We start from the raw sequence: 134,581 nt of genomic DNA on the forward strand, positions 1-134,581 counted from the left end.
AGTTATTACTCCAGACAGACAAGGCAATTAGAAAGCCAGAAACTGAGTTTATTTTACATGAAATTTTTGAATGAGCAGAATATAGTTTTCAATGAATTTTAACCGATTTCATAGAGCTCTGTATAACCTAGAAAATAACAAATACCCTGCACTGCCCCTCTTTGTGAGGTAGGGTGCATTATGCCCAGTGCATTCCCCAACAATAGCCAGGGTGCCTGTTAACTGTGAGGCAGCTCTATATCAAATTCTCACAGGGATCGTGGGCTTGCTTGGAAGCCTGATTTTTGCTTTTGCAGTGAGTAGTAAAAGGAATTGGATGGGTATCTGGATTGTAACACAGGCATCACTCACTTCATCTGGACAGTGTTCCCACTGAACCACAGCCACCAGTTTAGAATGTGTCCCCAAGCTGGATGAATTGGGAAAAGGAGCTAGGGGCAAAGATGTAAGTAATAAAATAATAAACTAATAAAATTCACAAAACAAAATAAATTAAGTAGAAAATAGCTGTGGCACAGGAACAATTCTGCAACATCATGGAATCATAGAAGTCTACTACACAGAGGAAGGCTATTTGGCCCATTATGCCTCTGCTGTCTTTTAAAAATGGCTATTTAAATAGTCCTACTTCCTTGCTTTTTCCCATAGCCCTGTATTTTTTGTTCCTTTTCAAGCAGATATATTTATATATATCTAACACTAACATTTGGCTGGAAATAAGAAACAAGGATTTGAAATATATTATTTGCGTTTTTAAAAAATTTTGTTCATGCTGAGATTAATCAAAAATTAATGGTTTTGCATTTTTTTGCCAGTTTATTACAGAGTCCAAAACTGCTTGAGTGTATCATATAATTCTGCTTTACAGATAACTGTTTTCTAGAAGTAACTTTGATCATTTTTTTTACAAATATGACGAGTAAATATTCTCAGCGCTCATAAAAGAAAGACTTCTCACTACCATCAGATGTAAACAAAATGATTTACAGCCAATGAAGTATGTTTTGAAGTATGGTCACTGTTGTAAAGCGTGAATTATGGCAGCCAAGCTGCACACAAGCAAACTCCTGCAAATAGCAATGTGATGATGACAAGAGAATCTGATTCTGTGAGGTCGATTGAGGGATAAACATTGGCCATGACTCTGAGTAACACCCCTGCTCTTCTTCAAAATAGTGCCATGAAATCTTTTACATCCACTGGAATGGGCAAATACCGCCTCAGTTTAACATCTCATCCAAAAGATCGCATCACCAACAGTGCAGCACTTCCCCAGCCCTGTATTGGAGCATCAGTTAGATTATTACACTTAAGGAGTAGCATTTGAACTTGAAGCCTTTGGATACCGTGACAAGAGTGCTACCAACTGAGCCAAGGTTCAGAACTCAGAATCCTTGCATATTATTTTATTGAGAAATCTGCATCTAGATTCTGGATCCATGGTACAGTTTGAAAAGAGTGAAGGAGATAATGATGTTAATTAGTAGTTTAAGGTTAGGCGGCAGGAGGCCATTCAACTACAGGAGGCATTATAGCTGAGTTCAGTCCCAATCTGCTCCCAACATCATCCTATGTGCACTATGCAATGGGGAGGGAGGTTGGGAGAAGGTTGTAAGAGCACTGGAAGAGCACCTCTTCCCCTCACTCCTTCACCCTATGGAGTTGAAGACAACTGCAGCAGTGCTGAAACACTTCCCAGGCTGACACTTTGGTGTGATACTGAGGGAGTGTTGCAGTGTCAGAGGTGCTGTCTTTTGGATGAGATATTAAATTGAAACCCTGTCAGCCTTCTCAGATGGACATAACCATTATTGAATAAAAAGCAGGAGAGTTCCCCAAAATCCGGGCAATATCCCTCAATGAACATCAATTAAAAAGGACATGCTCATTGTTTCATTGCTGTTTGTGGGATCTCAATGTGTCCAAATTAGCTGCATGATAGTGACTACATATCAAAAGTACTTCATTGTTCGCAAATGCTTTTGAAATGTACTGAGATCATGAGAGGTGCAATATGAATGTAAGGCTTTCTTGTTTTCCCCTACTAATTATCTCTTTCTTACTATTTTCTCCTTGGCAACTAGCACAAGGGGTCATAGCCCTTCACTTCAAAACAAAAATACCCCTAACGTGAAGCCAACCATCATGATCTCAGAGAAAGATTTTGCAATCGCAAGGGAGGGTTATTGATCATCATGGTTCCTGGGGGAATCTAATGATAGATGCAAAGACCTGAAATCATACCGAGTGGATTTAGGAGATTAGGTCAGAAGTTAAGGAACAGGATTTATTGGGTATTAAGCTCAGGATTACTTCCCCAGTCACATGCTAGAAGGACAGGAACATAAATCAATGCATGGGCAAATTTATGGGCATAGGAAGAGGGATTCCACTTTTTTGGACATTGGCACCAGCTCTGATAGGCTTCAACATGAATGGGCAACATCTAAATAGGGATGGTGCTAATGTAGTGACAAAACAGCCACGATGGTTAATGATTAATCACAATGATTAATCAAATAGGAAGGGGCCGGGTAAATTAAACTAACCAGGTTCAACTAGGTGTCATACAAATGTGGTAGTCACTAATACAGCCACTGAAGGAATTTATTGTACCAAGAGAGTGATTAGAATGTGGAACTTGCTACCACAAGTAGTTGAGATGAATAACATAGAAGCATTGAAGGGGAAGTTAGATAAACACATGAAGGAGAAAGGACTATATGTTAAGTGAAGGAAAACTCAGTTCAAAATTTGCAAATCCCAGTAAAAATCAGTAATACTGGCACCTGTAGTACTGGAGTTCCATTTTAAGGTAAGACCAGTTCGGACAGGTTTTACCTGCACCCTTCATTTCAAATTTTTACCGGATTTTCCCTTATGGAGGGGTAGTTGGAGGTTCATATGATGCATCAAGGCCAGTGTAGTTGGGCTGGATGGCCTGCTTCTGTGCTGTACATTGTGTGTAATTCTGTGTGAAAAGTTCCATTGTTTGCACCTAGGTCGCCATGAAGATGAAAAGCTGGAGGACTTTGGGTCACTAAATCATTGAATATGTTTTGGTAAAGAGACAGAGGTGTATTGAAACCTTAAACGAAATCTGGAATGGACATCTGAAGGGGAAATAGGGGATTGTTAGGGATTATTCAGCATCTGTGGAGAAAGCAGATGAGTTGACATCTAAGTTGTTTTGTTAGAACTGCCGCATGGCATTTTTCCCCATGATCTCCCATTACTGATCGTCCTTCCGTGAATGTGAAAGGCCAGCATTGAAGTAAATGACTGATGGCATTCTTTCACACAAATGGAGGAATTCCTGAAATTCTCTGAATCCCAATGACTTGTTTTCTTTGAGATTTCAGATGGCACTATCCCAGGAAAGTTACATGCCCTTTAAATCAGACCTAGATGCCAGCAATCCAGCTAGAAACAGTAAAATTGATGTATATAGAGGAAGAAAAGGAGTTGCAGATAGAGAAATTGCCCTGCACTGTTGTTAACAAGCCCTTAACAAGCAGGGATTTCTTTTAAACAACTCTCCTTATTGGAGAGTCAACAAAATGCAGCCTAGCAGGGAAGAGAGAAAAAATCCGTCCACACACACACGTTGCCCGATTTAGTTCCAGAAATTGTTTCATTTCAGTAAGACTCGGGTCAAAGAAATACAGTCCTGAAAATAAACAAATGATGTGGCTGTGATTTATTATTTTCTCAAATTGAAGCTAGAATTCCCACACGTGTATTATAATGTTTCCATGTATTGATTGTGCTCTTGTAATTTTGACCTACAATTGAATAAATAGACATGCTCCCAGCCTAACACCAACGCTGTACTTGTGCTCTGTTAATTTCTGATTTAGTTGTGCATTAGCGATACGTTCATGCAGTGTTAGTCTTCCTGAAAGTCCTATTAATTCCGTGTTAGTACTGCCTTAGTCCGGTGTTAGACCTTTGAGGGGGTGCTGCTAGCCCTCTGTTTGTCATGTTTTAGACCAGTGGTAGTGCTGTGTTAGTCATGATTTAGTGCTGCCTTAGTCCTGCACTAGCACTGCATCAGTGAGATGTTCATCCAGTGATGACCCTGCATTAGTTCTGTATTAATGCTCCATTATGGCCATGTTAGTTCTTTGTTAGCACTGCCGTATTATGGTCTTAGTCCTGTGTTAGGGTGGTGTAATTATGACATTAGTGCTGTGTTATTCCTGTGTTGCTGCTGTGCCAGTCCTGTGCTGGCATTATGTTAGCCCTGTGGTAGTGCTGTGTTAACCTTGTGTTCATGTGGTGTGAGCACTGTGTTAATGCCATGTTAATCCTGTGTTAGTGCTGTACTAATCCTGTGTTAGTGTGCTGTTAGCACTCTATTTGTTGTGTGTTAGTGCTGCATTAGTGCTGGGCTGTGTTGGAGTTCCATGCAATGTTGAGTTTTGTACTTACTATGTAGAGAACTCCAAAAGTCCGGTCAGCCTGGTTGCATCAAATGACACATTACACTTCTTCAATAATTCTCATTTTGCACACGGAGGGAAAGGGTGTCTCACCGTTTCTCCTGAAAGTGTTTGTAGGTGGCAGGGTTATAGTTAACATCCCACCAAATTGTACAATGGAAGAGCCTCAGCATTGGACCCCTTGTACAGCCCCATTCAAATAACACCGTCCAGGTAAAGTGCTGGTTGTGAATCCCGCACCCCCCCCACCCCGGTTCCTGGTGATGTAATTAGAAATCTGAATAATTACACTGGGTGGTGTCACTAAATGTAAATGTAAAATATTGAACATTCTGAGAGGGGCCACTTGAATGACAATCAAAAATCAGCCAAATGCGCAACAATTTCTGCAGAGTTCGCTTTACCAATCAGTGTGGAAGGGCAGTACCCCATGAGGATGGGCATGGCAGTTGAGCAGAGGTAGAATTTTGAGGGGTGGAGTGACTGGAGGTGGGAGGATCATGTGACAATTTCCTCCGGGAATGCATTAGACAAGAGTTGGCAAACCGGACACACCGCTTTCTGACCCAGGGAGTGATAGAGGCCCACACGTGCCTCCTGACATAGGCGTTCAATGGGCCCTCAACTGTCATTAACAAGCCCTTAAACAAGCAGGGATTTCTTCTCAGCAACTCTCCTTATTGGAGAGTCAACAAAATGCAGCCTAGCAGGGAGGAGAGAAAAAATCCACACACACACGCACACGTTGCCCAGTTTTGTTCCAGATATTCTTTCATTTCAGTAAGACTCAGGGCACAGTCCTGAAAATAAACAAATGATGTGGCTGTGATTTATTATTTTATCAAATTGAAGCTATCAGGAATCTCAAGCATTTTTCTCTTTCCATAAGTTCTGTTATCATGCCAGTGATAAATTGAATGTCCTTTGAGCAGGCACCTTTGGGCCTAGTTGGCAGGGGAACCAAAGTGGTCTGCCAATTAGGCCCAGACTGCCGCCACCCACTCTAATGAGATTTCAGGAGCCTGAGGTGCTTTAAGTGTGTGCCACTGCTTCAAGGTTACATTGCTCTCTGTCTTTCTCTCTCACTGAATTCAGCAACGCGATTGCCCTGCTGATAGGATGATAAAATTAGTTAAGTCTGTAGAAATAAAAATGCTGTTCTGTAAAAAGAAATCTCTCCCATCTCTGCCCCTGTCAGAGCCCATTGTTTGCTGAAACTCTCACCAATTCTTATGTTACCTCCAGATGTATCTATTCCAATGCTCCTATATCTTTCCCTCTATCTTTGACTCTGTCTGTTGCTCTCTCTTGTGTCTCTTTCTCCCTGTCTCTCTCTCTCTGTTTCTGTAATCTCTTTTCTTGTTTCTGCTTCTCCTTGCCTCTCTGGCTGTCTCACCCTGTCACTCTCTCTGCAGTATCTTTCACTTGGTCTAGCTCTCTCTCTCTCAGTCCGTGTCTCTCTCAGTCTACATGTGTCTGTCTCTCTCAATGGAACAGAGGGTCTATCCTGTCCTCACCCAGCAGGGGTCACTGGAGCACCTTTGAGAGCAGGAACCCTGACTAACTTTTTTTCATTGTAACACTCAGTTGAATGCCCTTATGGCTGTCATTTTATGAGCAGCAATATCCCCTTTGAGGCCTTCCAGGGCACACACCATCCTGGCTCCTGGCTTGCGCATACATGTTTGTTCCTTCAGCAGTTCAGGCTCAGTATCCTGGAACTCCCTATGTAGCACCACTCCGGAGAGCATCAAAACCATAAGGACTGCAGATTATCAAGGATAGGCCCACATTGGGGCAACTGGGAATAGACAATAAAAGCAAACTTGCCAACGATTCCGACATTCTGAGAAAGAAGCAAAAGTAAATTCACAGAACATGGGAGAAGCATTTTCCGAAGTATGACATTGATGAAAATCCAATTATCTTAACAAATTCTGGTCATATTTTCCCATATGACACCATTTACAGTTTGCTGTGCTTAGGTCTTTGCTGATTGTGCAGATTGTCCTTTAAAAACTACGCAGGCATATAGTATGGGATCTTCTGAATCCTTTCTGTTAACTGTTGTTTCCACACTGCTGGCTTTATACATGTCCACATTCTCATACACAGCGCTGTCAGTGAATTCAGCAACTTGATTGTCCTGTTGAAAGGATGATAAAATTATTTAGATCTGTAGAAATGAATATTCCGTTCTGTCAAATGAAACCTGTCCCCTTTGTGCCTCTGTCAGAGCCCACTGGCTGCTGAAACCCACAACAATTCTTAAGTTACCTCCAGATGTGTGTATTCCAATGTTCTCCTGGCAGCATGGCCTTCCATCTTCCATCCTCTGTAAACTTAAGCTCATCCAAAACTTAAACTGCTTTCATTCTAACTTGCACCAAGTCCCACTCACTCTTCCACTGTACTCGTTGATCTACATGACTGCCGCAGTTCAAGAAGGCAGCTCACCACCACCTTCTCAAGGGCAATTAAGGATGGGCAATAAATGTTGGCCTAGCCAGTGATGTCCACATCCCATGAATGAAAAAAAATAGCTCCTGGTCCAGCTTGATTTCACAATGATCACCCTTGTGTTCAAATCTTCACAGCCTTATCCCTCCTTCTCTTCATAACTGCTTTCAGCATGTCAAGGAACTATCATATTTTTCCTAATATTATTGTGGGATACTTTAAAGCAGCCTTATGTGTACGGTTCTGTGTGTGTGGCTAACTTGATTAAACTAGGGACAGCTAGACTATAAGGTTTAAATTATCATAGGCGTGAGGTGTAAAACAGGCATTTGAAATGGAGATGAGTAAGCTAGGGTGAGGTCTTAGTGGAGACCGTGTGAATGGAATTTGCATTTTCAGATAAATGGAGACGTGTTTGATTTTCAAAAGGACATGGAAAATATTTACAACTAGCAAGATAAATAAGACTGGGGTATTATGTTGATTTTTCCCAAAGTGCTGGCTACAATAAGAACATAGGCCAGAATTTTCACATCGGCGTGTGGGGCCAGGAAAATGACACATGATGACATCAGGCATACATCCTGTCATTCAGATTTTTGTTTGGCGTGTGTGCCGCCAGAGGTGGCTGCGCGCCCGCCAAACTGTCAAAGGCCTGTTAAGGCCAATAAAAAAACAATTAACATAATTATCAATGCTGCCCGTCCAACCTTACGATTGGTGGGCAGGTGAAGAGCCCAAGCAGCCTTCACGTTTTTCAGGAAACCTCATCCACAGGATGAGGTTTTCTGAATGTTTTATTAAATAAATAAATTATTTATTCACATTTCATAAACACGTCCCAGCTCATGTGGCACTGTCACATGAGGGACATGTCTAAATAATTTTTACCTTTCTTTATTTAAATATTTCAATACGAACTTAATCTCTCTGAGGCAGCTCCGTGCCTCAGGGAGATTTCTGTGGTCTTTCATGCGCATGCACTAAAGAGCGCAAGATCTGATTCTCCCTCTTCCATCCCGCCCACACAGGGGGCATTGAGCACTACCGGCCGTGTGTCACGCTGGGCAGGCTTTAATTGGTGGTGCAGAGCCAAGTGTGGGTGGCAATCCTCACCGCACCTGCCCGCACCTGCTCCCAACCATGCCCACTGACAGGGAGAAAATTCTCCCTATGAAACTTTTTTATATTCTGGGAAAAGTAACTTCTAAAGGCAAATTTACAAATCAAAAGGGATAAAATAAACATAAAGACAGATGGAAGGCTATGTGAGTTGTGGCCATGTGAGATCTTGAAAAGTGACTGTGTGAAACAGACTTGGGGGAGAAAGCCTCTAGCCACCCTGAAGAAGTTTGCTGTTCCAACATTGTGTTAAAAGCCTTTGGAATTCCATTGTCCAATTGGTGCTTGTGGTAATATTACTGGATGATTTTATAGATTTGGGATCTATTTGAACTGTTGCCTTAAAGGGAATGTATAGTTGGGAGTCTGGTTAAGTAAAAATTTTGGGAACAGCTATAACTGTGTAACTGTAATCTTGTGTGTGTTTAAGTTTTTTTCCTTTTGTTAATAAATGTTTTAATTTAATCTGTAAAATCTCTAAAGGTGGTGGTTGAATCGTTACTGCTGACTTCAGTGCACAAGCCTAAGGAGGTAACAAGGTAATAAATACAAATTGCAAAATTGTTGTGATAGTGTGGCCAAGTTTCCCTTGTGGATTTGGTCAGCCTGACAAATACCACCTGCCACATCATAACAAGCACAACAACTCTCCGAGAACACTCTGCTCAACGCTGATCTTTTGTGTATCACCTGCTTACTTCGCCCTACCATTTGTGGATGTTCCTCAGCTGCCCATGGGTCCCAAGATTTGAAATTCTTTCCATCTCTCTACTCTTTCTTTCTTTAAGACATTCCTAGCTAGCTTTCTGTATTGGTACGAAGAGAGGGATATATCAACAAATGGGCAGTCATCCCTCCCTTGGGAATGTCCCGGTCCTGGAGCATGTCTCAGTGTTACTGCCATTAACTCTACTCTTGTCGGTAGCACCTTCAATAAACAAAAGGTACAAAACATATAGCCCTCTGTTCACTTGCATCGCCAGCTATCTGATATGTATTAGCTTCAAAATGTAGAATAAAGCTCTCAGCAACATTGCTCAAAGCAAATTAATTTTATCTTTACAAAGAAAAGGGAAATATTTAAAACAATGATCAACTGGTTTCAGAAGAAATACATTCCACTAAAAATCAAGAACAAACTAGCCAATAATGGAAATCCCTGGATGAGTAAGGAGATAAGGATAAGGATCGAACTACATGAAAAGGCACATGTTAAACACAGAGGCAATAAAGGAGAGGATGACAAAAGGGAACACTGTCGCTCACCAGACGCATAAATGATTTGTTGTGGTGGGGGGGGGGTCGTGAATGAGAATGCTATATCAAAATTGGTTGATGACACCAAATTGGGATTTAGTTAATACTGAAGAGGACTGTAACATCCAAGAAAAGGCTTGTAGAAACTTGCAAAATGGTCATATAAATGGCAAATGACTTTCAGTGTAGATAAGTGCAAAATTGTGCATTCTGGTTGCAGGAATAAGGAGACCATATACTTGGAAAATAAGAATCAAAACAAGGGTAGAGGTACAAAGCGATGAGGGTTCAGATTCAAAAATAATAGCAACTCAGGTTTGTTAGGTCATAAAGCTGCTTACAAAGCAATGGGGTTAATTTCCAAAGGGACAGAATTCAAAACCAGAGAAGTTATGTTAAATTTGTAAGGAACCTTGATTAGCCCACACTTGGGGTAATGTGCATCATTCTAGATTCCATTTTGCAGATAGGATATTGAACACTGGTGAAGGTGCAAAAAAGATTTACAGGAGTAATACTAGTATTGAGAAGTCATAAATGTTGGTAAAGAATGAGCAGGCAGGAACTCTCTTCTCTAGAAAAGAGAATACCAAGACATGACCTAGTAGAGGTCTTTAAATAATGAAAGGGTTCAATGGGTAATTTGGAGAGAAGATGTTCCCACTTGCTGGGAAGTCCAAATCTAGGGGCCATAAATGTAAGATAATCACAAATAAATCCACAAAGAAACCCAGAAGAAATTTCACTGCTAAGATAATGCTGAGAATATGGAATTTGTTACCATATGGAATGCTTAAAGCGATTAGCGTCAATGCATTTAAAGGGAAGTTAGAAAAGCTACATGAAGAAGAAAGGACAAGAAGGATATGCTAATAGGGTGAGATGAAATAGGGTGGGAGGAGGTCTGCATGGAGCAGAAACATTGGGTTAGACCTGTCAGGCTGAATGGCCTGTTTCTGTGCTGTAAAATTCTATGTAAATGAATTTACCTGGATGCCACTACATATCGCTTGTTCTGAGTTGGAATTTTCTAGATCCAAGCCCTTAGGTTTTTTGTCAAACTTTATGGAAGCATATACCAAAGCACCTGCAGAATTCCTCTTCGGAGCACCCCGTTTCTCAGCCGGACTTCCGCTCATGCAGAAGTTCTCATATACTTTGTTGGTGGTGGAAATGTTCGTCTGGTTGCCCTGCCAATGAGACCTTGGTAACAACTTTTTTTAAAAGAAAAGGTTTTTTTTTAAGCAGCCATATAATTGGAAAGACACTGTTTCCAATAGCCTTACCATAATTTTTATCAATTGATTTCAGTCACTTTAAGGGTGAAAAGCAGCTGAACAATATCAGAAAATTGGGTGAGAGTCTCTGGCCATAAAATTGGAGAGGGCCTAAAAACAGGGGTGTTACGATATGTAATTACCCCTTATCCTTAGCTTCCAATTTGCATGAGAGTATCATGCTGCCAGTTCTAAATGTGCTGCTGAGTAGCTGCATGCCTCAGCAGGGGGGCCAAGTCCATATGATGCTACTGCCACTTAAAGCACCACTTAAAGCCACTCTGCAGCACTTAAAAGGGAGGTGCATTCTGACTGGAGCAGGTGCTAGTAATGGTTGCAAAAGAGTGTTAGCAAGAAGAACACTGAATTATAGTGCCACAGGACAGGAACTGTGCTCCAAGGTTCTCTGACACAACACTGAAGGCCTGGCTGGAGGAGGCCAGGAGGCCATTGAGACAAGCTATCTGAAGGTCATGTGGGCAAATAGCTGTGGAGCAAATGGCATTAGTCTAGCCCCAAGCATTTCTGTGACTTCACACTGTTGACATAATTTAACTCATTTTCAAATGTCATATTCTACCAACTACACCATTATCTTCACACAGATGCTCAATTAGTTCTCACTTCCATAGCTTCACCCCACCCTCACACATTTTTTACTGCTGCAAGTCACACACCTATATCTCAGAGCTTGTACATATTGATGGCTATTCAATCATGACAGCCACATCACCCAAACAAACACATTGCATCACACTCACTGCTCTGCTGTCTTGCAGGACAAGGCGGCTTATAACTGGAGACAACAGAAGCGAAGTGGTGGCTGATAGGCATGGCTGCATGTTCTTACCCCCATGGAAGAGACAAGTTCTGACCATTACTGGAGTAGTCATGGCTGTGGTCATGGCCAGAGGAGGGTCTGAAACCATTGAAGTTGATGGTATGCTCAGACCTAATCCCTACCTTCACATCCTACCTTCCTCATCCCACAGTCTCTCCTGGCTTACGAACTACAGAGGATTTAAAGATAAACCTCTTGATTCCCCCTCTGCCTCACCACACTCCTCTCAGATGCCAGAAAGCTGTAACCTGAGCAGGCTGTAGAAGAGAGAGAGGTGAACAGAAAGAAAGCAGTGATGAAACATTGCTAACACATTCATAGCCACCATCTGAAATGGTGATACTCGTATTAAGTTAGGGGATAGTTTAGCTCTGTGGGGAGACTAGAACCAGGGGACAAGGTTTCAGAATAAAATATCTCCCTTTTAAGTTGGAGGTGAGGAATTTTTTTTCTTTCCAAAGGTCATTGGTATATGGAATTCTCTTCGCCAGAGAGCACTGGAGGCTGGGCCACCGAATTTATTCAAGGCGGAGTTAGGCAGATTTTTGATTGTTAAGGGTAATGGGGGGCAGACAAGAAAGTGGAGTTGAGGCCACTATCAGATCAATCAACCATGATCTTATTGAATGGTGGAGCAGGATGAAGGGCCGAATGGCCTACTTCTGCTCCAAAGTCCTATGTTCCTATTCATGTGGTGAGTCACCGGGCATGAGTGGCCTACAGCTACGGTGGGTGACAAGGTTAACATAGGTGCCTGCCTGCTGGAGGGAGAAGTTACACATGAGTTCTGTTGCAGAGAACTCAGATGAGGACCGGGTTGGAGTGGTCTAGAGAAGAAGGCTGATGCCTGATGCTTTGGCAGGTCTTTCAGAAAGCCTGTACACAATATCAAGGGGTAGGGAAGAATCTGGCACCAGCTTGGTACAGGGCTTTGCACTGAATTTCGAGCCCACCTTTTCAAGCGTGGAAGTGGTAGCTAACTTGGTGAGAACACTTGTGAGCTCATTAGTGATGCAGGCTCTTAACGGTCACCATCTCAGCTTCCACAATGGCACAAACAGAAGCTGCCCACCATCTGAGTGCTGCTGTGGAAGCTCATGCTGAAATAATCATACAAGCTGAGCTTGCGCCATGCAGACTCCGACTGTTGCCAGCATAGTTGCAGATGCCAGTGTTCAAAGAAGCTTGCAGGGTCTCACAGCAGTCCAATAATCTGCCCTCCAAAAAATTGCTAGGATTGCTGCGATGCCACTTTCAGTGCCAGTGGCTTCATGGAGCACAAAGCTGCTGCCCACTTTCAGGATGACAGTATTCGTCCTCCATCATCGCCACTCCTCCAGTGCCCTTGCTGTGTTGCCTGTCAGCCAGCCCAGACTGCTGCTGTCCATTACAAGGTGGTATAGTCCGAAGCCAGGCCATCTAGGGCCAAATCTGCACAATGTTGTCCTGCAAGGCCATCTGCAGTCTCCCCAAGCAAAAGTCAACAGCCTTCCAACAGCCACTGGGGTAGCACTGTGTGGGAGCACTAGGACAGGCAAAGGGAAGACAGGCACTAAGGGAATGTACAAGAGTGACTAGTTAATGTTTTAATGCAATATGGCATGTTTTGATTTATAAATTTGATTTGGAATATTTATTTTGTGATGGCTTTTATTTTTGCAATATGTGGACACTATAGTCAATAACAGAAGAAAAGTACGATGTGAGACTGTTAGTGAATGGGGAATAGGGATTGCATTCACTGGTATCACAATTGGATGAGCCTGTCTTTCTGGCCTCCTGCCTTCCTCCTCTTCTTCCTCAGCTGGTCACCATATAACCGGGGTCAAGAGCTGTGCCCTTGTGATGGTGAGGTTCTGCAGCATGCAACAGACCATCACAAATCTTAGCACGTGCTCTACTGATTACAGTAGTTTCTTCCAGAGCGGTCCAGGCAGCAAAAATATTGGCTAAGATCTTATGCTCGCCTCCACCCCACCCCCTGGCACGTTCTGAGGTGGTCGGGGGTTTGAAATTGCATGGAAGGGATATTCTGGATTCCCACCCACCCTGAGCTGGTAGCGATTTTATGGTGGGACAGGCAGGGCCTTGAATGGGAAGCTCATCCTTGCCCCAGTTAAGGCCCTTAAGTGGCCACTAAATGGCCACTTAAGGGTCTTTGCCCACCTAGCCTCAATTTTTAGGCTAGCGGGCAAATGATGGCTCAGTAGGGGGAAAGGTTGGAATTAAACTGAATTCAATCTTGGGCAGGGAGGGTGGGGGTTTGCCTCCATCGGAAGGCCCCTTCTGACTGGGGGCACCCTCCCCTTAGGACCCGGTGACCTCTGGCCCTCCCTCCTCCCACCCCGGCCTATCTCCCGAAACCTGATTGCCTCCCTGGCAACCCCCAGCCCTTGTCTACCCTCCCCGCCCTGGGACCCCTGCCACTTACCTGTCCTCTGGTTCCTGGGACTTAGTGCCAGGCAGCTCCCTGCAGTGCCACTTTCAGCCACCATAGCGCTGTGCCCGGAGTGACCGGAGAGTTGCTGGCCAATCTGATTGGCCGGTAGCGCTCCAAGACAGGACTTCCTCCTGAGTGAGGCAGAAGTCCCGCCTTATGTCAATCAACGCTTGTTAGAGCATAAAATGGCCTCAGGGCCATTGGAGTCAGTGGGAATGTGTTCCTCGCTGACTCTTCGGATGGCAAGGTCCAAGCCCCTGCAATCCTAAAAAATCAGGCCATTGTTTCAGCATGCCAGTGGTCTGCTCTATCACATTCCATGTGGCAGCATGGCTTTTTCTACATGCATGCTGCCCACCTGCGTCTGTTTGTGGGCTGCCATACAAGCCAGGTGATTAGTGAATGGCCATTGTTGCCAAGAAGCCATTCTCTAGTTTGTCTCTTCTGACTCAAATGCAGATGGTACAGTGGAATGTCACAGAATGAAGACATCATGGCTGCTGCCAGGGTGCCAGGCATTGGATTGCAAGATACGCTGAGTATGGTCACACCTCTGATGTCTTAGCCAATATTTATCCCTCAACCAGCATCACCAGGAGCACATTATCTGGTCATTTAGTTCACTGCTGTTACTGGAAGCTTGCTGTGTGCAAAATCTTTGTTTCCCCACTTTTCACGGTGTTACAGCAATAAATTTCTATTCATGATCATCAGGTTGGTCATTAGACAGCAATAGGAGGAGAGGAAACAGCAAGAAAGTGCTAGCTCTGGTAGCTTCATGTGCGTGAGTGGATGTAGCAGTCAGAATACTGGGGACCATAGGTGAAACAGGAGTGAGCTATGACCATTCCATACCATTATACAACTCCTCTCTAAATATTTCTCTCTGAGATGTAAGCTAAGATACAAGTATGTATAACGAGATCTTCACAAACCTGTTTTGAGTCCTGTGTCTCATTGTGGAGCACTGGTTGCGACTCATTTTCTAGGTTTTTTCCTGTAACAGAAAATAGGATGAATCTGTCTTTTGTAGTTCTCTGGTCTCTGTCAGAAATTCATGGGATCAAGCCCCACTCCAAGGACTGAGCACATAAGTCATGTTGACACTCCAGTGCAGTACTGAGGGAATGCTGCATTTGTCAGAGCTGCTATCCTTCCGATGAAACATTAAACTAAGGCCCTGTCTGCCCACTCAGGTGGATTTAAATGATGCCATGAAAGCTCCCCCCCAACCAACATCAGGTTACTTGTTTATTATCACATTGCTCTTTGTGAGACCTCAATGTGTGCAAATTGATGCTGGGTTTCCTGTGTTATAACAGTGACTACAACTTATTGACTATAAAGCATTTTTGGGCAACCTGTATACAGGAAAGACGCTATAAATGCCACTTCTTTCTTCCTTAACGTTTTGAACCTCAGAAAGAAAGTTCAATGACCATTGACATCGAATCGTAGAACTCTGGAGTTAATGATTAACACAAAGTGAAAAATAGCAGATATTCCCTGGTGGGCCAAGAAACTATTACATTGACATATTGAAAACCAGCCACAAGGTTTATAATGTTCTTACTGAGAGACAACATGGTACTGGATAGGCTTGATGGGGCACTGCTCAATGTGCTTGTGACAATTTTCTTCTGTTGAGATGAGCCAAAATCTCTTTGCTTATATCATCCTTTCGGATGTGGACATAAATGCTACCTTTAGTTGCCCTGCAGAAGGCAGTGGAACTTCTGCAGTCTGTGTGGTGAAGGTACATCCGCACTGCTGTTGGGTCAGGAGTCCCTGTTGATGGTACACACCATGGTATGCCAGTGGTAAAGAAAGTGGATGCTGAGGGCGATGGATAGGTTGGCGATCAATCAGACTGCTTTGACATGCACAATACATCCCAGTCAAGATAATGTGTGATTTGAAAGGACAATTGGAAGTGATAGGATCCCCATATACCTAATGTCCTTTTCCTTCTGAGTGGTAGAGGTTATGGGGTTAGGAGAGGCTATTGAAGCAGTTGCAACAAGGGACTGACTCCAGTCTACACTGACAAAGCCAATGAGTAGCAGCAAGCCCATCAATTGCCAACGGATGCACTGGTGACTGGTAGATCTGAGAAATATTCAGTCACATGATCCAAAAGAAATTGCTACAAAGGAAGATAAATAGTTAAGGAAAAAAGGATGAATGAATTGGCAAAGAATATCAGCTGAGCGAGAAATAAATGGGTTTGAAACCAAAGCACTGAAGTGATAGAAGAACTGGTGGGTTACTGGTCAGTTGTAACAACAGAATGATCTTGCAGAAGTCCACCCAGATAGTGCCAGGGGCAACAGTTTCAACAGCAATAGTCAAGATTAGGTTTAAGTGAGACTAATTGGATCACTCTTCCAAGGAACTGGCATAGTTACAATGGATGGAATGGTGTTTTCCTATGCTGTACAATTCCATGACTGAGCAGTGATCATAGCTGGGCTCCTTTGTGCCATGTGAAGAAGCCGTTAGCAGCAGGGACCTTACCTCTGAGTAAGACTTTCCATCGTATCCAAAGTACAATGGCCAGGAGAAGTACTGCCCCAACAATAGATATAATCACTTGTATCAGAAAGGTTGCTGGAACAACAAATAAGGCATCTTTCATTAGTTGCAGCTGTAAGGATTAAATTAACTAATTCATTCTATTTCTCTTTCAATTTCCCCCTCTCTCATTTGGAAGGTGAGTTTTGGCTACATAGAGTTTCATAGACATTATCACATAGGAACAGGCTGTTAGGGTCAACCAGTACATGTTATCCCTTACACAAGCAATAATCCTGATTCCATGTGTCCAAGGCACCCCTATTTCCAAGTCGATTTATTCTTCTTTTTTCCAATCACCTATCTAATCCATTCTTATATGTTGACATGGTCTCTGTTTCAACTGCTAACTCTGGCAGTGTATTCAACAGCCTTGCAACTCTGTGAGAAAATTTTCCCTCTCTCTGCCCTATATCTCTTACATTTAATCTTACATCCATATCTAACATAAAGGCAACCGGTGATCTAATTGTTTAAGATGATTAAAGGAGATGGTAGCTTCCTCCTATTTACTGTAGAGAACAAAAAGGTCATAATTTTAAAATTACAGTTTGGCTGTTCGGAGGTGATGTTGGGAAGCACTTCATCACATCAAGAACAGTGGAAATCTGGAACTCTTTCCCCCGAAAAATTAGTTAAGGCTGGGGTGGGGGGAGGGGGGGGGGTGTTAAATGAAAATTTAAAAACTGATAGATTTTTGTTAGGCAAGGGTAAGCTAGGTGGATAAGAAGAGTTAAGATATCAATCAGCTGTAATATAACTGAAGAGCAGAACAAGCTTGAGAAACTGAATGACATACTCCTGTTCATCTGCTCTGGTATTCTCTTGTTCTACATCTCTCTGGCACTGGAAACCATCTGTTTCATACACCCTGTCTCATCCCTTCATAGTTTTAAACACTTCACAATTTTTGGTCTTAAATTTGTGTTGACGTTCACCATTATAAATTGCTAAGTCAGCACCTCCTATTCAATTTGATGGTCTCAGCTGTCACAATATAATTGCAGACTCTGGCCGCTGGGGCAGCAGGACAGGGGTGATGTAAAATATGTTGTTCTCTTCCAACTCTGTCACTCTCTAATTTATAAAAATAAACTAACATGTTAATCGACTGACTGGGAAACACTGCAGTCAATTCACTAGCTATGATGTGTTATGACAAAAATTATTCCAGATCATTTGTCCAGTTGTAATTAGGATTTTGTTTATTAAGTTTCTCCTTTCTTTCATCATACATGCTAATAAATAATTCTAATGTTGTATGCTTACATAGTGTTGACTTGACACACTGTTGCTCCGAATGCAGAAGTCCATGTTTATTCTGAGCTTGACATGAAACACAAATGCTTGATGTTGTTTGTAGAGTCAGTGTGCTGTTGGTCCAATTGCCACTGATCACTGGTTTGACATTGCCTGTGTAGTTCCATGTAATCTGTGCCGGAGGATTGGCTATGGCCATACAATTAAAACTCATCCCAGCTTGGCTGATGTTTACTTCATAAGGTTTGTCTGTGGAAAGAAGTTGAACTGCAGTGAATCACAGATTATCAGTTTTGTCTCCTTGATTCCCTCTCGTTCATGGAAATGAAACTCATTGGGCCCCACTTTCATGGAAATTGACAGTCCTTCTAATACTTTATCCAATTTTCAACACTGAGTGTCAGTAGATTATTTAATTATGACTGTTTATTGGCTGGGATTGCAATCCTTGCCTGTTTGTTGGCTGGAGTTGCTATCCCTGCCTGTTTATTGGCTGGAATTGCTATCATGCCTACCATGGATTGTTCAATACTATTGGATGCAATTTTTTGGTTTGGGTATGTTGTATAAGGGGGGGTGGGTGCAGGATTTGTACTGAGTAAATCTCCTGAATGCAGTATTTATTTTGCTCCTAACACTTGTGTAATTTTAGGATTATATTTTTGAAAATTGGTGCAGACACAACAAGCCCATCCCATTTTTAAACTGTGTTGATTATACTCACTTAATTATCACCATTAATTTGGCCATTGCCTTTCCCTATCTCTGTAACCTCCCCCAGTGCTACTAGGTCGAATGCCACCCCACCCACTGCCATCCTGAGCTCTTTGTTCCTCTGCCTCCAGACTCTTAAACTGTTAAAATCCCATTGCTCCAGCAGTGGCTGCAGTCTGGATTGCACAGTGGTGAAATTATCTTCTTAACAAATCCTCTACCTTTCCACATCTCTCTGCTCCTCCTTTAAAAATGCAGCAGTGTTTTTCTCATGAAAATGCTGTGAAGTGTTGATTTTAGGGATGCCCAGGCAAAACATTTGGTTTCTCATTGTGGAGCTGGCATTTGTAACGGTGCCTATAGAGCTGAAATCTAACATCCAACTTGAGGGGAAAAGCTGTGAAAGAACCTAGGGTACAATCAATGAGCTGTTGGCACTGTCAGTGGTCTCTCTTAGCACCACAAATGGTGCAGAAAAGGCAGTTGGTTGAATCTCTCCCCTGGCACCACTCGGAGTCCAATGATCAAGGTTTACCTCTTTCTTACTGTTCTGGAAGATAGCAGTACTAACTCTCCACAATGCGAGTTTATTTCATGCACCAAACTAAATTATTAAGCTTGAATGAAAAATTTTTAACAAGTAAAAGAAGCTACAAAACAGGATAATACTGACAGGCCGCTTCCAATCTCTTAGCCATACAGTTCTCACCTCCATTTGCAATGTGAAACAACACTTTAACACAAAGATTTTTTTAGACACTTCGCTCACTCCTGACCACTTTGAGTGTTATTTCCTCCAAAAGGACAAAGATGTTCATCAATCCCACAGAGCTTCAATGTTCCTCTTCTCCCTTAGTGCACCCAACACCCATCCATGCTCAAGGACTGGTTATTGGCTAGGAAATCGGAAAAATATGGAAGCAGTGTCCATGATTTGGCCTCTACTTTTGGAACCAAGTCCACATAGTACCATATACCAGGAAAGGAAAAATCTAAATTGGACAACACACCCTTCAGTGGCACATCAATTTGTACAAGCACCATTGAATCAGTTATTGAAGAGCAAAATTGAACAATACCTGACGAGAATAATCTGATAAATACAAGTTTTAGATTATACAGTGTTGCAAAGTCCGTTTTATATAACTTTCAAAATGTCAGGCTCGATTGTGTGCAGTTTTGATCATCAAGGCAGTAGAGGATCATTCAAGTTCTGTGGGATTTTTTTTGGGACCCATTAACCTTAACTAGACACCCTGTGGCAGCTCTGTGGGATTGATGAACATCTTTGTCCTTTTGCAGGAAGTGACACTCAAAGTAGTCAGGAGTGAACAATTCGTCCAGACAAAATCTCTCCATTAAAGTGTTGTTTCACATTGTAAATGGAGGTGAGAACTGTATCAACGTTCTTGGCAGAGAGGAATTATTTGAAACAGCAGGGCAATAGTCTTATCACGTCAGCACCCATCCTTCTGCCTCCATAAACCGCAGCTCAGCTAAAGCTCGGCTGCCTATATATTGGTTCCAGTTCGCCCAGTGCAAAACCTTCCAGCTCGAGAATGCACCAAGATCTCTGCATTGCACCAACTCTTGTTTTGTGTGCATTCCTCCCCTTCCCTCACCTCGCAATTGTTAGCTGTAGATTCAGCTGCTTATAGGCCCTAAGATCTGGGATACACTCCAGAAACTTCTCCACCTCATTCTCCTTCTTTAAGACTCTCCTTAAATCCCATTCCTTTGACCCAACTTTTTGTTAACTATCTTAATATCTCCTTTATCAGGTTGGTGGTGATTTTTGTATGATTATGCCTCTGTGCCTTGGCATAGATTTTTTTACATTCACGATTCTATGTGAATGCAATTTGGTGTTATTGATAAATACATATGAAGGAGGACATGTGTCCCATCCTGATCATCCTTCAATAGAAACCTACAGGCCCCATATCACAGCATTAGGCTATCTCTTGAATGGCTCCAAAGTTTTGACCTCCACACTCTAGCTAGCAAACCCCCTCCTGAGAATGTCATAGAAGAAAGTCAAAATTATCTCTGACTAAAAGTCACTTGACACCAGTTCATGGTAAATCTTTCTAATTAATCACAGAGCCTCTGGATGAGAGAGGTGAAAAAATCAGCCAGAAAGCCCACTCCTGGCCATTATGCAATGTTTAGGTGTGGCTGCTGTGTGAAAACAGGATTAGGGATTACGAAAGTCTGAGGTAAGCTAATATTCACTATTCTTCAGTGACAGCACCATTGAGCTTATCATAGATGAGCGCAATAAAAAAATGCTAAATATGCATGATTGCTTACATTGGACACGGATTTCCAAACCTTCCGAGACTTCACTTCCAAGGTAATCTGTTGCTGCACAGCTGTAGTACCCAGAATCTCTTCTCAAAATATTATGGAAGGACAGAGTTCTTCTCATAATGTTAAGAGATTTTGTTTGGCCTTTGTCATCCTCCCTCTTGTACCAGGTTTATTAGCTTCAAGGTTACTGTTACTGGTGCACATCAAAGAGACCTTATCACCCTATTTGATCTCCAATTGTGAACCATTATCTACTTAAATGATTATGTTTTTGGGTGCATCTGCTAGTGAAAGACATTGATGTCTAAAGTTCTACAGGCAACTTTGATAAAGTCTATAAAATAATGAAAGGTTTAGATAGTGCATCTATTGATAAATTATTCCACTTCACAGATTGGGGAGGACCAGTGGACATGAGTTTAAGCAATGATGGAGGAGGAGTAGAATGGATTTTCGGTTGTTCTTCTTTTCCCAGAAAATAGGGAGGTTCTGGAATAGGCCACTGGCTGCTGCACAGTGCGCTGACTCTCAGCATGTGTTTATGAAGGAATTGGATGGCATCATGGCTGAACAGAGGCCACATAATATAAATAGCTTTACAGATACCATTTGATCCATGCAATCTCTTGAACAGGTTTCAGTCATTTGAAAGGGTTGGGAAAAATAATTCCAGAATATTTTTCCTGCATTTATCCTGTACCTATCTCTGGAGTTTTTCCTGTTTGCCGCTGATGGTATTTAGAGATCCTGTTTAGCATGTGTCTTCCTCTGTCTTGTCCCTACTTTAAATAGCTTCAGCACAACTGTTATTGATCACATTAGTAATACATTACAGTCCCCTTCCAACTCTAATTCTTTATCTACATTAATGGTTATTGTAATGAACCTGAGGTACCAGGAAGGTTTCTTACTTGAAACAAATAACTTTATTACAGAGATTGTTTAGAAGCTACATGCTTGAAACAGGTCCACAACTCAAAAGCTCCGCCCCTAAGATTTCCCGCACTTGGGGCTCATTCGTCAATACAATCACGTGACCCCTAATGGCAGTAGGAAAGGTTATAACTACAGTTATATTTTTAGGAGCATCTGAAAATAGGAAATGAATTGTTGCTTTATGAAGTGTAATACAGAATGATTCATGTTTCATCAAGTCTTACCATCCCAAATATCTCTCTCTCTCTCACACACACATTTGCTGCTTCATAATGACCAAAACAATCAGAGTATGTGGGAAAAGGCAGGAAGAGGCGATCTGGGGTAGGTTGGGTAGACAAAATTTGAGGAAAGGAACAGTTAACATTATTCAGTATTAGCGCCATTGAGCTTGTCACAGAATGAACGGAATCAAAAAACGCAAAAAATATACGATTGCTTACATTGGACACGGATTTCCAAAGCCTCTGAGCTCCCATTTCCAATGTAATTAGTTGCTACACAGCTGTAGAACCCAGAAGCTCTTCTTGAAATACTGTGCAAGGACAGAGTCCCTTCCATGGTTTGAAAAGGTTCTGCTTGGCCTTTGTCTTCCTCCCTCTTGTACCAGGTATATGTGGCTTCAGGGTTACTGTTACTGGTGCATATCAAAGAGACGTTATCACCCTCTTTGATCTCCAATTGTAATTCATGATGTACTTGAATGGTTGTGTTTTTGGGTGCATCTGAAAGAAAGAGATAGTGGGATAGTTACACATAATATGGAGGACAGCTCAGTCAGTGGTGTAGCACTGGGGTTATTAAGTTACTCGGTCTTCCATCATAATTCTCAATCCCTGCAGGAATAGGTCAAGCTATACTTTCTTATCTTGTTATTAAGGAAGGTTATTAGGTCTTAACTCGTTTATAGATTCATAGAATGAAAAGGACGTCATTCGGCCCTTCAAACCTGTGCTGATTCTTTAGTAGATGGTAAAGAGGCCAGAATTAGAAGGCTACAATTCTCTTAGAGGGTTGTGGGCTGGAGGAGATTACAGAGGTAGGGATGGGCAAGGTCATGGAGGGATTAGAAAATAAGGATACAAATTTTAAAATCAAGTCATTACATAACAGTGAGCCAGTGTAAATAAGTTAGCCTGGGGGCAATGGGTGAGTGGGATTTGGTGTGAGTTAGGACACAGGTAATTTTGTATGGCCTCAAGTTTACAGAAGGTAGAATAAAGGCTAACCTGTCAGCTGTCTTCATCTTGTTGTACCTGCATGTTAACTTTCTGTGATTTGCATTTAGGGACACCCAGATCCCCCTCAATAACAACATTTCCCGATTTCTCTCTATTTGAAAATTACTTTGCTTTTCTATTTTTTCCTCCAAAGTAGAGAAGTTAATACTTCCCCATTTTATGTTCCATTTGTTATATTTTTGCCCACTCACTGAATCTTCTATACTGCTTTGCAGCTTCTTTGTGTTCTCAGAGTTTACTTACTGCTTGAACATACCCTGCTATGGTATACAATTGGCCCATTTTCCATCAAGGATGAAAGACAAGAGATAAAAGGAGATCTAATGTGAAGGAGGATGTTGCTAAATTGTAATGGTTTCAAAACAAAACACGTTGTTCATCACATTTCACAAATAACCCCTTCCCATTATGACCACAGTTACATATTCGACTTCCCTGAGACAATATTGTGCCAATAAGAGCATGTTTCAGAAGATCACCCTTCTTCGCTGCTTTAATAGTATTCCTCTTATTGGCTCAACCCACAAAATCATCATGTTGCCTCTTTTAAGGGAAAAACAATTAGCTGAATCTTGGATTACTTGCTCAGGCTATAGATAACACCTGCATACAGCAAGACCTGCACAACATTCAGGTTTGGATTGTTAAGTGGCCAGTCATATTCATGTAACTCAAGTGCCAGGCAATAACCAACTCCAACAAGAGAGAATCTAACAATTTCCTTTGATTGCCACCACTGAAATTTCCATCATCAACAGAAGCTTAGCTGGACCAGCCATTAAATACTGTGATTACAAAAGCAGGTCTGAGGCTTGATATTCTGCAATGTGTAAGTCACCTCCTGACTCACCAAAACTTGTCTGCATCTACAAGACGCAAGTCAAGAGAGTGATGATATACTCTCCACTTACATGGATGAGTGCAGCTCCAACAACACTTGAGAGGCTTGATACCATCCTGGACAAAGCAACCTACCTGATTGGCACCTTTTCCCCAAACATTCACTCCCTCCACCACCAATGCACAGTAGCAGCAGTATGTACTATCTACAAGATGCACTGCAGGAACTCACCAAGGCTCCTTAGGCAGCACCTTCCAAACCTGCGACCACCACCATCTAGAAGGACAAGGCGCTAGATGGGAAAACCACCACCTGGAAGTTCCCCTCCAAGCCACTCACTATCCTGACTTGGAAATATATTGCCGTTCCTTCACTGTCACTGGGTCAAAACCCTGGAATTCCCTCCCTAACAGCACTGTGGGTGTACCTAAACCACAGGGACTACAGCGGTTCAAGAGAGCAGCTCACCACCACCTTCTCAAGGGCAATTAAGGATGGGCAATAAATGCTGGCCTAGCCAGTGATGCCTACATCCCATCAATGAATAAAAAAAACTCATCCGCCACATTAAACAGTCACTTTCTCCACCATTGATACATAGTGACAGCAGTATGTACCACATACAAAATGCAGCCAGCAACTTCCACAGGACCTTCAGACCTGCATCCTCTATCACCCAGCAGGACAAGAGCAGCAGAGCTATGGCAACACCGTTAGCTGCACATTCCCCTCCAAGTCACAAGGCCATCCTGACTTGGAAGTACATGGCCATTCATTCACCATTAGTCAGACAAAATCCTGGAACTTCCTCTCAACCAGCGCTGTGGGCACACCTATACCATCTAAACTGCAGTGGTTCAAGAAGGCAGCTTACCACCACCTTCTCAAGGGCAATTAGAGATGGGCAATAAATGCTGGCCCAGCCAAAGATGGTCACATCCTGAGAATAGCTATTTTTAAGATGTGGTGTAGCAACAGGAAAATTCACACGCTCGGATAAACTACTTAGTGATATATACAATGGCATGGCATGAGGCTCAGTGATGTGGGTAGGTAGCAGCTTTAGGCCCTGACACCCTTAGGCTAATTACTTAATTGCCATTCTTCATGTGTGAGTTAATGAGTACCACCAGATTACCAGTCTTTGAAACCATCATGAATAATCCTCAACCTGTCTGTACCCAACACTGATGGAAGATTCAATTCATAGTCTGTCCGTATTCACACCTGCACTGAGCAAAAAGGGTGTTACATTTTTAAAAATTCCTCAATGGGATGTTGGTGTCACTGGCTGGGCCAGCATTTATTGCCCATCCCTAATTGCCCTTGAGAAGGTGGAGGTGAGCTGCCTTCTTGAACTGCTGCAGTCTATGTAGTGTAGGTACACCCACAGTGCTGTTAGTGAGGAAGTTCCAGGATTTTGACTCAGCGACACTGAAGGAATGGCGATATATTTCCAAGTCAGGATGGTGTGTGGCTTGGAGGGGAACTTCCAGGTTGGGGTGTTCGCACCTAGCTGCTGCCCTTGTCTTTCCAGATAGTAGCGGTCATGGCTTTGGGAGGTATTGTCTAAGGAGCCTTGGTGAGTTCTTGCAGTGCATCTTTTAGATGGTACACACTGCTGTCACCGTGCGTTGGTGGTGGAGGGAGTGAATATTTGTGGATGGGGTGTCAATCAAGCGAGCTGCTTTGTCCTGGACGGTATCAAGCTTCTTGAGTGTTGTTGGAGCTGCAATCACCAGGCAAGTGAGGAGTATTCCATCACAATCCTGACTTGTACTATGTAGATGGTAGACAGGATTTGCAGAGTCAGGAGGTGAGTTACTCACTGCAGGATTCCTAGCCTCTAACCTGCTCCTATAGCCACAGTATTTATAAGGTTAGTCCAGTTCAGTTTCTGCTCAATGGTAATCCCCAGGATGTTGATAGTGGAGGATTCAGTGATGGTAATGCCATTGAATGTCAAGGGGCGATGGTTAGATTCTCCCCTGTTAGAGATGGTCATTGCCTGGCACTTGTGCGGCGCAAATGTTACTTGCCGTTTGTCAGCCCAAGCCTGCAGGTCTTGCTGCATTTGGACATGGGCTGCTTCAGCATCTGAGGATTCAAGCGAGTTCTGGTTAGAGCTCTTACAGGTGGCAAAAGTTAATGATGGTCAATCTGACTAGATTTAAACCCCAATTCTAAATTGTTAATCTGCTATGCAACTCATCTTCAAGGGGAGGAATTGCAGTGTGCCCAGAGCATTGGCTGTACCTATGCCTTTATATACAACTGTCAGTTTGGCAGTAATCCAATTGTACTGATGTTTAAGATACGTTGATAGTTAGCAAGCTTATTAATCACCTGTGCCAGATTCAATGTTCCTATCTTCATATATAGACTATGGAACCCTAAAATTTCTGCATGTTAAGATGATTGACATTGGTGACATGGTCACTTCATTGTAGAAATCAATTAATGGGCTGAATCTTCCAGGAGTGGTGATCGTTGGGTTGCCATTCAGCTCCTATTTACTTAGCTTGCAACAGAGCACTGCATTTCCTTACCAGACATCCGAGCCTGAGCTCCTCAGAGATGCAGAGCGCATCTGTTCTGGGAGCCCTTCCTCATAGTGCAGGGTCACTGGGGGAAGCCAAGCCATGCTCCGTTCTTACACCACTAGCTACGGTATTCCTTAAGCAGAGAGTTTAAATGTCCCCAAGTCAGTTTGGAGTGAGACGCTGGCTGCAGAGCCCAGGGGTGAGACGCTGGCTGCACGGCCCAGGGGTGAGACGCTGGCTGCAGGGCCCAGGAGTGAAACGCTGGCTACAGGGCCCAGGGGTGTGACGCTGGCTACAGGGCCTAGGAGTGAAACGCTGGCTACAGGGCCCAGGGGTGAGATGCTGGCTGCAGGGTCCAGGGGTGAGATGCTGGCTGAAGGGCCCAGGGGTGAGACGCTGGCTGCAGGGCCCAGGGGTGAGACACTGGCTGCAGGGCCCAGGGGTGAGACACTGGCTGCAGGGCCCAGGGGTGAGATGCTGGCTACAGGGCTCAGGGGTGAGATGCTGGCTGCAGGGCCCAGGGGTGAGACGCTGGCTGCAGGGCCCAGGGGTGAGACGCTGGCTGCAGGGCCCAGGGGTGAGACACTGTGGGACCTGGGTCAAAAGAGATATTGCAAAATCCAGTGGGGGGTTATATGCTACCAAGGGTGGAGGTGGTGGAGAGGGGAAAGAGGCTGTCTGGTGTGCATGAGAGAAAAAAAATTGTGTGTGTGTGTGAGAGAGAGAGAGTCTGAGAGAAAGAGTATGAGAGAGAGAGTGAGAGAGTGAAAGAGAGGGAGTGGGTATTTTTGTGTGTGTGAGAGAGAGTGTGTGTTTGTGTGAGAAAGAGAGGGATAGTGTGTGTGTTTGTGTGTGAGAGAGAGGGAGACTGAGGGAGAAAGTGTGTCTGTTTCTGTGAGAGAGAGAGAGAGACTGTGAGAGAGAGAGTATGTGTTTGTGTGAGAGAGAGACTATGAGAAAGAACAATTATGTGCGTTTGTGTGAGAGACAGTGTGGGAGAGAGTTTGTGTTTGTGTGAGAGAGGGACTGTGAGAAAGAGAGAGTGTGTGTTTGTGTGAAAGAGAGAGAGAGACTGAGGGAGAGAGAGTGTGTTTGTGTGAGAGATTGAGTGCCTTTGTGTGAGAGAGAGAGTGTGTATGTGAGAGAGTGTGTGATTGTGTGAGAGAGTGAGACTGAGAGAGTGTGTGTGTTTGTGTGTGACAGAGAGAGAGACTGTGAGAGAGAGAGAGTGTGTGTGTTTGTGTGTGAGAGAGTGTGTGTTTGAGTGAGAGAGAGTGTTTTTGTGTGTGTGAGAGAGAGTGTGTTTATGTGAGAGAGCGACTGAGAGAGAGTGTGTGTGCTTGTGAGAGACTATGAGAAAGTGTGTGTGCTTGTGTGAGAGAGAGTGACTGTGAGAGAGAGAGTGTGTGTTTGTGTGTGTGAGAGAGACTGTGAGGGAGAGAGAGTGTGTGTGTTTGTGTGAGAGAGTGAGTGCTTTTGTGTGAGAGAGTGAGTGTGTTTGTGTGAGAGGGTGAGTGCTTTTGTGTGAGAGAGTGAGTGTGGTTGTGTGAGGGAGTGAGACTGAGAGAGAGTGTGTATGTTTGTGTGTGAGAGAGAGACTGTGAGAGAGTATGTGTTTGTGTGAGAGAGAGTGTGTTTGTGTGAGAGAGAGAGAGTGTGTTTTTGCATGAGAGAGTGTGTGTTTGTATGAGAGAGACTGAGAGAAAGGGAATGTGTGTTTGTGTGTGAGAGAAAGAGAGACAGACTGTGAGAGAGAGATTGTGTGTGTTTGTATGTCTGAGAGAGTGTGTGTTTGTTTGAGAGAGTGTGTGTGTTTGTGTGAGAGAGAGTGTGTGTTTGTGTGAGAGAGAGAGAGAGCATTTTGGTGTGAGAGAGAGAGTGTGTTTTTGTGAGAGAGTGTGTGTTTGTGTGAGAGAGGGAGAGTGTTTGTGTCATAGAGAGTGTGAGCAAGAGAGAGTGTGAGTATAAGAGAGGGAATGTGTATTTATGTGTGACAGAGAGAATGTGAGAGTGTGTGTGTGTTTGTGCGAGAGAAAGAGAGAGTGTGTATACTTGTTTGAGAGAGAGTGTGTTTGTGTGAGAGAGAGAGTGTGTGTGTGTGAGATAGATACTGTGTGAGAGAGAGGGAGAAAGTGTGTGTGTTTGTGTGTGAGAGAGAATGTTTTTGTATGAGAGAGTGAGAGAGACAGAGAGTGTGTTTGTGTGTGAGAGAGAGAGACAGAGAGAGTGTGTGTTTGTGTGTGAGAGAGAGAGAGACTGTGAGAGAGAATGTGTGTGTTTGTGAGAGAGCGTGTGTGTGAGAGAGAGAAAGTGTGTGTTTGTGTGATAGGGAGAGACTGTGAGAAAGAGAGAGTCTGTGCGTTTGCGTGAGAGAGAGTGACTGTGAGAGGGGGAGAGTGTGTTTGTGTGTGTGAGAGAGAGAGACTGTGAGGGAGAGAGAGAATGTGTGTGTTTGTGGGAGAGAGAGAGTGTTTTTGTGTGGGTGAGAGAGTGTGTGTTTGTGAGAGTGAGAGTGGGTGTTTGTGTGAGAGAGTGTATGTTTCTGTATGGGAGAGTGTGTGTTTGTGTGAACGAGAGAGATACTGTGAGAGAGAGAGTGTGTGTTTGTGTGAAAGAGAGAGAGAGACTGTGAGAGAGAGAGTGTGAGAGAGAAAGTGTGTTTGTGTGTGAGAGAGTGTGTTTTTGTGTGAGAGACTGTGAGAGAGAGAGAGAGTATGTGTTTGTGTGTGTGGGAGAGAGACTGAGAGAGAGTGTGTGTGTTTGTGTGTGTGTGAGAGAGAGAGACTGTGTGAGAGAGAGAGAATGTGTGTGTTTGTGAGAGAGATTGTGTTTGGATGAGAGAGAGAGGGTGTGTCTGTTTGTGTGACAGAGAGAGACTGTGAGAGAGGGAGAAAGAGTGTGCTTGTGTGTGAGAGACTGTGAGAGAGAAAAAGTGTGTTTGTGTGAGAGGGAGAGACTGTGAGAAAGGGAGAGTGTATGCGTTTGTGAGAGAGAGAGTGTTTGGGAGAGAGTGTGTGTTTGTGTGAGAGAGACAGTGTGAGGGAGAGAGAGAGTGTGTGTTTTTGTGTGAGAGATAGTGTTTTTGTGTGAGAGAGACTGTGAGTGAGAGAATTTGTGTGGTTATGAGAGTGTTTTTGTGTGAGAGATAGTGTGTGTTTGTGTGAGAGAGGGAGTCTGTTTGTGTGAGTGAGAGAGAGAGACTGTGTGAGAGAGAGAGTGTGTGTGTTTGTGTGAGAAAGAGTGTTTTTGTTGGAGAGAGAGAGAGTGTTTGTGAGAGAGAGAGACTGTGAGAGAGAGTGTGTGTTTATGTGTGAGAGAGACAGAGAGAGAGAGCGCATGTGTTTATGAGAGTGTTTTTGTATGAGAGTGTGTTTGTGTGAGCGAGGGAGTCTGTTTATGTGAGAGAGAGAGAGACTGTGTGAGAGAGAGATAGTGTGTGTTTGTATGAGAGAGTGTGTGTTTGTATGTGGGGGAGTGTGCGTTTGTGTGAGAGAGAGAGTGTGTTTGTGTGAAAGAGAGAGAGAGACTGTGATAGAGAGAGACAGTGTGTTTGTGTGTGAGAGAGTGTGTGTTTATGTGAAAGAGAGACTGTGAGAGAGGGAGAGAGAGTGTTTGTGTGACAGAGAGAGACTGTGAGAGAGGGAGAGAGAGTGTGTTTGTGTGTGAGAGAGAGACTGTGAGAGAGAAAAAGTGTGTGTGTTTGTGTGAGAGGGAGAGAATGTAAGAAAGGGAGAGTGTGTGCATTTGTGAGAGAGAGAGAGAGAGTGTGTTTGTGTGAGTGAGAGTATGTGTTTGTATGAGAGACTGTGTGTATGTGTGTGTGAGAGAGAGAGTGGGTTTGTGTGAGAGAGTGTATGTGTTTGTTTGAGTGTGTGTGTTTGTGTAAGAGAGTGTGTGTGTTTGTGTGAGAGAGAGTGTGTGTTTGTGTGAGAGAGAGTATGTGTTTGTGTGAGAGAGAGTGTATGTTTGTGTGTGAGAGAGTGTATCTTTGTGTGAGAGAGAGTATGTTTGTGTGTGAGAGAGTGTGTGTTTGTGTGTGAGAGAGTGTGTGTTTGTGAGAGAGACAGTGTGTGTTTGTGTGAGAGAGAGATACTGTGTGAGAGAGAGGGAGAAAGTGTGTGTGTTTGTGTGTGAGAGTGAGTATTTTTGTGTGAGAAGGAGTGTGTGAGAGAGGGAGTGTGTGTTTGTGTGTGTGAGAGAGAGAGTAGGTGTGTTTGTGTGAGAGAGTGTGTGTTTGTGAGGGAGAGTCTGTGTTTGTGTGAGAGACAGTGTGACAGAGAGAGTTTGTTTGTGTGAGAGAGAGATACTGTGTGAGAGAGAGGGAGAAAGTGTGTGTGTTTGTGTGTTAGAGAGAGTGTTTTTGTATGAGAGAGAGTGTGAGAGAGAGGGAGAATGTGTTTGTGTGTGAGAGAGAGAAAGACTGTGAGAGAGAATGTGTGTGTTTGTGAGAGAGGGTGTGTGTGTTTGTGTGTGAGAGAGACACATAGAGTGTGTGTGTTTGTGTGAGAGGGAGAGACTGTGAGAAAGAGAGAGTCTGTGCGTTTGCGTGAGAGAGAGTGACTGTGATAGGGGGAGAGTGTTTTTGTGTGTGTGAGAAAGAGTGTGTGTTTGTGAGAGAGAGAGACTGTGAGAGAGAGAGTGTTTGTTTGTGTGAGAGAGAGTGTGTGTGTTTGCGTGAGAGAGAGAGTGTGTGTGTTTGTGTGAGAGAGAGAGTGTGTTTGTGTGAGAGACTGAGAGAAAGAGTGTGTGTTTGTGTGAGAGAGAGAGTGTGTGTTTGTGTGAGAGAGTGTGTGTTTGTGTGTGGGAGAGTGTGTCTGTGTGTGAGAGAGAGAGTGTGTTTGTGTGAAAGAGAGAGAGAGACTGTGAGAGAGAGAGTGTTTGTGTGTGAGAGAGTGTGTGTTTGTGTGAGAGACTGTGAGAGAGAGTGTGTGTGTTTGTGTGTGTGAGAGAGAAACTGAGAGAGAGTATGTGTGTTTGTGTGTGCGTGAGAGAGAGACTGAGAGAGAGTGTGTGTGTTTGTGTGTTTGTGAGAGAGAGTGTGTTTAGGTGAGAGAGAGAGGGTGTGTGTGTTTGTGTGAGAGAGAGACTGTGATAGAGGGAGAGAGAGTGTGTTTGTGTGAGAGAGAGTATGTGTTTGTATGAGAGATTGTGTGTATTTGTGTGAGAGTGTGTGTGTGTTTGTGTGAGAGACAGTGTGTGTTTGTGTGAGAGAGAGTATGTGTTTGTGTGTGAGAGAGTGTGTTTGTGAGAGACACTGTGTGAGAGAGAGGGAGAAAGTGTGTGTGTTGGTGTGTGAGAGTGAGTATTTTTGTGTGAAAGGGAGTGTGTGAGAGAGAGAGAGTGTGAGTTTGTGTGTGTGTGAGATAGAGAGAGTGTATGTGTTTGTGTGAGAGAGTGTGTGTGTTTGTTTGAGAGAGAGTGTGTGTTTGTGTGAGAGAATGTGTATATTCGTGTGTGAGAGAGAGGGTGGGTTTGTATGAGAGAGTGTGTGTGTTTGTGTGAGAGTGTGTGTTTATGTGAGAGAGATTGTGTGTTTGTGTGTGAGAGAATATGTGTTTGTGTGAGAGTGTATGTTTCTGTGAGAGTGTGTGTTTGTGTGAGAGCGAGTTACTGTGTGAGAGAGAGGGAGAAAGTGTGTGTGTTTGTGTGTGAGAGTGAGCATTTTTGTGTGAGAGGGCGTGTGTGAGAGGGGGGGTTTGTGTGAGAGAGTGTATGTGTATGTGTGAGAGATTGTGTGTATTTGTGTGAGAGTGTGTGTGTGTTTGTGTGAGAGAGAGTGTGTGTTTGTGTGAGAGAGAGTGTGTGTTTGTGTGAGAGAGAGTATGTGTTTGTGTGAGAGAGAGTCTGTGTTTGTGTGAGAGAGTGTGTCTTTGTGTGAGAGAGAGTATGTGTTTGTGTGTGAGAGAGTGTGTTTTCTGAGAGACACTGTGTGAGAGAGAGGTAGAAAGTGTGTGTGTTGGTGTGTGAGAGTGAGTATTTTTGTGTGAAAGGGAGTGTGTGAGAGAGAGAGAGTGTGTGTTTGTGTGAGAGAGTGTGTGTGTTTGTGTGAGAGAGATTGTGTGTTTGTGTGAGAGAGATTGTGTGTTTGTGTGAGAGAGAGTATGTGTTTGTGTGAGAGAATGTGTATATTTGTGTGTGAGAGAGAGGGTGGGTTTGTATGAGAGAGTGTGTGTGTTTGTGTGAGAGTGTGTGTTTATGTGAGAGAGATTGTGTGTTTGTGTGTGAGAGAGTATGTGTTTGTGTGTGAGAATGTGTGTTTGTGTGTGAGAGAATGTGTGTTTGTGTGAGAGTGTATGTTTCTGTGAGAGTGTGTGTTTGTGTGAGAGAGACAGTGTGTGTTTGTGTGAGAGAGAGATACTGTGTGAGAGAGAGGGAGAAAGTGTGTGTGTTTGTGCGTGAGAGTGAGCATTTTTGTGTGAGAGGGCGTGTGTGAGAGGGTGTGTTTGTGTGAGAGGGAGTATGTGTTTGTATGAGAGACTGTGTGTATTTGTGTGTGTGAGAGAGGGGGGGTTTGTGTGAGAGAGAGTATGTGTTTGTATGAGAGAATGTGTGTATTTGTGTGTGAGAGAGAGGGTGGGTTTGTATGAGAGAGTGTGTGTGTTTGTGTGAGATTGTGTGTTTATGTGAGAGAGATTGTGTGTTTGTGTGTGAGAGTATGTGTTTGTGTGTGAGAATGTGTGTTTGTGTGTGAGAGAATGTGTGTTTGTGTGAGAGTGTATGTTTCTGTGAGAGTGTGTGTTTGTGTGAGAGAGACAGTGTGTGTTTGTGTGAGAGAGAGATACTGTGTGAGAGAGAGGGAGAAAGTGTGTGTGTTTGTGTGTGAGAGTGAGCATTTTTGTGTGAGGGGGCGTGTGTGAGAGGGGGGGTTTGTGTGAGAGAGTGTATGTGTATGTGTGAGAGAGTGTGTGTGTTTGTGTGAGAGAGATTGTGTTTGTGTGAGAGAGACAGTGTGTGTTTGTGTGAGAGTGTGTGTTTGTGTGTGAGAGAGTGTGTGTTTGTGTGAGAGAGATTGTGTTTGTGTGAGAGAGACAGTGTGTGTTTGTGTGAGAGAGAGATACTGTGTGAGAGAGAGGGAGAAAGTGTGTGCGTGTGTGTGAAAGTGAGTGTTTTTGTGTGAGAGGGAGTGTGTGAGAGAGAGAGTGTGTGTTTGTGTGTGATAGAGAGTGCGTGTGTTTGTGTGAGAGAGAGTGTGTGTTTGTGTGAGAGAGAGAGACTGTGAGGGAGGGAGTGAGTGTGTGTGTTTTTCGAGAGAGTGTTTTTGTGTGTGAGAGAAAGAGTGTGTGTGTTTGCGTGTGTGTGAGAGAGAGAGTGTGGGAGAGAGTGTGTGTTTGTATGAGAGAAAGGGACTGTGAGAGAGAGAGTATGTGAGAGAGAGAGGGTGTGTGTGTTTGTGTGACAGAGAGAGACTGTGAGAGAGGGAGAGAGAGTGTGTTCGTGTAAGAGAGAGGGACTGTGAGAGAGAGAGTGTGTGTTTGTGTGACAGAGTGAGTGTTTTTATGTGAGAGAGTGTGAGAGACAGTGTGAGAGAGTGTGTGTGTTTGTGTGTGAGAGAGATACTGTGTGAGAGAGAGGGAGAAAGTATGTGCTTGTGTGTGAAAGTGAGTGTTTTTGTCTGAGAGGGAGTGTGTGAGAGAGAGAGTGTGTTTGTGTGTGATAGAGATTGGGTGTGTTTGTGTCTGAGAGAGTGTGTGTTTGTGTGAGAGTGTGTTTGTGTGAGAGATAGTGTGTGTTTGTGTGAGAGAGAGTGTGTGTGTGTTTGTGTGTGAGAGAGAGAGAGTGTGACAGCGAAAGAGTGTGTGTTTGTGTGAGAGAGAGATACTGTGTGAGAGAGGAGAAAGTGTGTGCTTGTGTGTGAAAGTGAGTGTTTTTGTGTGAGAGGGAGTGTGTGAGAGAGTGTGTGTTTGTGTGTGATAGAGAGTGGGTGTGTTTGTGTGTGAGAGAGTGTGTGTTTGTGTGAGAGAGTGTGTGTTTGTGTGAGAGATAGTATGTGTTTGTGTGAGAGAGAGTGTGTGTGTGTTTGTGTGTGTGAGAGAGAGAGTGTGACAGTGAAAGAGTGTGTGTTTGTGTGAGAGAGAGATACTGTGTGAGAGAGAGGGAGAAAGTGTGTGCTTGTGTGTGAAAGTGAGTGTTTTTGTGTGAGAGGGAGTGTGAGAGAGAGAGAGAGAGTGTGCTTGTGTGATAGAGAGTGACTGCGAGATAGAGTGTATGTTTTTGTGAGAGAGAGAGAGTGTGGGAGAGAGTGTGTTTGTGTGTGAGAGATAGAGACTGTGAGGGAGGGAGTGAGTGTGTGTGTTTCCGAGAGAGAGAGTGTTTTTGTGTGTGAGAGAAAGAGTGTGTGTGTTTGCGTGTGTGTGAGAGAGAGAGTGTGGGAGAGAGTGTGTGTTTGTATGAGAGAGAGGGATTGTGAGAGAGACAGTGTGTGAGAGAGAGAGTGTGTGTGTTTGTGTGAAAGAATGAGTGCTTTTGTGTGAGAGGGTGTGAGAGAAAGAGAGAGAGTGTGTGTGTTTTTGTGAGAGAGTGTGTGTTTTTGTTTGAGAGAATGTGTGTTTGTGTGAGAGAGTTTGTGTTTGTGTGTGAGAGAGTGTGTGTTTGTGTGAGAGAGTGTGTGTTTGTGTGAGAGAGTGTGTGTGTTTGTGTGAGAGAGAGAGTGTGACAGTGAAAGAGTGCATGTTTGTGTGACAGAGAGATACTGTCTGAGAGAGAGGGAGAAATTGTGTGTTTTTGTGTGTGAGAGTGAGTGATTTTGTGTGAGAGGGAGTGTGTGAGAGAGAGTGTGTGTTTGTATGAAAGAAAGGGACTGTGAGAGAGAGAGTGTGTGAGAGAGAGAGGGTGTGTGTGTTTGTGTGACAGAGAGAGACTGTGAGAGAGGGAGAGGGAGTGTGTTTGCATGAGAGAGGGACTGTGAGAGAGAGAGTGTGTGTTTGTGTGAGAGAGTGAGTGTTTTTATGTGAGAGAGAGAGTGTGAGAGACAGTGTGAGAGAGTGTGTGTGTTTGTGTGAGAGAGAGATACTGTGTGAGAGAGAGGAAGAAAGTTTGTGCTTGTGTGTGAAAGTGAGTGTTTTTGTGTGAGAGGGAGTGTGTGAGAGAGAGTGTGTTTGTGTGTGATAGAGAGTGGGTGTGTTTGTGTGTGAGAGAGTGTGTGTTTGTGTGAGAGAGTGTGTGTTTGTGTGAGAGATAGTGTGTGTTTGTGTGAAAGAGTGTGTGGGTGTGTTTGTGTGTGAGAGAGAGAGAGTGTGACAGCGAAAGAGTGTGTGTTTGTGTGAGAGAGAGATACTGTGTGAGACAGAGGGAGAAAGTGTGTGCTTGTGTGTGAAAGTGAGTGTTTTTGTGTGAGAGGGAGTGGGTGAGAGTGAGTGTGTGTTTGTGAGAGAGAGAGTGGGTGTGTTTGTGTGAGAGAGAGTGTGTGTTTGTGTGAGAGAGACTGTGCTTGTGTGAGAGAGAGTGACTGTGAGATAGAGTGTATGTTTTTGTGAGAGAGAGAGTGTGGGAGAGAGTGTGTTTGTGTGTGAGAGAGAGATACTGTGAGGGAGGGAGTGACTGTGTGTGTTTCCGAGAGATAGAGTGTTTTTGTGTGTGAGAGAAAGAGTGTGTGTGTTTGCGTGTGTGTGAGAGAGAGAGTGTGGGAGAGAATGTGTGTTTGTATGAGAGAGAGGGACTGTGAGAGAGACAGTGTGTGAGAGAGAGAGTGTGTGTGTTTGTGTGAAAGAATGAGTGCTTTTGTGTGAGAGGGTGTGAGAGAAAGAGAGAGAGTGTGTGTGTTTTTGTGAGAGAGTGTGTGTTTTTGTTTGAGAGAATGTGTGTTTGTGTGAGAGAGTGTGTGTTTGTGTGAGAGAGAGTGTGTGTTTGTGTGAGAGAGTGTGTGTGTTTGTGTGAGAGAGAGAGTGTGACAGTGAAAGAGTGCATGTTTGTGTGACAGAGAGATACTGTCTGAGAGAGAGGGAGAAATTGTGTGTGTTTGTGTGTGAGAGTGAGTGATTTTGTGTGAGAGGGAGTGTGTGAGAGAGAGAGTGTGTGTGTGTTTATGTGAGAGAGACAGTGTGTGTGTTTGTGTGAGAGAGTGTGTGTGTGTTTGCGTGAGAGAGAGCGTGTGTTTGTGTGAGAGAGAGACGGTGAGAGAGAGAGTGTGTGTTTGTGTGTGTGAGAGAGAGATACTGTGAGAGAGAAAGAGTGTGTGTTTGTGTGTGAGCGAGAGAGACTGAGAGAGAGAGAATGTGTGTGTTTGTGAGAGAGAGAGTGTGTTTGTGTGAGAGAGGGAGTGTGTGTGTTTGCGTGAGAGAGAGAGTGTGTGTTTGAGAGAGAGCGTGTATTTGTGTGTAAGACAGAGTGTTTTGTGTGAGAGTGTGTGTGGGTCTGTGTGTTTGTGTGAGAGAGAAACTGTGAGAGAGTGTGTGTTTGTGTCTGTGAGAGAGAAAGAGACTGTGAGAAAGGGAGAGTGTGTTTTTTTACGTGTGAGAGAGAGAGAGACAGAGTGCGTCTGTTTGCGTGTGTGTGAGAGAGAGAAAGACTGTGAGAGAGAATGTGTGTGTTTGTGAGAGAGTGTGTTTGGGTGAGAGAGAGAGACGGTGAGAGAGAGAGTGTGTGTTTGTGTGTGTGAGAGAGAGATACTGTGAGAGAAAGAGAGTGTATGTTTGTGTGTGAGAGAGAGAGACTGAGAGAGAGAGAACATGTGTGTTTGTGAGAGAGAGAGTGTGTTTGTGTGAGAGAGAGAGGGTGTGTGTGTTTGTGTGACAGAGAGAGACTGTGAGAGAGGGAGAAAGAGTGTTTTTGTGTGGGAGAGAGTGTGTGTTTGCGTGACAGGGAGAATGTGTGTGTTTGTGTGAGAGAGAGTGGGTGAGTTTGCGTGAGAGAGTGTGTGTTTTCGTGAGAGAGAGAGTGTTTTTGTGTGAGAGTGTGTGAGAGAGTGTGTGTTTGTGTGAAAGCTGGAGTGTGTGTGTTTGTGAGAGAGAGATTGTTTTTGTGTGTGAGAGAGAGAGTCTGTGAGAGAGACAGAGAGTGTGTGTTTCTGTGTGAGAGAGAGAGAGACTGTGAGAGAGAGAGTGAGTGTGTGTGTTTGTGTGTGAGAGAGAGTATTTGTTTGTGTGTGAGAGACTGTGAGATAGAGTGTTTGTGTGTGAGAGAGAGAGTGTGTGTGTTTGTGTGAGAGAGAGAGTGTGTGTGTATGTGTGAAAGGGAGAGACTGAGAAAGAGAGTGTGTGCGTTTGTGTGTGAGAGAGGGACTGTGAGAGAGTGTGTGCGTTTGTGTGAGAGAGAGCTACTGTGTGAGAGAGAGGGAGAAAGTGTGTGTGCTTGTGTGTGAAAGTGAGTGTTTTTGTGTGAGAGGGAGTGTGTGAGAGAGAGAGCATGTGTTTGTGTGTGAGAGTTTGTGTGTTTGTGTGAAAGGGAGAGACTGTGAGAGAGAGAGTGTGTGTTTGTTTGTGAAAGAGAGAGAGAGTGAGGGAGAGAGAGAATGTTTTTGTGTGAGAGAGAGACTGTGAGAGAGGGAGTGTGTTTTTGTGTGAGAGAGAGTGAGTTTGTGTGAGAGAGAGAGTGTGAGAGAGAGTGTGTATGTTTGTGTGAGCAAGAGAGACTGTCAGAGAGAGTGTTTGTGTGTGTGAGAGAGAGCGTTTTTGTTGGAGAGAATGTGTGTGTGAGAGAGAGTGTGTGTTTGTGTGAGAGAGAGGGACAGAGACAGTGTGTGCGTTTGTGAGAGAGACCGTGTGTGTATATGTGAGAGCGAGAGTGTGTGCGTTTGTGTGAGAGAGAGAGTGTGGGAGAGAGAGTGTGTTTTTGTGTGAGAGAGAGAGACAGAGAGAGTGTGTGCGTTTGTGAGAGAGAGGCCTTGTGTATATATGTGAGAGAGAGAGTGTGTGTGTTTGTGTGAGAGAGAGAGTGTGGGAGAGAGTGTGTATTTGTGTGAGCGAGAGAGAGAGAGACTGAGAGAGAGAGAGTGTGTGTGCTTGTGTGAGAGAGAGTGTGTGTTTGTGTGAGAGAGAGTGTGTTTTTGTGAGAGAGAGTGTTTTTGTGTGAGAGAGTGTGTGTTTGTGTGAGAGGGAGAGAATGTGAGAGAGTGTGTGTTTGTGTGAGAGTGTGTGTTTGTGTGAGAGAGAGAGAGACTGTGAGGCAGGGAGTGTGTGTGTTTGTGTGAGAGTGAGTGCTTTTGTGTGAGAGAGAATGTGTGTGAGAGAGAGAGTGTGTGTTTGTGTGTGAGAGCGTGAGTGGGTGTGTTTGTGTGAGAGAGTGTGTGTGTTTGTGTGAAAGGGAGATTGTGTGAGAAAGAGAGTGCGTTTTTGTTTGTGAGAGAGAGAGAGAGAGTGTGAGGGAGGGAGAGAGTGTGTGTGTTTGTGAGAGAGAGATTGTTTTTGTGTGTGAGAGAGAGAGTCTGTGAGAGAGACAGAGAGTGTGTGTTTCTGTGTGAGAGAGAGAGAGAGACTGTGAGAGAGAGAGAGTGAGTGTGTGTGTTTGTGTGTGAGAGACTGTGAGATAGAGTGTTTGTGTGTGAGAGAGAGAGTGTGTGTGTTTGTGTGAGAGAGAGAGTGTGTGTGTATGTGTGAAAGGGAGAGACTGAGAAAGAGAGTGTGTGCGTTTGTGTGAGAGAGAGCTACTGTGTGAGAGAGAGGGAGAAAGTGTGTGTGCTTGTGTGTGAGAGTGAGTATTTTTGTGTGAGAGGGAGTGTGTGAGAGAGAGAGCGTGTGTTTGTGTGTGAGAGCGTGAGTGGGTGTGTGAAAGGGAGAGACTGTGAGAGAGAGAGTGTGTGTTTATTTGTGAGAGAGAGAGAGTGAGGGAGAGAGAGAGTGTTTTTGTGTGTGAGAGAGACTGTGAGAGAGACAGAGAGTGTGTGTTTCTGTGAGAAAGAGAGAGAGAGCGAGTTTGTGTGTTTGTGTGAGAGAGTGTGACAGAGAGAGTGAGTGTGTTTGTGTGAGAGAGACTGTGTTTGTGTGAGATAGAGAGTGTGAGAGAGAGTGAATGCATTTGTGTGTGAGAGAGAGACTGTGGGAGAGAGAATGTGTGGTTGTGTGAGATTGAGTGCTTTAGTGTGAAAGACAGAGAGTGTGTGAGGGAGAGAGTGTGTGTTGTGTGAGAGAGTGAGACTGTGAGAGGAAGTGTGTGTTTGTGTGACAGAGAATGTGTTTGTGCGAGAGAGTGTGAGAGAGAGAGTGTGTGTGTTTGTGTGAGTGTGTTTGTGTGAGAGAGAGAGAGAGAGAGACTGTGTGAGAGAGAGGGTGTGTGTGTTTGTGTGGGCAAGCGAGACTGTGAGAGTGAGTGTGTGTTTGTGTGAGAGAGTGTGAGAGAGAGAGTGTTTATGTTTGTATGAATGTGTTTGTGTGAGAGAAAGTGAATGTGTTTGTGTTTAAGACAGAGAGGGAGAGAGAGACAGAGAGAGAGAGTGTGTGTGTTTATGAGAGTGTTTTTGTGTGAGAGATAGTGTGTGTTTGTGTGAGAGAGGGAGTCTGTTTGTGTGAGAGAGAGAGAGAGACTGTGTGAGAGAGAGAGTGTGTGTGTTTGTGTGAGAAAGAGTGTTTTTGTTGGAGAGAGAGAGAGTGTGTTTGTGAGAGAGAGAGATTGTGAGAGAGAATATGTGTTTGTGTGAGAGAGAGTGTGTGTGTGTGAGAGAGAGACTGTGAGAGAGAGTGTGTGTTTGTGTGAGAGAGACAGAGAGAGAGAGAGTGTGTGCATTTGTGTGAGAGAGAGAGTGTGGGAGACAGAGCGTGTGTTGGTGTGAGAGAGAGGGAGACTGTGAGAGATAGAGTGTGTGTGTTTGTGAAAGAGAGATTGTGAGATAGAGTGTGTGCATTTGTGTGTGCGAGAGAGAGTGTGTGTGTTTGTGTGAGAGAGAGTGCTTTTGTGAGAGTGAGAGTGTGTGAGAGAGAGAGTGTGTATTTGTGAGAGAGAGTGAGACAGAGAGAGAGTGTGTGTTTGTGTGAGAGAGACAGTGTGTGTTTGTGTGACAGAGAGATTGTGTGTGTTTGTGTGAGAGAGACTGTGTTTGTGTGAGATAGAGAGTGTGAGAGAGTTTGTGCATTTGTGTGAGATAGAGAGATTGTGTGACAGTGCATGTTTGTTTGTGTGAGAGAGTGAGTGCGTGAGAGAGAGAGAGTGTGTGTTTGTGTGTGAGAGAGATAGACAGAGAGAGAGAGTGCATGTGTTTATGAGAGAGTGTTTTTGTATGAGAGTGTGTTTGTGTGAGCGAGGGAGTCTGTTTATGTGAGAGAGAGAGAGACTGTGTGAGAGAGAGATAGTGTATGTTTGTGTGAGCAAGTGAGACTTTGAGAGTGAGTGTGTGTTTGTGTGAGAGAGTGTGAGAGAGAGAGTGTGTGTGTTTGTGTGAGTGTGTTTGTGTGAGAGAGAGTGTGTTTGTGTTTAAGAGAGATAGGGAAAGAGAGACAGAGAGAGAGAGTGTGTGTGTTTATGAGAGAGTGTTTTTGTGTGAGAGATAGTGTGTTTGTGCGAGAGAGGGAGTCTGTTTGTGTGAGTGAGAGAGAGAGACTGTGTGAGAGAGAGAGTGTGTGTGTTTGTGTGAGAAAGAGTGTTTTTGTTGGAGAGAGAGAGAGTGTGTTTGTGAGAGAGAGAGACTGTGAGAGGGAGTGTGTGTTTGTGTGTGAGAGAGAAACTGTGAGAGAGAGTGTGTGTTTGTGTGAGAGAGAGACTGAGAGAGGGAGTGTGTGCATTTGTGTGTGAGAGAAAGAGCGTGTGTGTTTATGAGAGAGAGAGAGAGAGACAGAGAGAGAGAGTGTGTGCGTTTGTGTGAGAGAGAGAGTGTGGCAGACAGAGCGTGTTGGTGTGAGAGAGAGAGAGACTGTGAGAGAGAGACAGTGTGTGTTTGTGAGACAGAGATTGTGAGAGAGAGTGTGTGAGTTTATGTGTGTGAGAGAGAGTGTGTGTGTTTGTGTGAGATAGAGATTTTGTGTGTTTGTGTGAGAGAGACTGTGTTTGTGTGAGATAGAGAGTGTGAGAGAGAGTGTGTGCATTTGTGTGAGATAGAGAGATTGTGTGACAGTGTGTGTTTGTGTGTGTGAGATAGTGAGTGTGTGAGAGAGAGAGTGTGTTTCTGTGTGTAAGAGAGTGAGAGAGACAGAGAGAGAGAGTGCATGTGTTTATGAGAGAGTGTTTTTGTATGAGAGCGTGTTTGTGTGAGAGAGGGAGTCTGTTTATGTGAGAGAGAGAGAGACTGTGTGAGAGAGAGAGTGAGTGTGTTTGTGTGAGAAAGTGAGACTGTGAGAGTGAGTGTGTGTTGGTGTGAGGGAGTGTGAGAGATAGAGTGTGTGTGTTTGTGTGAGTGTGTTTGTGTGAGAGAGAGTGTGTTTGTGTTTAAGAGAGATAGGGAAAGAGAGACAGAGAGAGAGAGTGTGTGATTATGAGAGAGTGTTTCTGTGTGAGAGATAGTGTGTTTGTGCGAGAGAGGGAGTCTGTTTGTGTGAGTGAGAGAGAGAGACTGTGTGAGAGAGAGAGAGTGTGTGTGTTTGTGTGAGAGTGTTTTTGTTGGAGAGAGAGAGAGTGTGTTTGTGAGAGAGACAGACTGTGAGAGAGAGTGTGTGTTTATGTGTGAGAGAGAAACTGAGAGAGAGTGTGTGCATTTGTGTGTGAGAGAGAGAGCGTGTGTGTTTATGAGAGAGAGAGACAGAGAGAGAGAGTGTGTGAGTTTGTGTGAGAGAGAGAGTGTGGGAGACAGAGCGTGTGTTGGTGTGAGAGAGAGAGAGACTGTGAGAGAGAGAGTGTGTGTGTTTGTGAGAGAGAGATTGTGAGAGAGAGTGTGTGAGTTTATGTGTGTGAGAGAGAGTGTGTGTGTTTGTGTGAGAGAGAGAGACTGTGTGAGAGAGAGAGTGTGTGTGTGTTCGTGTGAGAGAAAGACTGAGGGAGAGAGAGAGAGTGTGTGTGTTTGTGTGAGAGAGAGTGCTTTAGTGTGAGAGAGAGTGTGTGTTTGTGTGAGAGAGTGAGACAGAGAGAGTGTGTGTGTTTGTGTGAGAGAGTGTGTGTGTTTGTGTGAGAGAGAGTGCTTTTGTGTGAGAGAGAGAGTTTGTGTTTGTGTGAGAGAGAGAGACAGAGAGAGTGTGTGTGTTTGTGTGAGAGAGTGTGTGTGTTTGTGTGACAGAGAGAGAGAGTGTGTGTGTTTGTGTGAGAGAGAGTGTTTTTGTATGAGAGACAGAGTGTGTGTTTGTGTGAGAGAGTGAGACAGAGAGAGTGTGTGTGTTTGTGTGAGAGAGAGAGACTGTGTGAGAGAGAGAGTGTGTGTGTGTTCGTGTGAGAGAGAGACTGAGGGAGAGAGAGAGTGTGTGTGTGTTTGTGTGAGAGAGAGTGCTTTAGTGTGAGAGAGAGTGTGTGTTTGTGTGAGGGAGTGAGACAGAGAGAGTGCGTGTGTTTGTGTGAGAGAGTGTGTGTGTTTGTGTGACAGAGAGAGAGTGTGTGCATTTGTGTGTGTGAGAGAGTGTGTGTGTTCATGTGAGAGAGAGAGACTGTGAGGGAGAGAGAGAGTGTGTGCGTTTGTGTGAGAGAGAGTGCTTTTGTTTGAGAGAGTGTGTGAGAGAGAGAGTTTGTATTTGTGTGAGAGAGTGAGACAGAGTGTGTGTGTTTGTGTGAGAGAGAGATTGTGTGTGTTTGTGTGAGAGAGACCGTGTTTGTGTGAGATAGAGTGTGAGAGAGAGTGTGTGCATTTGTGTGAGATAGAGAGATTGTGTGACAGAGTGTGTGTTTGTGTGTGTGAGAGAGTGAGTGTGTGAGAGAGTGTTTGTTTGTGTGAGAGAGAGACTGTGAAAGAGAGACTGTGTGTTTGTGTGTGAGAGAGAGAGTGTTTGTGTGAGCAAGTGAGACTGTGAGAGTGAGTGTGTGTTGGTGTGAGAGAGTGTGAGAGAGAGAGTGTGTGTGTTTGTGTGAGTGTGTTTGTGTGAGAGTGTGTTTGTGTTTAAGAGAGATAGGGAAAGAGAGAAAGAGAGAGAGAGTGTGTGTGTTTATGAGAGAGTGTTTTTGTGTGAGAGATAGTGTGTGTTTGTGTGAGAGAGGGTGTCTGTTTGTGTGAGTGAGAGAGAGAGACTGTGTGAGAGAGAGAGTGTGTGTGTTTGTGTGAGAAAGAGTGTTTTTGTTGGAGAGAGAGAGAGTGCATGTGTTTATGAGAGAGTGTTTTTGTATGAGAGTGTGTTTGTGTGAGCGAGGGAGTCTGTTTATGTGAGAGAGAGAGAGACTGTGTGAGAGAGAGATAGTGTGTGTTTGTGTGAGCAAGTGAGACTGTGAGAGTGAGTGTGTGTTGGTGTGAGAGGGTGTGAGAGAGGGAATGTGTGCGTTTGTGTGAGTGAGAGAGAGCGTGTGTGTTTATGCGAGAGAGAGAGACAGAGAGAGAGACTGTGTGAGTTTGTGTGAGAGAGATTGTGAGAGAGTGTGTGCGTTTGTGTGTGTGAGAGAGCGTGTGTTTGTGTGAGAGAGAGAGAGACTGTGAGAGAGAGTGTGTGTGTGTTTTCATGTGAGAGAGAGAGATTGTGAGGGAGAAAGAGAGTGTCTGTTTGTGTGAGAGAGACTGCTTTTGTGTGAGAGAGTGTGTGAGAGAGAGTTTGTATTTGTGTGAGAGAGTGAGACAGACAGAGTGTGTGTGTTTGTGTGAGAGATTGTGTGTGTTTGTGTGAGAGAGACCGTGTTTGTGTGAGATAGAGTGTGAGAGAGAGTGTGTGCATTTGTGTGAGATAGAGAGATTGTGTGACAGAGTGTGTGTTTGTATGTGTGAGAGAGTGAGTGTGTGAGAGAGAGAGTGTTTGTTTGTGTGAGAGAGACTGTGAAAGAGAGAGTGTGTGTTTGTGTGTGTGAGAGAGACAGAGAGAGAGAGAGTGCATGTGTTTATGAGAGAGTGTTTTTGTATGAGAGTGTGTTTGTGTGAGCAAGGGAATCTGTTTATGTGAGAGAGAGAGAGACTGTGTGAGAGATAGTGTGTGTTTGTGTGAGCAAGTGAGACTGTGAGAGTGAGTGTGTGTTGGTGTAAGAGAGTGTGAGAGAGAGAGTGTGTGTGTTTGTGTGAGTGTGTTTGTGTGAGAGAGAGTGTGTTTTGTTTGTGTTTAAGAGAGATAGGGAAAGAAAGACAGAGAGAGAGAGTGTGTGTTTATGAGAGAGTGTTTTTGTGTGAGAGATAGTGTGTGTTTGTGTGAGAGAGGGAGTCTGTTTGTGTGAGTTAGAGAGAGACTGTGTGAGAGAGAGAGTGTGTGTGTTTGTGTGAGAAAGAGTGTTTTTGTTGGAGAGAGAGAGTGTGTTTGTGAGAGAGAGAGAGAGACTGTGAGAGAGAGTGTGTGTTTGTGTGTGAGAGAGAAACGGTGAGAGAGAGTGTGTGCATTTGTGTGAGAGAGAGACTGAGAGAGGGAGTGTGTGCATTTGTGTGTGAGAGAGAGAGCGTGTGTGTTTATGAGAGAGAGAGAGAGACAGAGAGAGTGAGTGTGTGCGTTTGTGTGAGAGAGAGAGTGTGGGAGACAGAGCGTGTGTTGGTTTGAGAGAGAAAGAGACTGTGAGAGAGAGAGTGTGTGTGTTTGTGAGAGAGAGATTGTGAGAGAGAGTGTGCGTTTATGTGTGTGAGAGAGAGTGTGTGTGTTTGTGTGAGAGAGACTGTGTGAGAGAGAGAGAGTGTGTGTGTGTTCATTTGAGAGAGAGACTGAGGGAGAGAGAGAGAGTGTGTGTGTTTGTGTGAGAGAGAGTGCTTTTGTGTGAGAGAGAGTGTGTGCTTGTGTGAGAGAGTGAGACAGAGAGAGTGTGTGTGTTTGTGTGAGAGAGTGTGTGTGATTGTGTGACAGAGAGAGAGAGAGTGTGTGTGTTTGTGTGAGAGAGACTGTGAGAGAGAGCGTGTGTGTTTGTGTGTGTGAGAGAGTGTGTCTGAGAGAGAGAGAGAGAGTGTGTGTGTTTGTGTGTGAGAGAGAGCGACTGTGAGAAAGAGAGTGTGTGTGGTTGTGTGAGATTGAGTGCTTTTGTGTGAGAGACGGAGAGTGTGTGAGAGAGAGAGTGTGTGTTTGTGTGAGAAAGTGAGAGTGAGAGGGAGTGTGTGTTTGTGTGACAGAGAATGTGTTTGTGTGAGAGAAAGAGTGTGTGTTTGTGTGAGTGTGTTTGTGTGAGAGAGAGAGAGAGACTGTGTGAGAGAGAGAGTGTGTGTGTTTGTGTGAGTAAGCGAGACTGTGAGATTGGGTGTGTGTTTGTGTGAGAGAGAGTGTGTGTATGTTTGTGTGAGTGTGTTTGTGTGAGAGAGAGTGAATGTGTTTGTGTTTAGGAGAGAGAGGGAGAGAGAGACAGAGAGAGAGAGAGTGTGTGTGTTTATGAGAGTGTTTTTGTATGAGAGATAGTGTGAGTTTGTGTGAGGGAGGGAGTCTGTTTGTGTGTGAGAGAGAGAGAGACTGTGTGAGAGAGAGACTGTGTGTGTTTGTGTGAGAAAGATTGTATTTGTTGGAGAGAGAGAGAGTGTGTTTGTGAGCGAGAGAGACTGTGAGAGAGAATGTGTGTTTGTGTGAGAGAGACTGACAGAGGGAGTGTGTGCGTTTGTGTGAGAGAGAGAGAGCGTGTGTGTTTATGCGAGAGAGGGAGTGTGTGAGTTTGTGTGAGAGAGATTGTGAGAGAGAGTGTGTGCATTTGTGTGTGTGAGAGAGAGTGTGTGTTTGTGTGAGAGAGAGACTGTGTGAGAGAGAGAGTGTGTGTGTGATCATGTGAGAGAGAGAGACTGTGAGGGAGAGAGAGAGTGTGTGTGTTTGTGTGAGAGAGAGTGCTTTTGTTTGAGAGAGTGTGTGAGAGAGAGAGTTTGTATTTGTGTGAGAGAGTGAGACAGACAGAGTGTGTGTGTTTGTGTGAGAGAGAGATTGTGTGTGTTTGTGTGAGAGAGACCATGTTTGTGTGAGATAGAGTGTGAGAGAGAGTGTGTGCATTTGTGTGAGATAGAGAGATTGTGTGACAGAGTGTCTGTTTGTGTGTGTGAGAGTGAGTGTGTGAGAAAGAGTGTTTGTTTGTGTGAGAGAGAGATGTGAAAGAGAGAGCGTGTGTTTGTGTGAGAGAGAGAGACTGTGTGAGAGAGAGAGTGTGTGTGTGATCATGTGAGAGAGAGAGACTGTGAGGGAGAGAGAGAGTGTGTGTGTTTGTGTGAGAGAGAGTGCTTTTGTTTGAGAGAGTGTGTGAGAGAGAGAGTTTGTATTTGTGTGAGAGATTGAGACAGACAGAGTGTGTGTGTTTGTGTGAGAGAGAGATTGTGTGTGTTTGTGTGAGAGAGACCATGTTTGTGTGAGACAGAGTGTGAGAGAGAGTGTGTGCATTTTTGTGAGATAGAGAGATTGTGTGACAGAGTGTGTGTTTGTGTGTGTGAGAGAGTGAGTGTGTGAGAGAGAGAGTGTTTGTTTGTGTGAGAGAGAGATGTGAAAGAGAGAGTGTGTGTTTGTGTGAGAGAGAGAGAGACAGAGAGAGAGAGAGTGCATGTGTTTATGAGAGAGTGTTTTTATATGAGTGTGTTTGTGTGAGTGAGGGAGTCTGTTTATGTGAGAGAGAGACTGTGTGAGAGAGAGATAGAGTGTGTTTGTGTGAGTAAGTGAGACTGTGAGAGTGAGTGTGTGTTGGTGCGAGAGAGTGTGAGAGAGAAAGTGTGTGTGTTTGTGTGAGTGTGTTTGTGTGAGAGAGAGAGTGCGTTTGTGTGAGTGAGAGAGAGAGGGAGAGAGAGACAGAGAGAGAGAGTGTGTGTTTATGGGAGAGTGTTTTTGTGTGAGATAGTGTGTGTTTGTGTGAGAGAGGGAGTCTGTTTGTGTGTGTGAGAGAGAGAGACTGTGTGAGAGAGAGAGTGTGTGTGTTTGTGTGAGAGAGAGACAGAGAGAGAGAGAGTGCATGTGTTCATGAGAGAGTGTTTTGTGTGAGAGTGTGTGTTCTTGTGAGAGAGGGAGTCTGTTTATGTGGGAGAGAGAGAGACTGTGTGAGAGATAGTGTGTGTTTGTGTGAGAGAGGGAGTCTGTGTGTGTGAGAGAGAGAGAGATTGTGTGAGAGAGAGAGTGTGTGTGTGTGAGTAAGTGTGTTTTTTTTGGAGAGAGAGAGTGTGTTTGTGAGAGAGAGAGACTGTGAGAGAGAGTGTGTGTTTGTGTGAGAGAGAGACTGAGAGAGAGTGTGTGTGCGGTTGTGTGAGAGAGAGAGCGTGTGTGTTTATGTGAGAGAGAGAGTGTGTGTGCATTTGTGTGATAGTGTGAGAGACAGAGAGACACTGAGAGAGAGATTGTGTGTGTTTGTGGCGGAGAGATTATGAGTGTTTTTGTGTGAGAGAGCGAATGTGTGTATGTGTGAGAGCGAGACAGAGTGTGTGTGTTTGTGTCTGTGAGAGAGAGAGACTGTGAGAGAGAGAGAGTGTGTGTTTGTGTGAGAGAGAGAGACTGTGAGAGAGAGAGAGTGTGTGTTTGTGTGAGAGAAAGAGAGACTGTGAGAGAGAGTGTGTGTGTTTGTGTGAGGGAGAGAGTGTGTGTTTGTGTGAAAGAGAGAATGAATGTGTGTCTGCCTTACTCTCAGTCTTGGGTTTCTCACTTACCCTTGCCCCCACTCGCCAACACACACACTGACGCAGTGGTTGAGGGTGAGTGAGGGTGCACCCTGTGACTGGGCGTGTGCCGATCCCAAATCCACTGTTACTCCTGTAATCTAGAAGGGCATACACACTTTTACCTTCTCACACTCTAATGGTCGTTTTTCTCAATTACTTGTAAAAAAAAATAATTAATTTATTTCTTTGACATTGCTTCTTTCCTTCATACCTTAACTTATTTTGAAATTCTGGTTTAATGTTGTGCCAATTCTTATCTCTCTGAAATTTGCAGTTCGGCCCCAGGAGTTAGAAACAATTGGATATGTGGCCCCTCACACGAAAAGCCTAATCTGGTCAGTTATCTTGCCGTGAGTAAATTGGCTGCCATTTTTCCTACATTGCAACAGCGTATACACTTCCAAAATAATTAAATGGCTGCAAAATTCTTCGTGAGCTCTTGGAGTTATGAGAAGCATTATATAAAAAGTCAAGTTTTCTTGCACCACAACCCTCCTGAAAACCAAACTCCTGATCTAATGTTTGGCTACACTCTCTCTGAGTGTTTCCTTCTTTGGCTGAGCAATCAGTTTTTCTCTGTGAAATACAATAGGAAATCTTTCACTGGAGAAATATCAGATATAGTTTTTCTTTTGCAGTTGAAAGCAGATCTGGTTAAAAAAATAGCTTACATTTTACATCCAGGGTTATGTTGCCTTCATCAGAATACGGGAGTTTACTGTAATTGACTGAACAACTGATGACCTTATTGTGATCCTGGTACAATGGGATGAAACTGAGGCAGCTGCTGAATGTTGAGTTGTTAACATTGCATTGTGTCACTGCAAAGTCAGCAGTGCCATACCAATTGAGACTGGGCTGGGCCTTTTTGTCAACGTTGGAGGAGGAACAAATCAAACTGGCGTTAACCCCTTCAACCAACACTGTGGAAAGTGAGATATTGGGTCTTTCTGGACGAGCTGTAGGAGAAAGGAAAGGGAAGGTATGGATTGTGAAGTCGGTTTGTGCATTCAGTTTATGAAATAAATGCAGCTAAGAGTTGTACAAGACAGGATAATTATTGGGAAGAAATACTTACCGTAAACAGTGAGAACCAAGCCAGGCTTTCCTGTCCACTTGTCTTCATCTTTTAATTCAAATCTGAAGCAATAATGACCATTGTGGGTTTTCTGAATGTCATTTATCTGAAGAGAGCAGTTTTTCTCATTCAGGTCTCCTATCAATTTAATTCCATGTTCCAAGTTTTCTGCTTTATTATTGTATAGATCTATAGAGCCTGGCTCACACGGGTCTTTTAACCACCTAGCAGTTATATCATCTGCATGTGTGTTTGAATAGTAAGGGTATTGAAAAGAACAACCAAAGATCACAGAGGTCCCCTGCAAGGCAGAAACAGAATCCGGAACTGTAACACTCCAACCATTAGTAGCCATAGAACCTGGAGAGGAGAAAGAGCAGAAAACACTGTGATACACCGATCCCAAATCTACTGTTACTCCTGTAATCTAGAAGGACAATTTCTAATCATGCATCATTCAATCATTTTTCCAACAATTTCATGTTACATTTAAATAGGAGACTTACAACAAGGAAATTGAAGCTCAATGGTAGCACTCTCACCTCTGAGACAGGATGCCAAGGACAGGATATTGCCGTTGGCATGCAGGGCCGTGCTGGACATGCCGACGCGTAAAGTGATGCAAGTTGACGTCAGGCATGCGTCGGAGGCAGCTGCGCGCCTGCCGAAGTGTCAATGGCCTATTAAGGCCATTAAGAAAGCAATTTACCCTATTAACAATGCTGCTCATCCGACCTTAAGGTTGGCGGGCAAGCAAAGAGCCCAAGCGGCCTTCGTGTTTTCCAGGAAATCTCATCCACGGATGGGATGAGCTTTCCTGAAGGTTTTATAGAATTATAAAATAAATAAATAAATTTTGTCAATTTCACACACATGTCCCAGCTCCTGTGACACAGTCATATGAGGGGACATGTTTAAATAATTTTTTATTTATTTTAAAAAAACTTTTACTATCCACTTAATCTCCCCGAGGCAGGCCCCGACTCTCCCTCCTCCCCCCGCCTGCACAAGTAGCGTTGAGTGCTACTGACCATGTGTTATGCTGGGCGGGCCTTAATTGGCCTGCCTGCGTAAAACGGCAGCACGCAACCCGATCACGGGTGGCGATCGGGTCTGCTACCGCCCCTACCCGCTCCTGCCCAGCCTGTCCACCATAGGTAAGATTCTATCTCACGAGTTCAATTCAAAATGCAAAGATTTTTTAAAAATTCTTTAATGAGATGGCTGGCAAGACCAGCATTTGTTGTCCATCCCTCATTGCCCTTGAACTAGTGGCTTGCTAGACCAGTTCAGAGGACAGTCAAGAGTCAACCACATTGCTGTGGGTCTGGAGTCACATTTAGGCCAGTCCAGGCAAGGACGGCAGATTTCCTTTCCCAAAGGGCATCAGTGAACCAGATGGGTTTTTACAACAATTGTTGGCACAGTCTCCATTACTGAGACTAGCTTTATATTCCAGATTTATTAACTGAATTTAAATTCTACCAGCTCCTGTGGTGGGATTTGTACCTGTGTCCCCAGAACATTAACCTGGCTCTCTGGATTACTAGTCCAGTGACATTATCACTATACTGCAATCTCCCCTAAAGCACTTAATCCAGGCTGACTCCCCACCTGAGGGACTACTACACTGTACAGTGTGGTTTCTTGGATGAGACCTTGCTCCTCAGGTGGATGTGAAAGACTCCATGCCACTTTTCAAAGAAGAAGAGGAGAGTTCCACCTGGGGTCCCGGACAATATTTATCACTTGAACAACCCTAAAATGGATCGCCAGGTCATTATTTCACTGTTGGGAAATGGGTCAGGAGCTCGGGCCTTCCAACTCACCAGCACTTAAGTGTAGCAGGTGGGCCAGGAACGGCTAATAGCTGTCCTACCAAGGGAGGGGGAAGGTGGGAAATTTAGATCAGTGCATTGAGGTGGTGGTAGGTTTTATTGCTTAATCTTGCTTCTTTCTCGTTATGTTTGATTTTGGGCAGGGCAATAGGGAAGGCATTTGATCCTGGTAAAACTTAATTGCCACAACACCATCCCGTGCAAGCGCAGGAGATGCAGCTCGCGCCCTTTTACCTTCTCTTTTCCCACCCTCCAAGGCCCCCAGCTCTCCTCTCAGTTGAAACAATGATTTATTGAATGTCTTTGAATTTAGTATACCGTATTCGCTGCTCACAATGTGGCCCCTTTACATTAGGGTGACCAAGTACAGATTGGGTGACCACTTTGTGAACACCTCCATTCAGTCCACCAGCATGACTCTGAGTTTCCAGTTGCTTGTCACTTTATTCCCTCAACCACTCTGTCCTTGGTCTCTTTTGGTGTTCTAATGAACATTACTGGAAGATTGAAGAACAGCATCTCTTATGTTTTGGTGAGGCACTTTACACCCTTCCAGACTCAACATTTTTTCACAAATTTCAGATGCTAAATGGGTTCCTACTGTTTTGGACAGCAGCTGTTGGTAATGATTTGGATATTACCATTTATACCTCATCTAGACTCACCTTTGTTTCTTTACTTGTCCTATTGTGATCTCTTTATACGTTGCACCATCATCCCTTATGTCATTTATTCTCTCCTGCCTTCCACCATAACCTTCTTTTTTGTTCTCCACTCCCCCAACCCCTTCTTCCCCTGCCTCCTAACTTGCTTAAAACTGTTACATCTTTAGCTTTTCTGAATTCTGATGAAAGGTCATCAACCTAAAATATTAGCTCTGTTTCCCTCCCTACAAATGTCATCTGACCTGCTGAGTATATTCAGTGTTTCCCTGCTTGTATTGGGTAAGGTAAGTTTTATGGTCAAACTGAAAATATCTAACATGTGAAGATGATGGGTAGAAAAAGACCAAATGGTCCATCACACCCCGACCCACACTCATATTGACTGGCACATCATGACTAGAAGCTACCATCACCTCTTCCTCCCATCAACACCCTGCCCTCACACACAATCCCTTTAATCATTTAATTTAGGGGATTAAAAAGAAATCAGAGGAAAAAGACCCAGACCAATCATTGAAAAAAGAATGTGCTGGAAAATTCTTCTTCAAACCCCTCAGGTGACCAAAACCTATCCAAAAGATCACATGGGTGAAGGTGATCCTAAAACTCATGGATTTCCTATGTCTTAAGTCAACCTAAATGAAATTGTGATTTTTTAAAATACAAAGATAGGTGCATTATACAATGCAGTGCACAAATGTATCACTGAGAGGTATGATTTTCCTTGGGGGCTTCAGGGCCCTGGTGCCCAGGTCAAATTGGGGAACAGTCACCCGGTTGTAATTTTCCCTGAACTGGCCAATTAGTGGGCAGAGGGTGGCCTCACTATCCACCTAAGGATGATGGGAGGCTTTTGAAGCTGGAAGGCCAATAGAAGGTCCTCCAGATCAGAAGAAGCAGCAAGATGCCTTGTCAGGGAAGTGAGAGAGAGGGCACCCCAAGATGGAGGGAAAATGTTCAGGGGTGGGATGGTGCTGGGAAACTGACAAGCTGGCTGACAGTGTAAACTCATGCACCTGCCTGCGTCAGAGTTCGCCAAGTCACCCAGTTCAATTGCTGTTAAATAAAGACAGAGAGAAGCCATGAGTCAGCGTAGAAAAGCTCTTTGATGAGAGAAGTTGCGGCTGGGAAATTTCTTGTAAAATTCAGACTTCAGTCCAGAACCCAATTTGAGACATCCTGCTGTGTTCCTCTTTCCTTTTTTTCAGATGTGATTGCTGTGGTGAGTTAGTGGCAATAGATATTCTTACTCCTGTCTCAGTGGGTAATTTTTGTTGTTGGAGCAGTTTGTCTAGCAGCTGATTGGTTTTCTTTATCCCTTTTCCGAATTCTGTTTGATGAACTTGGATACAAGTGCAGAGAGCTCAGCAAATTTATTGTCAACGAAATTCAAACCATCGATTCAGCTGGCTCTTCCTCTTCCTACTGTCTTTTTTCCCTTGACCTCAAAGTCAAACACTCTCTCAGTCCTGTTCTCACTCCAAGACAGAATCTTTAGTTTCTTCCCTATCACCCTAACCTGCCCTTCTTCTCGATATCCACCTTCAATACCATTCCCCTAACCTCCTGAGCACCCAATTTCACCTTTTGGCCTTCATGCTTATAATTCGAACTGTACCCTTTTCTGTGCATCTCCTCTAAAAAAAAATGCCATCATCACCCACTTCGGACCCCACAGAAAAGCCACCCTCATTTCCTTATGCTTACCAACTATTACCCATCTCCTACCACTAAGCTCAAACTCCTTCATCTTCTTGTCCCTTCTGAGATCTATGGGCAGGATCTTCCGGTTGGTAAGCAGAGGCGGGGCCTGCTCACCGATGTGTAAAATGACGCGGGATAATGTCAGGTGGAACTCCCAATGTCACCCCGTGTCATTTCCATTTTCAGGTCGGCGGGGCCACAGCCAAGTCAACTCTGCACCCCCCGACATGTTAATGGCCTATTGAGGCAATCGAAAAATTAATTAAGGTCATTAGTGAACCTGCCCGTCCAGCCTTAAGGTTGGCGGGCAGGCCAGGAGCCCTGGCGGGCTTTGGTAAAAGCATGAAACCTCATCCACTGGCGGGGTGAGGCTTTATGAGGGAATCCACCCCTCCCACACAGGGAGCGCATAGTGCTTCCGAGCAGGCCTCACTCTGGGCGGGCCTTAACTGGCCTGCCCATGTAAAATGGCGGTGCGCTCCCAATTGGGGCCACTGATCGGAGGCGTGCCCACCCACACCCGCTCCCACACTCCCCCCCACCCCCCCCCGCAACAAGGGGAAAATTTTTCCCTATGTCAATCTCTTCCACAACTCCTTCAGTTGACTCCCTCCATTCAGCTTTCTGTCCTCCCCCAACACTGAAATGGCCCTAAGCAAATTCACATTCAATGTGACTGTGGTCCATTGTCATTCCTTGTCGTCCTCCATCTCTTTGCCCCTTCAACGTGCCATCCATTTTGTCCTCCTCCAACACCTCTCCTCTGTTCTCCATTTTGGTGGGACCACCCATGCTCTCACTCTAACATATTCAATCGTGGTCACAGTGTCTCCAGCAATGACTTCTCTTCCCAATCATGAACTGTCTAAATCCCTTAAGGATCTATTCTACTAAGGATACTCTGACTAAACTTTTCCATACCCTTCCGTAATCCCTCCTTGCTAGTTTGCTGACTATTTTATCCTTATACCTCTCTGAAGCACTTCCATTGAAGAAGCCATAGAAATTCAAGTTGTTTCTGAAATTTGGTTAGAGAACTGGGTGATGGATAAACCACCCTGTGTACAATTTGGGGGTGAAGTATGTTTTGAACTTCAGTATAAAAGTAAGCAGTTGATTTCCTCCTGGCCATTTTGCGTCACCACCCAAAGTGAATTTCACCCCTTGTTTTACCCAACTGTCCCAATGCTTCCTTAAGCTGTTCATTGATAGCACAATCATCCCCTGCACTTTAAACCTCACACTACCTGAAGGCTACACCTGGTCTTCACTCTCATGTGCAATTACACTTGGGGTAAAATAATAAATTAAAAATTGCCTCAAATCAACAGTCACTTCTATTGTCAAGTTGTGAGGGATGGCTTTGAGTTAGAACTTCATCGCCTGATTTCAATGGGACAAAATCATATGGATTTTATCACAGAGGGATGCCGGGCTGTTTTCGCTAGATTAATACTCAGATGGCGGAACTGAAAATAACACCTGCAATGCCCCGAGGCGGTCAGTGACAAGAAATATCGCCATGAGAGGAGATGTCAGATCTTTCGGATAGGGATTTGCCCAGGCTGCTGGCAAAGTAAGATGTGAGGCCGAAAGCGTGATGTACTAGGGCAGCCTGTGGACACTAGGACAGATGATTTAGAATATAGTGTAACAGATGAAAGACCCCATGAGGTAAAAGATGTTTGTGATCAGCTACGGCATGCTGCTTTACACAATGTGATTGTACCCTTGGTCAGGCCTTTGTTTGAACAATGTATCTAGCTTTGGTTTCCTCACATGGTGAATGATGTTGAGGCTTTGGAAAGGATGCCAAGCTGAGCCATGCTTAACATCTTTGTTTGCAGGTGATGGCATGATGATATTGTCTTTGGACTAGTAATCCAGAGACCCAGGGTAATGCTCTGGGGACCCGGGCTGAAATCCTGCCACAGCAGATGGTGGAATTTAAATTCAATTAAAAATCTGGAATTAAAAGTGTAATGGTGACCATGAAACCATTGTTGTAAAAATCCATCTGGTTCACTAATACCCTTTAGTTGTTACTGGTCTGGCCTACATGTGACTCCAGACCCATAGCAATGTGGTTCATTCTTAAATGTCCTCTGAAAAGGCCTAGCAAGCCATTCAGTTGTATCAAACCACTACAAAGACACAAAAAAGGAATGAAACCGGATGGACCACCCAGCATCGACCTAGGCACCTTAAATGACAAGGCAATCGCAGCTCTATCGAATCTGCAAAGTCATCCTTACTAATATTTGGGTGCTAGTGCCAAAATTGGGGAGCTGCCTCACAGACTAGTTGAGCAACAGCCTGACATAGTCATCCTCATGGAATCATACTTTACAGAAAATGTCCCAGACTACACCATCACATCCCAGGGTATGTCCTGTCCCACCGGCAGGACAGGCCCAACAGCGGTGGTGGCACAGTGGTATAAAGTTGGGAGGGAGTTGCCCTGGGAGTCCTCAACATTGACTCCAGACCCCATGAAGTCTCATGGCATCAAACATGGGCACGGAAACCTCCTGCTGATTACCACATACCGCCCTCCCTCAGCTGATGAATCAGTACTCTTCCATGTTGAACATCACTTGGAGGAAGCGCTGAGCGTGGCAAGGGTGCAGAAAGTTTTCTGGGTGGGGGACTTCAATGTCCATCACCAAGAGTGGCTCGGTAGCACCACTACTGACCGAGCTGGCTGAGTCTTAAATTACGTAGCTGCTAGACTGGGTCTGTGGAAGGTGGTGAGGGAACCAACAAGAAGGAAAAACATCATCCTCATTGACCTCATCCTCACTAACCTGCCTGCCACAGATTCATCTATCCATGACAGTAACGGTAGGAGTGACATCACTGCAGGAGTTCCTCAGGGTAGTGTCCTAGGCCCAACCATCTTCAGCTGCTTCATCAATGACCTTCCTTCTATCATAAGGTCAGAAGTGGGATGTTCGCTGATGATTGCACAATGTTCAGCACCATTCACAACTCCTCAGATACTGAAGCAGTCCATGTCCAAATGCAGCAAGACATAGACAATATCCAGGCTTGGGCTGACAAGTGGCAAGTAACATTTGTGCCACTCAAGTGTCAGGCAATGACCATCTCCAACAAGAGAAAATCCAATCATTGCCCCTTGATGTTCAATGGCATTACCATTACTGAAACCCCCAATATCAACATCCTGGCGATTAACATTGACCACAAACTGAACTGGACTAGCCACATAAATACTGTGGCTACAAGAGCAGGTCAGAGGCCAGGAATCGTGCAACAAGTAACTCACCTCCTGACTCCCCAAAGCTTGTCTACCATCAACAAGGCGCAAGCCATGAGTTTGATGGAATACGCCCCACTTGCCTGGATGAGTACAGCTCCTGCAACACTGAAGAAGCTGGACACCGTCCAGGACAAAGCAGTTTGCTTGACTGGCACCACATCCACAAACATTCACTCCCTCCACCACTGATGCACAGTAGCAGCAGTGTGTACCATCTACAAGATGCACCGCAGGAATTCACCAAGGCTCCTTAGACAGTACCTTCCAAACCCATGACCACTAGCACCTAGAAGGACAAGGGCAGCAGATAGGTGGGAGCACCACCACATGGAAGTTCCCTTCCAAGTCACTCACTATCCTGATTTGGAAATATATCGCCGTTCCTTCACTACCTCTGAGTCAAAATCCTGGAACTCCCTCCCTAACAGCGCTGTGGATGTACCTACACCACATGGACTGCAGCGGTTCAAGAAGGCAGCTCACCACCACCTTCTCAAGGGCAATTAGGGATGGGCAATAAACACTGGCCCAGCCAACGAAGCCCACATCCCATGAATGAATAAACATAAATAAATAAATAAAATGAAGATAGATGAAAAGTGCTGAGACTATCCATTTTACAGGTAAGTAGACTTAAGGGTGACTTGATCAAGGTTTGCAAGATGATGAAGAGAATAGATCGTGCTGCTGTAAACAGCTTGGTTTTACTGAATAGCTTAGGGAACACCACAATTTCAAGTTATGTAAGGCTAGAACTAGGTTAGGCCTCAGGAGGTTGTTCTTTTCTAAGAACAGTGGACTTGTGGAACAGAAACAGTTTGCGTGGTGGAGACTGATTTCACCGAATTCCTTCAAGTGAGAGTTTAACCTATTTCTGGCAGGGGTGGCGATCACTGTGTGGAATTTGCAGAACCAGAATGAACTCCTGAACTAGTGTTGATCACCTAGGAGGTTCCAAAAGAAATTTCCATTTTTTTGCAACCTAATTGGCCTGAGGTTTTAATCTGTTTCTTCACCTCTCCCAGATGATGTGGGGAGTGTATATATTACAAGCATATGAATTAGGAGCAGGAGTAGGCCAGTCAGCCCCTCTGACTTGCTCTGCCATTCAATAAGATCATGGCTGATCTGATTGCAACCTCCCACTTACCTCCGATAACCTTTTGCCCCCTTCTTTATCAAGAATTTATCTCCCTCTGCTTTAAAAATATTCAAACATTCTGCTTCCATTGCCTTTTGTGGAAGGGAGTTCCAAAGACTCACTATCCACTGAGAGAAAAAAATTCTCCTCATCTCTGTTTTAAATGAACAACCCCTTATTTTTAAACAGTGACTGCTAGTTCTAAATTCTCCCACAAGACGAAACATCCTCTCCACATCCACCGTGTCAAAACCTTTCAGGATCTTAAAGTTTTCAATCAAGTCGTCTCTTACTCTTCTAAACTCAAGTGGATACAATCCTAGCCTGCCTAACTTTTCCTCACAAGACAACCTGTCCATTTCAGATATTGGTCTAGTAAACCTTCTCTGAACTGCTTCCAATGCATTTACATTCTTCCATAAATAAGAAGACCAATATTGCACACAATACTTCAGATGTGGTCTCACCAGTGCCCTGTACAACTGAAACAGAACCTCCCTACTTTTATATTCAATTCCCTTCACAATAAACAATAACATTCTATTAGATTTCCTAATTACTTGCTGTATCTGCATACTAACCTTTTGTGATTCATGCACTAAGATACCCAGATCTCTCTGAATCTCAGAGCTCTGCAATCTCTCACCATTTTGATAATAAGCTTTTTTATTCTTCCAGCCAAAATGGGCAATTTCACATTTGCCCACATTATACTCCATTTGCCAGATCGTTGCCCATGCACTTAACCTATCTATGTCCCTTTGTAGCAGCCTTATGTCCTCTTCACAACTTACTTTCCTTCCTATCTTTGTGTCATTAGCAAATTTAGTAACCATAACTTTGGTCCCTTCATCTAAGTCATTTATATAAATTATAAAAAGTTGAGGCTCCAGCACTGATCCCTGTGGCACACCACTCATTACATCTGGGCAATCAGAAAAAAGCCCATTAATGCCTACTCTGTTTCTTGTTCGCTAGCTGATCTTCTATCCATGCCAATATGTTACGCCCTACGCCACAAACTTTTATTTTCCACAAAAACCTTTGATGTGGCACTTTATCAAATGATAAAGATAGAAATCTAAGTATAGTACATCTGCCAGTTCCCCTTTATCCACAGCACCTGTGACTCCTTCAAAGACCTCCAATAAATTGGTTAAACATGATTTCCCTTTCACAAAATCAGGTTGACTCTGCCTGTTTGCCTTATATTTTTCTAAGTGTTATGCCATAATAACTTTTCCAACATTTTTCCTATCACAGATGTTAAGCTAACTGGTCTATAATTTCCTGCTTTCTGTCTCCCTCATTTTTTGAATAAAGGAGTTGCATTTGCTATTTCCAACCTGATGGAATCTTCCCAGAATCTAGGGAATTTTGGAAAATTAAAACCAACACCAACTATTGCACTAGCACTTCTTTCAAGATCCTAGCATGAAGTCCATTAGGACCCAGGATTTGTCAGCCTGCAGCTCCAATTTGCTAAGTACCTCTTCCCTGGTAATTGTAATCTTCTTGAGTTCCTCTCTCCTTTCCATTTCCTGATTTACAGCTATTACTGGGATGTTACTTGTATCCACTATAGTGAAGACTGATGCAAAATATCTGTTCAATTGATCTGCCATCTCCTTATTTTCCATAATTAATTCCCCAGATTCACTTTCTATAGGACCAGGGTTCATTTTGTTAACTTTCTTATTTAAATATCTATAGAAATTCTTACTATCTGACTTTATATTGCTAGCTAACTTTCTCTTGTATTCTAATTTTTCCCTCCTTATTAATCTTTTTGTCATTCTTTATTGTTCTTTATATTCTTTCCAATTTTCTGATCTGCCACATGCCTTTGTCTAATTATACACTTTTTCTTTAAGTTTGATACTGTTTTTAACTTTTTTTGTTAATAATGGATGGTGGGTTCTCCCTTTGAAATTTTTCTTCCTTGTTGGAATGTATCTATCCTTGTATTCTGAAATATCCCTTTAAATGTATGCCACTGCATCTCTATTGACCTATCCCTTAACTTCATTCTCCAGTTCACTTTAGCTACCGCAGCATTCATGTCCTTATAATTGCCCTTATTTAAGTTTAAAATGTTAGTCTTGGACCCACCTTTCTCTCCTCAAGCTGAATGTAAAATTCAATCATGTCATGATCCCTGCTACCAAAGGGTGCCTTCACTATGAGGTTATTAATTAATCCCATGTTGTTGCACAATAGCAGGTCTAGTATAGCCTGCTCTCTGGTTAGCTCCAGAATCTGCTGCTCTAAGAAGCTAACTAAAAAACATTCTATGAACTCTTCATTTAGCATCCTTTGCCCATCTGATTTTTCTAGTATTAAAATCCCCCATGATTATTGCTGTACCTTTCTGACAAGCTCCCATTATCTCTTCCTTTAAGTTGTGTCCTACCATGTAGCTACAATTAGGGGGCCTGTACACCACTCCCACAAGGGACTTCTTGCCTTTTTCATTTCTCATCTCAACACAAACCACTTCTACATTCTAGTTTCCTGAACTTAGGTCATCTCCCCTAATGTATTAATACCATGAATAATTAACAGAGCCACCCCTCCATCTTTTTCTAACTTCCTATCCTTCCTAAATGTTACATACCCTTCAATATTCAGGTCCCAATCTATGCCATCCTGCAGCCATGGCCGGAATTTTCCATTCCCGTGGGCATCGGACGTCATGGCAGGCATGAGCAGACAATATGGCGGGAAGGCCAAAAATCAGTTTCACGCCGTCGTGAAACCAGTGTGCGATCATCCGCTCCACCAGTCAATGGCGGCGTTTCCCACTGCTGCATGTAGGGAACATCATATTAATACATCTGCATATAATTATAAACTCTGCTTGCCATAATCATCCCTCCACACTGGATCATCCGAGCATGTTGGTGTGTTTCACAACAGCATTTAATAGGCATGCACCTGGTGAAGTGAACTTTGAGGTGAACTCGGAGGTGAGTGCACACTAATGTCGCACAGAGCTTATGAAGTTCGCCTATTCAACTTTAAGGAAGAGGCACATAAATTCAGGTGAGGGCACAGTTGCTTTTTCCTTACTGGCTGACAGTGCAATGCCAGGGCAAGGGCTGCACTGCGGTTGGGGTGAGTTGAGGAAGTGGGGGCGTGGATGCAAGGCAGCACGGTTTGATGGTAGTGCACAAACGCATGCTGCGGGGGAGGGGACAGAAGCAGCCACACATTGGGGAAACCTTGTGTGTGGTGAGCATTCTTCCACAGCTGAGACAGTTCAACATGTCATCCATTCTGTTCTCATCCTTGTTTGCAAATCCCTCCAAGGCTAAGCCTTCCCTATCTCTGTAACCTTGTACAACCCCCTGGAATCTCTGCTCTCTCTCCCCATTATGATGCCTTGCGTAAACCCGATTTTAGTAATTCCAACCATTCGTGTCTGCAACTTCAGCTGGCTAGGCCCTAAGCCCTGAAGTTCCCTCCACCCATACCCTCCCCCCATCCCACAACCCCTCCTCAAGCAGCTGTCCGCCTCTCTACCTCACTTTCCTCGTTTAAGTCACTTCTTACCAAGCTTTCACCAAGCTTTTAGTTACCTGACTAATATCTCCTTACATGAGTTTTAAAATTCTAAACAGCAAAGATTGAGTTGATGCTGCTTCTTTTGCTTAAAGTAAATTTGAATAGTTGGCTTCATGGTCTTAGTTTCACTTTAGGTGATGCAAATGAGTCTTAGACCTATCTCCTTATATAGCTCGGTGTTATATTTTGTTTTATAATGCTCCCGTGAACCTTGGAATGCTTTATTAGAGGTGCTATATAAACGCAAGTTGTTGTTGTTGTTGAAGAGAAATAAAAGGACCAGAAAAGTGTTTGAAAATACAACAGGAAGAGCATAGACTAGTTCAAAATAACATCAGGGAATAAATCCGAGGGAGGAAACGATTTGTTGCCCATTTGTGCTCATTCTACTGACAGCTGCACACAAGAAAAATAGGAAGTATGAAAGAGATGTAAAACAGTGTAACATAAAGAGAAAATTCTATTTAAAATAGGTCAAAATTAAAATTAGACTCCATGTAGGTGCAATTTGTTCAGCAACATGAAAGAGATATTCACACAACACTGAAGGAGAGGCTATTTGACCCATCATGGCTTTTTGAAAGAGCTATACAATTAATCACAGTCCCCTGCTCCCATAGCTCCGCACATTTCCTTTTTCTTTTCAAGTATACATCTGATTCCCTTTTGAACATCACAACTGAATCTGCTCCCATCCCCCTTTTGGGCAGTGCATTCCAGGTCAGAACAACCTGCAGAGTGAAAAATAAAGCAATTCATCTCATTGTCCCTGAGAATATAAAGGAAATAAGAAGGCTTGAAAAGCCCAGAGTAGATAAATGTGAAATACAGATCAAAAAGTGGAGCATCAGGCTATTAAAAGTATTCTGCATAAAGTGCGAAATGCATCAGAAATGAATTCTGGTGATGCTGCATAGTTTTGTGTAGTTATATTTCACATCTTACGTTAATATGTTATAAATTCCCCATATGCCTTTCTGCTTTCCTTGTGTACGTTCTTAAAAGCTGATCATCTCTAATCTCTTCTTGTTATGTTGAAAGGCTAGTGACCCAAAATGTTAACAAAGCAAATGTGACAGAAAACAGGAAATGTATATGCAGCTGTTCCATCTTAATGATAATATTGAAAGCCATCCCATTGTATTTCTCAAGCCAAATCAGGTGATGCATGTTTTACTGCATTATACCAGGTAATGCACAGTGGCATGGAATCATTACAGTACAGAAGGAGGCCATTTGGCCCATCCCTCTGTAGAGCAATCCAGTCAGTTGCGTTCACCTGCTTTATCCACATTTGCCTGCAAGTTTATTTCCCTTTAATACCCATCCAGTTTTATTTCAAAATTATTGATCATCTTTGTTTTTACCACCCTCAGGGGCAGCCCATATTGTCACTCCTTATCCCTTCTGCCAAAATGCATCACCTCACCATTTTGCATTGAATTCTATCTGTCACTTCTCTGCCCATTCTTCTAACCTATTTGTGATAACTGTGGGTACAGCCTCTCCTGCTGTTTATTAGAGGTCACCTGATGTTCTGGGAGGCTCCAACAAATGAGTCCTAAGCACAGACAATCAGGAGGGTGGGGCTTCGTGTCAAGAGTCCTGATCCAGCATGGAGCACCTGAAAAAGCTCTCTGTAATAAAGTTTTCTGTTTCTTATTGAAATCTTGTCTGCTCCATCAAGTCATTACGCTATTTATGTCCTTTCACAGTTGATTGGTATCGTCCTCACTGTCAGCCACAACTCCAAATTTAGTATCATCAGCAAATGTTGATGTTTTACTCCGCATTGCAGTATCCAAGTCATTCATGTGATTCAAAAATAGCAGTGACCCTTGCAACTTGAGAAACACTATCTTCCAGCCCGAATAGGTGAGACAGCGATGTCATGGTAATACCATTGGACAAGTAATCCAGAAAACAAGGCCTGAATTTGGCTGGTTCTTAGTGAAGAATTCACATGACTTGCATCATACATCCTCTCTCTTTTTGTTTCATCAAATTCTTTGTCTCCTTTGTCATTGAAAGCACCCTGGCTTTGGTTCTCCTATCTTCCCCCTTGTTGGAATGGTCTGTATCTGAAACCTGTCCTCTTAAAGATCATCTGTTGTTCCATTCCCATTTTATCTATCAGTCCTTGGCCCCTGGCTAGATCCCCATTTATCCCATGGAAGTTAGCCCTCTTCCAATTTAGAAGCTCTACTTTGGATTTTTATTTTTAATTCATTCACAGGATGTGGGCATCGCTGCCTCAGCTAGCATTTATTACCCATCCCTGATTACCTTTGAGAAGGTGGTGGTAAGCTGCCTTCTTGAACTGCTGCAGCCCATGTGACATAGGTACAACCACATTGCTGTTAGGGAGGGAGTTCCAGGATTTTGACCCGGCGACAGTGAAGGAACAGCAATATATTTCCAAGTCAGGTTGGTGAGTGGCTTGAAGGGGACCTTCCAGGTGGTGGTGTTCCTTGTGTTCCTTGCTCTTTTCCAATACTAGTCTACACCTCAGGACACAATGATCACTCTTACCCAAGTTCTCCCCCAGAGACACTTGGTCCACTTTGCCCACCTTGTTTCACAGCACCAGATCTAGCAATACCTCCTCCTTAGTTTGACCAAGGATATACAGGTCAATGAAGTTTCTCTGTACACATTTCAGAAACTGCCCCCTCTCCTTTCCCTTTACTCTAACATTATCCCAGTTGATATTTGGGTAAAGTCCCATTAAAGTCCCCCAATATCATCACTTGCACATAGATAAAAGCAAAAAACTGCGGATGCTGGAAATCCAAAATAAAAACAAAAATACCTGGGAAAACTCAGCAGGTCTGGCAGCATCTGTGGAGAGGAACACAGTTAACGTTTCAAGTCCACATTTGAAGAGTCATGCGGACTCGAAACGTCAACTGTATTCCTTTCCACAGATGCTGTCAGACCTGCTGAGTTTTTCCAGGTATTTTTGTTTTTTTTTCATCACTTGTACATCTCTGATTTCCTTGCAGATTTGCTCCTCTAGCTTGCCCTCTCTAACTGTTGAAGGCCCATAAAATACCACCAATAGAGTGCTCATACCTTTCTTGCTTCTCAACTCTAAGCAAATGAATTCTATCCTTGCCCCCTTAAGGGCATCCTGTCTTTCCAACACGACAATGTCTTCTCAGAGCACTACTGCCACTCTACCTCCCTTTGTTCCTTCCCTATCTTTTCTGGATATTTGTATCCTTGAATATTAAGTGCCCAGTTCGCACCACATTCAAACCACATTTTCGTTATTGCCTTTACATTATACCCCCATACGGCAATTTGTGCTTGTAGCTCACCAAAATTATTTGCAACACCTTGTGCCTTAATACAAAAGTGCATTCTAAGCCTGTCTTTTTTATTCTTTGTAGTCCTTGTTACTCTGCTCATATCTAATATGGTGCTACCTCCTTCTCTACACCAACCAACACCCACTTTTTGCACTTTATTCCTTCTTTCCACTCCAATATGCTGGTGTCCATTCCTTTGTCATTTTAGTTTAAAACCCTTTCCAATAACATATATCATTCTGCTCTTATAGTTTCACCTTAAGACCACAAAGTTTTATTGCTGTTATGTAAACACTGGGAGAGGTCAGAGTTTACTTGCTCAGTTGCAGATTAACCCTGGCTTCTCCTTTTTAATATACTGACAATATGGCTCTTGCACCAGTTGAAGAACATGTAATACCTGGGGAGAATGCGCATTACCTAGACACTTGTATTTCAGTTTTAAAAAATGTCACACAGAGAGAGTTGCAGCATGATCAATAAAACATTACAGAGGGGAAGCATATGCTTGAAGCATGGCTTTTACTACGTTATAGGTAGACATACATAGGAAAAAATGGATTACTCAATGTTATTCTCTGTAAGGTTGATTAATAACACTGCTGGCAGTGAACTGTTTCCAATTGTCTCCCATATATTCAATATGGCAATAGTAAATCTAAATTCAAAAGTTTATGATAAATTCTACGCAGTGTTATAAGTCAAATACCATGGACCACCCTCTCCTTACAAAATGCCATGTGTGTGTCTGTTCTCAGTCTGCTACTAAGGGGGCAAAGATTGTTCCTACTTGTACTGGAGAAACATTGGAAAATTGTTTCTCTGCATCTACTCTATTAACTCCTTTATGATTTTAATCACTTCAATCAAATCACCCTCAACCTTTTACACTCAAAGGAATTCAAGCCAAGTTTGGTCTCATGAACTGAAGAATTTAAGCCCTGGCATAATTCTGGTGAATCTGCGCTGCACCCCCCTCCAAGGCTAATGTCTCCTTCCTGAGGTGCAGGGCCCAGAACTGAACACAATACTTCAGATGGAGTCAGACTAAGATGCTGTATAATTGAAGCACCAATTTTCACTTTTATATCCAATTCCCTTGAAATACAGGTTAAAATTTCATTAGGCTTTTTGAATACTTTTGTTCCTGTGCACTACCTTTTTAGATTTGCGTTCTCTTTGCTCCCAAGGAAATCTTTGTCTCTCAGTCACCATTTAAGAAAATACTCTGTTTTGCCTTTGTCAGGTCCAAAGTGGATGACCTCACGCTTCCCCATATTGAACTCCATTAGCTTTGCTCAAGCACTTAGGGCAGGATTTTCCACCCCTGCCCACTGCCGGGATTGTCCAGTTCCTCTGAAAGTCAGTGGACTTTCGGCTGTGCCGCCAAATCTCCTGCGATGGGTCCCGCCCACGACAGGGCCAGAAAATCCCAGCCTTGGTCAGTCTGTAAATGTCCCATTGTAAATTCCTGTTCCCATCTACACAACATAGTAGACAAAATCATGCTGGAGTGGGATGCCTGATAGATTGTACTATTAGTTAAACATTTGCAGCACCCTTCAGCTCGAAGCTTTTTGTTGTTTAATTTTCTGGTGGTGTGAGCTGATAATATCAGTCGATGTGATAGGACCAACAGCCTAGTTCCTTACTCAATGGGATTTGAGGATCGAGAAAGAAACAGTGCAACAATAGAGAATGATGGTGAATTAAGAGGAATCAGATGATGATGGAGAAATAGACTGAGGAAAAGAAAATTAGATTGAGGGAAAGATAATTGGACATAGAGAGCGAAAATCATATCAAAAGGAAAAGTTAAAAAAAATTAACAGCTTTTTAAAAAAACATCTTAAGTAGTGGTTACTGCATGCAGACATGAGCCTTAACAATTTTAATAATTCCCTCATGCCCACAAGTCCGTCCTTGGCCTGCTGCATTGTTCCAGTGAAGCTCAACACAAACTGGAGGAGCAGCACCTCATCTTCTGACTAGGCACTTTACAGCCTTCAGACTGAATATTGAATTCAACAATTTTAGATCATGAACTCTTTCCTCCATTCCCACCCCCTTTCTGATCCCCCCTTTTTTCTTTTTTTTCCAAGAATTTATATAGATTTTTCTTTTCCTACCTATTTCCATTATTTTTAAATGTATTTCCATCCATTGTTTTATCTCTACCTTTTAGTCTTTCTCGATTCCTTCACCCACCCCACCCCCACTGGGGCTATCTGTACCTTTCTCATCCTGCTTTCTACCCTTAATTAGCACATTCCTTAGACAATATCACCACCTTCAACCTCTCTTTGTCCTTTTGTCTATAACATCTTTTGGCTATCTCCACCTATCACTGGCCCTCTATCCAGCTCTTCTTGTCCTACCCCCCCCCGCCCTTAAACCAGCTAATATTTCACCCCTTTTCTATTTTTCCTTAGTTCTGTTGAAGAGTCTACGGACTCAAAACGTTAATTGTGTTCCTCTCCACAGATGCTGCCAGACCTGCTGAGTATTTCCATGTATTTTTATTTTTATTTTCATTTTAAGTAATTCCCTATCTGGGCTGGAAAGAATGATTTGCATAACAAATTATCATGTCATTAAAAGGGTCAGAAGAGAGGGAGGAAGGCAACTAAGAAGGAAGGAAAAAAAATAAAGTTTAAACATAGTTATTGGTGGAATTGGATACTCACCCTGGATGAGACACACGGCTCTAAGTATCAGGGTCCAGTATGATGCGCTCATTCTGAAGATCTCACCCTCGAAGGGACATGTACACACAGCAGCTGGGGACAATCAGACTCATTGATACCTGCACAATAGACAATGGACCATATTGTCAAAGAGATTATTTAAATCAGGCTTAGCATTGGATATTGCCTGAACTGCCACATGTGTCAGACCAAGATCTGAACTCTCATTGTACTCGCGGACTCTAACTCCTCTGCACCACTGCCTTTAGGATCTTATAATAAGATTTCTGGAAAGAAATGACTCCGTGGTGGTGAAGAAAGGGTTACCAATCCTCCTGAGTTGTTCCGGATTCTCCAGGAATTGAGGATTAATATTTTGGACCCTGCGGTGAGCAACAGGAAAGGAAAAACTCACAGGGGCATGAAAAAAAAGGTGTATTTTTTTTATTTTGAACCCTTTTATTAACTGGTCATGTAAATATTGGAGATGGGGGAGCAAAGGCTGTTTGACTGTGTGGGATGGTTGGGAGGGTTGGGGGGTACGGTTATGTAATGAAGTCTCCAGAAATATGTCCAATCAAACTTGCCAAACCTAGAGGGGAAGGTATGGGACTTATTCACCTCCTGAAAGCAACGGCCCGTGCCTCACAGTTAGTGTACTAACGTGGCAGAACTTATGGTGTCCAAAATGAGGATGCACACTGAGAAGCTTGGTGCAATGGAAGGTGTGCCAGTCAGCCTCCTTTCATGTCAGGGCTGTGGCACAGGGCATTGTGAGGAGCTTGGAGCCCATCCTCTCCACCATGGCAGTATTAGTGGGCCCACCTATAATGCAGTGTTCCGTGGTCACTGTCTCAGCTTCCACTGCAGCACAGGTGGAAGATTCATTTGAAGGTTATGAGATTCGTGCTTGCAACCAAGCAGGTTCAGCCTGCTACTCTCATGGCTGTGGGTCTGGGCCACGTAAACTCCCCTGGAAGTGAAGCAACCTGTGTCCCAAAGATTGCTAGGATTGAAGTGTGATTATGTAGGAGTGGCAGCGGCTCCATGGAGTTTAAACCTACTGTTCTCTCTTAAGATAAAAGCATATGTGCTTCCACCACAGCCACTCTGCCAGTGCTCTTGCTGCTGCCTCTCAGCCAGGCAGCCCAGACTGCTGGTGCCCATGCCACAATGGAGCAGTCTGACACAGGCCCATAGCTACTGGAAGACATCCTCCAAGGCCATCTGCACTCTCAAGACAGGCACAACAAGGGAATGCACAAGGGTGAATAGTTCAGTTTTGTTTGCATAATTGGATGTGTTGTTAGATAAAGATATTAATTTAAAAAAATTATTGCAGAATCTTGGCCAAGGGGTTGCTTTGAGGAGGTTTCACAAATGATTGTTACGGTGGGGAATGATGGACCAATGGCAATGTTCCCCTTAGGGAAACCAAGTCTGAACATATTTTCTTTGACAGTTCAATGGAGTGAAGGGATCCAGGATGCATACTCCCTCCCTTCTCCTCCTCCTCCTCCTCCTCTTCTTCCTCCTGCTCATCCTGAGGTGACCTGCAGATTACTAGTGACAATGGATGCACCCCCACAATGGAAATGTGATGACAGACACAGCAAACCATCTGGAACGTGGACATCCCCACCAGCAACGCTAGAGATCTTCCCCCAAGCAGTCCAGGCATTGGAAATGTTGCTTGAGCACTCTGATGGTTTGCTCCATGACTTTCCTGGTGGCTTCAGTGCTGTTTTTCTACATACGTTGTGGGGTTGGATGGTGGAGGGGGATCGCCAGTCAGGACTACCGTAGGTATCCCTCATCGCCATAGCAGCCACCTTCTGTGGGATGGCAGACTGCCTGAGGATGAACACATTGTGGCTGTTGCCAGGAGTTTGCATTCACTGACATTATGTACTGTGCATGGGCACACAGCAATTCTGCATTGATAGAATGGTAGCACTTACCGTTCATATACCCCACCATTTTGACATTTGGGGTGGTGGTGGGTGGACAGGGGCTGCAGAACTGCTTTGCTGCAGCCGATGGTGCTCTGCACCATTGGAATCCTGCAATCCTGGCAAAGCCACTTGACCTCTCCTCCTGCTTCTCCCTGCTGAAGGAGAAAACAATGGTTTGCACCTCCTTGCATAGATGGCCTCTGTCACCTCCTGGATGCAACAATGATAACGTGCTGGGGGACGTTAGATATGTCGCTTCCTCATGGTTCAGTATCACTGTGACATTGATGGCCACTGGTATCACCAACTTTGCCCTGGTGTGAGGCTCCAAGTCATGTTAAAAGAGATGGCATAGTTCTGTGATCACTTTGTTGAATCTGAGCTACCTCTGGCATTGCTTCTGGGGAGGTGGAAATATGAGAAATGCTCCCTGAAAAAGCTTGGGTTGGGCAGAGCCATCTGTGGAAAAGCCTCCTTCCCCTCTCTCTCTTCACAGAGATGCCTCTCTCTGCACACCCAGCTCCGTTTCCTAGTCGTGCTGCAGACACAGACCACAACCTACATAACTAATGCAGTGTTGGGGGACCAATTCCTCTGTTCTCCTTGAAATTATGCAACACCTCACCACAAAACTAAAACAAGTAAGCTGTAGGTCTTCCACAAACTTTGGCACAGCAGGGGTAAACCAAAAGTATGTCAGCTGCAGATTGGATGAATGACCCTTTAATTAGTGCTGCTAGGAATCTGTTATGCTGCTGAACACATGTTCAACTGATAACTATTAGCAGAATCTTCAGGGGACATACGCAGAGCAAGTTTGTGCAAAGTGTGTCAGATTAGCCAGAACAATTGATTGACGTCCCACTTTTCTCAGACTACTGGTGCACAAATGGCATGCCTGCACTGGCACCTTGGCCAACGTGGGGCCTGTGCCATTCCATTGTATGGCTTCAGGGTTTTCAGAGTGCTGGCGCCAGTGGTGATAAGCAGCTCAAAACTGTGACCTAAGCATTCTAAGAGATTTGATTTTAGACAGTTTTATCCTTGTTCCCAGAATTTGTGTCAAATAGGTACCCCTAATTCAGTGCAAATTAGCTGAATATGGACAAGCTTAGTCCAGACCAATGAGAGTATGTTGGAAATGATTGCATTGGTGCAGATGCAGGTTTCGATCAATGAGGTTGTAGATCATTATTGGGTAAGATCACAGAAGACTTTATGCTAGCAGAATGGAAAAGTATTTCATTAACCTGCCCTGGCACCTTGACAAGCACTAAAGTCTTCCTGCCGAAATGACCTTCCAACATCATCACATCACCCCCTCCGATTTTCAAACGAACAGGCTCACCAAAAGCATGTTCTGAGTGAAAACCCAAGCCTGTTGTACATTGACTATTATAGAATCTAACAGCATATTCAGCCCATCGGGCATATGCTAACTCTTTGAAGGAACAATACAATTCATTGCTCTGTGCATTCGTAGCCCTGAATTCTTTCTTTCTTCATGTCCATGTATAACTTTGAAAGTTATGATTGGATCTGCTTTCACCATCCTTTCAGGCAGTGCGTTTCAGATCAGAGCAGCTTGCTATGTTGAACAAATGCTGCTTAACTCTCTATTCTGGCTCTTTTGCAAATTATCTGAAATCTAATTATCTTCCTTGTAATTTATTTTTAGACGTAATTTTGCAGCATTTTCTAAAATGTTTCGAAAAATATTTTCTGGATCTAAATTCTATCAGTGGAGGTAAGAGTTTTATACTTCAAAATTTACTCCTGACAAAAAATGTGACTGTATAGTACTCATAATTTACAAATACATGTAAAAATACATTTTATATAAACTGATCATTTACTAACTTCCTCTTAATGAAAAGAAGAAAATGCCCTTACCATTCACCTTTATTGGCACAATGTTCTCTTTAAGTAGACCGGTTCTTTGCGTTCAAGCTATGTTATAGTTGGATGCAGCCAGGCTGGGGGTAAAGGAAAAGCAGCAATGGTAAAAACAGGGCAGCGATAACCAGGATAAAGAAGAACTAGCATAGAAGACACACGATTCTCACAAGCCAGCAGAGAGAAAAAAAGGAAGTAGATTATGTATAGAAGCCTCCCTTGACAAGTAACAAAGGCGTGCATTAAAAGATGACATCTCAAAAAACATACTGTAACACATATCTTATAGCGACAACAACTGGCATGTCTCAGTTTCCTTTTGACAGAGTGAAACATCGAGCACATGTTTATTTCCTAGTTGCCCTGGGAAAGTGGTGGTGAGCCTGAAATAGATCTGGTTATTTATTTAATTCAAAAACAGAATTACCTGGAAAAACTCAGCAGGTCTGGCAGCATCGATGGAGAAGCAAAGAGTTGACGTTTAGAGTCCTCATGACCCTTCAACAGAACTGGGTGAATCCAAGGAGAGGGGTGAAACATAAGCTGGTTTAAGGGGGTGGGGGTGGGGGGGTGGTGGTTGGGTGGGGGGAGAGAACTGGAGGGGGTGGTGTGGTTGTAGGGACAAGCAAGCAGTGATAGGAGCAGATAATCAAAAGATGTCACAGACAAAAGAACAAAAGAACACAGAGGTGTTGAAGTTGGTGATATTATCTAAACAAATGTGCTAATTAAGAATGGATGGTAGGGCACTCAAGGTACAGCTCTAATGGGGGTGGGGTGGAAAGGCTAGCAGGGCATAAAAGATTTAAAAATAATGGACATAGGTGAGAAAAGAAAAATCTATATAAATTATTGGAAAAAAACAAAAGGAAGGGGAAAGAAACAGAAAGGGGATGGGGATGGAGGAGGGAGTTCAATATCTAAAGTTGTTGAATTCAATATTCAGTCCGGAAGGCTGTGAAGTGCCTAGTCGGAAGATGAGGTGCTGTTCCTCCAGTTTGCGTTGGGCTTCACTGGAACAATGCAGCAAGCCAAGGACAGACATGTGGGCAAGAGAGCAGGGTGGAGTGTTAAAATGGCAAGCGACAGAGAGGTCTGGGTCATTCTTGCGGACAGACCACAGGTGTTCTGCAAAGGTGTTCTGCAAAGAACACCTGTGGTCTGTCGGCAAGAATGACCCAAACCTCCCTGTTGCTTGCCATTTTAACACTCCACCCTGCTCTCTTGCCCATATGTCCGTCCTTGGCTTGCTGCATTGTTCCAGTGAAGCCCAACGCAAACTGGAGGAACAGCACCTCATCTTCCGACTAGGCACTTTACATTCAACAACTTTAGATCTTGAACTCCCTCCTCCATCCCCACCCCCTTTCTGTTTCTTCCCCATTCCTTTTGTTTTTTTCCAATAATTAATATAGATTTTTCTTTTCCCACCTATTTCCATTTTTTTAAATCTTTTATGCCCTGCTAGCCTTTCCACCCCACCCCCACTAGAGCTGTACCTTGAGTGCCCTACCATCCATTCTTAATTAGCACGTTCATTTAGATATCACCAACTTCAACATCTCTGTGTTCTTTTGTTCTTTTGTCTGTGACATCTTTTGATTATCTGCTCCTATCACTGCTTACTTGTCCCTACACCACCCCCTCCATTTCTCTCCCCCCGCCCAACCACCAACAACCGCCCGCCCCCCCCTCCCCCCCGCCGCCGCCCCCACCCGCCCCCTTAAACCAGCTTATATTTCACCCCTCTCCTTGGATTCACCCAGTTCTGTTGAAGGGTCATGAGGACTCGAAATGTCAACTCTTTCCTTCTCCACCGATGCTGCCAGACCTGCTGAGTTTTTCCAGGTAATTCTGTTTTTGTTTTGGATTTCCAGCATCCGCAGTTTTTGTTTTTATCTATTTATTTAATTGCTGTTTGTGGTACCTTATTATTCACAAATTAATTGGAAAACAGTGACTACACTTTAAAAGTAAAGCACTTTGGCACATCCTTAGGCTGTGAAAGGCACTATATAAATGCAAGACTTTCTTTCCTACTTCTTCTTGGAGCAATGCAGTTTAACACAACTGAAGAATTTGTTAGGCTACTTCTGAGAATGTTGCTGTTGCTGTTAGCCGACAGTCACATATAGGCCAGATATGCTTTTCTTCCCTAAAAAGACAAAACCCATCAGGGTTTCATACTAAGCTGTCAACCTCATGGTCATTTTCACTGATACCTGCATTTTCTTTCCAGATTTCCTTTATGATGGGATTTGAATTCAAATTCTCTGGATATTAGTCCAAACCTCTGGATTACCAAAAGAGCAATGTGCGTTTATATAACGCATTTAATATTGTAAAACATCCCAAGGCACTTCACAGAAGATTATTCAAATATATTTTGACACTGAACCACGTGAGGAAATGTTAGGGCAGATGATCAAAAGCTTGCTCAAGGAGTTAGATTTTATTGCGATAGGGGCCGTTGACAGAGCCATGGTGCTACTGTATCATCTGAGTGTTGAAGGCTAAAGTTTTCAGAGGTGAATTTCTGTCAAGGATCCTGCACTTGATGGCGACGGAGAAGAAAATAACAGCCCAGCTTTTCCACTAAGAGGCCTTGCTAGGGAGAATACACCAAGGTAATGCCTCTATCAGAATCCACTTGTCAACCAATCAGCACTATCTTCTCATGCAATATAAATTGTTGTTCCCTTTACAACTGGTATTCTTGCATATCTTTAATGATAAGTGCAAGACAAAAGGCTTCTCTTTTTCAGCAGTACTCAAGTCTGCACAACCAAATGACTATTAATGAGATAAATCATAATTGTGAAACAACCTCTCTGACATGAAAAAAGAATCTAACATGTGAGGAGTCTCATGCTTTCATAATTTAATTATTGTTGGACACTACAAAAACTTTAAAAAGATTAAAATAATATTTTAAAGTGTTTTCTTTCTTTCTCTTTTATCTCTCCCTCTTGATCACACCTTTCTTCCCCCACTTTATTTTTCTTTCTATGCATGGTTTTTCAATGCATTAAATATTTAAATTCATAGTTATACCTGGCTTCAACTGAGTGATCTGAAATTGTATGGGGATGGTGCATTTGGGGTAGGTGATGGGCAGGGTGGAGAGGGGGTAGGTGGTGAGTAATAATGGACAGAAAACCTGGAAGCACAAGTTTCCTAAACATCTTTAAAATCTTTTCTCCAGCTTTCCCAACCATCAGCCAGCTTCATTGATAGGTTGCCTTCCAACAGAAGAATGCAGCAGAGGAGCAGGCAGGGATGATGGGAGAGATCATGGTCAAAGGAGGGCTAAGTAGTGAGAGATCGTTGGGGGAGGGAGATGGTGGCCTTGGGGTGGAGGAAACAGTGGTCAATGAGATTGACATGGTGGATGGAAGGAGATGGTAATGCTGGCCCACAAGCAGTGCTGAAAAAACACTTGCTTCATAGTTCCAGCCCTTGATGCCGCCTTTTACTTGCCATGTTTCCTATTGCCTGAGACACTCAAATAGCATGCATTAAATCTAACACAACCTTTTTAAAACGTTTAAATAGTGGTTCAGCCTCCTCAGAGTGGATTAGTTACCCACCACTCATCCTGCCTTCATAACAACTGCAAGTACATGGGTGTGAAGTGTGAATCCTTCACTATCAACATCCTGGACATTAACATTGACTTAATTTAAACTGGGCAAGCCATATAAGTACTGTGGCTGCAAGAGCAGGTCAGAGGCTCAGAAGTCTGCTTCTAGTAACTACTTCCTGGCTCCCCAAAACCTGTCTACCATCTACAAAGTGATGGACTACTGTCCACTTGCCCGGATGAGTGCTACTCTAGCAACACTGAAGAAACTTGATCCAATCCAGGACAAAGCAAACTACTTGACTGACACCCCATCCAAGACTACAAACATTCACTCCCTCCACCACTGACGAACAGTGGAAGCAGTGTGTACCATCTACAAGATGCACAGCAACAACTTACCAAATCTCCTTTGACAGCATCTCCCAAACCTATGAACTCTACCACATAAAAGGACAAGGGCAGCAGATATATGGGAACACCACCATCTACAAGTTCCCCTCCAAGCCACACACCATCCTGACTTGGAAATATACCACCATTCCTTCACTTCCATTGGGTCATAAACCTAGAATTCCCTCTGAATAGCAGTCTGGTCGTACCTACACCATATGGACTGCAGCAGTTCAAGAAGGCAGCTCACCAGCATCCTCTCAAAGGCATTTAGGGATGAGCCACAAGTGTTGGTCTTTCCAGCAACTCTCACATCTCATGAAAGAATTAAAATAGGTTCAATTTACAGAAATTTAACTTTTTAACCTGCTGAACCAGACCCACCCATTCTCAATGGTACAATTACTCCCTGAATATCTCAGTGAGGATTCTTCCATTTAATTGGTTGAAGAGACACGCTGGTGTTTTCTGCACTCACACATGACGCAGATCCCCCTGTAGATGGCACCACGCTGGATCAGACAGCAGATGGCACTGAGCTGTTGCTCAAAAGCCCACAAGCTCTCTGGAGGCAGCTGGAAGCGTGAGGAACAGTGAGGGCTGCTTCCTCCCCACTGACTGCAAAATCTAGACTAATACCAAATGTTTATCTAATTTCATCAAGGAGTTTTGGGTACAGGGTAAAAGGAGTAGGATTCGCCCATGAAGTGACAGTGAGCAAAATCACCATGAAGTTTTCAGCCCCTCATTTACCTTACAGCTGAGTCTTAGGGTATGATCCCTTCATGCCACAAAAATTAGAGTTTTGATCCCTTATTTGTGGCTTTTCCCAACCTTTTGGTGATCGTGTTAAGAAACAGCTCAAATAGGAAAATAAAAGTCACTGTGGGACCTTTGCTTCAACCTCATAGAGTCCAGCATCTGTCAATGGAGTTGAGGCCAGTGATAACACGTCATTGAATTATATTGAATGTACTACAACAACAGCAGCTTGCACTTACATAGTATCTTTAACACAGTTAAACATTCTAAGGCACTTCAAAGGAGTGTTTTAAACATTAGACACAGATTCACAGAAAGAGATATTAGGAAGGAGAACCAAAAGCATGTCCAAAGAGTAAGTTTAGGAGGATTATATTAGAGGAGGACAGATGGACAGAGAGGCTTAGGGAGTGAATTCAAGAGATTAGTGCCTAGGCAGCTGAAGGCATGGCTGCCAATGGTAGAGCAATTGGGGGTGTGCAAAAAGGCTCAAATGGGAGGAAATCAGAGATTTTGTAGGGTTGTAGAGTTGGGGATGATTACAGAGACAGTGAGGGGTGAGTGAATGTATTTGAAAACACCCATGAGAATTTTAAAATCAAAGCGTTGTCATACTGGGAACCAACAAAACTCCATGAGCAAGGAGGGTGGGTGGGGGGGTTGGGGGGAGGCAGTGCGGTGTTGGATGAACAGAATTTAGTTTGAGTTGGAATATGGTCAACAGAATTTTAAATTTGCTCAACTTAATGGCAGGTGTCAGATGGGAGGCTGGCCAAGAGAGTGCTGAGTTGTCAGATCTAGAGTTAAGAAAGGCATGGATGAATGTTTCAGTGGCAGATGAGTTGAGGCAGGGTCAGTGGTGGAAATACACAACCTTGGTGGTGAAACTGAAATATGGGGTCAAATATGAGAAGATTGTGAACAGTCCAGTTCAACTTCAAACAGTTGCTGGGGAGAGGGTTGGAGTCTGTTGCTAGGGAACAGAGGTTGTTAAGTGGACCAAAGACAATGGCTTCAATCTTTCCAATATTTTGCTGAAGATAATTTATTCTGGATGTTGGACAATTGTGTGACAAGTCAGAGTTGGTGATGGTTTAAATCCCACTCAAGATCTGAGCACACAACCTCGGCTGATACTCCAGTACAGTTTGCATGGGGCTGGATTTAATGGGAGGTAGTTCAGGTGTGCCCCAAAACTGGAAGCCCACCCACTTTCAATGAATGAGCAACTAACGGATGATGAAAGTACTTAATCAGGCAATTGAATGAAATTTTACGTTCTCTGTTCCTCGTTGCAAACAGGTCAAACGAGGGGAGTGAATGATTTCCGCAGCTAAGCGTGGATGGTACAAGATCAATAGCAAAATCTTGGAAATGGAGCAACTGAGAGAAGATAAAGCAGCTGAATGTGCTGCTAAAGGTGAGAATGTTAACATGTGGATCCTTGGACATCCTTGTGAGGAGAAACAGGTTAAAAGAATAATGAGAGTGAAAGGGTGGGGGACAGGAGTATCCTTGAGCACAAAACTTCCAATAGGAAATTCAGATATCACTGTCCCCGTGGGAATTGTGCAATCTGGAGGAGACTCCTCCAGGGAGGAAGAGATCGGGACAAGGCGGTTCAGGAGGGCAGATGGCCAGGGACAAGTGGGCCCTGCAGACCAGGCCCATGAGGCACCTGATGCTGCACAAAGGACAGAAGGACACAGAGACCAACATCACCAAATCCTTCCAGGGAGAAAACCTTACCCTGTGGAGAGAGTGTACAGCAGAGGATAACCCACCTCCAGCTGTCAGAGCACCAGTGTATCGCAGACTGTGTCTCTCCCAGGGAACAGCAATGTCTCTGGTGTGACGTGCTGAAAGGGGAGATTAGTTCCAATTGTGGAGGTGGGTACCTGATGCCTGTTGCTCTAAAGGTGACCACAGCCTGGAACCTTTATGCTTTGGCCTCATTCCAGGCATCAGCCAATGGTCTTTTCAGCATTTCACAAGAGGCTGCACGTCATTGCATTAAGGGTGGTGACGGATGCACTTTTCAAGAGAGCAAACAACTTCATCGCATTCAATATGGATGAAGTTTGTCAGGCTGGAAAGAGCCAGAGGGTCTGGTAGCATTGTGAGGTTTCCAAAAATTCAGGGAATGATGCACTGCACATAGATTGCATTTGTGAACTACAACTTCCAGAATGTGCAACTTGTGTGTGACCATTGTTACGATCCTTGGCCAGACCCTGGGATTCAGGGGTGGCAGGATGACCTGTTTAGGGATCAGTGATGTTTTGTTTAAAGTAGGTAAAGCCTGAAATTTAAGAAACCTGCTTTTGGAATAAAGCCACAGGATTCCACGGGTTTTGAACAGACAAAATAGTGTTGTGTGGCACTACCACCCTGCTAAATGGGTTAGATTTCAAACAGATTGAGCAACTCAAGACTGGGCATCTATGAGGTGCTGTGGGCCATCAACAGCAGCAGAATTGTACTCGAACACAATCTGTAACCTCATGGCCTGACAAATCCCCAACTCTATCATTAGCATCAAGCCAGGCGATCAACCCTGGCTCAATGAAGAGTGCAGGAGGGCATGCCAGGAGCAGCACCAGGATACCTAACAATGAGGTGTCAACCTGGTGAAGTTGTAACACAGGACTACTTGCATGCCAAACAGCATAAGCAGCAACTGATAGACAGGGCTAAGTGATCCCACAACCAATGGATCAGATCTAAGCTCTGCAGTCCTGCCACATCCAGGTGTGAATGGTGGTGGACAATTAAACAACTCACTGGAGGAGGAGGCTCCACAAATATCCCCATCCTCAATGATGGAGGAGCTCAGCACACCAGTGCAAAAGATAAGGCTGATGCATTTACTACAATCTTCAGCCAGAAGTGCTGAGAGTATGATCCATCTCTGCCTCCTCCGGAGGTCCCCAGCATCACAGGTGCCAGTCTTCAGCCAATTCAATTCACTCCATGTGATATCAAGAAACGGCTGAAAGCACTGGACACTGCAAAGGCTATGGGCCCTGACAATATTCCAGCAATAGTACTGAAGACTTGTGCTCTAGAACTTGCCGCGCTCCTAGCCAAGCTGTTCCAGTACAGCTACAACACCGGCATCTACCCAGCTATGTGGAAAGTTGGTCAGGTATGTCCTGTACATAAAGAGCAGGACAAATCCAACCCAGCCAGTTATTGCCCCATCAGCCTACTCTCCATCATCAGTAAACTAATGGAGGGGGGTCATCAACAGTACTATCAACCAACACTTTCTTAGCAATAATCTGCTCACTGATGCCCAGTTTGGGTTCCGCCAGGGCCACCCAGCTCCTGACCTCATTACAGACTTGGTTCAAACATGGACAAAAGAACTGAACTCCTGAGGTGAGGTGAGAGTGACTGCCCTTGACATCAAGGCTGCCTTTGACCTTTGACCGAATGTGGCACCAAGGAGACTTAGCAAAATTGGAGTCAATGGGAATCAGGGGAAAACTCTCCACTGGTTGTAGTCATACCTAGCACAAAGGAAGATGGTTGTGGTTGTTGGAAGTCAGTCATCTCAGCTTCAGGGCATCACTGCAGGAGCCCCTCAGGGTAGTGTCTTAGGCCCAACCATCTTCAGCTGCTTCAACAATGAACTTCCTTCCCTCATAAAGTCAGAAGTGGGGAAGTTTGCTGATGATTGCACAATGTTCAGCACCATTCATAACTCCTCAAATACTGAAGCAGTCTATGTCCAAATGCAGCAAGACCTGGACAATATCCAGGCTTGGTTTGTCAAGTGGCAAGTAATATTCGTGCCACACAAGTGTCAGGCAATGACCATCTCCAACATGAGAGAATCCAACCATTGCCCCTTGATGTTCAATGGCATTACCATCACTGAATCCCCCACTATCAAGATCCTGGGGGTTATTATTGACCAGAAACTGGACTAGCCATATAAATACTGTGGCTACAAGGGCAGGTCAGATGCTACAAATCCTGCAGTGAGTAACTCACCTTCTGTGTCCTACAGCCTGTCCACCATCTAGAAGACATAAGTCAGGAGTGTGATGGAATACTCCCCACTTTCATGGATGAGTGCAGCTCTCACAACACTCAAAAAGCTTGACACCATCCAGGATAAAGCAGCCCGCTTGATGGGCACCACATCCACAAGCATTCACTCCCTCCACCACTGATGCACAGTAGCAGCAGGAAGGAAAAAGGCAACAGATTCGTGGCAACACCACCACCTGAAAGTTCCCGTCCAAGCCATTCACCATCCTGACTTGGAAATATTTTCTCGTTCCTTCACTGTCACTGGGTCAACATCCTCGAACTCCTTTCCTAACAGCACTGTGGGAGTACCTACGCACAAGAACTGCAGCTGTTCAAGAAGGCAGCTCACCACCACCTTCTCAAGGGCAATTAGGGATGGGCAATAAATGCTGGTCTGAAAGACTATAAAAAAACTTAACTATACAAGTTCAGAAAGATTAAACAATTTACAATGTGTACCTTACACTCTAACATTCAGGGTCAGTATGAGATACATGTGAACTAAAAGAGGAACTGTGGTCAAACACAACACATTACAGAGTGAATGACAAATGCAACCAGGATAGATTCGATGGATTTCTTAAGAAATCACCCAGACGTTAAACACATTGTGAGTCAGCCAAACTCACTGAAACTTCTTCTTTCTCACAAGGGTTTCCAAATTCCACCTTTAAAGACAAAAACAGAAAATGCTGGATAAATTCAGCAGGTCTAACAGCATCTGTGGAGAGAAAAACAGAGCTAATGTTTCGAGTCCATGTGACTCTTTTTCAGAGCTAAAACAAAGTAAAAATGTGATGAAATTTATACTGTTTAAGGGGGTTGGGACTATATGAAGCTGAATAGAAGGCCAGTGATAGATGGGGGCAAAGGAGAGATTGACAAAGATAGCATGGACAAAGGGACAAAGGGGGTGTTAATGGTAGTGGTAAGGGCTAAAGGAGGTGGCATTAAGGTCAGAAAAGAGAATGGACAAGGGTAAGCACTCTGGAAAGAACAACATGAACAAGTGACAGATGGCCCTTCTGAGGTCGGGTAGGAGGAGGGAATGGTGGCAGGAAAAAAGATCGAAAATAGGAAAAAAGGTGGAGATAAAGCAATAAGTAAAAAAATGAATAAAAATAAGTGAATAAAAATTAAAAAATTAAAACTAAAACATAAACATGAATGTTGAAAAACGGGGTAAGAAAGGGGTGAGGATAGAAGAGAGAGTTCATGGTCTAAAGATGTTGAACTCAATGTTAAGTCCGGAAGACTGTAAAGTGCCTAATCGGAAGATGAGGTGCTGTTCCTCCAGTTTGCGTTGAGCTTCACTGGAACATTGCAGCAGGCCAAGGACGGACACGTGGGCATGAGAGCAGGGTGGTGTGCTGAAATGGCAAGCGACAGGAAGGCCTGGGTCATGCTTGCGGACAGACCGAAGGTTTTCCACAAAGTGGTCACCCAGTCTGCGTTTGGTCTCTCCAATATAGAGGAGACCACATTGGGAGCAGCGAATACAGTAGATCAAATTGAAGGAGGTGCAAGTGAAATGCTGCTTCACCTGAAAGGAGTGTTTGGGCTCTTGGACAGTGAGGAGGGAAGAAGTAAAGGGGCAGGTGTTGCACCTTCTGCGGTTGAATAGGAAGGTGCTGTGGGCGGGGGATGAGGTGCTGGGGGTGATGGAGGAGTGGACCAGGGTGTCCTGGAGGGAACGGTTCTTACAGAGTGCAAACGGGGTGGGGGGGGGTGTGCGGGGGAGGTGAGGGGAAGATATGCTTGGTAGTGGCATCATGCTGGAGTTGGCGGAAATGGCGGAGGATGATCCTTTGAATGTGGAGGCTGGTGGGGTGAAAACTGAGGGCAAGGGGTTCTGGGAGGGAGAGGAAGATGTGAGGGCAGAGGCGCGGGAGATGGGTCGGACATGAATGAGGGCCCTGTCAACCACCGTGGGTGGGAAACCTTGGTTAAGGAAGAAGGAAGACATGTCAGAGGAACTGTTTTTGAAAGTGGCATCATCAGAACATATGTGATGGAGGGGAAGGAACTGAAAGAATGAGAATCCTTACAGGAAGCGGGGTGTGAGGAGTTGTAGTCGAGGTAGCTGTGGGAGTCGTTGGGCTTGTAATGAATATTGGTTGTCACACCTTTTATTTGTAGGAAGTGAGACAAGTTTAAGGAGAAATTGCTCAGTGAGAGAACAAGTTCAGCCAGGCGGAGGAGAGTGGTAGTATATGGGGATTGTTCGGGCCTCTGTTCAAGGAAGAAGCGGAGAGCCCCCATACCATCCTGGTGGGGGATGAAGGTGTAGAGGGATTGGACATCCATGGTAAAGAGGAGGTGGTTAGGGCCAGGGAACTGGAAAGTGTTGATATGATGTAGGGCATCAGAAGAATCATGGATATAGGTGGGAAGAGACTGGACAAAGGGAGAGAGTACAGATTCAAGATAGGGGCAGGAACAGGTTGATGCGATCGGTCTACTTGGGCAGTCCTGTTTGTGGATTTTGGGTAGGAGGTAGAAGTGGGCTGTTCAGGATTGGGAGACCGAGGTTAGAAGCTGTGGAAGGAAGATTTCCAGAGGAGATGAGGTCAGTGACAGTCCAGGAAGCAATGGCTTGATGTTCAGTGGTGGGGCCATGGTCCTTGGGGAGGTAGGAAGAAGTGTCTGAGAGTTGGCGCTCAGCCTCTGCGAGTTAGAGGTCAGTATGTCAGACAACAACAGGACTACCCTTGTCAGCAGGTTTGATAACAAAGACAAGGTTGGACCTAAGAGAAAGGAGTGAGGCAAGTTCAGAAGGAGACAGGTTAGAGTGGGTGAGAGGAGCAGAGAAATTGAGGCGGCTGATGTCATGCCAAATGTTCTCAATGAAAAGATCAAGAGCAGGTAAGAATCCAGAGGGAAGGGTCCAGGTTGAGGAAGAATGCTGGAGGTGGGCGAAAGGATCTGTGGAACAGGGGGAGGACTCCTGCCCAAAGGAATGAGCATGGAGATGAAGGCGGTGGAAGAAAAGTTCCGTGCCGAGCCTGGGATTCATTGAGGTGAGGGTGTAACGGTATGAAACCTGAGTCTTTTTCTGAGTGTTGAACTCAGAGGGGGGAAGGTCAGAGGGTACAATGAATGCATGGCAAGGGCTGGGATTAGAAGATAGGATGGGGTCAGAGGAATTGGAGAGTCCTGGATAGAATTTGGTATCAATTTGTATCACCACCTTTAAAGATCCTGCTTTGGAATTTTCTTCAAATGTTGCTCCCGCTTGGACAGCTTTAACAATGGCCCATCTCACAGGGTTTCAATCTCACCTTCCAAGATTCCTTCTCCCTGGATTCCCGAGTAACTCAAATACTATCTTACTAGCACACTTTCAGATTTATGGCCTTGACAAGCAGAACACCACTGCTCCAAAGGTCTACCTTTGCCCAAATGGCCTCCTTTACTTAAAGTTTGCTCCTTGCAACTCTTTCTTTAACTTAACTGTGACCACTTGCAGGCTGGCTCTCTGAAGCTGACTCATTGAAGATGAGCTGTTCACGGACCTATGAACAGTCCTGGAAACCCACCAAAACACTCCCAGAGGGCCCCACCCTTATTACTAGGCAGGAACTAATGTACCCAGCATTTGGAATATTACAATCTCCAAAGATCAATGGATTTCATGACACCATCACCAGAGGATCATGCAGGTCTGTGTGCAGTATCCTGGGATTTGATACAGCACTTACTTCCTCTGACACTCCCAGCTGCTGCAACTATTCTCCCCATTACACAATTGAAAGTATGGATACTTGATGACAAGGGCTATCCTCTGAAGAGAAAACTTGAAATCCCTTTAAGAAATCTGCTAATAGAGCCTGAACATCATTACATCAAGAGCCATGCATCTACCAGGGCCATTGTTGAGCATTGAGATTCAGATGTTTGGGCCCAGAAGGTGGCACTCTACAATATGCACTGCTTGGTTGTCCCTGATTATTGTGGTCTGCTGTACACTTCACAACCTGGTGGCCCAGAGAGGGGAGTCCCCGGCAGAGGAAGATTTAGTTGACTTGCCTGCATCCTTAGAAGGTTCTGAAGACGAACAAGAGGAGCCAGAGCACCTGAGGATGAGCAGGGAGTGGAGAAACGTAGGAGTCTCTCATAATGGGACCCTTCCCATGAGGATGTGGAGGACTTAAAGCATCAAGATCTTTGCCATGCAGTTCTCTGATCTGTGACCATCTTTGAGTACGTAAGCCATTACCTCAGGGTCAGAATTGCATAAGTCACCTGTTTTGAAAATAGTGAGGACAGTCACTGGCACATCCATGACCATTAACTTCTGGGATAAAAGTCCTTTAAGCCAACTTGCAACCATGAGATCTCTCACAACAACAAAACATGTCCATTCTTGGTCACAATCATTTAATAAAGATCATCGACACAGTTTTTCACACGAGGCAAAGTAAATGAACACCCATGTTCTCCAATGTATGTCTATTGTGATTTTTTAATCCTGTTATGGGTGTTGTTCCGTGCTGCTTGCTTTCACTGCACTGCACTACAGGCTACTGACCTTGATGCCCCTTTGCCTGGCATGACATTGACCAGCTCCCTCTGGTCACCTAAGTCCGTGAGGGGCCTGGCATTGGGGGGACTCCTGCACAGTGACAGGAGTCTCCTATGTCGCCACGGAATCCTGAGGCGCTGGTATCACTGGCTAAGGGACAATGACAAACTTTCATCATCGGGAGTGCCCTGAGCAGATGCCCCCCCAATTCTGAGCTGCTGCTTATCTGTCGCCCTGAGGTCCACTTTGTCCTCCATGCTTTTTCTGGAGGGCTGAGAACCTGGTGGAAATTCCAGACACCTCATTCCCCTCTTGCCTTGGCACTGCTTCCTTGGTCTCAGGAGCAAAGTGATGGAATGCAGGTGAGAATGCAGTCCCTGAAGCACCTGATTGGTCTGTTGGATGTGTGTCTCCATGAGAGTCACCAATCTGTCGATGGGGGATGCCATACATTCAGGTGAGAGATTAATAGCAGCCCCTGTGGCCTAGCTGGACTCCCTACTGCTCTTGTCAGGGTGCACAAACACCGTGGAATCTCCACCAGATCTTCATGCACCATCCGCTGTGATGTGCTCAGACCAGCTTGTGCTTCCTATTTGCCCAAAGACTGAAAACCTAGCAGGTGTAAGTATCTGGGCTGGTTCTAGGTGCAGGTGCTAGGTGCGGGTGCTAGGTGCGGGTGCTAGGTGCAGGCACAAGGATGCGGTGGTGCACGTTCTGAGGTTTCCTCCTTTTCCTCAGAGGTCAAGGCTATCACTCGAAGTTATTGACAACAGAAGACAATGATTGGCCTGTTGGAGAACAAATAAAAATTACCAATGCTCCATATGAGGTTGATTAAGAGATTGCTGCATCTCGGACATGTACCCTTGCCGTGTAAGGCATGGCACAGTGTCACACCCTCCTATACTTCAGGTAAAGTACTTACATTCCATCCTCTGACACTGCTGCACACCCAAACCCTAACCCCCTTCCGCCCCTCTTTCCTGGACTGAGAAATTACCCCTCAGTTTCACACCATCTTCCGATCTGAACTCCGGCCACTCCAAGGCAACAGACCCGCACACCGTTGGCCAGCTGCAGAATCTTCTCCTTCACTGATGCTGCAAATGCCAGGTAGTTCACACCCACTCCGGTCCTTGACCTCTCACGCCCTCTTCTCCTGCAAAGAGACTGGAAAAATGATAGTGAGAAGTCTTACCACTAGAGCATACTGATTGAGCCCATCATTTACACTACTTAACTCCAACACTTGGCAAGACTTCTCACGAGCTCCCCCTCCTTTCTGTCTACCACCTCCCCCAATCTCCCACATCATGCAGGGTTACAAGGCTCCTTGATTCTGCCAACCTTCTGCCAACTGCCCAATCATTAACCCATTCTCCAATTGCCACACATAACACTCTTATACTCTTCAGCTGGCATGTATCCACATCAGGTACAAGGTTTGTCATTAACCCTTGCAGAATGGCGAAGGTTGTTTGGTCTCTTGTGGCACTGTAGCTATGTCCTCTGGATGACACCACGGCTACTGACCTCCTCGTCTACCTCCAGGCTTGGCTGCTCTGGTAAGGAGGTCTGCTTTTCCCAATTGTGTAGTATTAGAACCTCCTGCCGTTCAGTCACAGCCTGGAGGAGAACACACAGGAAGTCATCATCAAACCATGGAACCATCCAGCCATTTGCTATCTGCATTACCCCTGGCAGGTGCTGCAATGGGAATTTGGCACTGTGATTCAGTGTGGGGGTGCCCTGGATGAGCAGATGAAATTTTCTCCTTTGTTATCCAGTGCTGGCACGAGACACAGCCGGCATAAGAATCACCAGGATGACAACAGAACCTCTGCCCTACTACTTCTCTGCTCCTTAATTCATTGTAATCAATGCTGCCTTGCATCAATTATGACAGACTGCCTAATCAAAGTTCCTGCCCCTGTGTAAGCCCTCCCAGTCTCAGCTACTCAGGAAATCAAACTCAGGAACTTGCTTTGGGTTCACAATCTGACATCGCTGGAGCAGGATGTCCTGCCCTAGGCCCACGATTCTGCATAGGTCCCACAGGTTGGCCAGCACTTAATCGCACCGGAAACATTGTCGTGGGCAGGAGTAGGTGCACCGTATGCTTTCTCTTTACGCCTCCCTGACTCTGCCAGTCTATGGAGTGCTGCACTGTCCGAGATGCCATCTTTTGGATGCGATGTTAAACAGCAGCTCTGTTTGCCCCCTCAGATAGACATAAAAGGTTTCATGGCAGGGGAGTTCTGACTAGAGTCTGAGACAATATTTACCTTTCAATGCAACATCACTAACACAGCTTATCTGGCCTTTATCTCATTACTATTTGTGAGACTTTGCTGTGCACGAAATGTGTTTCTGACAATACCACAATGATTTCATTTCAAAAATATTTCATTCACTGTAAAAGCTTTTGGACATCCTGAGGTTGTGAAAGGAGTGATATAAATATCTTTCTTTTATATGTCTATTTAAAATATATTTTGTTAACTGGATTTCCAAACGTAGATCGGGCGGTCAGACAATTTAAGGCTCATTCAACCGTGTTTCAGTTTGATAGCTCTGATCATGTTTTCTTCAATGAGTAATTTGTTGGCCTCACCCACACATCATGTCACATTGCTCTGCTCTGCTTCGAGCACTTATATCATGCCTTTTATGATCTCAGGACATTCCAAAGTGCTGAAGAGTTTTTTGAAGTGTAGTTACTGTCAGAAATGCAGCCATTTTTGTTGCACAATCTCCCACAAGCAGCAATAAAATTAATGCTAATTGATAATAAAAGGTATCAAATCTAATCAAGTTAAACACCTCAGTGAGATTGCCCCCTAATCTTCTACACTGATACATTCTACAGTCAGTCACCTACTGAAGCTCATTATTCTAACTGGACTGAGATATTTTTAACATGCTAACATTTCCATTATTTCAGCAGGATTGTTACTCACAATAGCTGCTTGTTGTGGAAGAACAAGTCCAAAGCTAGTCTGTTTCCACAAATTAGTTTATTCATAAGACAGCTCTACAGTGTAACAGATTACCTGGTATCTCCTACATCAGAGTGTTCCAATTGTATCTATTTATACTGTTTTGAAGGGAGACCCAATGCCGATCACTTGTTTTAATTAGCAATTGTCTTTAATAATATAATTGCTATGTAATGTAATTACTGATACATTGACAGGACGGCGAGTGAAGGTGTTGAACATGTGCCCACAATTATCATCAGCATCCATTGTTGTCCTTGTGTTTTTTGGTTTGATAAGAAAGATAAATGATTAAACAATGTAAACAGTGTGGGTAGATAGGCAGTTAGAGCAGGCCTCACTCAATTTTCCACTGGAGATGGAGGAATCTCCTCCTGCCTACACACCATCATCCTCAAACACGGCCCATGAAGAAGTTGGGGGCTTTGAAAATTCACAGTAAGTGGATCAACGTTTAGTGCAAGAAATGAAAAGTAACTTCCTCAGTTTCTGTAATATTACGTCTGTGATTATTACTTAACCCCATTCTTCCAAAGAAGATTCACTTCAACTTATGAGTAACTTGTCTAAAAATATTTCAGTCAGTATCTTTCCAGGAATTGCACCATTGATTCAGGTTCATGTTGGGGCTGGGACAGATATGACTGGGAGTCTGTTTAACGAATGTGGAATTTATAGCACCACAATCAGTAATGAAAAATACAGAAATACAAACAGAAAATGCTGGAAAAACTCAGCAGGCCTGGCAGCATCTGTGGAGAGAGAAACAGAGTTAACGTTTCGAGTCCGTATGAGATGATTCTTGGGCATAAACGCCATTATGGACATGTTGGCCTGTATCTTTTCTGTATATTCAAAGTATAGCACACGAGCTTATGAGCTTATTGTAGATGATTACAGCGACATTGTGACCATTGCAGGAACCTTATTGGGGATGATTATATCTCTTCTATTAAAGAATCCTCCCTTCCTGGCTATATCTTCCACCACTTGTCCTATCCAAAAGTCTGTGGTGGTGTGGTGCTTATCATCAAATCCCAATTTAGGCTGTTCTCCTACTCCTCTAACCTCTCCTTTTGCATCTCACCTTCCTCCACCCCTCTCACCATCCGCCACCCACTACCCAAGTACCACCTGCATTTCTTGCTGAGATACCTTCACTGCTCAACCTGTTCACTGAGCAACTTCTCAACAGCTTATCATGCTCTCTCCTCAGTGGGTTCATTGCCCTCCAAATTGCACCTCATCTCTCCCTCTATGTGATCTCCACAATCACAGCCATTTCCTTGAACTTATTATTTCATGTGGCTTCACCACTCCCATGGTGTCAGTCGAGGTAAAGGCAATTTCTGATCACTCCCTTGCATCCCTCTTCACCCACAAATCCTCCGAACGCCACTTACTTCTGTGCCTTACTTTGGAAAAACTCCCAGTTCTCTATTCCCCACAACATTTCCATGCATTTCTGTTCAATCACACCTTCATAACCACGATGCCCTTGACCCCATTAAAACCATTATTTTCTTTCACTGTACCCATTCTATTGTTATGGACCTCAGACACTTGAATTTCTGGTGATTAACTGGTTTAACCATTCACCAGAGTGAGTGCTATGGGGTCTGTTCCCCTCTGCCGAAGCTGCTCACTATTATTCTGGAATGCAGAGACAACTTCTAGATTCTTCTCCATTACAAACCACCTCGAGAAACCCTTCTCCCCATCTCCTCAACCCTCACCTCCAGTAGGGTGTTCAAGGAGTTTGTGGGCTTATTTGTCACTAGTCCATCAATTCATCTGCAACTGTCATTTCCCCCGAGCCCACTGGACCAAACATTCCCTAAAGCTTCCAGCTGCCCATCTCTTGTTGGAAATGGTCATTGCCTGGCACTTGTACAGCACAAATGTTACTTGCCACTCGTCAGCCCAAGCCTGACTATTGTCCAGGTCTTGCTGCAATTGAGCATGTATTGCTTCATTATCTGAGGAGCTGAGAAAGGTGCTGAACATTGTGCAATCATCAACAAACATCCCCACTCCTGATTTTATGATGGAAGGAAGGTCAATGATGAAGTAGCTTAAGATGTTTGAGCAAAGGGCACTATCCTGAGTAACTCCTGCAGTGATGTCCTGGAGATGAGATGACTGACCTCCAACAACCACAACCATCTTCCTTTGTGCTAAGTATATAACTCTCCAACCAGTGGAGAGTTTTCACCGCGATTAACATTGACTCCAGATTTTCTAGGGCTTCTGTTTAATTGCCCACCACCATTCACGACTGGTGTAGCAGGACTGCAGAGCTTAGACATGATCTGTTGGCTGTGGGATCATTTAGCTCTGTCTATCAGTTACTGCTTATGCTGTTTGGTCCTATGTTATAGCGTCACCAGGTTGTCAGCTCATTTTTAGGTATGCTCTCTTCATTGAATCAGGGTTGATCCCCTGGCTTGATTGTAAGGGTAGAGTGGGAGATGTGCCGGACCATGAGGTTACAGATTGTGTTTGAGTACAATTTTGCTGCTGCTGATGGCGCACAGTGCCTCATTGATGCCCAGTCTTGAGTTGCTAGATCTGTTTGAAATCTGTCCCATTTAGCACAGTGGCACAATGGAGGGAATCCTCAATGTGAAGGTGGGACTTTGTCTCCACAATGACTGTGCAGTGTTCACTCCCATCGACACTGCCATGGACAGATGCATCTGCGGTAGGCAGGTTGATGAGGATGAGGCACACAGACCCAGTCTAGCATATATGTCCCTTAGGACTCGGCCAGCTGGGTCAATGGCAGTGCTACCGAGCTTTTCTTGGTGATGGACATTGAAGTCCCTCACCCAGAGTATATTCTGTGCCCTTGCCACCCTCAGTGCTTCCTCCAAGTGATGTTCAACACGGAGGAGGGCTGATTCATCAGCTGAGGAAGGGTGGTACATAGTAATCAGCAGGAGGTTTCCTTGCCTCTGCTTGACCCGCTGCCATGAGACTTCATGGGGTCCAGAGTCGATGTTGAGGACTCCCAAGGTAACTCCTCCCGACTGTATACCTCTGTGTCACCACCTCTGCTGGGTCTGTCCTGCGGTGGGACTGGAGATACTCAGGGATGGTGATGGTGGTGTCTGGGACATTATCTGTAAGATATGATTCTGTGAGTATGATTATGTCAGGCTGTTGCTTGGCTCGTCTGTGAGACAGCTCTCCCAATTTTGGCACTAGCCACCAGATGGTAGTAAGGAGGACTTTGTAGGGTCAACAGGGCTAAGATTGCCATTGTCATTTCTTGTGCCTAGGTTGATGCTGGGTGGTCTGTCCGGTTTCATTCCTTTTTTGTGACTTAGTAGCAGTTGGATACAACTGAGTGGCTTGCTAGGCCATTTAAGAGTCAACCACATTGCTGTGGGTCTGGAGTCACATGTAGGCCAGACCAGGTAGTGGTGGCAGATTTCCTTCCCTCTATAGGACATTAGTGAATCAGATGGGTTTTTACAACGACTGACAATGGTTTCACGGCTATCATTAGAGTTTTAATTCCAGAAGTTTTTTTGAATTCAAATTCCACCATCTGCATGATGGGATTCAAACCCAGGTCCCCAGAGAATTACCCTGGGTCTCTGGATTACTAGTCCAGCTACAAAACCACTATGCCATCGCCTCCAGCTTGGGAGGATGCACTCCCATGGCTCCATTCTTATCTATCCAGCTCTAGCTAAAGAATTATGTACTATGGCTTCTTTTCCCATTCCTGTGCTGTTACTGTGGTAGTAGGATCCGGTACATAAGGAGTTAACATGGGACTGAGTACAGCGCTGCCCACACAGTGATGTAAGAAGGCACATGATCCAGAGCCAGGGTCAGTGTAGCGATGGACAAAAATGTGTAAAGACCTAGGGTGGAGACAGCTCTATACCTGTACCCTCTACTATATATATGTATATAGTATGAGTTGATAATAAAGACTTGTTGTTAATATACTCAAGACTATGAAGCCTACTTCATGGTGTCCGAAGCAGGATTTTTCAGTCACCTTTGGAGTTTCTCAAGGGTTATCTTTGACCTCCTCCTAACTCGCATTAACATGCTTCACTTCAGCAACACAATACAAGAAAACATCAGTTTCCACTCATACATTGATGCCATCCAGCTCCACCTCATCAACAACTCCCGCGATTGCTCTGTTCTCTCTGTTTTTCACTCTGTAAATCCGACATCCGATACTGGATGAGAAAAAATTCCCTCCAATTAAATATTGGTAAAACCAAAGCCATTGTCTCCAGTCCCTGTAACAAACTAGCCACTGATACCAATGACTCTCTCTTCTCCTTTAACGTACCAAGCTTTTGGTCATCTGTTCTGGTACCTCCTTGGATGGCTCGGTGTCAAATTTTATCTGTTAATTCCTCCTGTGGGATGTTTTACTGTATCAACAAAGCAGTATAAATGCAAGTTGGTTTTGTTGTGGATCATAGATAAGAGTGCTACCATGAGCCGCGGACGTGAATCAAATTAAAATGAAGAGTCAGAAGCCTTGAGTTAACTATTTAGTTGACTGTGTTCACATCATCAGGTTATTTAGTCTCACTTTTTCTCACTGCCCTTGGTTCTGGGAAACTGTGAAAGCTTTTTACTGGCAGCTTACCCACATGTGAGTTACTTCTGCTCAGCCAGCTGCACTGCTCAGATCCTTGTCAGAACATGTGACTGAAAATGTTCATGACATTGTCATTGAGGAGAGAAAGTAATTGAGATTGAATTAAGGTGTCAGGCTCTGTTGCCAGTCAACAGTGCAGTCAACTGGTCTCAGGGTGGCATAGCACCTGGGGCTTCAACACTGGGTTAGCAAAGGGAATAAATCAGCAAGCCAGCCTGTCCCATAACAAACAAAAGTTGCAGACAGGTAAAGCCAACACAGCCTGTAAAGCACAGTTGTGATGCCAACACAAGATATACACTCCCCTGCACATCCAGATCTGTAAAATTCTTCTCTGAACACTCCCATCCCTCAACACCCATACATGATTGAAAATAGTCCAAGAAACCCAAGGACTCTGATGCATATTACAGGGCACTCACCTTATGTCCAAGCTGATCTTCTCTCCAGCCAGAGACGGATCTAACTCCCTCTTTAAGGAATTCAGTGAATCAATATTCCCTGCATGAGACAGCAACCTGTACCACAGCCCCCTATTCTCTAGGAAAAGAACTGCCTAACATCTAACCTCGTTCTACCCTTTTGTAACTTGTATGCACAACCTCCTGGTCCTCCCCAGCCTATCCAGTTATTCTAATTGATCCATGTAAGCAATATCTAGACTATTAATCATTTCAGAAACCTCAATTCAATCACCTGCTGTGCATTTCTAAAATATACAGACTCAACTCTTTGAGTCTATTTGGGTAACTAAGATGTTTTAAATTGGAAATTAATCATGTGGCTCTCCTTCTCCTCCACATTCCAAAGTTTCAATACCCCCCTCCCCCGCCATCATGTGTGGAGTCTAAAACTGGACATAGTATTTGAACTGATGCCACAGCACAGCCTTGTGCAACGACAAAATAATATGAATTATTTTATACTGAATTGCTTTGTGAACGTTACTTAGTTTGCTTCCGCTATGGCTTCAACTCGATCGACACAGTCTTCTTTTCAGAAAGCCATATTGTCCTTTTGGCCATCTCTGTCTAAGTGACCATGTAGGGCATTCATAATAACACCCTCAAGCATCTTACTCATTACTGAAATCAAGCTAATCAGCCTGAAGTCACCCAGTTCTGCCTTTTCCTCCTTTTTAAAAATTGGGACTGTTACACTCTTTCCCATCTGAGGAAACATCCCCTGATTTGAGTGAATGATTCAAGAAATGGGAAAAGGGTTGACATAGAACCTACCATTTCTTTAAAGGACCCTTTGGTGGATATAATCTGGGGTGGCAGTATTTAATGTTCCTTAGGTGTACACATGCACACCAAACACACATACACATACACACAAATGCATACACACACACATACACACACACATATATATATACACGCACATACACACACACATACATACACATGCACATATACACATACGCACACACACACATATATATACACACACACTTACACACATATACACAGATACACAAACACACTCCTGTATATGCCATTTATATGTGTGCTTGCACGACAACAATTGTTTGCACAGAAATGCACATATAAAAGTGTGCAGATAAACACAGAGACCCGGATTTTTGTGGAGACCCAACGACTCTGGCGCCATTTAAAAATGGCAGATGGGACCCAATTCTGGGATTCTTGCCCCCATTCCCCTGCCTCCATTCAGACAAATAAAAGTATTATCTTCAACAACTGGAGAGAACTGTTGACTTCACTTGATTGACATCTTTAAGTGGCTCTTTCAGAGGAGATGTGAATCAAGGCTTGTCTCCCCTCTCAGGTGGATGTAAAATTTCCCATAGCACTATTTTGAAGAAGAGTAAGGGAGTCTTCCCTTGCGTCCTGTCCAATATTTGTCCTTCAATCAACATCAAAGTAACAGATTTTCTAGCCATTTTCTCATTGCTGCTAATGGGAGTTTGTGTGTCAAACTGATTACCTATATTACAACAGCAACTACACCTCAAAAGTGCTCTATTGGCTTTAAAGTGCTTTGGGACATCTTGTGATCGTGAAAGGCGTTATACAAATACAAGCTTTTCTTTTTATTGAAGAGCAGGAGAGTTCTCCCCAGTGCATCGGCCAACATTCATTCTTCAATTATCATCACGAAAATCAGAAAATGCTGAAAACATTGACTGAGGCTTATTGTGAAGAAAGGTCATTGACATGAAACATTAACTGCTTCGCTCTCCGCAGATGCCGTCTGAGCTGCTGGGTGCTTCCGGAACTTTCTAATGATATTTTTCATATTTCCAGCATTTGCAGCATTTTTTTGCACCAGGAAATACAAATTAACTGGTTATCCATCCCATTACGGTCTGTGGAACCTTGCTATGCACAAATTGGCATTCAATTTTCTTGCAATCACACTTCAAAAAGTACTTCACAGGCTGTTAAACACTTTGGAATGTCCTGAAGATGTGACAGGCACTATGGAAATCCATGACTGAATCCTAGGAGACTAACACGTTGTTGCATTCCAGCCGCAGGGAATTAAATCCAGATTTAAACAAACCATACAGTTCAGTTTCTCCCAAGCTTCAGCCAGTGACTCCTTAAGGAATCTTTGAACACTTTTTAACTGATTCAAGAATAGCCATACGCAATAGACAACACAACTTGTCATTGTGAAAAGACACAACATTTTGAACACAGCAACTCCTAATATTCATGTGTTTTATTTATTTCTCAGGGCGGAATATCCTGGTTAGTAATTAATCCACAATTTACACATTTATTACAAGGTTTCGACGAGCACGGTGAAAATTCATAAACAAAGCCCACAGCTGTACAGTAATAAAGGTATTTTTCACTAAATATATATATTAAAAAGAAGACACTGTAACATACCAGACATCCCCAGGTCCCAGCTCCCGATAAATCAATGGCATCTAGTGAAAGGAACAAAGTTGGGTGATTCTATCAATGGGAGATAGCAATGTCAAATTGCTGCCCATTATGAACCCTGTCTGATTTTTTTCTTCCATTGACTGTAATGGAATGGAGGATCGGACAGAATATATACTGGGTGGGGGGCAGAGTGGGGGAGTTAATTCAATATCATCACCCCCAAAGTTAAAATTATATGATATAGCTTGACACTGCCATAGAACCACAGCTGTCCTGTATTTCATTGTATTACACTCTAGCCAGGCACAGCTGTCGGGATGGACTGCTTCCATTCTGCAGACCAGTTAATCATTCCAATCATTTTGTAATTATTCAAATTCAGAAAATCAAAAGAACATTTTTGAGAAATGCAAATCTTTTTCCACAGAAGTAGTGGTATGTTTCGTTCCTGAGATTCAGTGTCTGGAGATTCTGAACACTTTGAATAACTAAAATCAACTTTTATATTTAAACAAGAGTAAAACAAAATAACTTAAGATGATTAATTTTGATTTGATAAAATGTTTATTAATTATTGAAACATTATTTACTGATTTAGATTCCTGTATTTGTGTTAGTGGCTTTTTAAACTTCTAGATTCTCCCTACATTTGTATTGGCAAAACTTATTTTAATTGAAATTATTTGAATGAATGTTGAGTTTAGTTTAATATTGAGTTCTCCTATGAAATGTTACACTAACCCCTTAATAAAAAAGTTAATGAGAAGAGAAAAAATCAGAGACAGTAAGTGTGAGATATAGGTACATAAAGAGAGATAGAAAGAGAAAAAGAGAGACTGAGGTAGCAAGATAGATAGGGAGAAAGACAGATAGGGAGAAAGAGAGATAGAAATAGAGACATGGATATACACATAAAAAGAGAAGGTTGTGAGATATATATATATATATTTATATAAAGAGAAAGAAAGAAAAATGTAGAGAAATAGATAGGGACAAAAATAGTACAGAAAGAGATAGACATGGATAGAGATAAACACAAAGGGATATACAGATAAACAAATAGATATATAGAGAGGTAGAAATAGAGCAAAAGAACTAAATGGATATATAGTTAGACAGAGACATAGCAACAAAGATAGACCAGGACACTATAGTTGCCAACCCTGCTAGATTATCCTGGAGTACCCAGGAACTAAAGATTCATCTCCAGGACACTGCTGTGATCAAATGAGGAGGGTCCAAGAGAAAAATCAAAGAGGCATAAATAAATTATTGGGCAATGGATCAAAGGCTGTTTGACTGACAGTCAAGAATGATTCAGCCAGGTAATGAGGAGCCCATTCGCTTTCCAATCAGTTATCTGGAAAGGTGGACATGCTGGGTGCCCAACAGAAAGAGTGTGAGGGTGGGCATTTGGAGATCATATGATAGATCTCCTGGACTATGTCCAAGCAGAGTTGGGAACCCTACAACTCAAAGCTAATCAACTGAGTTGGAGACGGAGATAATTGAAGAGGAAATGTACATCAGAGTGAGGGTGGGAGTGGCAGCACGAGAACCTTGCACATGTCTATCTGAGAATGTTTGAATCTGCACTTGCGATTGAAGACCTCAGGTGCCAAAGAGTTGATTTTGTCAACATTTTTCCAAGAGAGAAGATTTTCTGATGGGCGAGCATGTTGAGGAGTTGAGCAGGCATGCTGCTCTTGCTTTTCTGCTTGTGCCTGCCTTTGATTTCCTGATGTGTGTGTTCCTATAGGCAGGCACTTCTGAAACATTAGCATCAAGTATTCACAGGTCAGTTATAGCATGATTAGAGAAAGAGTAATGCTGCCACTTAACGCCCACAGCTCTGTTCCAATCTCAGAAGAAACTCATCAAGTAACACTTAGTCCCTTTGAGCAAGAATGGAAATTAGGATGAATTATTATCAGTTTTGTGTTGCAGACTTAAGGTAAGTAGGAATCGGAATAAGATATTCAAACTCACTTCACCTAGTGTCAATATAGTCAGTAGACTGAGGACATTTTCATCTCACCCAAATGGGCTGGGATCCGAGAAGTGGAAGACCAATGCTTCATCCACTGCACTATTCAATCATGCACCTTTTATAAATTTTCAATTTTTTTTTGAAATGATCATTTACAGACATAGGGTAGATCCAGCTTTCATCTAAAATGTACAATAGGTTTATAAGAATTTACAAGGTTTCGGCTTACAATATTCTTTCATGGAACATTAGCAGAAGACTTGTGGCATTACCCTCAGTGAATCAGAGCAGATGCCACTTCAAATCAATACATTGAAAATAACAAAATGTGAGAGGAACGAGGGTAGCAAAGTAAATTGTAAGAGTGCTCAAGAGTGCAGGGAGAAACATGATGTGGAACTGTTTGACAGGAAAAAGTGTGAAGGGGTAAGGTGGGATGGAAAAACTGTGTGACTGGATAAAGAGGGATGAGAGGGAGCATGACACAAAGTATGACAGGAAGTAAATTACAGGAGTGTACACAATGCGCAAGGAGTTTGACACATTATACATTTAATGGCCTGTAACTATTTTACTTCTGTTCAGGGATCATTTCGAAATTACTTTACCCGTAAAAATTACCACTCAGTTTGTTCAACGTCATTTACTGTTTTGCCGATTCTCTGTAATCCATACTATTGAATTGATTGCAGCTTACTTCTGCGCTCTTTCACACAGTGCCCAAGATCTCTACTTTGTCACTTTGACCCTTTTCCTGCTGTTGACCGATTGATTCATGCTGCAAGTTGGCGTAGGCAAATTCGTTTTCACGCCTGCCGCGGGCTTCAGATTGAGTTGCCTGAGTCTGCAGAGAGAGGAACAATTCAAAATGCTACAAAAGTTTTAAAACCTGCACCCTAACCAGAACCAATTCCCACTCACCCAGCAATCCAGTGGTCACTGCTCCCAGTCCGACAGTTCCTGGGTTTTAAAATTTTCATCCTTATTTCAGAAAGCCCTCCATTGCCTCATCCATCTTTATCTCTGTAACTTCCTTCGGCCCTACAGCCCTCTGAGATCCCGGCACTCTTTAACTTCTGGCCAATTATGCTTCCCCAATTTTAATCATGCTGCCATTTGGCGGCTATGTTTTCAGCTGTCTAGGTGCAAAGCTTTGGATTTCCCTCACTAAGTCTCTCAGCTGCTTTACCTCTCTTCCCTTTTAAGACACTCATAAAAAACTATCTTTGACCAAGCATTTGGTCCCATGTTCTAATGTCTCCTTATATGGCTCAGTTTCATGTAGTGTTTGAAAACACTCTGGTGAAGCACCTGGAAATGTTTTACTACATTAAAGGTGCTATATAAATGCAAGTCCTTCTGGTAAGGTATATCTTTTGAGCTAGGAATCGCAGTATCGTTGAAATCCTGTGCAGAGTACAGAACAGGAAGTGGGTGCTTTTAACATTAATTATCTCAATGTTTGACTGTCTCCTCTCATTGAGTGGGGATCAGCACCATGAGCATAACCTTGCATTATTTCCCCAACTGAATTCAAGAAGTTGCTCACAGCACAAAACTCCTATTCCTGCCCCAGCTTCAGAACATCACACAGTGACCTTGTAACAGAGCCTGCAACTGAGGTGCCATGAGAACAATTCAATCTGCTAGCAGGAGATGCATTGATGCCAGTCCCTCTCAAGACACAATTACCCAGATAGGAGCTGGTCAGACAACAGTGACATGTTGAGGTGGCTCCAGGACAGGACTGTGAACATTGTTACAACCAGGTGAGAAAGGGTGAATTGGCTTCCTTCTATTCAACCTCCTTGGTTGGTCACAACAAAGGCTTAAATTTCTCCTTCACGAGGACACGCCTTTTCCAAATCAGAATGTATTTAACTCTTCAAGCTGTGAGCAATAAGGAGCCAAACAAACAAGGTTTTTTGAGTCAAAGAAAGAACATATTTATTAACCTCTAAACCCGAGAAAAATAATAAAAATGCACATAAAGCACATGGCCCTCATGCAATCATTAGGGGACAAACACACACACATGTACGCATGCACACACACACATTAACACACGCGTATCAGAAATAAGGGTAGTTAGAATACAAATAAAAAAAGGTAAAAGAATATATGGTTACTTGTCCTTTGATTGCCTTTGAGGCATAGATTTTAAATGTTGCAGGTGATTTAGGTTAGCTGTTTTTTTGAAATGGCCAGATGAAGAAGATGTTGCAATCATTATGAGATCTTGGTCCTCGGGCTGGTTCCTGGTTGAGTTGGTTTCTTGAACCGGGTGACAAGCTTATTCCAAAAAGAGAGAGTGGGAGAGAGCGTACAGCCCCCAGTTTGTTTCTTCTGTGGAAGATTTTATGGACACTGCCTGTGTCACTTGCAATCTCTCTCTAGTGGCTGACAGCCTTGCCTTGAAATACTTCATCCATTGTGTATTTCCAAGAGGCTTTGGGTGGGTCTGTGTGTGGCAGCCATTGTTTCAATATCCAGTACTTTGCATTATTAATGTCTCCTCCTTAGAGAGAGTTATGAATTTCAATGGGTGTCTGGATTATAAGAAATGACTCTCTCTTCATACTCATGTGAGGTTTCTCATGCTCATCTTGGAATGATGTCTTGCATTTTTAAGCAGTTTGCTCTGTCTCAGTTCAAATTGCAAAAGTTCCAGTCAGTTGAAAGTTGAAAATCATATTTTCAAAAATAAAGGGGCATAGCCTTGTAACAACCTTTTTTTATGATGAAGAACCCCTTGGTTTTATAATGAAAGCCCTGGTGTGACTATGTAATTTATTGACTCTCAAACCTTCCTATGACTCAGTGGTAGTTGTGGTACCAATTCAGGAAGTTCTGACGTTTAGTTCTCCATCTCATCCTTGATGACTAATCTCTTCATGACCTCACCCAACATGCCTCTTCAATCTCCTTAAACCTCTATCCCATGGGTGAGGGATTTACATGTTATGTAGTAAAACTAAATCTTCTGGGACTGTTATCCTTAGACCAGAGACAGTTAAGGGCAGACTTTGATAAATTATGAGGGGTTCAAAATTATGATAGAGTAGATGGGGGAGAAACTGTTTCTCTCCCATGAAGAACCTTATTGTAGTTACTATTTCTAAGGATCCAAACAGTAGCAAATTGTTGGCGATCTGTTGTTGAGTTTGATGATCACCCTCACAATGCAGCAGTGGGAGGAGAGAGTGAAGGAGTTCCCATTGCTCTCAGTATATCCCTGGGCTACAGAGTGAAAAAATATACAGCCGATGTTCCTGCCCCTTAACATCATCCAGCTGTAACTGGTGGAAAGTAATGAGTAATTAGTATGTAGCATGTTTGGAAGAAATAGATGTTTTTGAGACTATGGTTTGCAAATCTATACATCACTCACCTCATGGGTTGAATTTTATGTTCCCCCAGGGGGCGTATTTCTTACACAGAGGCACATAAAATGGTGTGGGCACCCACCGCACCACCTACCCATCCACCCCTGGGCTCACCCCCATAATACGGGGGGCAGGCGGGGTGTCAAAATCAGCAGCCCACCTGCCATATTAAAATGACCATTTCGGGGTCAGTAGGCTCATTCTCAAGTCTATTGACCCTAATAACACACTGCCTATGCCATGGTACATTTGGCATGGCCGGGAGCGGGAAGCCCATTTTTTTACACTTCGGGGGCCATCCTTTGCTGATTGTGGGGCAGCTCCCCTTAGACAGAACCCCCTTTCCTTCCTACCCATTCTCTCTCTTAAGCCCACCCAACCCGCCCCCATGTGCCCATGTCCTAACGCTCGCAAACCCTCCCGAGCCAAGACTTGGCCTTGTGCTCCTCTCTTTAGCTGCAATCCAGGCAGCTGCCACCGACATCCTCCTGGCACTGCTGGGACTGATGGCTCTGCTGGCCAATCAGATTAGCCGACAGCTCTAGTGGGCCGGACTTTTTCCCCAATGAAGGGCAGAAGACCCATTCGGCTCTTGTTAATGAATCCCACGGTGCTTCATTGCTGTGGGCTGCTTGGCTTGGAGTTGGTCAGCTTCATGTCGACTTGGTTTCCAGGGAGGACTTTCCATCTGCTCATCCCATCTCCCACTCCCCCAGAATATTCAGCCCATACCTGATTCATTCATAGAATAATTGATAAAGACCGATTGGCTTTATTAGTTGACAACTTATTATCTTCATATCATGTGACTACCAGAATGTGAACTAGATGAATCATTGTCTCATTGTCTTTTTCATCAAGCAATCCCTTCATAATAACTTTAAAACCATTTTTCTTGTCATCAGATGCCTCCAACATCCTCAATCCACCCTAGCGTTGCACCTCTTCCATCACCTCCCGCACCATTCAGTCTTCTGATTCTAGCCTTTTGTGAATTGCCCCCTCCCCACTGCTCCACCATTAATTGGAACACCCTTCCTAAACCCCCAACCACTCTTTGCTCTAAATCTTTCACATGGTTTCTCACCTTGTTGATCAAGCTATCAAGTATCCTAAGCTCAGCATCCATTCCTTGTATCAATTATTGTCTCCCCTTTTTATGAAATGTTGAATTTCTACATCAAAGGTGCTCCATTAATGCAACAACATTAGGCTAACTTAATTGAAAGTACTTTTACCAACCTTTACCGGTGTCTGTACTTCAGTGTAGATTACTGGTTGGGAATCACTTTCCAACTCTTGCCCTGAGACAACACAAAAGCAATGAATTAATAAGATCAATAAGTAACTCCCAGGCCTTTGCACTGCCAGAGAGAACCCACACTTGAAAGGAACATGTACTGGATTTAAAATCACATTCTTCTAGCCGCAATTCTCAGAGCAGCGATTGCTACAAGCTTGGTTTCTAACTGAGAGTGTGGAATTCACTTCATACAGTGAAACTACTGACAAATACAGAGCACATCAGTCAGAATCTAAAGGAGAGTTTTTTTTAATTCTTTCATGGGATGTGGGTGTCATTGGCTAGAGCAGCATTTATTGCCCATCCCTAACTGCCCTTCAGAAGGTGGTAGTGAGGCATCTTCTGGAATCGCTGCGTTCTGGGATTTTGAACAAGCAACATTGAAGGAATAGCAAAATATTTCCAAGTCAGGGTGGTGTGTGGCTTGGAGAGGACCTCGCAGGTGGTGGTGTTTCCATGCACTTTCTGCCTTTGTCTTTCAAGGTGTTAGAGGTCGCGGGTTTGGTGGGTCTCTGCAGTGCATCTTGTAGATGGTAAACACTGCTGCCACTATGTGTTGGTCGTGAAGGGAGTGAATATTGAAGGTGATGGATGGGGTGACAATCAAGCAGGCTGCTTCATCCTGGATGGTGCCAAGCTTCATGAGTGTTGTTGGAGCTGCACTCATCCAGGCAAATGGAGAGTATTCCATCACACTCCTGACTTGTGTCTTATAGATGGTAGACAGCCTTTGGGCAGTCAGGAGGTGAGTTACTTGCCAACGAATTCATTACCTCTGACCTGCTTTTGTAGCCACAGGTTTTTTTCCAGTTGGCCCAGTTCAGTTTCTGGTCAATGGCAACCCCCGGAATGTTGATAGTGGGGGATTCATCAATGATAATGCCCTTGAATGTCAAGGGGTGATGGTCATTGCCTGGCACTTGTGTGGCATGAATGTAACTTGCCACTTATCATCCCAAGCCTGAATATTGTCCAGGTTTTGCTGCACATGGACACGGACTGAAGACTTATGCTCCAGAACTTGTCGCGTCGCTAGCCAAGCTGTTCCAGTACAGGTACAATGCTGGCATCTACGCGGCTATGTGGAAAATTGCCCAGGTAAGTCCTGCACACAAAAAGCAGGACAAATCCAACCCAGCCAATTACCATCCCATCAGCCTACTCTCAATCATCAGTAAATGATGGAAAGGGTCATCAACAGCGTTTCAAGCGACACTTGCTTAGCAATAACCTGCTCACTGAAACTCAGTTTTGGGTTTCACTAGGGCCACTTAGTTCCTGACATCATTACAGCCTTGGTTCAAATATGGACAAAAGAGCTGAACTCCTGAGGTGAGGTGAGAGCGACTGCCCTTGACATCAAGGCCACATTTGACCAAGTGTGGCATCAAGGAGCTCTAGTAAAACTGAGTCAGTAGGAATCAGGGGAAAACTCTCCAGTGGTTGGAGTCATACCTAGCACAAAGGAAGATGGTTGTGGCTGTTGGAGGTTAATCACCTTAGCTCCTGGACATCACTGCAGGAGTTCCTCAGGGTAGTATCCTTGGCCTAGCTATCTTCAGCAGCTTCATCAATGACCTTCTTTCTATCATAAGGTCAGAAATAGGGATGTTCGCTGATGATTGCACAATATTCAGCATCGTTCACAACTCAGATACTGAAGCAGTCTATGTCCAAATGCAGCAAGACCTGGACAACATCCAGATTTGGGCTGACATGTGGCAAGTAACATTCGCGCCACACAAGTGCCAGGCAATGACCATCTCCAACAAGAGAGAATCTAACCATTGCCCCTTGACATTCAATGGCATTACCATTGTTGAATCCCCTACTATCAACAAACTGGGGATTACCATTGACCAGAAACTGAACTGGATTAGCTATATAAATACTATGGCTACAAGAGGAGGTCAGAGGCTAGGAATCCTGTGGCGAGTAACTCACCTCCTGACTCCCCAAAGCCTATCCACAATCTACAAGGTACAAGTCAGGAGAGTGATGGAATACTCCCCATTTGCCTGGATGAGTGCAGCTCCAACAATACTCAAGAAGCTTGACACCATCCAGGACAAAGCAGCCCACTTGATTGGCATCCCATCCACAAACATTCACTCCTGCAGGAATTCACCATGGCTCCTTAGACAGCACCTTCCAAACCCACAACCACTACCATCTAGAAGGACAAGGGCAGCAGATAGATGGGAACACCACCAACTAGAAGTTCCCTTCTAAGTCGCTCACTATCCTGACTTGGAAATATATCACTGTCGCTGGGTCAAAGTTCTGGAATTCCCCTCCTAACTGCACAGTGGGTGTACCTACACCACATGGACCGCAGTGATTCAAGAAGGCAGCTCACCACCACCTTCTCAAGGGCAACTAGGGATGGGCAATAAATGCTGGTCTAGCCAGCGATGCCCACATCCCTTGAATGAATGAAAAAGCACACAGACTACTTCAGTGGCTGAGGAGTTGCGAATGGTGTTGAATGGCTGTTATGATGAGGACTCAATCCAGACTGTGGATTTGTTTTCTCCCCTTTAATTGGTGACTGACCAGCTGCTCATCTCTAGCACTTCTTATTCTTATTTCAGTCAATTTTCATTCAAAATAGATCACTCACAACGCATAAAGTCTCAGTATTCTAAATAACTGTACATGCTGTTACACAAAATATACAGCACAGTAACAGGCCAGTTGACCCAACTGGTCTGTACTGGTGTTTTAACTGTGCATGAAACCCTCCTGTCCTACTTCATCCAACCCTATCAGGATATTCTTCTATTCCTTTCTCCGACATGTACGTACCTCACTGCCCCTTCTCTGTATCTATGTTATTCACTTAAGCTAGTCTGCTTGGCAGTAAGTTCTGCATTTTAACCACTCTCTGGACAACAAAGTTTCTCCCAAATTCCTTACTGGATTTTTTGACGAATATCTTATACGGTAAAATTGAGATCATGGCTAATATTTATAGTTCACACATTGAAACATCTTCTCGTCTATCATGTCTATCCTACTGAATTGCTTCATAATTTTAAAGACCTATATCATGTCATCACTCAAATATTTCCTCTCTTGTGGACACACATCACTAGATTTCCAAACGTAGCCCCCACTGTGCAAATAGCCCTGGCACCTGACATGTGTGGTTTTATTTTCCAGATGCAATGCCAACAGCGGGGTAGGTCTTAATTTAGTACAACAGTGTAAAATAGGTGATTGCAAGTAGACAACCATTTGCCCATTTATAATTGTGCTACCTTTAATGGGAATAAAACCAACAGAATGTAAAGTGGGTTGCTGGATTGCTAATAAGAGTTCTACACAATTACAATAAAGTCAAAGGGCAGAATTTTATATGCGGGCACGAGCCCAACACTCCGGAATGTAAAATGACGCGTGATGACATAGGGTGAGCATCCCAACGTCACCGCGCACTGTTGCTACAATTCGCTAGGCGAGCGCACGATGAGGACGGAGGCTCGCCCGCCATTAATTAACGAGACAGTTAAGGCCCTTGAGTCACCAACTGTCTTTAATTTTATGCAGCCTGTGTGATTTTCAGGGCGTTGTATGGGCACAACGGGCAGGTGGGGAGGGCACATTTTCAAAAACTAATCCACGGGCAGGATAAGAGGGGTGAGTGGGCTCGCTAATGTGAATTGTTAGAACTTTAGCTTATAAGTTGCTGCTGCTTGCTTGTGTGAACAGGACAACTTCATTTCGCTTCAGAGCTGCTTTGACAGAAATAACAGGCTTCAGTTCAGTACTCCAGAGGAGTCATAACACTTGGGGCCTTCCAGGTATTAGACAGCCTTCCCTTACCCTGGGAATGGGGATTCTGGTCTCCGCTGGAGGCACCTCCTCTGAGGAAGGAGAGGACCAGAAGGGGGAGAGGGCAGGTGTCCCTATTCAGCCTCCAGGGGAGCGACCTGTAGGAGGACAGGCGCAGGCACAAGGGGCACAGGGTCAACAGGAAATACAAGGCAGAAGGGGCCACAGGAGATGCCACTATCCTGCTGCCAGGGTTTACAGGTGGCAATGCAGCTACCTCAATATGTCTGAGGTGCAATGCCAAAGGAGGCTCCGCCTCTGAAGGGAGACAGTGACCTCCATCTGTCAGATGATCAGCCCTGAGATCAGCTCCAACAGTGTGGGTGGACACCCCATGCCAGTGGCACTGAAGGTCACAGTGGCCCTCAACTTCTATGCCTCCAGCTCTTTCCAGCGGTCAGTGGGTGATCTTTGTGGAGTCTCCCAACCAGCTGTCCACAGTTGTGTCAAGCTGGTGACAAATGCTCTGTTCAGGCATGCATTGACTTTCATTCACTACTGCATGGGCAAGGCCAGCCAGGCAGTGTGAGCCAGAGGCTTTGCCATAATTTCTGGGTTCCCCCGCGTCCAGGGTGCAATAGACTGCACACATGTGGCCATCAAGACGCCAGCGGGTGAGCCCAGTGCCTTCGTCAACAGGAAGGGATTCCATTCCATGAACGTGCAGATAGTGTGTGACCACAGGATGCTGATTCTACAAGTCTGTGCAAAGTACCCTGGCAGCTCCCACAACACCTACATCCTGAGACACTCCCAGGTGCCGAGGCTCTTCAGTGCTGCAGACCGGCTGGATGGATGGCTGCTGAGTGACAAGGGCTATTCCCTCAAAAGGTGGCTCATGACATCTCTCTGCCATCCAAGAACAGAGCTGAGTAGCAGTACAATAGGAGCCACGGCACCACAAGGGCGGTGGTAGAGAGAACCATCGGTCTTCTCAAGATGTGCTTCCAATTCCTGGACCATTCAGGGGGCACACTGCCACACACCTCAAATCGTGTGTCACTGATAGCGATTGCATGCTGTGCTCTCCACAATCTGGCGCTGGAAAGGGAAGACGCTGTGGAGGAAGAAGATCTTCATGCAATTGCTTTGGCAGCAGATGATGAGTCCAGTAGTGGGTCTGAGGATGAGCATGGTCAGGGGAACGCTGAGGGGATAGACGCTGACCTGGGCAACCTCCAGGGAAGCAGGGACAACCGGGAGGCTTTGACCCAATGCTCCTTCAGCTAGCCTACCAAAAATGAACCACCAGCACTTGCCAGGGCTGCAGGCTCCATACTCAATACCTGACAGGAACATTTGTTCGGTGAACTATATGCACTATGTGCATTTCAATAAAGTTCAATGACAAACAACTCACTCATAACATCATGGGTTACCCTGCACCTGCAGAGCTAATGAAGCACCCAGAGGCTTGTTGAACACAAACACATTTAATGCTGTGGTGCCTGGCCTACATAAAAGAAATTAAGTGAAAAGGTGTTATCCATCACACCTACTAACAATTAACGTAAAAGTGGGGAAAAAATTATCACCAGTAATAAGCCCATGTTGTGCTTAAGGTACTTTAAGTTTTCGTTTGCGGGTGCTGTGTCTAGATGCTGCCCCTCGTTGGCACAGGAATTGGAGGCAGCCTGCTCATCCTGCTGTCCTGTTGGCCTTGATGACCTTGGCGGGCATCCTCTGGCCCGTGGAGCTTGTGCTGGCCCCGACTGGGAGGGAGTGGCCAGTGGCATGGCTGGCATCTCCCCAGACACTGCAGCCTCATCAGATGCCACGGTAACTGGCAGAGGGGCAGAAGAGCTGTTGCTGTCATCCGGATCACCCTGAGAGGTGACCGCAGAGACAACAGGCAGCTCGTGCGTCAACATCAGGTCGCTATTGACCTCCCTGCTCACTATTGATGGGTGGGCACCTAGCTGGGATACTGGGTGCCCAATCCATCTCCCACACTGACACTGACTATCTGAGGAAATTGGCAGTGTGAGGGCTTGCAGGTCCGAGTGTATCCCCAGGAAGCCCTGATTGAGTCTACACCCTGCTGGATATCCAGCATCTGCTGCCTCAGGGATGACTCCAGAGGCCCATCATCAGCCACCGACTGAGCATGTTCCTGGTCCTCACCAGTCCTCTGATTGCCAGCACTCTGGGCACTCTCTGCCTCCGCCCGCACCTCAAGGGAGTGGGAAGTGACCTTGCCGCTGTGCACCGAGATACTATCTGATGATCTAATGCCCATCAAGGTGCTGGTATCTGTGCTGGTGCCTGCCTGGCTGAGAGGGTGTGACGATGGTGCGTTTCTATGGTCTGGGGTGAGCGGTGGGCCTTCAGGCTGCTGAGCCCAATGGGCTTCTGGTGAGCCTGAAAGGAAAAAAAAAGACATGTCATTAGTTGAAGTTGTTACACGGTTACTGTGCATGTCTGGCACCCGGATCATGGTGCCCTCGTCTCTCTATTATCAGTGGGGATTCCACGTTCGAGGCTCACATCAATATGGAGACTATAGTGGAATAGTTGCTATTACAGACATTCTGACCTCAGTGCACTGCACTCTTACCTCCCTGTGGTACCCCAATCTCACCGCAGCCGGTTGACCTAAACACATGGCACCTCTCCAGCTCCAGGGTCTCCAGCTCATATCTGATCAAGGTTAGAAGGTGGGGCGGTCCTCCATCAGTCTGCAACCTCTCAATATTGTTATGGGATGTCTTCTCCTGAAAGGATAGAGGAGCATTGATTAGCCCACTCTCTACCTGCAGTACCATTGCATCCTGGCCAACCCCACCTGAGGAACACCTCAGAGGGCTCAGCCGATTCGTGACCCTGGAGCCACAAGATACCCATTGCAATCAGCCATGGCTCACCCCCTTGCCCAAGTGCTGCCTTATTGACATTTGCCACTCACACCCTAAGAGCTCTGAGGTCCAGGTGGGGGTTGGGTGGGCAGTTCCTAACTGCTGTGCTAAGTGACCCATGCCAACACGGTACTCACCCTTCCCGATCGCAGGAGATCATTGAAGCGCTTAAGGCACTGCACCCATGTGCGCCTCACCACGTCGTGGCTGCTGACCCTGATGCCACCTCCCCCCAGGTATTTTTGGTGAAGTTGGGGGGGTCTCCTCCTCCCGTCCCTGGGGACAAGTATATCCCGGTGTGCTGCCACCTCCTCCAGGAGAGCAGTGAGACATTCATCAGAAAAACACAGGGCCAACTGACCTGCCGACCCGCCTGCTGTGTTCAGCCCTGAGGTGCTCCATAACGAGGTTCCTCCGAGTCACTCACAGCCTTCGCATGGCTGGCGCAGCCACTTTTGAATTGGGCCCGACGGACATTGAGCTCCTGCCCCCGCCCACCCCTTCTCACTGATGCCACTGTTGCGCATTACGCTGGGCGCGCCTTAATTGGCCTGCCTGCATAAAATGGCAGTGCGGAGCTGATCGCAGGCAGCGGTGGGTTCCCGAACGACCCTGCCCACTCCCACCGAGCCCACCCGACCAATATAAAATCCTGACCAATATCTACCCTAATGTCAAGCTACCTTTTGACACAATTGATGAAGGATAGGATATATGTATACTGCTAATGTGCTGGAATACTTGCAGTTGTACAGCACGGCATGAATTATAATTTTGTCGGGTATTGACTTACTGTGAAGACAGATTTTCTGACCCAACAACATTCTGCAAACAGTAACAAGATGAATGAGCATTTATTCTGTTTCTTGATGACACTAATTGAGGAAGGGACATTGATTAAGAAAAGTTCCCTGCTCTTCTTTGATTCGTGCCATGAAACTTTTAGTTTTTGCATTTAAGTTACAGTTTTGATGTTTACGTGAAACATGAATATATTGTGCTCCTGGCACACCTATTCTGGACCATAACCTGTGTCTTTGTATGTGCAATGAGTGAAACAATATGTCCAAATTAAAATTTACCCCAGTTGTGACATTGACCTCTGGAGGTCACCCGGGAAGCCCACCATGTTATACTAACTCTTTTAAAAGGTGGAAATGGGCACTGTCAGAACAATGAGTTCAGTCTGTAGCTAATTGGACAAGGAGCTTAACAATGGGTTGAATGGTATATAGAAGTAGTGAGGCACTGACAAACAATATTTAAAAATAATCAAAACAGAATCAGTCCACAAGAGGTTAGATTGCCTTTTTTTAGAACCCACTTCTTACAAAGTTCCACAAGCAATAGGATTTTTGGATGAAATATTCTCACAGTTCTTCCTGGTGCGATGTCGTAGGTCATGAACTTCCACAGAATTCAGATCTCGAATCAGAGCTACGGCCTATTAAAACATGCCTCAGGCTTAAATAATTCAAGAAGAATCTAATGTCAGACCTCTCAATCATCACTGAGACAAAAAGACAATGAAAGGGGGTATTGCATATCGTATTGATCAGCAGATGCATCATTTATATTTCATCTACCTGCTTTGGCTGTGTATGATCTAATTAACAACAAGAGAAAATCCCATCACTTAGGTGAAGTACTTAAAGGCTGGCATGAGGCTTGAACCCACAGGTAGTGACCCAGACGTGAGAGTGGCCATGGCTATCACTGATCAGAATTGCAACTCTAGCCATGATGGGCTAGGCCAAACAAGACATGTCCTTTACCCATGTTTGAGGCAGATGTTAGGCTCTTGGCATTTTTAAAAATTGTTTCATGGGATGTGGACGAGACCAGCATTTGTTGCCCATCCCTAGTTGCCTTTGAACTGGTGGTTTGCTAAGGCATTTCAGAGGACATTTGAAAGTCAATCATATTGCTGTGGGTCTCAAGTCACACAAGGCCAGACCAGGTAAGGACGGCAGATTTCTTTCCTTAAAGGGGTATTAGTGAATGAGATTATACAACGATTGATGATGGTTGCCATGGTCCCCGTTACTGATATTAGCTTTCAATTCTGGATTTATTGGGCTGAATTTTACATGTACCCGGCAGGCACATAAAATGGGGTAAGCACCCATCCCAACACTCTCGCGCCCATCCCCAAGCTCACCCCGATAATACAGGGGGTGGGCAAGTGGGAGCAGAAATCAAAAGCCAGCCTGCCATATTTAACTGAACAATTGAGGATCAATTAGGCCTGTTATCAAGACAATTGCCCCCAATAATATGCTGCCCATATCATAAAACATTTGGCATGTGTAGCAGGGTGGGAATGGGCAGCCCGTTTTTTAAACTTGAATGTTTAAAGGGCAGGAAGGAATAGGCGCCATCTCTCCTCGGGGGCTGCCCTTTGCCAATTGTGGGACAGCCCTGGCCCCCGTGTAGTGCCCTCCTTTCTATCTGATCCTTTCCTCAAACACCACCCCACCCACCCCCCCACCCCGAGCCTACCCAAACCCTCCCAGCCCAAGATCCTGGACTTACCTGTTCCAGGGATTCAAGGGCTTGGGGTCCCTACTTCACCAGCAGTCCTGGCAGTGGCCATTGATGCCTTCCTGATCAGATCAATCTGATTGGCCAGCAGCTCCAAGGGGTGGGTGGGACTTTTGCCCCAATGAGGGACGTTAATCCCACTTGGTCCCCGTTTTGTCAGCCATACAGCACTCCCTCAGTATTATTCAGCCCATTAGCTGAATTCAAATTCCACGAGCTGCCATGTTGGGATTTAAACCAGTGCCCCAAGGGCATTAGCCTGGGCCTCTGGATTACTGTGACATTACTACTACACCACCATCGCCTAATGTCTGCTCGGGGTCGCAGGGAATAAGAATGGCACCAATATCATAACGAACCTACCTTCAATCACTTCCTTCTTTTTTTTCCATGCAACAATTACAAAAATGATGATGACAACCACTCCGCTGGCGATGACCCCAACCGCCAGCAGTAACGACTTGGTGAATGAACCTACCAATCAAAACGGCAAACGTAGAGTTAGACCGAGGTGTGCTCAGCTGGGCACCATGCACATGGAAGGAATGAAATGGGATCCATCCCTTCTATAAGTCGATGAAAAAGCTGGCATGCATATGAGATGGGGCTTGTAATTACGCTGACCTTTCCACCTATATTACTGAAAGGAGGAACTTCCTCCTTCCTACTTGTCCCCAGCCTGTTTTCCACAGTAATACAGCAATGGATTTTATAAGTCATTCCATTTTCCAATATGGATTTTCATTTTCAACATTAAATAAAATCAAAGGCCATCAAAAGTGACCATGGATGCAATATGATGGACATTGCTCATTGTCATTGAGGAACCTTTCTGTTAGCGAGCTTCCTCAGCCAGAGGTAGCTGTTATATTCTAAGAGATGGGATAATTCTAATCCAGCTAACATAGCCAGTTACTGTAATAAAATGCTTCAGAAACATTTGCCTGATGTGACCCTGTTTTAATGCCTCAGACTTTGTGTGACTCCAGGCTGAAAATTAAAGGGTGGGCAAGTTTGTTGAACGGGAGGGTGATTTGTTGAGTAGGGTAGGGTTGTGGAGAGGGTGGTTGACTGTGGTGGGGGCTGCTGGGGAAAAGAGATGTTGATGGGGATGAGGGTGGGGGTTAGTTAGACGACGTGTGCTCAGCCGAGCACCATGCACATGGACGGAATGAAATGGAATCCATCCCATCAATAATTAGATGAAGAAGTTGGCATGCATATGAGATGGGGCCCGTACTTAGGCTGATAATTCCACCTATATTATTGAAAGGAGGAACTTCCTCCTTCCTACTCAAGTTTGAGAGTTGTTCAGTGGTGGGGGGGAGAGTGGTTAAACTGCTGAGATTTCCCTGAGAAAAGAGACGACCCATCTTCTTACAAACTCTGCTTGTTGCAACAATTGACCCTCAGACGGTTAATCCACAGATCCCATTGCTGCCTTGGAGGTCACAACCCCAAAATCTCATCCTATGATCCCACCCCGCTGTGTGGGAACCCTACTTTAACATCAGTAGGGTTTTAATAATGGAACTCATTCTAAGCGATAGGTCAAAGTATTGCCTTTACAACAATAGCTTTAAGTAAAGGCAACCAATATGGATATAGATGGGGAAGATCTGACAAAGATCTTTGACCCCTTTGAGGATGTCGCAGGTACAGTTTATTGTGCAAATCCCAGTGATATTAAAGTAAATTCACTGATCCCTATCTCCCAGAGAGAACTGACTTCAAAAAGAATGGCAGTCAGAGAATTGCCTCTTCAATATTGTGCTCCCTATTTAGAATCTACAGCACAGAGACAGGCCATATTCCATGTGAGTCAGATCCTATTCAAATGACCTCTTTGCGCACTAACCCATAACCATCAATTACTTTCTCCGCTATGTGTGAATCAAGTCTCACTGAAATGTGGGGTGGTGTAAAAGGCATATGGGACACTTGCCTTTATCAATCGAGGCATAGGTTACAAAAGTAGGGAGGTCATGTTGGAGCTGTATAGAACCTTGGTGAGACCACTGCCGGAGTACTGTGTGCAGTTCTTGTTGCCACATTATAGGAAGGATGTGATTGCACTGGAGGAGGTGCAGAGGAGATTCACCAGGATGTTGCCTGGGATGAAACATTTAAGTTATGAAGAGAGGTTGGATAGACTTGAGTTGTTTTTGTTGGAGCAGAGAAGACTGGGGGGGGGGGGGCCACCTGATCAAGGTGTACAAGATTATGAGGGGCATGGACAGGGTGGATAGGGAGCAGCTGTTCCCCTTAGTTGAAGGATCAGTCAGGAGGGGACATAAGTTCAAGGTGAGGGGCAGGAGGTTTAGGGGAGATGTGAGGAAACTCTTTTTTAACCAAAGGGTGGTGACAGTCTGGAATGCACTGCCTGGGAAGATGATGGAGGCGGGTTGCCTCACATCCTTTAGAAAGTACCTGGATGAGCACTTGGCACGTCATAACATTCAAGGCTATGGGCCAAGTGCTGGTAAATGGGATTAGGTAGGTAGGTCAGGTGTTTCTCACATGTCGGTGCAGACTTGATGGCCTGAAGGACCTCTTCTGCACTGTGATTCTGTGATTCTGTTAAATTTATCAGTAAGGGCCTTCACTTCTTTGGAGTGGCTGGAGAGGCTAGGATTGTTCTTAGAACAGGGAAGGTTAAGTGATAGAGGTATTCCAAATCAGGAATGCTTTTGATAGAACAAATAAGGAGAAACCTTATTAGGGAAGACCTGCCACAATTAAGTGCTCAAAAGGCACTTAACAGGACAGAGTTAGGTCTTTCCTAGGATTTAGGACCACAGTGGTGGGATTCCTGCCCCTGAGAACTGCTGACCAGTCAGACGTCAGCATCTCTCCAATTCCTGTCAGCACCACTGGGTGTGATGGCTGCTGCCGGTAATGCACTCACCAGAGGCCTAGGATTGATGAGGGACCCAGGCCAAAGGTGAGTGAAGATAGGATGGGGATCATGGGGAAGGGGCCACTGGCTAGAGAAAAGGACGGGGTCAGAAGAAAGGGCAATGGGTCTCTCTCAGAAGGACCCCACTTCTTAATGCTGGGTCGCTCAATCAGGCACTGAGTGTCTTTGAATGAGTAACCCCTCTGCAAGCCCACAAGCAAACCTGACAGTGGCAGTGGGATGAGGCACTTAAGTGGGCATTACTTTCCACCCAGACCAGCATGCAGTTCTAAAACTATAGCCAGAGCTCCATGGAGGAAGTGGCGAGCCATTTAAATCTCCATTCTGTTCGGTGGGACCGTAATATCCTACTGGGCAGGAGCAGCTGTAAAACCTTGGCCTATTTCTTTAAGTGCTCATTTAGGCTTATTTAGATAATCTGAATATAACAGAACTAAAACAATATGTTAAAGGCAAAATACTGCAGATGCTGGAAATCTGAAACAAAAACAAAAAATGCTGGAAAAACAAAAAATCTGGCTAAAGAAGGTGCTGTTGGTGACATTAAGCGTAGAAAGCTAAATGTGATAATAGCCAAACCTGGGTAAGAATTCTGAGTGCTCTACTCTACTTTTAGTTTTCCCCTTAGCATCTCCTTTAGCCAGTACCACCACCATTAACACTCCTTTGACCTTTTGTTTATGACATCTTTGTCAATCTCTCCTTTTACTCCACCTATCACTGGCCTTCTATCCAGCTTCACCTGTTCTGTCCCCCCTTAAACAGTATATATTTCACCACATTTTTACTTCTCTTTAGCTGTGAACAAGAGACTTACGGACTCGAAATGTTAACTCTGTCACTTTCTCCGTAGATGCTGTCAGACCTGCTGAGTTTTTCCAGCATTTTTTGTTTTTGTTCCAGAGCTAAAACAATTATCGTTGTTTGAAACAATTTATAACTGTAATGTTAAAGAGTTGGTTTTTAGTGTGTGAACAGAAGCTTGAAATAAAAAACCTGCCCAGGAATACTGAAAGTTCCTGGGAATGGCTGATAATTCAAGGACTAAAATGAATAACTTAGAGATACTTACTCTTTATTAACCCAGAGAACTTTTTTTACACGTACCTGGTGGGCACCTCTCCGTCACCGACACTCCGTGCTTATTCTGAGCTAGGCACGAAACACAAAAGCTTGCTGTTGTTTCCAGTCTCAGTGTACTAACTGAATGAGTGCCATTGAATTCTGACTTTATACTGACCCTGGGATCAGTGAGATTTATACTGTCGTCACTGATCTTCCATGTGATGACTGCAGGAGGACTGGCCTCAGCAATGCACTTGTATAGAACTTCTTGGCTGATTGTGACTTTGTCAGGTTTGTCTGCAAGAGAAAATGAAGCCGCTTGTGTTAAAGTCTTGTCAATTCCATTGTTAAAGTTAGGAGAACCAAGTGATGGGTATTAATTAAACACATATAAATAGGAGATATCTGGGACACTGGGTTGAGTGGGAGGAGAACTATGAGACTGAACAAGTAAATAAACTCTCTCAATAAAGAAAATACCTGTGTCTTGGTTTTGATTTCACCAACCAGCTTGGATCCTATGAACACATTGGAGATTTTGCTTAGAATGAATGAACCATTGGCTCAGTGGGTTAATGTTCACAGTTGACACTGGACAATGTAAATAGGTCCTGGATTCAAGTCTTAATATTGTATTCAATAAGTAATTTGAACCAATGTAACATCAACAGTTCTATTACTGGCCTCAGAGCTTTGGGAAGAAAAGCAAAACAGAATTTCCTTTTCTGATCACTTGGGTGTGTGTGTGTACATGTATCCATCTGTTTTCTGCCTGAATGTGTCTGTGTTATGTGCATGGGTCTGTATATGTCCATGTATGTTTATGAATATGCATGTGTGCAAGAAAGAACCTCAGATAAGGAACAAGAGTGGGCATAGGAGATATGTTATAAGAGATAGTGAAGTGTTTCTCGATTGACTCCTGCTCTTCTGTCTAGGCTTTTATGTCAGCATTTCATGGGACCTCTAGAAGTTGGCCTGCATTATATTTCATGAGTGTTTTCCTACTCTTTAGTTTTGTTTCTCAGATACCTCATTATCCTTGAAGCATGTATAGGCATCCTAGGCTAAATCTTACAGCTCTCAGTAAAAGGGTTGGTCAGAAATCTGAGCAAGTAATATTTTATGCTGAACTAGTAAATGGTTTATGGCTGCTGATCTTACACATGTTAACATATTGGTGAATTTTCAGAAAGATGGAAAAAGAAGATGGATTTGCAACCAAATTCACAAAATCAATCAGGTTAATTGATTGTTTGGATCCTGCTATTTACTTGTCCAGAATTAGTAGATTGGCGGAGGGTGGGGAGTGGGTTGGGGGTGGGGGAGGTTGTTTGGGGGGCAGGGGGGCGGCAACAAAATTATCAATTTTCTTCATGCTTAGATTTCAGCTGCTTGGTCAATCTACCAATTGATTCAATTGGCTTTTGGTTTTTAAAATTTATTCTTTCACGGCATCACTAGCAAAGCCAGCATTTGTTGCCCATCCCTTGTTGCCCTTGAACTGAGTGGCTTGCTAGGCTGTGGGTCTGGAGTCACATATAGGCCAGACTGTATAAGGATTCCTTCCCTAAAGGCACCTTAATGAACCAGATTGGTTTTTATGACAATTGATGATAGCTTTATGGCCATGAACTAGTTTTCAATTCCACATTTATTAATTGAAGTTAAATTCTACCAGCTGCTGAGATGAGATTTGAACTTATTTCCCCAGAGTTTTAGACTGGGCCACTGGATTCCGGATCCAGGGAAGTTCCCATTACGCCCCTGTCTCCCCCAATTCACATTGATTCATTCACATTGAGCTAATCAGAGATTTGATTGATGAATTAACAGATTGGTATTCATTTCACTTCATGTTTGCCTGATGGATTTTTGATGTATGTACCGCTGATGGCTGACAAAGAACCATATAACTTCTTTGCGATCAGACATTCAGGTGTGGCACTTCTGATATGAATGATTCAAAGTTTTAAATGTAGAAACAAACTTCCAATAACATTATTAGGGCATATTATTATGTCTTAGGCAATCCACCAATGGTAATCACTCAAAGAGCTCAGAGGATAAGGGCACTGCAAGGATGAAGAAATGAACTGCAATTCTATAGCACCTTTCATGGTCTCAGGCCATTCCAAAATTGCTTCATGCAATTAAGTACTTTTGAACTACAGTATAAAACATAGGGAAACGTGGTAGCCAATTTTTACACAGTAACATCCCACAATAACCAAATCATCAGATTTCAGTGATGTACTCTGACAGATAAATATTGGCCATGACACCAGGGAGAACTCTTCAAATAGTGTCATGGCATGTTTTACCTGGGATGGAGGACAGGATTTTAATGCCTCACGCTAAAGACAGATTGCATAACATGTAATTATGTTACAATCATTAAAAAGTTCCTTTATTCCCTCTGACCCTCTGAACTCCAGTCCCTGGTCTGTCCTCAGTTAGTTGAGTTTAAACTGAGAGGCAATGAGATCATCGCCTTTGTCCTTAATGGCTTGTTTATTAAGGGTAAGAAAGAATGATGGTTCCTGCTGCAGACCATCAACTCATAAATGATGTTGTAAAGGTAATGATATTAGTTGATGCAGGATCATGCTTTACCATAATTGCTTCCATAGTAGAATAGCTTTTCAGCAATCACCGCACAAGGAACACCCAAAGGTGAAGATTCTCAACAGGAACAGAGCTGAAAGTAGATCTGGCACAGGTAAACCAGCAATTTTGGCAGGTAAAATAGTAAATGAGCAATGGAGTGGGGGTCGGCAGCAAAGCCAGGGGTTTGGCTTCCTGTGGGCACCCCCCTTCATGATGCTGGGTCCCTCAGCTTAGAGTGCCTTCGAATAAGGGACCCACCACCAACCCTAGAAGGCCGCAGGCAATCTCGACAAGGTTTGCTGGGTGGTTTCCCACCATGGCGATTCCCCTGCTCTATGCTGGTTGAATATTTAAGTGCTACTTAAGACCCTCAATTGGCCTTTGGGCGGAAAGGCCACCTGTAAGCCTTCCCACTCCAGGTTTAATTGATGGGGGAGGCAGGAAGGTGGGAAGGTGGTAGGGTCTCTACACTGCTCCCTCCTGCCCGATCACATGGACACCTCCGAGCTGGTTTCCATGGTGGGGGAGGGGGGAAGGACATTAAATTTCATCTCGTAATTCAGGGCAAAATGTATTATCACTTGTCAAAATATATGGGTAAATAACTGATAGCCAGCACAGACTTACCAAAGACAAATCATGTTTGCAAACTTGACTGATTTCTTTGGTACAGTAACGGAGAGGATCATTGTAGATAATGAGGTTAATGCAGTGTACCTGGACTTCTAAAAGGCAGTTGATAAAGTGTCACATGATGGACTTATTAGCAAAATTAAACCTTATGGGATTAAAGGACATGGGAAGTGTGGATATAAAATTGCCTAAGAGACAGAAAGCAGAGTGCAATGATGAATAATTACTTTTCTGAGCATGTCCTAATGAATATTTCCAGCATTCTGTTTTTATTGCAGATTTCCAGCAACTGCAGTAGGTTGTTTTTGTCCTTTAGTTGTTTTTCAGACTGGGGGTTAATATACAATGATGTACCCTAGGAGATGAACTTTTTGAGATATATTAATGACTTACACTTTTATACAAGGCGTACTTTCAAAGTTGGTAGCTGACACAAGACTCAGAAATGTAGGAAGCTATGGGGAGGTAACAGATTTCAGGAGGACATGTGAAATTGATTAATGAAATAGGCAGATAAAATTTACCACAGTAAAGTGTGAAATGATACATTTTGGAAGGAAGAATGCGGAGAGGTGATGTAAACTAAGTGGTACAATTTTAAAGAAGATACCGGTATAGAGAAGCCAAGGGTTCACATACATAAATCTTTCAATGTGACAGAAACAAATAAATAAGGCTCTTTCACAAAAAAAACATATGGGATTAATAAATGTAGATTAAGAGTACAAGAGGGTAGCAGGGTTATTTGAGACCTCAAGAGGTGATCGTCTCCACCCTTTTGCCAGTCACCCCAGGGCCAGGTGAGTGCCCCATGTCCAGGGTTACCAGCCATAGCCAATGGCGGGACTAACAGCTTTTCAGTGATGATGGCGGAAGAGCTGGAACCTCGAGGGACAACGACTGCTCGCAGGCAGAGGATCCTTCGGGAAGCGGGCTTGTGCCTCCTTTAACAACACACAAAGAAGGCAATTGGAAACTGCCTCATGTATTCTTTTCATTAGTCATATTGCTCACTGAAATTGAAAGTGGGAGAGTCCTACGAGCATCTGAAGAGGAAAGCACAAGATGGCAAGGTATGGAAAAATGAGCAGCAGCAGATCACAGCTGCACAGAGGACAAAAACAAGTGAAGCTTAACTGTGACAAATCAGTTAGGTTTTATCTGAAACATTAGGCAGAATTTTCCCAGCACCTTGGTGGTGGCTTTGGAGGGGGGACGAAGAGGTGGGGAATTTGTAATAAAACAGCAGCAAGATGTATTCCCACTTCTCCACAGATTTCTCGGAGGTGGGAGCATAGCAGCAACAGCAGTGCGCTCTGCAGCAGAGGGAAGATAATTCATTGATGTAATTCACAGGCATTTCTCGAGTAAACCGCAGTTTTGCTGAATGTGCTTTGGACATCAGATTTTCTGCAGCTCAGAGAAGGAAGTCAGAACACCATGAGATGAATATGAAGTTTTAACTTTCAAAAGGAAACCACCAAATCTCAGGTCATCCGCCTGCAAAGTTTGCAAATGGATGCACCTCACCTGAAGTCAGATTCATCAGGTAGTACAGGGTGATAAGGTTTGGCTGTCAGTCACATCATCATTATCATGCCTCTATCTTGTTACAGCATTTGCAACACTAACTCATTAAGTGCAGGCACTAGTTGTGATTAGGAGCAGCTGATTCTTATTGGGGTGTGGCTATAAGCATGTTGGCTTTGCAATTAGAGACAGCAGGTAGGATTCTGAGATGGGAGAGTCAAAATGAAGTCCATTGAGGCATTCTCTGAAGACCAGGCTTTTGGCTCGCATCTTAAAGATTGATAACATCCCATTATTTGGCTCATCAACCGTGGGTTGCAATGTACTTGAAGGCTATCAGGTGACTTCAATGGGTTATATCAAGGCCAAGACATAGCACTGAAGATCTATGATCTAGCAACTGAATGAGGAAAACCAATCAATTCTTGTTCTTTGCTGCCTGGTAGCCTATCTGAAGTAAATGACAATTGCTGTTCATTTCCAGATTCAAATTCTCAAAGTGCCTTGGTGGAACTCTCATGATCTGAGTATTAGTCCATGCCTCTGGAGAGAAGGTGTTGGGTGAAAGGGTTGCCACCAGTTGAACTTTACTCAGCAGCTAAGGTTGCAATGTCAGAAGGGTAAAGGGAGAAAATCAGCAGGAACAAATAAATAAACAAATACATTTGGCTTCCAGAAGGAAAAAAAGAGAAGCAGTGTGGGGGGAAGCTGTGTGGAAGGTCTGTACTCATGTGATACAGGGTTTTCTGAATAAACCTATGGAGAGGAGAGACTGACTCCAGCTTCTTCCTTTGCCAGGTGAATGTTCACCGAATTAACATCTTGTGCTGCCCTCTAGTACTCCATTCAAATTAGCAAGACAAATCCCCCCCAATGTGGGGCTGCTGGTCACCCTTCACTTTGGGCGCTCTGATAAGCCTCACACCTCCACAGCCTGCCTGCCATATCAAATTGGAAGGCAAATGCAGAAGTACCTACTAATTGGTCCTCACCTATAAAATTAAGCCTGCGATACATTACTGACACGCGCAGTGTCATACCCCGGAAATCTTCCCGACATCAGGTTCTCGACACTCGTGGCAAAGATCAGCCCCTTTGTGTCCAAATCAGGCCACCATTTTAGCAAGGATGTCAGGGCCTTGGAGAAGCTGCAGAGATTTATTAGAATGTTACTGGAGCTGAGGAACCGAGGTTATGTGGAAAGGCATGGGAAGCTGTGGTTGTTATCTTTAGGACTGAGAAGGTTAAGTTCAGATTTTTTAAAATATTCAAAATTATGAGGAGCTTAGATCGACTAAACAAGGTGAAACAGTTTCTGCTGTTAAGGTGATCAGTAACCAGAGGGCACAGATTCAGATAATTGCCAAGTGAGCTGGAGGAGATACAAGGGGAATATCTTTTTGGGCATCGTCCTGTTTCATGTGGAATGCACGGCTTGAAAAGGTGGTGGAAATAGAGTTAATGGTAGCTTTCAAATAGACATTGGATAAAATACTGAAAATAAGAGTTTTCAGGGTTACAGATGAAGAGTGGGGGAGTGGGACTAATTGGAAAGCTCCTTCAAATAGCCCTTGCAGGCATGATGGGCCAAATGGCCTCCTTCTGTGTTGTATGTGATTCTGACATCCACTGGGGTGATGACTGTCGCTGCTGCTCTCAGATCTGAGTCAGCAACCAGCTGAGAGAAAGGGAAAATAAATAGAAAGCATAATACCAGGTATCAGATCATACCAACAGGTATGATCATATCATGAAGGGAGGGCTCCTCATCAATGAGAGAAATGTTTCTCCCTTGTCCGTCAATAAAAATAACCCAGTTAGGAGCTACATAGCCCATCTCCTTGTGAAAATATGAGCAGCATCTTCCACCAAGCTGGGAGTTTTTTTGTTAATTGTTCTTGGGATATGAGTGTCTCTAGCAAGGCCAGCATCTTATTGTCCCTAATTGCCCCTCAGAAGGTGCTGATGAACCTTCCTCTTGAACTGTTGCAGTCTATGCGGTGAATGAACCCCACAGTTCTCTTAGGGAGGCAGATTTAGAATTTTGACCCATTGATGATGCAGGAACAGCAATATATGCCTGAATCTAGGTGTTATGTTACCTGGAAGAGAAACTGAAGTTAACGTACCTACTGTCCATTCCCTTCTACAGGCTTGAGGTTGTGGTTTTGGAAGGTGCTTTTGAATTAATCTTGATGGGTTGCTAGTGCAGAGCAAGATGATTTTCTATCTTCCATTATTGTGCTTCAGCTCCTGGACTGACCCAGAGTCCTTTCAGGCAGCTGTATGATACAAACTGCAAAAACAATGCAAGAGGCAACCCTACAGTGTGAAGGGTCTGATAATCTTTCGTCTAGCAGGTCTTCCCATGAAGTTTCCATACTCCTGACCCCAGACATGGTTTATGGTAAGATAAGTAGGATCTTTTCTTTTATTATTCATTTACAGGATGTGGGTGTCGCTGGCTAGGCCAGCATTTATTGCCCATCCCTAATTGCCCTTGAGAAAGTGGTGGTGAGCGGCCTTCTTGAACCACTGCAGTCCATGTGGTGTAGGGAGGGAATTCCACGATCTTGACCCAGTGACAGTGAAGGAATGGCAATATATTTCCAAGTCAGGATGGGAGTGACTTGGAGGCGAACTTCCAGGTGGTGTTGTTCCCAGCTATCTGCTGCCCTTGTCCTTCTATATGGTAGTGGTCGTGGATTTGGAAGATACTGCCTAAGGAGCCTTGGTGAGTTTCTGCAGTGCATCTTGTAGATGCTACTGTGTGTCGGTGGTGGAGGGAGTGAATGTTTGTGGATGGGGTGCCAGTCAAGTGGGCTACTTTGTCCTGGATGGTGTCAAGTTACTTGAGTGTTGTGGGAGCTGCACTCATCCAGGAAAGCTGTGGTAATTTGAGGTGCAATACACCTTTAGGAGAATCTGAGCAGATTGACCGCATATCTGTAAGACCCAATTGCTGTGTGGAGTGGGCTACAATGTTAAGGATAGTTTAGAGTAGGGTCCGGTTGGAGATGTGCACATCATGTTAGTGCTCTGTTACCTGTGTAAATAAACAATATGTGCTTCATTTTATATTGGTCTCTGTGTCTGCAGTATATCGTTGCCAACTCACCAGCCATTGGATAAGCATGCAACCGCATTCGCGAGCAAAGCGACTGAACTATAGGACATAGCAACTGACGACGAGGCAAAACATGACCAGTCTATAACACCAAGGAAAGCTGCGAAAACTCAACTGATGTAAATCAGCCGTGCCTTGCAGGCCGATTGTAAGTACAGCCCTCACCATAGCTGTCGAAATTATCTCCCTCCAGTATGCCACAATTTGGACGCGTCAAACCATTTGATCAGACCATTAGATCACATTATATTGAACGTTTTTCTTTTTGGCCAAAAACAAATCATGGGAGGAAAAGAGGCGGGCGATCCACTTGTTGACATGTGGCAGTTAAACATAATGGCCTAATTCGCAGTCTAACGGTACCCAACACTTCAAATTCCAAGAGCTTTGATGAGTTGGTGAGTCTTGTGAAAAGCCACTTTCAGCTGAAACCCTTGATAACAATGCAGCATTTTAAATTCAATTTGAGGTGTGGCACCCCTGGAGAGACGCCCATTTGCTGTGTAGCAGCCTTAAGACAATTGACAGAGCACTGTGAGTTCAGGATGTCGATTATTGATATGTTAAGAGACTGGTTAGTGTGTGGGATTAATGAAGACGCCATTCAAAAGAGGTTGTAGCCAGAAACAAATTTAGGCTTCAGCAAGGTGCTGGAGTTGGTGCTCGTAATAGAGAGCACAGTCAGGGACTCAGAAGCAATCAAGGGAGCACAAAATGGTGCCGTCCATTGCATCAGGAGGGAACCTCCGGCTAGAAATGGTGTGGAAGCGCAGGGCTCTGGGGAAAGGTGGGAAATAGCTGCCATTAACAGACCAGCAAAAAGCAATGGTTTAACAGAGAAAACCCACATTAATAATGGCAGAATTGGAATCAGAAAGCCTGTAAATGAATGACAATTTAAAAGAATCGAGTGTTTCTACTGCCATTGCAATGGGCACATTATGCACTAATGTAAAGAAAAATTGAGACAAAATTTCAAACAAAAAGGCAGAAATTGTGAAATCCACATAATAGAGGAAGCAGAGGAAACAGTCAGACATTTATTCACTATACGACTTAAAATGGGTAAAAGAGCCAATCTACGTGACGGTGGAAGTCAATGGAAAACCCATCCGAATGGAGGTAGATACAGGGACATCTACCTCAGCTATAGGGGAACATACATTTCAATATCTGAATGGAGGAAGCCACTCAATAAATCTGGAAAATTCAAATGTTAAGTTAAAGACATATACTGGCGAAGACATACGAGTAAGGTATATGCAAGGACCCAGTACACTATGGAAACCAGTATGTTAATTTACCCCTAATGGTGATAGCAGGCAGAGGACCACGTCTCCTTGGTTGAGATCAGTCTTGAGAAATTACTGAGCTCTCAATCGGAAGCAGGAAATGTTGCTGTTTGGAAAAAGGAATACGTAAAGACAGAACAAAAGGAACTCGAGGAGCTGATGCTTCAGGATAGAGTTTGAATTGAAGTCTGTAACCTCCAAAATGAAAAAGAAAACCTGCTGAAGGACTATCGCATGTTGCAAGATTCCCTCAGATCATAATTTGTACTACTAAAATGGTATGAGGAAGAACAGAAATAATTCTGCATATCTCTGGCTGAGATGAAGAATCAATTAGCCAAGAAAGCACAACAATACTTGATTCCCCAAGAAACAACTAACAAATATAAAAAAGAAATGGAAGAGCTGAAGAATCAGCTATGTGGAAGTAAAGAAGCTTTAAAAATGGAGATCCCTGAGTTTTCAAAGGAACAGACAGATGAGGAAATGCTGGAAGACTCAACCACCGAGTTCACTGAAGTTGAGCTCATACCTGAGGCTAGTCTGGTCAATAGGGAAGCTGAAGAGGAAGCCGAGATTAAAGTCAGCACTGCCAAAAAGAAAACCCATCAAAAGATGACATGTAGGAAGAGAAAGTGGAATTACTAAAAAGGCCCCTGAATTTATTTTACACAATAGGCAGTTGATCATTTTGTGTCACATTTAGCCTTGCCCAACATCCTTATTCTCAGAACTTGCCTGACAGTTGCCCTTCATTTTATTGAACTTGGAGGGGAGAGGCAGCAGGAGTGCAGGCGATGGGGCCCGAAAGAGAGTGAAAGCATTCCCATTGGAGTCTACACTACAGGTAGATGGAATTCCTCTTGCTTTGGAAGTACCAGTAGGATCCATTGAGCCTGAGAGAGTCAAAGAGACAAACTTACAGGCTCCCACTGAGGAGCCTAGTGGACAGATAATTCCTGAGAGGGAAGCCTCAGATAAACCATCCACAGTTGTGGAACTATGACGGTCAACATATTTGAAGAAGCCTCCAGAGAGACTGAATTTGTAAATAGTTTATTTATGTAAATAGTTAATATATTGTCAAGGTTGTAAATTGTACTTTCAAGTAAAGGGGGAGGGATGTGGCAACCTGAGGTGCAATAGACCTTTAAGAGAATGTGAGCAGATTGACCATGTGACTGTATTACCCAATTGCTGTGTAATGTGGGCTATAATGTTAAAGGTAGTTTAGAGTAGGGTCTGGTTGGAGAAGTGCACATTATGTTAGTGCTCTGTTATCTGTGTAAATAAACAGTATGTGCTTCATCTTATATTGGTCTATGCATCTGCAGCATATTATTGCCAACTCACCAGCCGTTAGATAGCCATACAACCGCATTTGTGTCCAAAGTAACCCAACTGTAGAACATAACACAAGCAGAGAGTATTCCATCACACTCCTGACTTGTGCTTTGTAAATGGTGGACAGGCTTTGGGGAGTCAGGAGGTGAGTTACTAGCCACAGGCTTCCTAGCCTCTGACCTGCTTTTGTAGCCACAGTATTTATATAGCTGGTTTCTGGACAAACCTAATTCAGCATTAGCTAACACGGAGGTTGTTCCAATGAAAACAGCATAAAAGTATTAAAGGGTGAGGAAGCAACAATTAGAGCACAACCATCTGCAGTTTAACAACTGTCCCTTTAAAAAATTGCTGCAGTAATGTTCTTGATTTGAAACCAATTATTTTCTTGTCTTTTCAATGTGACGTACATTTTGTTCAAAAAGAGGGGCCTGTTAATTATAGCCTTTTCCACAGTCTCTGAACATCCCAAAGCACTCTGCAGTCAATTAAATAGTTCTGAAATGTACTCACTTTGGAAGAAACATGGAAGCCAATTTTCACAAAGCAAGGACCCACAAACAACAATATGATAACAACCATATAATCAGCTGTTTTCAGGACCTAGGTTGAGCGATACATATTGGCCAGGACATCTCCTGTGTTATTCTTCAAAATAATGTCTTGGGATCTTTTACTCCCACCTGGTATGACAGATGATGCTGAGGTTTAATGTCTCAACTGAAAGATGGAACCTCTGAAGGTGTGATGCTCTCTCAATACTGCTTTGCATCCATTGCAAAGAGAGAGTTGTGCTGTACAGAACCTCTCCATTCCTAACCTAAGAGAGGTTTATACCGTCACTGGATCGAAGGAGGAAGGAGTGTTCTGGTTACTCTTCAAGGTTACTCATCATCTTGAAGACTACTCATCGCTGGAATTATTTTTCCTATGGAATATATGTATAAGCAAAGGACCACAATGGATGTCACAAAGCTTGGGGAAGAAGTAGAACATACCCTCCTAATATAAAACCAATATACTTCTGCAAAACAATAGGTACTTATCTATTTTTGTCCATTTTTTGCCCCACTGCTGAGTTGAAAATCCCTAAGTATTTATGATTAAAAAATCAAATGGGAACAAAACAATATGGAGCAGAGTTCCCCATTATTATTGCAAGGTGTATTGAATCTCACGGGTGCAGTGCAGGGAAGAAATTTGGTTATTAGTTTGAGGCACAGGGAGGTGTGACATTGGCATCATGGACTGGTTGGGTTTGTTTTCTTCCCTTCATGAGATGTGGGCGTTACTGGCAAGGTCAGCATTTGTTGCCCATCCCTAGCTGCTTGCCATCCCTCGTGACTTGGTAGATCATTTCAAGGCGCAGTTAAGAGTCAACCACATTGCTGTGGGTCTGAGCCACATGTAGGCCAGACCAGGTAAAGACGGCAGATTTCCTTCCCTACAGGGCATTAGTAAACCAGATCAGTTTTTATAACAATTGATGATAACTTCATGGTCACCATTACTGAGACTAGCTCTATAATTCCAGATTTATTAATTTAATTTAAATTCCACCAGCTGCCATGGCAGGATATAAACCCATGTCCCCAAAGTATTAGCCTGGGCCTCTGGATTGCTAGTCAAGTAACATAACCACTGCACCAACATCTTCCCTAAATGACACAATTGATTCCATGAGATGAATTGCATAATTTGGCTGTACGATCGGGAAGTGAATGTTGGACATCCTAACCAATACAATGATGCTATGTCAACTTCCCCATTGCAAGTAAGTAAGTTGCATTCTACACTTGACTGGGTTTTTGGACTTGTATAAGACTACACACAGTCATACAAATCCATTAGCTGAGCTCCCAGCATTTGCTCAACCTGGTGGCATCAACATTGATAGATCTGTTGTTGCCTGCTGGTAGAGTAACACTGACACAGGCTCCTGGGCAGCTCTCAATACAACAAGAATAATTCTTGTTCAAAACAGCAGGATCAGCAGACTTCAAGATGTGTGGGAGAGCCATATATAGACCAGAGCAAGCAGCAACCCTCCCTTATGGACATTGGTTAGCTAGTTGGGGTTTTAACAAAAACTCAACATGTTTCACCATCAATTTTCAACTGGTGCTAGTGTGAATGTTTTCAGATGTATTGAATTACAACTTGCTTATAGTGAGATGCTGATACAGTACCATACCCATCATCGAAATACTTCCTTTAATCTCTGGGAACATGAAAATCCAAATACTCACATTGCACATCAATTTCCACTTCTGAAGACAAACTGCTTCCCAAATAATTGGTGGCCATACAGTTGTAGAATCCAGAATTCTTCCTCGATATTTTTTGGAATAACATATTGTTGCTCGCAGTATTTAGAACCTCTGTTCTATTTGTGAATCGGTCTTTCTTGTACCAGGTGTAGTTAGCTTCAGGGAAACTGTTGCCGACACATACAAGTGTAACGCAGTCACCTTCTTTAATTTCTTCCTGTGATGCATTCACAAGAAGGGCTGTGTTTTTTGGAGGGTCTAGAGGTACAAAAAACCATCACTGGTCAGTGACATTTAAACCATGTGAAACACAGCGTTATAACTTGTGGGTAACAATATAATACAGAATTGGAAGAGCCTGTTGTGGCAAGTCATGTAAATCCCCATAATGACTGCCACAGGTATAACTGCAGATAGGTTTTGACTTCATGCAACTTAGAACTTAGTGTTTGTGACACTTTCCCTCTAGATTACACCAACTTGAAGCAGAGTCCACACTGTATTCCCATAGAAAACACCACAATTCACCTTCTGTAGGTACCAAAATGCCTCTCCATCTTTATGTATAATACACCACCCATAAATATCAGGTACTTCACTATAAAGGATTAAACAGCAGAGAAGCAGGCCATTTGGCCCAACCAGTCTGTGCTGGTATTCACACCAATCTCCCCCCATTCCATCGACCACATCTCGGTCTTTCAGCTTATCTTTCTATTCCCTTTTCTCTCATGTACTCATCTAGTTCCCTTTTGAAAGCATCTAAGCTATTTGCCTCAGCCTTTTCCAGTCATACTGAGCTTCACGTTCGCTCTGCGTGAAGAGGTTTCTCCTTATTTCACTATTGGATTTATTAGTAATTATCTTGTATGTATAGTCACTAATTTTGGATTCTCCCACAAGTGGGAACATTGGGCTGGATTTTATGCTCCCCTGTTGGCCGGTTTGAAGGCTGGGGACGGATGGGGAGCACATAAAATCCAGCAGTTGACTTTCCCACCACCTCCCTACCCACCCCCAACCTGCCTGAAATTCTATGGAAGCAGTGGAGCACATTAATAGCAACTTAAGCGCCTCATCCTGCCGTCGTTGGTATTTTACCCGTGCTGGGGGGAAGACGGCAGCATGAGAGAAGCCTGGCAGCTTTAGCTGTGCGGGCTACATTTAGGCAAGGGCAGCGGAGGGGGAGCCTCCTTTACAGGCTCACTAGTCCCATTGGAGGCACACCCACCCCCCACGACCCATTCACCCCCACCCACCTGCAACCCCTCCTCAAGGTCATCACTCCCTTTAACCCTACCTCCTATCCACATGAACCCAGAGGCCTAGCCCTCTTACACCCCTTGCCTAGACCCCAACGCTGGATTTACCTGAGCTCCTCAGTGCTGGGGAATACCTGCAGTCCCAGCAGCAGCCACCACTCCTGTCTGGCGCTGCAGGGCTTACAGAGCTGCCAGCTCCCTAAAGCGGAACTTCCTCCTGAGAAAGGTGGGAGATGCCTCGCCTTAACTCAATTATCATTGCTCCCAGCGTTAAATCGTGGGCAGGCTCCCCCATCCTCTGACCTTTTAGCTGCTGAGGTTGGAGATGGTTGGGGTGGACGAGGATGGGCAGAGACTGAGGTGGTCAATAAAACCAAACCCATTGTCTCCACATTTGCCCTGTCCAACACATTCATAATTTTAAAGAGCCCTAACAGGCCGTCTCTATGTCTTCTTCTTTCTAATGGAGAATGTCCCAACCTGTTCATTTTTTCTTGATAGCTGTAATCTCTAGGATTTGCCACCATCCTTGTAAATCTTTTTTTGCACTTTCACCAGCACTTCCCTGTCCTTTTTGTAGGGTGGAGACCAGAAAAGCACAGTTTTATATTGAGTTACTTGTTCCTCTCCCTCAGTGCTGCACTGGAGTGTCAGCTTGAATTATGTACTGTTTTTAGAAAACACAACACCTTTTGATACCCAGGATGGCAGTGCATATTCATACACAATAAATCATCCGTAAGCACAAGGTTAATTAATGCATACTTGTACACAACACTCAATCTATAGATACCATGGGTTGGATTTTAACAACTCTCAGGGGACAGGCTGAGTAAAAAAGATGAGAGATGGCGTGAGATGTTGGTGGGTGGCTCTGCCACCCAGAGGCCAATTAAGCCACTTAAATGGTCAATTAAAGGCCTCTTCCTGCCACCTCTGGAATTTTATCAGTGGCATGGGAGCCCTCAGCCATATGGAGAGACTGTCCAGTGAACTCTGGCAGTCTCCCAGTGGGCTGAGGGCTGGGGGCCTTATGCCCCTTCTCAACTCCCGGCGCTCCCTCATCCTGCTATCTGGCTTGGTGAGCAAGTTGTATACAGTGTTGCCATGGACCACTTGTTTTCTGCCACCTCACCTATACGCCCCCTCACCCAGAACTTCCCCTTCAGATTTTCTCTTTGCAGGCACCCAAGAACTGTTGTGTGCCTAACAACAACAGGGAAGGAGAGAGAGCAATCACAGCACCGCTGAAGAAGCACTTGACCAGGAACACACAGCTACCAGCTCAGATACAAGCCTGACATGTACCTTCGAGATTAATATGGAGGTGGGTCTCACCAGGCACAAGTGGACTGCAACAGGCTGCAGGTGAAGGATGGTTTATGTGCCAACTCACAGGAGGGCAAGGTGGCAGGGGCAAGATGGCAGATGAGTTCTGCGGCAGATGAGGGCCTCGTTAGGCGTGGGCGTTCACACTAAGATGCTGGGTGCATTGGCTGGCCTGGATCTCAACCAAAAATTGACCTCTCTCGTCCTTTACCATCTGCACTAAGGCCTTCAGTGCTGCAGCAGAGAACCTGGGAGAAACATATCAACAGCAGTAGGCCATTTGGCCCCTTGAGACTGCTCCACCATTCAACTAGGTCACGGCTGATCTTTTACCTCAATGTCATTTTCCGGCACTATCCCCATACCCCCAAATACCTTTAATATCTAGAAATCTATCCATCTCTGTCTTAAGCATACTTAATGACTGAGCTTCCACAGCCCTCTGGGGTAGAGAATTGCTCTACCACTGAGTGAAAAAGTTTCTCCTCATCTCAGTCCTAAATGGCTTATCCCTTATTCTGAAACTCAGCCCCCCTGTTCTAGACCACTCCCCCAGAACAGTGGAAACATGCTTCCTACACCTACCCTGTCGAGACCTGTAAGAATTTTGTGTGCTTCAATGAGTTCTTCCAAAATCTAGAGAATATGGGCCCAGTCTCCTCAATCTCTCCTCAATGGACAATCTCCCCATCCTGGGAATCAACCTGGAGCCCTGTCTCTGCTCTGCTGCTTCACTGCCTCTCTTTTGTCCTCCTCAGGAAGCCAATTCCAGTCTCTGCTGAACTCAGGATGCGTCTCCCCTTTAAGGGGTATGGTCTGGTTTTAAGGAATGCAGCCTGGCCTAGTTTTAAATGGTGCTAGCTTTGCAGGAACCTGGCTCCCTTGCTGAACCTCTGGTCAGTCAGCAGCGTGCTTTTCACTGCACAGGCAGCCATCATGGAGATGAGCAGGCAGCATGAAGATTGCCTACTGCCTGCATCACTTCCAATGTGTGCGGGTAATTAGGCTTCACAACTCCTGTGCCCACAAACAGATCTAGTCCAGTTTTCAACCCATATTTATATAATGTACATCACTTGTACAGGTACAGGTATGCAACTGCATGTTCATACACAACACCCTACATCTAGACATAACAACACATGTCCGTAAGCACTGTAAGGGTACCAAGACCTCACACTGTATATTTTTATAAAATATATATAGATATTCCCATGGCTATTTCTAAAATTTAAAAAACTGGACAAAGACCTTTTAAAATGGCTGAACCCATGTGTCTATGACCCAAAAAACAAAAGGAGCTACCTGACAGTATTGAAGAAACGTGCACCTCGTTTTCCTGAAGAGACAGTAATGATCAACCCCCCCCACACCCCGCCTCCATGGGTTGCACTAACCAAATTCAAAGAGAGCTATACTAAGGCCATCTGCATTCCATAACCCAGTTTGGCCAACCAGAGTCCACTCGACAAAGGGCCCCACAACCTTCCTTTCAAGTTTTAATGGTTGAAACATTTAACAATCTCGGGGACCCAGAGGAGGAATACACATCCCTTGTCAAAGCCAGAGTGGAGAGGTAGGGTCATGTGACATGGATCTCTAGCCAGTATAATCAGTAACATTGCCTTGCTGTACTGCAAAATCTCAGTCTACTATTTACCATCGTACCAGCAGACTCACAGATGAGGTACTCTGCCCAGGTTGGACCCCTGGCCCCATCTACACTTCATCGGCTGTAACTTCTCTACCCTTTCCTACAAGACTGATTCATCTCTGCCTACCTATCTCATTGGGTGAAGTAAACAGCACCAGAAGAGTGAATTATCCAGCATCAGTTTTCAACCTACTGCCCCCCATGAAGAAATATCTCATTGGAATTTGATTCTGGTTTCTGGACCCATGTGAAACAATATTTATTTTCTCTATGGTCTCTGCACTGTAAATCTTTCTTGTCTCTATCCTCTTTTACTGTATGAATGCAAAGGAAGCAATGTTGCTACTCTCCTCCTGCAGTTTGAGTGTGTGAAAATAAACTAACCCTTTGAGCTCATCCTATCTTGAGTTTGCTGTGGGGTTATTAATAGAAAATTGGATCACACCAGAAGTAAAGTGTTGAGAAATATGCTGCCATTTATAAAGGGCAAAGCAAATCAAAAACACCTTTCTGTTTAAGATGGGTAGTTAGAAGAGAAATTAGCGTTGTTTAAATTACCCCCTCCTATCCGTAACAGCAACATAACAGCATTTGATTTTATCAAGGGAGTCAAAATGGTATCGGGGGTAGGCAAGAAGGTGGAATTGAGGCCACAATCAGATCAGCCATAATGTTATCAAATTGCAGAACAGGCTTGAGAGGCCGAATAGCCTACTCCTGCTCTGAATTCATATGTTCGTATGTATGTTTGTATAGTACAAACAATACTACCTCAGGTGCATTAACCTGTACAGCCTAGCTCTAATGTTTGGGTTATAGCCCATTCTCTGGACTCTATTTCTTCTGGGGGTGGGGGGTGGGTGGAGTTTCTCGCCTAATCAAATCTTTTCATCATCTAAACACCTCAGTTGCATCTCTCCTCAACCTTCCATGTGTAAGGGAATACAAGCCTGGACTGTGCAAATTGTCCTTATATTTTAATTTATAAGTGCCAGTATAATTCTGGTGGATTTGTGCTTTACTTTCTGCAAGGCCAATGTATCCTTCTTGTGGTGCCTCTGTTATTGTTATTTTTGGTCTTGTATGTGGGGGGCGTGGATCTAGATTTACAGGTAAGGCTGGAGGCAATGCTGTTAGCAACTCTGCCTTTTGCTAAACATTATGCTCACTGTTTATGAGGTAGTCTCTGCATAAGGCTCTACATATAATTATCACGCTCCGTGCTCTATTATTATGGCCAGAATCTTCGGTCAGCGAGCGGGGATCTGCCCCACTCGCCAACGTGTAAAATGACGCGCGATGATGTCGGGCGTGCGCCCCAGCGTCACCGTGCATCATTCAGATCCTCAGTTCTGCGTGCCTGCCGAACTGTCAAAGGCCTATTAAGGCCATTTAAATACCAATTAAAACAATCAACTGTGCTGCCAGTCCAACCTTAAGGTTGGCGGGCAGGTGAAGAGCCCAGGCAGCCTTTACATTTTTCATGGAACCTCATCCATGGGCAGGATGAGGCTTCATGAAGGTTTTTAAAGTTTAGTAAAAATTTTTAATAAAATTCATTGACATGTCCCATCTCAGGTGACACTGTCACATGAGGGGACATGTCTTAAATTTTTTTTCCCTTTATTAAAATTTAAAAAAAATCAAACTAATCTGCCTCAGGGATATTTCTGCGCTCTTTCACGCACATGTACAAAAGAGCGCAGACCCTGACTCAGCCAATTCCCCCCGCCCGCACAGGGGGCGCTCAGTGTTTCTGGGTGCCTGTCATGTTGGGTGGGCCTTAATTGGCCTGCCCACATAAAATGGCAGCACCCAGCCAATTGCAGGTGGCAATCAGCTGCACGCCCACCCACGCCCACTCCCGCCCTTGCCCACTCCTGCCCAACCCCCCCGATGGAGAGAAAATTAATTCTTCCCCATGTGGTCTTACATCACTGATGATGTAGCCTATATATTTCCGTATTTAACATTAGCCCTTTACACTACAGTGCCCAGAACTGAATGTAATCCTTTAATTGGAGTTTAATTAGAGCTCTGTATGGTTGTACTTCTACTCTTTTAGCTCCATCTCCTTGAGATAAAATCTACATTTCATTTACCATTTTGATTTTTTTTCTGAATCTATCCATTAACTTTTAGCAATTTCTGTACCATGATTTCTAAATCTCTCTCCTCCTTTGTAATTCTTATCTTCTCAGCATTTAGAAATTACTCTGGTCTATTATTTTAAAGTTTATAGTGGATAATCTCACAATTCCCCACATTAAACTGTCTTTCTACCACTCACTTTGCAACTTTTTAGTCCCAGCTACACTATTTACCATGTCAAGTTCTGTCGAAGGGTCATGAGGACTCGAAACGTCAACTCTTTTCTTCTCCGCCGATGCTGCCAGACCTGCTGAGTTTTTCCAGGTAATTCTGTTTTTGTTTTCTATTTACCATGTCACCTTGCTTGGTGTTGTCAGCAACCTGTGATATACAGCTCCTAATTCCTTCATTGAAGTAACTTACTAATACGATGAAAAGTCCCAGTGCAGATTCCTGGGGGACTCCACTAGTCAAGTCCTGTCAACTTGAGCACAATGCTCAATTCTTGGTCTTCTACCTCCCAAACTACCCATGTTCATCAGCTGCCACCAATTCGTTGCGCTCTCATTTTTGTCCAGGATCAGTTATGTGGGATCTTATCAAATACCTTCTGGAAGTCCACACTAGTAGCATTTTTAGGCATTCCTTTATCTACCACATTAGTTACCTCCTCAAAAAAAAAAGTCAGCAGTTAGACACGGCTTACCCTCTAAGCATCCGTGTTGGCTTTGTCTGATCGGTTTATATTTGTTCAAATATTACTCAGTCAATTAGTCCCTAATAACAGATTCTGGTAATTTCCACACAATAGACATTAAATTGATAGATGTATAATCTCCTGGTTTATC

General features: G+C 44.1%; 1 protein-coding gene across 1 annotated transcript; it reads right to left on the reverse strand.

The window, feature by feature from the left end:
- Nucleotides 1-5,276: 5,276 nt before the first annotated feature.
- LOC121281230 (sialic acid-binding Ig-like lectin 13) lies at nt 5,277-70,980 on the reverse strand. Its single transcript, XM_041194039.1, has 10 exons — nt 70,871-70,980; nt 67,023-67,141; nt 48,824-49,183; nt 48,417-48,704; nt 22,083-22,364; nt 17,686-17,925; nt 16,360-16,452; nt 14,778-14,839; nt 10,274-10,474; nt 5,277-6,591 (listed from the first exon to the last, which is right to left on the reverse strand). The coding sequence occupies exons 2-10, from the start codon at nt 67,072-67,074 to the stop codon at nt 6,427-6,429; spliced, it is 1,743 nt and encodes a 580-aa protein (XP_041049973.1). The 5' UTR covers nt 67,075-67,141; nt 70,871-70,980; the 3' UTR covers nt 5,277-6,426.
- Nucleotides 70,981-134,581: the final 63,601 nt, after the last annotated feature.

The sequence above is a fragment of the Carcharodon carcharias genome, chromosome 8, assembly GCF_017639515.1.
Source record: "Carcharodon carcharias isolate sCarCar2 chromosome 8, sCarCar2.pri, whole genome shotgun sequence".
NCBI classification, from domain to species: Eukaryota; Metazoa; Chordata; class Chondrichthyes; order Lamniformes; family Lamnidae; genus Carcharodon; species Carcharodon carcharias.

Excerpts from the sequence above, each read along its gene's own strand:
- LOC121281230 (XM_041194039.1), bottom strand. The coding sequence starts at position 67,074 with ATGAGCGCATCATACTGGACCCTGATACTTAGAGCCGTGTGTCTCATC. Across the intron at positions 17,926-22,082 it reads TTTGGAAATCCGTGTCCAAT|ACAAACCTTATGAAGTAAAC; the intron begins GTAAGCAATCGT and ends TTCTTTCCACAG. Across the intron at positions 16,453-17,685 it reads GTGTGTCAAGTCAACACTAT|CAACCTTTCTGATACAAGTG; the intron begins GTAAGCATACAA and ends TTGTTGTTCCAG.